Genomic DNA, 144,179 nt, shown 5'->3' with positions numbered 1-144,179 from the left:
TAGTAGAGTGGGCTCTGATGCCCAAAGGGCATTGCAGGTCTTTAGACGCATAAGCAGCTGCAATAGCGTCCACTATCCATCTGGACAGAGTGTGTTTCGAGGCGGCGAGACCCTTGGTGCGCCCACCAAACGAAACGAAAAGCTGCTCCGAGCGCCTCATGGCGGCGGAGCGCGTAATGTAATTTCTCAGCGCTCTGACAGGGCAAAGGAGATTACTGTCAACTTCGCTGCCGGTAGCCGGCAAAGCTGAGAGAGAAATGACCTGTGCTCTGAAGGGTGTGCCCAACACTTTGGGGACATAACCGTGTCTCGGTTTGAGAATGACTTTAGAGTCATTAGGTCCGAACTCGAGACATGCCGCGTTAACTGATAACGCATGCAGGTCACCCACACGTTTGACTGAAGACAGGGCTATCAGAAAAACGGTTTTGAGTGTGAGGTATTTCATATCCACAGTTTCCATGGGTTCAAAGGGATGCGCTTTCATGGCCTCTAAGACCAGGGAAAGATCCCAAATAGGAACCGAGGGGGGTCGCGGGGGGTTCATCCTCCTAGCTCCTCTAAGGAAGCGGATAATGAACTCATTCCTCCCTAATGCGCGGCCCAGCGCCGAGTCGGAAAAAGCTGATATGGCCGCAACATATACTTTGAGCGTGGAGGGGGACCTGCCCATGTCCAACAGCTCTTGGAGGAAACAAAGCACACGCGACACCTCACATGTTTGTGGATCCAGCCCTTGGGCGGTGCACCATTTATTAAACACAGACCATTTAGATGTGTAGAGCCGTCTCGTAGAGGGAGCTCTAGACTGTGTGATCGTGTTCACAACCCCTATTGGCAAGTCAACGGGTATCCGTTGACTATCCATACATGCAGAGACAGCGCTCTGGATGAGGATGCCAGATCGAGCCGCGGGCTTGAGAGAGAAGGTCTCTTCTCACCGGTATCGGCCAGGGGGGTGTGTCCGCCAGCCGTATTAGATCTGGGAACCACGTTTGATTCTCCCAATACGGGGCTATGAGGAGCACCGTGTGGCGCGCTTCCCTGATTCTCCCGATGACTTGTGGCAGCAGAGAGACAGGGGGAAAAGCGTAAAGCGGGCCGCTGGGCCAGGTTTGGGCCAGCGCGTCCTCGCTCTTGGAAAAGAACCGTGGGCAGTGCGCGTTGTCTTTTGACGCAAAGAGGTCGACTTCCGCTCTGCCGAAACGGCGCCACAGTGACTGGACTGTTTGGGGATGCAAAGACCACTCCCCCAGGGGAACATTGTCCCTGGACAGTCTGTCTGGACCCTCGTTCAGGAGACCCGGCACATGCGCGGCTTTCAGCGAGCGCAGTGAGTGCTGAGCCCACACAAGGAGGCGTTCCGCCAGGGCGCAGAGTGTTTTGGATCTGACACCGCCCTGACGGTTCACATAGGCTACCACTGACATGTTGTCCGTGCGGACTAGTACATGGTGGCCCTGTAGGTATGGGAGGAAGTGCTTGAGCGCTTTCTCGACCGCCAGCATCTCTAGACAGTTTATATGAAGGTGACTCTCCTGGTCTGACCAAGGGCCATAGACCGGTCTGCCCTCTAATAGCGCTCCCCAACCTAGGTTGGACGCATCTGTCGAGACAACTTTCCGGTGCGAGACAACTCCCATCGTCACTCCCGTGCGATACCATTCGGCTGCTAGCCAGGGCTGCAGGGCTGAAACACAGCCATGATCCACTCTGACTCGTAAGCGGCCGGCCGTCCAGGCTCGGTGAGGCACTCGCGCTTTCAGCCAGCGTTGAAGCGGGCGCATGCGCAGTAAGCCCAGCTGGAGCACTGCTGCAGCTGAGGCCATATGCCCCAGGACTCGCTGGAATGTCCTCAGCGGAACCTGACTGCCTGTCTGGAAAGACGCGGCGAGATGTCGAATGCGGCGCGCGCGCTGCTCTGACAATCTGGCCGTCATAGCCACCGAGTCCAGTTCTATTCCGAGAAAGGAAGTCGACTGGCGGGGCAGTAAATGAGCTCTTGGTCCAGTTGACCGAGAGACCCAAGCATTCCAGATGGCTGAGAAGCGCTGTTCTGTGAGACAAAAGCTCTGCCTCTGACTGCGCGAGGACTAGCCAGTCGTCCAGATAATTCAGTATCCGCATTCCTTGTCTCCTCAGGGGAGAGAGAGCCGCGTCCATGCACTTCGTAAATGTACGGGGTGCTAAAGATAGACCGAACGGCAGGACGGTGTACTGATATACCCGACCGTCAAAGGCGAATCTCAAGAATGGCCTGTGACGGGGTATTATCTGAATCTGAAAATATGCGTCCTTTAGATCGAGAGAGATGAACCAGTCTCCCGGGCGAATTTGCGCGAGGATTTGTCTGGTTGTGATCATTTTGAACGGCCGTCTCATGAGAGCTTTGTTCAAATGTCTCAGATCTAAAATAGGTCTCAGCGCTCCGTCCTTCTTGGGTACGAGGAAGTAACGGCTGTAAAGCCCGACTCGCTCAGAGAAGGATAAACCTGTTCTATAGCCCCTTTGCGCAGCAGCTTCGCTATTTGTGCTTGAAGCAGGTGCGCTGCTTCTAAAGTCACTTTTGTCTCCGTCTGCGCTAGAAAGCGCGGGGGGCGACGAGCGAATTGAAGCGAATAGCCGTGTTATATAGTATTCAGCACCCATTCTGACGCGCCCTGAATAGCTTCCCATGCTTTTGCACGCATAGCTAGGGGTCGAATGGTCTCTGGGTTCAGATCGCCGCGCTGAGCGGGATGGGGAACCTGTATCAGAGAGGATGGGGCGGCGACGCGCCGCCAGTGCTCGAACACGGGGGCTGGAAAACAGTGCTGACTGGCTGTACAGCATATGATGGCTCGATCGCTACGGATGGAGCGCGTTTTGCTGCTAAACACCCCTGGCGCGAGAGCGGCGTGGGGGTTGTCATGTCTGAAAGTGGGTGCGCGTGCTCGTGAGCGGGCGCAGAGTTTACACTTATAACACGGCCAGTGTTTGGGAGCTTTGTAACCCGAGGTAACTGAGTGGCAGAGCAAGCAGCGGGTAGTTGTGAGCACAGGGTTGTGGGCACATTTACTACACTTGGTACTCGAGCGTGTGTCCGCTTTATGAGAGTGCGCTCTGAGCGTGTTACCATGGGGATAGTGTTTGTGTGTAGTGGTGAGCACAATTTCTACACTTATGACACCTTCGGCCAGAGCCGGAATGTTTGTGAGCTTTGGAGGATCTGCAACCCGGGGTAACTGTGTAACAGAGCGGGCAGTGGGTAGGTGTGGGCACAGAATTGTGGGCACATTCTCTACGCTTAGCACTCGAGCGGCGCATGCCCGCTATGAGAGTGCGCTCTGTGAGCGTTACCGGGGAGACCGTGTTTGTGTGTAGCAGTGAGCACGTGGGAGTGGGCACATATTCTACACTTATAACACCATTGGCGTTATAGGAAACTGATAGAGCGAATGCTTTGATGGCTCATATGTTTAGACGCTCATAAATACTCAAGCACCATCCTGTGAGCGGGAGGGTGCGAGATGCGGGTTCACTTTCTGTATGTAAGAAAGCTGCCGCGAGCTCGGAGAAGCCAGCAGAAAAAAATATATTTATCTGCCGCCAGAGTCGGATTCGAACTCGGGTCCCCCGCGCGGGAGCCTAGTGTTCTGCCACTGAGCCACAGGGGCACACATAAGCTCTTAGTTAGCGCGAGCATATGACAGAGCGTCGTGTTTCGTTTCGGCGTTTGTTTGCAGGCGCGCGTGTATAAAACAGGCTCGTTTACTGCAGTATTAGTATTTCCAGCCGCCTGAACTTTAGAGGGGACTGAGAAATATGTCAGGAACGGAGTTTAGTCCGACCTGGGTGGGACTTCCTCTTTTCGCCGGTGCTCGTGACGTCCGCTCTGATATCCCTTGAGAACGGCGCGGTTGCGCGGCTCGGACAAAGGGAGAGAGAGCGGGAAGATGTCATCATGTGCTGTGACATCGTTAGTTTGCAGACGTGCGTGTATGAAAACAGGCTCGTTTACTGCAACATAGATATTTCTAGTCGCCTGTAGCTTAGGAGGGGACTGAGAAATGGAGGTGGCCGGTAGGTGACGCGCACGACCGAGACGCGGGGTAGCTTTCTTATAACGTAAAGGAAGCCAGCCCGTGACCGCCTACTTCTGACATCCCTTGTGAGCGGCGCGTTTGCGCGGCTCGAACAGAGGGGGAGAGCGCAGGAAGGGCGAGCGTCGTCATGTTTTGCGTAGCGTTAGTTTGCAGGCGTGCGTGCATAAAAACAGGCTCGTTACTGCAATATATGTATTTCCAGTCGCCTGAGCTTAGGAGGGGACTGAGAAATATGTCAGGAATGGAGGTTAGTCCGCTAACACTCTACTCTCCTTTAGCCAGTGACGGGGGGGGTAGCTTTCTTGTAACGTAAAGGAAGCTATAGCCCGAGACCGTCCGTTTCTGACATCCCTTGTGAGCGGCGCCGTTTGCGCGGCTTGACAGAGGGGTCTGACGTCATCTGCTTCGTCCCCTGAGGCGACGGCAGTGCGGGCAATGGCCGGCCGCTGCGCGTCGGTGAAGGGCGGGGGAGAAGGAGAGAGCGAGGCTCGCGGGAGGGGCTCCGGCGAGCGCTCAGCTGTCATACCCGGCTCGCTGAACGCAGCCGCCCGGGTAGAAGGCCAGGCAGAGAGCGCAAACACAAGGCGGTCTCCGTCGCTGAGCGTGGCTCTGCACGAGCCACAGGATGAGCGAGGCATTTGAAACAACGCCTCGCGCTCTTTTAGATGCAAAGTGTGTCGCGGGGCGAGCACACAACACACACACATAGAGCAAATAAAGGATATATTCGCCGGATAGCGAAGCAGGCAGGGATAGCTGAAGGCGGCGAAGGCGGCCGGCTTTCTCAGGCAGAATCCTCGGCTTGCAAGGCGCTGGTTTCAACGGCGGCTTCCTCAGAGATCAGCGATGCCAAGAGCTTCGCTGAAGAGACAAAAATCAGTGAAAGCAGCCTCTCAGCCCATATTTATACCCTCTGCCACGCCCCGCCTCGGGCCGTGACGCGTAGGCGCGCTGCTCGCGCTCATTGGGCGTGACGTCACGCCAAGGGCTCAGTGATAGGCTGCTGCAGTTGCCGCAGAGCAGCCTATGAGCACGCTAGATTGCCTGCTCTAGGTCTGCTTGCTGCCGCACTGCGTTGACAAGATATAAAAATTAAGGATAATTTTTTGCTTCATATCTCGAGAAAAGATGACTTTACCCGTAGCGTAAGCTAAACTTACGCAATACGAGAGAACCTCTCGTAAGAGAACAGTATAATTGCAAGTTTTACGTAGTTATACATAACAAGAGTATGTTATCCATAGTCTGCAGTTGAAGTACCTGCACCAGCTGTATGTCTATTATGTAGTTGGTCTGCAAGTTCATCATAGTGTAGCTCCCATATTTTGCAGAATGTCCTGCAATTACAAAAAAAAGTCACTAATCATTTTTAAATAATGCAGAGGTATTTATAAGACAGAAACACAATCTTAATATTTACAAGTACTTGTGCAATGCATAGTTGTTTACATAGAAAGAAAAATTGAATAAAAAATGTGCACCTGGTGAGTCTGCTCGCATGTCACCACCAAGAATGACATTCTTGTTCTGGCTCAGGTAGTGCAGTTGCAAATTTTGCTCCTCATTCCACTTGTATATGACAGCAGGTTCAAGGTATGTCCTGGCATGTCTTCTAAAAGCATCATATGTATGCGTTTTCAGGTACATCGCCCTGAACACCTTTAAAAAAAAACAATTGTAAAATAATTAGTTGTCCTGTCTAGTTTTGGCTTATTTCGGGGGGTACAAATTATACAATACATTTTGCATCTTCAGAAAGGAAGCTTCGCTGAAATAGATGGCAGCAGACAACTGAAGGTTGCCCACAGGGGGGCTGCCAACGACAGGCTGACTCCTCCACTGTCTGAAGAACTCACAGTGAGGGCACAGTTGGTCAATGGCTATAAAGGTCCCTCTTCTGTGTGGGCAGACATTACAAGCCCTGGTGCAAACAGGACAACTCTCGAACAGGCTAAGGAGACATTTTTCAAAAACAATGTACTTTGCATCCTTGTGAAATGGCATTGATGTGGCACTGAAAGAAAAAAATACATTGTGCTTGTTAGTGAAAACCTGAATACAAAATCACAGTTTGTGTATTAATTGCTGATTTGTTAGAGAAATATAACTTACAAAACGTGTGATGATTCTGTCTCAGCTGTAACAGACCGTGCAGGATCATATGTAGAATCTTGTGGATCAATCTCTGAAGAGGAAATATTCCCCATTTCTGTATCCTCCTCCAATTCAACACGGGGTCTTTTGGCAGGCCTTGAAGCCTTCAATGGTGTTGATGTAAATGGATCTATTGTGGCCCATGACATTTCAGTAGTTGTGGTGCCAACCCCCACACTTTGAGATGACACTGTCACCTGTATGCCTATCAGTAAAAAATATATAATTAGTAAGGGGAATAATGGTAACCCATACAAGATTTCAATAGCGGGGCACAAGTCATCTTTTCTGTACATTAGCGCAGACGGATCTTGATGATTATGAATAGAACTGCAAATAGCAGCTGACTTACTGAGTTAAACAAGCTGGCATTTAATAATAGTACACAATTAAGCTGTCCTTATAATCCAGCACATATGCACTTAATGATAAGTAACATTACCTTTGCTACGAAGGTGGGACCGCATTGTGTTCAAAGACAGCTGTTTTCCCTTACACAAGACGATAGGATCATCTGTTTGGCAGCCTACATCATTAGTACGCAAGGGCTGTGGTGTACTCTGAAATACAAGCGTGCAAAAATAATCATACGTCAGTTATCAAAAATTTAAACATTTTAACAAATTGACTAACGTTAGATGCCTTGTCAAATAAATATAGCTTCAACTTATGTGGTGGAGAATGTGACGTTAGCTAGAAGGATCGAGTGAGCTAACATTATCTGTGAGCAACTACTAACTGAGGTAGTTAGCCCCTGACGTGTTGTTGATGAAATAGACGAAAGTAAAATTATTTGACAAAAGGGAATTTACATATGTATCTACAGTAGTATTTTGTAGATTCATATGACAACACAGGCAATAAATATTAACCTCAGCGTAAATACTTTGTCATTCTATTTTTTTTTTTTTTTTGACGAGTTTGCTATATTTGTTACTGTACTAGGATCTTGCGCTGGATCTAGATAACACAGTGTAAATAATCGTTAATAAAATCACTACTTACCGCTTGCGGGAATATAGTTGGAATTGCCCCCTTCTTCAGTATGAGACGCTGAGAGAAGCCTGCTTGATATTGTCCCAGGTTAGAAAAACAGTCCGTGTTCACCATGGGCAGAGCAAACTAACAACTTCGAATTAAACTGTTGCGGTATCCGTTTATAAATAAACATCAACCACGCCTGTTGACATTTCTTTTCTGTGGGAAGGGGATAAAAAGTCCTCACATCCCCTGCACAGACTGGAACATAACATTTATTTCCATGATCGGCCATTTTCCCTATGATCCTCGCTTGTTTCTTCACCTGCAGAACTTCCGATGATTCGGCTGCGCAGTTCCGCCTGGCATTGAACACGGGCTGGCATATGCAAATTTTTGGAGGCGTACATATTAATGATCCCGACTGTTGCGTCACAGTCGGTGTTATGTGGAGATTCGCTTATTTTTCAGGGGTGTTTTTTCAAAAACTAGATTTAAATAAGGAGAAAACAATGGTGTTTGAGACTCACTGTATATCATGTCCATGTACTGAACTCTTGTTATTTAACTATACCAAGATAAATTCAATTTCAAATTCTAGGGCACCTTTAAACTTGTCACTTTCGCTGAATAACAGAAAAACAGCTTTGGATGAAACACGGATCTACATTTACCATATTTAGTTTTGAATGTGGTATTAGCAACAGATTCTAAAACATCTGAAGCACTTTTTTTGAAATGTAGGGTCGGGCAGGTATAAATGTTTAGACCACTTCTATCATCTGATTGGTATCAGGATGTTTTTCAACCACTATAACAAAAAGTGTTTTTCAAAAAATGTGCCTCTCGGGCGGCTCTTAAAAAGAGACATTAGAATCAGGTGAGAGAAGGAGTGAGATGAAATATTAACTAGCTGTTGAAACCATGAAAACCTTCAAAGTTAAAAAATAAACCTGAGAAAAAAAAAAACATGCAGCATCTGAGAGAAAGATCAAATATCAGAAAATGTATTTAACAGCAACAAACAACAAGAGACTCTTTAATGGATAGGGTGGGTGGCTCTTAAAAGAGCCTTTGTGGTAACTGAAATCTCCAGATCCCGCTTTACTTCGAGCTGGTGTATTTGGTGACGGCCTTTGTGCCCTCGGACACGGCGTGTTTGGCCAGCTCTCCGGGCAGCAGCAGACGCACGGCGGTCTGGATCTCTCTAGAAGTGATGGTGGAGCGCTTGTTGTAATGGGCGAGGCGAGACGACTCACCGGCGATGCGCTCGAAGATGTCGTTGACGAAGGAGTTCATGATGCCCATCGCCTTGGAGGAGATGCCGGTGTCAGGATGAACCTGCTTCAAGACTTTATAGACATAGATAGCATAGCTCTCCTTCCTGGACTTTCTGCGTTTCTTTCCTCCCTTACCGGCGGCGGTCTTGGTGACGGCCTTCTTAGATCCCTTCTTAGGCGCAGACTTTGCTGGTTCAGGCATGATGATGAGTGATCAACAAACTGACGACTCAGTGTAAAATCCAGTGCGACACAGAGGCATTTATTCGCTCCTTATGTTAATTTTCAAAGAGATTCGAGAATCTGCTGATTGCCTGTTTTCATTGGCCAACCCCATAAACTCGTATTTCATTGGACAACTCAAAGAATCACGAGAGGAACAAGTGCCAATCACGAGCGGTTAAATTATAGCCCCTCCTACCGCCAAATGTTTGAGTGACACGCCGCAGAACACTGTTTCCTTTGTTCATTTCCCGCTATTTATTTGCGTTTTGATAACATTTTGAAGAAAAAGCCAAATATTACGCATGATCGTGTAATCTGAAAACTCCCTTTTGAAGGGAATTAATAATAGCAACAATAGAAAGTCTCTCAAAGCCCCTTTACCGCTGACGTTTCACTTTTATTTTCACCATTTTCTCTTTTTTTCTTGTTTCTGTAAATCACTTTGAAGTCCAATAATTGGTGAATCTCTAGGAAATGTGCTTCTGAAATAAGTTTATAGACCTAAATTTGTGTGCGACTTTAATGCAATTATACAGTGAACCTTATGTGACGCTGGACCACAAAACCAGTCACATCGGTGAGATTTATACATCATATAAAAGCTGAATAAATAAGCTTTCCATTGATGTATGGTTTGTTAGGGTAGGACAATATTTGGCCGGTATACAACTATTTGAACATCTGGAATCTGAGGGTGCCAAAAAAAAAAAAAAAAGAAACATTGAGAAAAGCACCTTTAAATTTGTCCATTTATGCTCGCGATTGTGCTGCATTCACTCACATAAATAAAATGTTTTATATTATTGTAGGAAATTTACAAAATATTTTCATGGAACATTATTTTTACTTAATATTCTAATGATTTTTGGCATAAAAGAAAAATCTATCATTTTGACCCATACAATGTATTGTTGGCTATTGCCACAAATATACCCGTGCTACGTGTGACTGATTTTGTGGTCCAGGATCAAATATTCAGTAAAGACGAGTCAAAACTATCCTTGCAGAATTATACTTTTTCCTAGTATCGTTTACTTTCAAGAAAAGCATGAACCATTAACACAGATGTGGCAAGACTCTTTAACTGAAAGTGTGTGTGGCTCTTAAAAGAGCCGTTGGGTTTGAGTAGTTTCTCCTGGTTTCAGGCGTTTATCCCCCGAAGCCGTACAGGGTGCGTCCCTGTCTCTTCAGCGCGTACACAACATCCATGGCGGTGACGGTCTTTCTCTTGGCGTGCTCGGTGTAAGTGACGGCATCGCGGATCACGTTCTCCAGAAACACCTTCAACACTCCGCGGGTCTCCTCGTAGATCAGACCGGAGATGCGCTTGACGCCGCCGCGGCGAGCCAGACGACGAATGGCGGGTTTGGTGATTCCCTGGATGTTATCACGCAAAACTTTACGGTGACGCTTAGCGCCTCCTTTCCCAAGTCCTTTACCGCCTTTGCCTCTTCCAGACATGTTTCACACACTATAATCAAACAATATGTTATGTACGATCAGCGTTGCAAGGAGGCGTTTTATATTTACTTACAGGACCTGATAGAAACCAGCACCGCGTCACAAGGCCCAAAACGCCCCTCCCCTCAATATAGTTCCAGCCCAAAACAATGTGGTTCAACCCAAACCATAATCTAACGAGGCCTGTCCGACTTCTTTCATGTTTTATAAGATTTATTTCATTTGATGAAGAGGATGTTATAATATCATCATATAATATACTGAGAGGTAATGAAATGTGCTAATCTAGAAGTACAGTATAGCACGTTTTGTATTAAACAATTTGGATATATTTGCAGAATATAAATGATTTACTGTATGTCTACCTTTAGCTGAACTTGCACCTGTATAAGAGTAATCTCTAAAGTTGGCATTCAACTTGCGCTCAAAGTTTCAAAACAGACCATGCCACTATTAGGGAGTAGCTGGAAGAAAAGAGTTGAAAAAACAACCACTGTAACGTTAGTCTTGTTTGGCAAAACTGTTTGAAGATGAAAAGAATGTTTGTATAGATCTCTGTTCTTTTTTCTTTTACTTGAATACTATGTCAGTTGTACAGAGTGAGAATCACACAAATAAACTGCGCACTCAGGTTCCAATGTTGTGGATAGTTTCCACCATAACCGCTTTAATTTCATACAAATAATGCATATTTCCTTAAGTCTAAGTAGCTTGTAATAGGGTTAGGATTAGACTTTTAGTAATGGTATTTAGAGAACGGTGACCCAGAGTGTATTAATGTAATGCGTGAACGCAAATTTCTACTCATATTGAGTTAAACTGGAAATGATCTCGTTCAGTGCAGTTTTGGTGGCTCTTAAAAGAGCCGTTGTGGGTTGACGCAGACGCGGGTTTAAGCGCGCTCTCCGCGGATGCGGCGGGCCAGCTGAATATCTTTGGGCATGATGGTGACCCTCTTGGCGTGGATGGCGCACAGGTTGGTGTCCTCGAACAGACCGACTAAATAAGCCTCGCTGGACTCCTGCAGGGCCATGACAGCGGAGCTCTGGAAGCGCAGGTCCGTCTTGAAGTCCTGAGCGATTTCTCTCACCAGCCGCTGGAAGGGTAGTTTGCGGATTAGCAGCTCGGTGGACTTCTGATAGCGGCGGATCTCCCGCAGAGCCACGGTCCCGGGCCGGTAGCGGTGAGGCTTCTTGACGCCGCCGGTGGCCGGAGCGCTCTTACGGGCGGCTTTAGTAGCGAGCTGCTTCCTCGGGGCTTTACCACCGGTGGATTTACGAGCGGTCTGCTTGGTTCTTGCCATTGCTGCGGTCTTTCTCTCTGTCTTGCTTGCGCTGGAAGGAAATGCTGCTATACGTTATACACCCGCTTTTAAAGTATTGTACCGCCACGAGCTCATAGTGTCGCGAGGATGCAGACCTTGTGATTGGCTAATACGTGCCAGCCAATGACTGCGCGTTTCCTCTTTTTCAAACAAGTGGAAGGTTTCCCGCTCGAGCTGCTTTTGTTCTGTTGAATACTTTATATATATATCAAACAGTGTATAACACCTCCCTGGTCTTCATACTCACAATGTTGTATTTATTTGTTCTGAAATACTCGCCTTAGTTCCCAGTGGTTGTGCAGATCTCGGATTAGAACAAGATCACATTACAGTCTGTATAAAAGCACTGCAGCGAGACACACTAGGGTTTCCATCCGTCCCGTTAAATATGGGATCAAAGACCCAGAGTAACATTGACCAATTTCTGTTACCATGAAGCCGAGATGTATATTGCTTTTTATTTTGGATAATTTTTAAATAAATTATATACATCGTCAATACATTATCAGAGCTCGGTAGACCAATTATTAATATGAAGGGAGATGGGTTGGGTGACAAACACACATTAGAGGATCATCATGTGCTTATGACAAACACACACACACACGCCTGCGACTGTAACGTTACCTGTAATCATCAAGGATGCAAAGCAATCATATATTTTACTGGTTTAATGGGTAATTTCCTCCCTCAACCAAACACCTTTATAGTGTGTATAAATATTACCAATGAAAAACACTCTCTATCAGATAAAATGGGTGGCTCTTAAAAGAGCCTTTTGGTCTAAATAAAACAAACTTGAGTCCACTTATTTAGATTTGGAGGGTTTCTCGGTCTTCTTGTATCACTGTATATTTTGTGCACACTGACCATCTGATATTGTACAGTATTATGTTCCTATTACAACACTGGAGTTTTATCACTGTCCATATTGTTGGATATGTGGTTGTTTGCATTGCATTACCACAATTCCCCAGCATAGTCTTGTGTGTATATTCTGTCTCTACCGTGTTGTATAACCTGCCATTTCTGAACAGTCTGAACCCTCTTGTTTTTTTGGCCATTTACAATACATTTCTTAAATAATTTCTTAACCATAGATAATGGTTTACTTAAGTTATTTTTTTATTAAACAGGGTGTTTTGATTTGTTTGTTTTAAATTAATGAGTCTAAGAGTTTAAAAGGCACATCTCTATTATCTGCTTTCGAAATGAACATAAATCTTCAATATAAACAAGTTTTGCTCTAATTCAGAGTAAGTGGGTGGCTCTTAAAAGAGCCGTTGAGGAACAAAACAGTGAACTTTACTTCTTTTTAGGCGCTGCCTTTTTAGGCTTTGTGGCTTTAGGTTTTGCCACCTTAGCAGTCTTTGCCTTTTTGGGACTCTTGGCTGCTTTCTTAGCGGCTGCTGGTTTCTGTACCTTCTTGGGGCTCTTCGCCGCCTTCTTTGCGGCTGTTGCGGCGGGTTTCTTGGCCTTCTTGGGCGACTTCTTAGCGGCGGCTTTCTTGGGCGATTTCTTGGCGGCTGGCTTCTTTGCCGCAGCCCTCTTGGGCTTCTTGGCAGCAGCGGGTTTCTTGACCGCGGGCTTCTTCGCTTTAGTAGCCGCTTTCTTCTTGGTCTCGGCTTGCTGCTTGTTGAGCTTGAATGAGCCCGAGGCGCCGGTTCCTTTGACCTGCACCAGGGCGCCTTTGGTCACCAGGCTCTTGATGGCGATCTTGACGCGGGAGTTGTTCTTCTCCACATCGTAGCCGCCGGCAGCGAGCGCTTTCTTCAGCGCGGCGAGAGACACGCCGCTCCTCTCCTTGGATGCGGACACAGCTTTGACGATAAGCTCGCCGACGCCTGGTCCAGCATTCTTGGCTTTCGCAGCGGACTTCTTCTTGGGCGCTTTGGCCGGGGCGGCAACAGCGGGTGCGGGTGCGGTTTCTGCCATTTCTCTCTGATTGGCTCTACAGTCTTTCAAATACTGCCTCTGGTTTCTGCATTGACTGGCGCTCGCGCGACGCTGCACTCTTAAATAACACATGAGAACCTTATAGACTCAACCTGCCCGCTCGGCGTCTATGCGCGTCCACGAACCTCTCACGAGTGTGTTTTCTTCTCTTACATTTGAGGCAAAACTGGAGCGTTAAAATAGTTTAGCACAGTCATAACAAAGTGAACACAAAGCAGAGGTTCTGAGCTTTCATTTGAGATTAATATACGCGAAGAGGAAATGTTTATTTTGCCTTCATCAGATCAAATCCAAGGCGAGCATCAGGCGCGGGGAAAATCCGCGTGTAAATTTGATAAATAGTTTTAGTGGAAAAGTTGATAAAAGCCTGAACGCGCTTTCTTTATGTTCAGCAAACAGTCTGAAAGACTTTAATGAAATCAGCATCAGTGAGGGGCGTCAGGAGGCTTTCATACAAATGTTGTTTTGGCCAGCTTGAAGCACACGAACATCCGGAGACTCCGAGTCTCTCTCTGACTCTCATGTCTGGCCAGATGATCTGTCCATATAATAATAATAGTAATAATAATAATAATAACATTAATCACAATAATAAATATATACGCCTGATCACACAAGTGTTAATGTTTTAACTAGTTAAACACGTTTCCATAAGCTGATGTACATATCACGGAAATAAAATGTAAATCGTCACGTGTTTCCCTTTATTCGTCATTCATATCATCTCAGTTTTCGGCATGCGAATGAGGATTGGGTAAAAACTCATGTGAACGACTTGTTCATTTACAGCATGGCATAGCTAATTATTTAAAAACAACTTATTTTTCTAAATTATTTCCCTCCTTGTTATATTCTTGTACTTTTCTGGACATTGTTTGTAACTTTGTAGTGCTCCTTAAGACTGTATTCCTCATTTGTAAGTGTCTTTGGATAAAAGTGTCTGCTAAATGAATAAATGTTAATAATAAAGCACATGTCACACATTGTAATTTTGATTTAACCACTATTAAAGTGTCGTATTATTCACACTATATGTTTGATATATTTGCACAGATGTTGGGGCTTTGGTCAGACTATATAGCCAGTTCAGCTCTAACCCTAAACAAACACACCAGGGCCCATATTTATAAAACTTCTCAAAAATGCTCTTAAGAATAGTCTTAAGCTTTGAAGTTTAAAATTTTTTTTAGTAAAAAGTAGGACTTCTCTAAAGGTGATGATACACAAGGCAACTTTTTGAGCAATGTTGGGCAATCTTGCCGAGCGATTGTTGCTTGGGCACTTTCCCATTGAAAATGGGCAATACATTTCTATCTGGATAATTTAGATTGGTCGTGGGCCCCGTGTCTCATCTGGTTGCCCGTTGATGGCAACATTGCCCAGCAATATTGCTCAAAAAGTTGCCCTGTGTATCATCACCCTAAGAGTAGGAGACTTTTATAAAGAAGCTAAAAGCAACTTTCAGTAAAGCCTTAGACTGATTCTTAAGTGCTGACTGAAGTGGGACTTAAGTGCTGCAAACTATGGACTACAATAGCCGCGTTTCCACTGTCGGGCCAGGGCCGGGCTAGGGCTAACAGCGAGCCGAGCCGGGCCAGTGGCCTCGGGCCTCAAGCACCGGGCTTGCGTTTCCACTGCCGGGCCATTAGCCCTGAAGCGCTGCCCTAAACCCCACCCTTAACACGCCTTCCTGGATCAAACGTCATACAACCCCACCCATTTCAGCGGGAATTATGATGTTCATTCAGGCAGGAAGTTAGAAAACTTAGATTTTAAGAAGATAGCATGTATTAACTCACCGTCCGCGGCTGCCATAGTGTCCCGACTTGTCTCTCCACTAACAGAGGGACGGTGACCAAGCACACCGTCCATCAAGTCGAACCATGGAAAGTTCCTTCTCTGGGCACCGCTTTGTCTATTGTGCATTTTAATCGCCTTGTACTGCGCCCGCAACTTTTTTATTTTTTCCCGAACTTGAAGCGTTGTTCGCTGAATGCTTAGCTTAGCAAGTTCAGCAACGATGTATTTTATAACATCCTCGTTTCTGCACACGCCGTCAAATTGACGTTGTACCCTTTCTTCTGCCCAAATGCTCAGAAGAGCTTTGGTATCTTCGACAGACCAGTACAGGCGATTCTCCATTTCGAGCAGCGTTTAATTTTCGCGATATAAAAAAGTGAAATGTGCATCTTGCCGCAGACCGATTTCCCTAACACCGATAAACTCCGCCTTTTACCTTGACCACGCCTCTAGCCCGAGCTGGCCCAAGGTATTCGATGGGCCAGAAATCCTGGCCGTTGGCCCCGAGTAAGCCCCGATCAAGCCCCGGAAGTGACAGTGGAAACGCGACTGGCCCTGGCACGCACTAGCACGGCCCGGCCCTGGCCCGACATTAGTGGAAACGCGGCTAATGATGTCAACCCAAAATGGCCGCCCTCAACCACTGAATCAGCCAATACATGAATATCAGTCACGTGACCTCTTATGTCATCCGCTCTTTTTCCAGTTGACTGTCCATCTTGAGTACCTACCGAGTACTGTCTATGGTACTGACAAGCATTAGCTAGCTAGCTTGCTACGATTTACAGCTTCGTACGGATACAGTAAATGGCTACGAAAGACAACATTTTGCACCTCGACTGCCATGAAAAGAAACGCTACTTAAAAAAAAATATCATTGTTAGGGTGTGATCCCATAGCGATACCTGATGCGTACTTCCAGCCTCTGTCCGCTGCTACCGAACTACCAATCCTGGTATTCAATGATATATATATATATATATATATATATATATATATATATATATATATATATATACCTTGTCCATAATCCGTCGCCATACACCGGTGAAAGCCTCAAAGCGTACAAGCATAGTTTGAATTACGTGGGAGCCAGTGGGAGCTGTGCTCCCATAAAGAGAGGATGAGCTCCCATGAAAGCAGTAAAATCATACACCTGTGGGGGTCTCTAAAAATCATCAGCACCATTATTTAAAATGACAAATAAAGCACTTTTTCCTTCAGACTACTGTAGCGTGAGTTAGGTAGGACAAGATGCCAAACATATGGATCTCACGGGATCTCGGATCGTCATCACACTACATCCTTATGCTTCTCTTTCTGACAGGACTTTTACTGACTTTTCTCAACTCACAGAAGTGACGTCAACGTCCGATCTAGCAGTAGCATAACCCCTCAGGCAAGTGTTATTTTAGCATAGGCGTAATTTGCGGGTTGGGCGGGTGGGACATGTCCCCATCACTTTTTGCAAAGGTCGATATTGTCCCCAGCACTTTTGAAACATCTTCGGACACTAATATACCAAAAAATAAAAAAATAAACATCTCCAGTTAACTAGCAGAACATTCATTTAGTTCGTTTGTTAAATAAGAGGCGATCTAGCGCTGAAATGTGTTGTTTTTGAAATCAAGTGATCAAAGTGCTCATTGCCGCTGCGATCAGTGGCGCGGATACTGTGTTCTCTTGTGGCTCGCACACAGTCTTCACTCGGACGCGCGCTTCAATCCGTTGTGGAGACTCTCTATTCGTTCCGGTGAAATTACAAAACAAAATGCACACAAACGTGTCCTTGCCTGATATTGTAAATGTAAATATACAACCACTGATAAACATAATCGGTTTTGATGAGAAGAAAAAAAACCTATACGAGTGCGGGTTAGAAACCAGAACCTCTGACACGCTTGGCAAAAGTTCTGCCACTGGAGCACTTAAATACACGCTTAAAATTGTTAATTAAACGACAAATTAAACCAAATGTACTATTTAAATTGAATTGTGTTAGCAATGCTTTTTTATTAAATTTTTTTATTTATTTACATTAGTAAGCTACACCGCGCCTGCTCATAGGCTACTTTTTTTTCTTTTTTTTAAAGAGACCCCCACAAAGATGAAATCATAATAGGCGGATCTTTTGTGACGTCATTGTTTATGTTTGTCGCGTTGCATCATGGGAATCGTGTGGCAGGAAACACCGCTAGATACCTGTAATTTGATTGTTTTGCACGTTTGGAGGAGGATTTAGAGAAGAGGATGGTTCACTCTTGCTGTGTGGTCGAGTACGGCTCGTTGGGGGCCTGATAAAAAGTTTTTTCGAATTCCCTCCGAAAAGGATCGCGAAAAACGAAAGAAATGGTTGCGTGCAATTAGGCGATTGAACCTGGACGCTCCGAAGAAAGCCTGGATTCCTGCAGCTAACGTTACTGATCGAGTTTGTGAGGCTCATTTTGTTCATGGTAGGCCTAAGTCTTAGTGACTATGTATTTATAGAAGATTGAATAAAAAAAATAATAAAACTGAGTCAAATCAACCGAGTCATATGTTTTCGCGTTCTGATTCAGGTGTCCCAAACCGCGATCCACAGCACCCAGACTATGTTCCTCACATCAAAATGGGCTATTCTGGATCGCAAAACTTAAAAGCAAAAGAAAAGGCTGTTCTAACCTCTGCTTTTAGCACGATCACTGCTTTCTGTTTGGCAGAAAAGATCGGCCCAACTTTTCGAAAAAACAAAATAATCATAGGCCTCCAGACTTTTGAAAGCCTTTAATCTTTCATGAGTGAAGGGTCCAGGGGTTTCTATTAAATAAGAATAAATGTCTCCCCAGCAGATTGGTGGCCAAGACACGGGCAAGTCGGACCAACGTTTTTTGTCATCCCAGATCTCATATGGGCTTTGAATAACTTCGATTTTGTCACCAATAAAAATTTTGAGCTTCTCTCCAAACCTCCTCCGGTCTTCAGATGTTAAAGTGCTTATATATTGTGGATTTCGCCCGCTAACTCTCTTGAAAATGCTCGTCACGTCTTTACTGCCCGGCCCGCAATACTGTTTGTTCTCTTACGAGAGGTTCTCTCGTATTGCGTAAGTTTAGCTTACGCTACGGGTAAAGTCATCTTTTCTCGAGATATGAAGCAAAAAATTATCCTTAATTTTATATATCTTGTCAACGCAGTGCGGCAGCAAGCTGACCTAGAGCAGGCAATCTAGCGTGCTCATAGGCTGCTCTGCGGCAACTGCAGCAGCCTATCACTGAGCCCTTGGCGTGACGTCACGTCCAATGAGCGCGAGCAGCGCGCCTACGCGTCACGGCCCGAGGCGGGGCGTGGCAGAGGGTATAAATACGGGCTGAGAGGCTGCTTTCACTGATTTTTGTCTCTTCAGCGAAGCTCTACGCATCGCTGATCTCTGAGGAAGCCGCCGTTGAAACCAGCGCTTTGCAAGCCGAGGATTCTGCCTGAGGAAGCCGGCCGCCTTCGCCGCCTTCAGCTATCCCTGCCTGCTTCGCTATCCGGCGAAACATATCCTTTCTATTATGCATTGTATTTCATGTAAAGCTCCGCTCAGCGACAGAGACCGCCATGTTATCTGCACTCTCTGCCTGGGACCGGACCACGCTGCCCTCGCCCTCGCGGCGGGTGGCTGTGAAATGTGCGAAGAACTGCCGATGTCGACCCTGCGGGCTCGACTCGCCTTGTTCGACGCTCCAGCTGTCTCTCCGTCTGCCTCCACCGGGCCGCGCAAGAAGAAGCGCCGCTCTCAGAGGCCACCGGAACCCGCAGCAGCAGCTGAGCGCTCGCCGGAGCCCCTCCCGCGAGCCTCGCTATCTCCATCTCCTCCCCCCCTTCCCGACGCGCAGCGGCCGGCCTTTGCCCGCACTGCCGTCGCCTCGGGGGATGAAGCGGACGACGCTGTTTTAACGGACAGCTGCTCTATCCTGGCCTCGGACAGCGAGGAGTGGTCTGGCTCCACCTCCTCTGCACAGGAGTCTAGCCGGTCCCGCGCCAGTGTCGACGCGGAACTGCTCCGCCTCCTCACCAAAGCGGTCGAACAATTGGGACTCGACTGGTCCCCACCGAGGGCGCCCGCGCCTAACCGACTTGACGGGTGTTTTCTGCCTAGCCGCCGCCCAGCGCCTGCCTCTAGGTCAGCACCCTTCCTGCCTGAGCTCCACACTGAGCTCTCTAAGTCGTGGAACGCCCCATTCTCCGCTAGACTCCGCTCACCGGTCTCCTCGACCCTCTCCCAAGTGGACGGGGCCGCCGAGAAGGGATATACTCAAATTCCCCCGGTGGAAGATGCTGTGGCAACGCACCTTTGCCCGCCATCCGCCAGATGGCGCTCAAAGTCTGCCCTGCCGTCCAAGGCCTGCAGGACCACATCAGCACTCGTCGGCCGCGCCTTCTCCGCCGCCGGCCAGGCTGCTTCCGCCCTGCATTCAATGGCTGTGCTCCAGATCCTCCAAGCCGATCTCCTCCGAGAGCTGGACGAGAAAGGCCCGGATCGCGCCGTTCTCACGGACCTGCGTAGCGCGACAGACCTCTCCCTTCGCGCCACAAAGTCCGCTGCACAAGCCATCGGGAGATCTATGGCCTCGCTCACCGTCACCGAAAGGCACCTTTGGTTGACGTTGGCGGATATGAGCGAATCCGAGCGTTCAGTGTTCCTCAACGCACCGCTCTCTCCCACCGGCCTGTTCGGCCCAGCGGTCGCCGGGATCGTCGATCGCTTCTCGGAGGTACAGAAGGCATCGCAGGCGATGAATCTCTTCCTGCCCCGCCGCTCGAGTTCGTCTGCAGGCCGCTCTCAGCAGCCTCCTGCACGGAACTCTTCTCAGCGCTCTGCCCAGCCTCCGTCTTCGCAGCGACGACAGGGCGGCCGCCCTAGGTCGCGCTCAACCAGCCGTCACAAACCGCCTCCCCCCCGGGGACCCCGGCCCAAGGTGACGCTCAAGCCTGAGCCCGCGAAGTCCTCCTAGCGGCTGCAAGGAGGAAAAGATGGCTGAGTCCCGCTGCGGCCGGACCGCCATCAAAGCGCCCAGCTCTGCCAGTCCCCTTAGAAAAGGCTACTGCAGCAGCTTACATCGCAGCCAACGAGCCAGTAATACAACTCTCTCGCCTGCACACAAACGCCGTTTTCACGGCGACCCAGAGAAATCTCATAAAGAGTATGGTTTCGGGTTTTCCGGCTCACGCCGAAGGTGTCATGAGTGTAGAATTTGTGCCCACGCCCCAGTGCTCACCACTACACACAAACACGATCTCCCCGGTAACGCTCACAGAGCGCACTCTCATAAAGCGGGCACGCGCCGCTCGAGTGCTAAAGGTAGAGAATGTGCCCGCTCTTCCGTGCCCACACCTACCCACTGCCCGCTCTGTCACACAGTTATCCCGGGACGCAGATCCTCTAAAGCTCCCTTACACTGGCCGTGTTGCATATGTAAGCCCTGTGCCCGCTCACGAGCGCGCGCACTTACTATCAAACACGTTAAACCTCATGCCGCTCTCGCGCCACGGGTTTCTAGCATCAAAATGTGCCCCGTCCCCAGTGACCGAGCCGTTATGTGCTGTACAGCCAGTCACCATTGTTCGCGAGCCCCCATATTCGAGCACCGGCAGCGCGCGCGCCGCCCCGTCCTCTCTGATAGAGGTTCCCCATCCCGCCCAGCGCGGCGATCCGAACCCAGAGATCATTCGACCCCTAGCTATGTGTGCGAAAGCATGGCAAGCTATCCAGGGCGTGTCAGAATGGGTGCTGAATACTATAATGCACGGCTATTCGCTTCAATTCGCTCGCCGTCCCCCGCGCTTTCTAGCACGGATAGAGACGAGAGTGAATACAGAAGTAGCGCATCTGCTTCAGGCAGAAATAGCAAAGCTGCTGCACAAAGGGGCTATAGAACAGGTGCATCCTTCTCAGAGCGAGTCGGGCTTTTACAGCCGTTATTTCCTCGTACCCAAGAAGGACGGAGCGCTGAGACCTATTTTAGATCTGAGACATTTGAACAAAGCTCTCATGAGACGGCCGTTCAAAATGATCACAACCAGACAAATCCTCGCGCAAATTCGCCCGGGAGACTGGTTCATCTCTCTCGATCTAAAGGACGCATATTTTCAGATTCAGATAATACCCCGTCACAGGCCATTCTTGAGATTCGCCTTCGATGGTCGGGTATATCAGTACACCGTCCTGCCGTTCGGTCTATCTTTAGCACCCCGTACATTTACGAAGTGCATGGACGCGGCTCTCTCTCCCCTGAGGAGACAAGGAATGCGGATACTGAATTATCTGGACGACTGGCTAGTCCTCGCGCAGTCAGAGGCAGAGCTTTTGTCTCACAGAACAGCGCTTCTCAGCCATCTGGAATGCTTGGGTCTCTCGGTCAACTGGACCAAGAGCTCATTACTGCCCCGCCAGTCGACTTCCTTTCTCGGAATAGAACTGGACTCGGTGGCTATGACGGCCAGATTGTCAGAGCAGCGCGCGCGCCGCATTCGACATCTCGCCGCGTCTTTCCAGACGGGCAGTCAGGTTCCGCTGAGGACATTCCAGCGAGTCCTGGGGCATATGGCCTCAGCTGCAGCAGTGCTCCAGCTGGGCTTACTGCGCATGCGCCCGCTTCAACGCTGGCTGAAAGCGCGAGTGCCTCACCGAGCCTGGACGGCCGGCCGCTTACGAGTCAGAGTGGATCATGGCTGTGTTTCAGCCCTGCAGCCCTGGCTAGCAGCCGAATGGTATCGCACGGGAGTGACGATGGGAGTTGTCTCGACAGATGCGTCCAACCTAGGTTGGGGAGCGCTATTAGAGGGCAGACCGGTCTATGGCCCTTGGTCAGACCAGGAGAGTCACCTTCATATAAACTGTCTAGAGATGCTGGCGGTCGAGAAAGCGCTCAAGCACTTCCTCCCATACCTACAGGGCCACCATGTACTAGTCCGCACGGACAACATGTCAGTGGTAGCCTATGTGAACCGTCAGGGCGGTGTCAGATCCAAAACACTCTGCGCCCTGGCGGAACGCCTCCTTGTATGGGCTCAGCACTCACTGCGCTCGCTGAGAGCCGCGCATGTGCCGGGTCTCCTGAACGAGGGTCCAGACAGACTGTCCAGGGACAATGTTCCCCTGGGGGAGTGGTCTTTGCATCCCCAAACAGTCCAGTCGCTGTGGCGCCGTTTCGGCAGAGCGGAAGTCGACCTCTTTGCGTCAAAAGACAACGCGCACTGCCCACGGTTCTTTTCCAAGAGCGAGGACGCGCTGGCCCAAACCTGGCCCAGCGGCCCGCTTTACGCTTTTCCCCCTGTCTCTCTGCTGCCACAAGTCATCGGGAGAATCAGGGAAGCGCGCCACACGGTGCTCCTCATAGCCCCGTATTGGGAGAATCAGACGTGGTTCCCAGATCTAATACGGCTGGCGGACACACCCCCCTGGCCGATACCGGTGAGAAGAGACCTTCTCTCTCAAGCCCGCGGCTCGATCTGGCATCCTCATCCAGAGCGCTGGTCTCTGCATGTATGGATAGTCAACGGATACCCGTTGACTTGCCAATAGGGGTTGTGAACACGATCACACAGTCTAGAGCTCCCTCTACGAGACGGCTCTACACATCTAAATGGTCTGTGTTTAATAAATGGTGCAACGCCCAAGGGCTGGATCCACAAACATGTGAGGTGTCGCGTGTGCTTGGTTTCCTCCAAGAGCTGTTGGACATGGGCAGGTCCCCCTCCACGCTCAAAGTATATGTTGCGGCCATATCAGCTTTTTCCGACTCGGCGCTGGGCCGCGCATTAGGGAGGAATGAGTTCATTATCCGCTTCCTTAGAGGAGCTAGGAGGATGAACCCCCCGCGACCCCCCTCGGTTCCTATTTGGGATCTTTCCCTGGTCTTAGAGGCCATGAAAGCGCATCCCTTTGAACCCATGGAAACTGTGGATATGAAATACCTCACGCTCAAAACCGTTTTTCTGATAGCCCTGTCTTCAGTCAAACGTGTGGGTGACCTGCATGCGTTATCAGTTAACGCGGCATGTCTCGAGTTCGGACCTAATGACTCTAAAGTCATTCTCAAACCGAGACACGGTTATGTCCCCAAAGTGTTGGGCACACCCTTCAGAGCACAGGTCATTTCTCTCTCAGCTTTGCCGGCTACCGGCAGCGAAGTTGACAGTAATCTCCTTTGCCCTGTCAGAGCGCTGAGAAATTACATTACGCGCTCCGCCGCCATGAGGCGCTCGGAGCAGCTTTTCGTTTCGTTTGGTGGGCGCACCAAGGGTCTCGCCGCCTCGAAACACACTCTGTCCAGATGGATAGTGGACGCTATTGCAGCTGCTTATGCGTCTAAAGACCTGCAATGCCCTTTGGGCATCAGAGCCCACTCTACTAGAGGCATGGCCTCGTCATGGGCTTGGACTAGCGGAATTTCTATTCATGACATTTGTACGGCGGCGGGCTGGGCCTCCCCGTCTACATTTGTTAGATTTTACAATCTAGAAGTTCCCGCCCTGCAGGCTAAACTTTTATCAGTCTAAATCTCGCGTAGGCCGGCCCACTTCTGTGCGCGGGCTACTGCTGTTTGATTTAGCCCTCCTGGTTGAGCTGTACAATATAAGGGTTGGTTAGTCAGACCGGCCGCGCCGTTCTGTTCCCCCTACTATGTGCTTATGTACTTGCGCTAGCCATATCATTGGCCGCCTGGCTCACACTCTCGTGTTCCCCGGGCTTCCCTGGGACTCATTCAGTGGATGCCGGGCGCGCACGGCGTTGACAAGGGAGTTCCCGTAGCGTAAGCTAAACTTACGCAATACGAGAGAACCTCTCGTAAGAGAACGTACTCGGTTACCTAACGTAACCTCTGTTCTCTCTAGAGAGGGAACGAGTATTGCGTAACCCGCCGTGCTCGCACCACGAGCTCACTCGCTTCTGCGACAAAAACCAGTGAAAGCAGCCTCTCAGCCCGTATTTATACCCTCTGCCACGCCCCGCCTCGGGCCGTGACGCGTAGGCGCGCTGCTCGCGCTCATTGGACGTGACGTCACGCCAAGGGCTCAGTGATAGGCTGCTGCAGTTGCCGCAGAGCAGCCTATGAGCACGCTAGATTGCCTGCTCTAGGTCAGCTTGCTGCCGCACTGCGTTGACAAGATATATAAAATTAAGGATAATTTTTTGCTTCATATCTCGAGAAAAGATGACTTTACCCGTAGCGTAAGCTAAACTTACGCAATACTCATTCCCTCTCTAGAGAGAACAGAGGTTACGTTAGGTAACCGAGTACGTTTTGTTGCCACACAACCACTCGCGCATGCGTACAAAGATGTCAACAAAGATCCTCCTATTCCAACCCTGCGTACAAGAGTACCGAGGCATATCGGTACTTTGTTGCAGGCTGGGTCCTTGACTCGAAAATATGGCACCTTCACAAGAAGAAGATGTTTCTTGTGAATGGAAAGGTAAGTGTTCTTTTAACCCAACTTTGTAAACAGCAGCTAGCAGCTAGCCTAACAACTCAAGGCTATCTAGACTAACTTCCAGCTGTTCTCTAGCATATGTCAGCACAAGGGGTAGCTAAATCATCTGGTCATGGTTTCAAAACAAACTACAAGAACTAATGCACACTTTGCAACAACAACAAAAAATAGCGAAGAAATGCTCTTTTTCTAAATGAAAAGCGTTGTGTTTTCATGTTTTGGGGAGGAAATAACAGGTATGGTCTTTTTTAAGAGCTCTCTCTCTCTCTTTTTTCTACTGTGTCATCGAAGTCATATTTACATAGATTATTTTGGACCTTTGTTGAATTCAACTAGCACATATTATGTAGGTCTGGTATAATTTATTTAATAACCTAACAAATATACCTTTCAAAACTAACAGTCAATGGCCATGATGGTTTTAATGAATCTTTTGGCTTCTTCAACATTCATTTAGTAGTATCTCATGATCTGGTGTCTCTCCACTCCCGTAGTACACTATAAAAAAAATAAAAAAATCAGTAGTAACATGGTACTGTGCTTTAAATGCATTGATTGACAAATTAGTTGATTTTACTAGACTAATTGGTCTGCTGGCTTCTCTTAAAGGGATAGTTCACTTTGAAATAAAATTTTGGTATGTTTTAGCTTACCTCAAGGGCATCCAAGATGTAGGTGTCTTTTTTTCCGCAGTAGTTTCAATTTTGATATTTTTAGGTCAAACCGTTCTTGTCTGTCAGTCATATAATGCAGGTCGATGGTCACTGTCTCAAAGAGCATGCACAGAGTCCAAATTAAAACAATTCCCCATCGTCCAAATTAAACAATTCCCCATCGTAAGTACACATTGATGGCCCAAGACACGAAACGAGCGGTTTGTGTGAGAAAACGAACAGTATTTATATCGTTTTTACCTCTTGAACACAGCTGCGTCCAAATGATCTGAGAGCGCGGGCGGGTATAGATATATACAATAGATGTCGCATTGGCTACGGTTTCGCAGTAGCCAATGCGACATCTATTGTATATATCTATCTATATGCTATTGTGGTGAACCAGCTGGAGAGCCAGTGAATGTAGTAAGCTGTACATCTAAACAGTGCAAAAGGCTTTCACAGGTCTTGCTTGCAACCGGTTGACTAGAGTTCCAAAACTGTGGAAATGTTATGAATGCAGGGAAATTCAGAATAAATGAAGTTAGTTCAGATTCCCTGTAGTGTTGACTACACACACACACACACACACACACACACACACACACACACACACACACACACACGCACACACACGTCTATATTACTAACAGGGGACTATCGCTCTACACTGGCCAAGAGGGGACTAGTGTTTCTGGTCATTTTGAAGAAACAAAAATGACATACTACATTTTCTTTTAAGGTCTTTTTTCATAATATAACTTTAAAAATGATTTTTTTTTATTTTTAAAAAACATACCAAGTGGGGACTTGCAACTCTGACCGATCTCTACCTATTGAACAGGGGACTCCCATAGCCTGCAATGGAACTGTGTGTGTGTGAACAGTGAAGTGAACTGGCAGTGAAGTCTGTCTTCATGTTGTAACTATATATATATGAAGAGTTCAGATGCAAAAGCCTCTAAGTGCCATCTGAAAATTTATCCTAGAGTGGTTATTTTTATCAAACTCGTATATTTAAGTTCAGTAATTTCACTTAAATGGCAATTAAGTCCCCGGAACAATTTGTCCCAGGAACTTTTTTCCCAGGATGTTAACCGTGTGCTCTCAATGTGTATTATGTTTTTTTTTTTTTGTCTCTTTATTGATTGATATTTATGTCTGAGTTGATTGAGTTGAATGAAATGTCACGTGATGAGTAATGAGAGTGTGTATATTTGTGATTGGTTGTTTAATTAATAAAAATCACCTTGAGTGAGCACAGCTGCTGCTGTGTGTGTGTTGCAAGTCAGATACGTTGTTGCGTTTACTCTGTGAACAGGTTATGGGCCCAGAAAGTCAAGAAGTCAAGCGTTTGTCTAAGTAGAGCCATGAGTAGGCCTAATGCCAGAAAAACGGAACATAGCGGTCGCTGGTCGCGGCTACTGTTCGATGGGGATGAAAAGAATTATGAACTTTGGGAGGTTAAGTTTTTGGGCCACCTCCGGCTGCAAGGCCTGAAAGAGATAATTACTACGGAATCAGCGGGTGTGGAGACACCGGAAGAAGCGGCTTCAAATGCCGAGGCATATGCAGAGTTAATCCAGTTCTTGGACGATAAAAGTTTGTCGCTTGTAATGCGAGAAGCAGCCGACGATGGGCGCGCAGCGTTAAAGATTTTGAGAGACTACTATGCAGGTAAAGGAAAGCCACGAGTAATAAGCCTGTATACTGAGCTAACCTCGCTTCAAAAATCAAGCAGCGAGAGTGTGACTGAATATGTTATTCGTGCTGAAACTGCTATCACGGCTTTACGAAATGCTGGAGAGACTTTGAGTGACGGACTGCTGGTGGCTATGGTTCTAAAGGGGCTTCCTGAGACTTTTAAACAGTTCGCCATCCATATAACGCAATCGGATGACAGGATAACGTTTGCTGAATTTAAAACAAAACTTCGGAGCTACGAGGACATCGAAAAGATGCGTGCTCCAGCTGCAGAGGATAATGTAATGGCTGTGCGGACAAAACAGTGGCCTGCGAGACCCACCAGTGCTGACTCAACTGAACGGGCTGCAGCGGATGTGGTGTGCTACAGATGCGGTCTGAAGGGACACATTGCCCGCGCTTGCCGGCGCAAACTGTGGTGCAGCCACTGCAAGAGTAATACTCATCGCGACGTAACCTGCAGGAGGAGACGGCGCCAGGACGCAACATGCAGGGTCACCGAGGAAGCGACCGACGAGTATGTTTTCAGGGTGACCGATGGAGCGGCAGGATCCCAGCCAAGCAACCAGGGTGTCGACGTGAGGGGCCTGATGGTCGACTGCGGGGCAACCTCGCATATCGTCACCGACATCTCCAAGTTCAAGAGGTTCGATGATGAGTTCCAGGCAGGGACTCATTACATGGAGCTAGCTGACGGCACAAGGTGTAAGGGAGTAGCAGAGCGCAGAGGTGATGCTGAGGTATGCTTGGTGGACATTCGCGGACGCCACCTAAAAACAATGCTGAGACGGGCGCTGTACATTCCCTCATACCTACAGGACATATTTTCGGTGCAAGCAGCGGCTTCCAGTGGAGCAAGCGTGACGTTCAGGAAAGATGAGGACATTCTGGTGCACAAAGACGGTACAAAATTTCCCATTCGTTTACATGATAGATTATATTATTTGCATACAGTACCTGATGGATGTGATGACCAAGTGAATGGATGTTATGATTTAAAAACATGGCATGAGATACTGGGACACTGTAATTTTGATGATGTGCAGAGATTAGAAGGTGTTGTTGATGGTATGAAAATTGAAGGTTCAACAAACAAACCTATAACTTGTGAAGTGTGCACCCGAGGCAAGTTTACACAAACCAGAAACAGAAAGCCTGATGTAAGAGCTAAAAGGCCTCTAGAGCTAGTGCACACAGATTTGGCCGGTCCAATTCACCCAGAGTCCAGAGAGGGGTATAAATATGTTTTGTCATTCACTGATGATTTTACCAGTGCCGTGTTTGTATATAGTCTTAAAAGTAAAAGTGACACACTACAAGCAACGGAGAGGTTTCTTGCTGATATGGCCCCATATGGTAAAATTCAGCGTCTTCGATCAGACAATGGCACTGAGTTTACTGCAAAGCAATACAAAACCCTGTTGGTTAAGAATGGTATTAGACGCGAGACTTCTGCGCCATATTCTCCCCACCAAAATGGTATGGCAGAGCGAAATTGGCGTACACTTTTTGACATGGCACGGTGCATGCTAATAGAGAGTGAGTTACCTAAAGATTTATGGCCTTATGCAGTGCAGACCGCAGCCATAATCAGGAACAGGTGCTTTAACAGACGCACCAAACATACACCAGTTCAGATGCTAACAGGGAGACGGCCCAATCTTGCCAGGATGCAAAAGTTTGGTTCAGAGTGTTTTGTTTATAAACAAGATAAAAGAAAGCTGGATCCAAGAAGTGAAAAGGGTGTTTTTATTGGTTATGATAAAAGCAGTCCAGCATACATTGTCTATTTCCCTGACAGCAGGAAAGTACAAAAGCACAGGTTAGTTAAGTTTCTTTCTAAGACCCGTGTTGAGCAACAGACTCAGACTAGCATTGCTGATGATGATGATGATGTTCTGAAGCAGAAAGCCAATAGAACTAGGCAGGATGTAAATTCAAGTCTAGCAAGTGACCAGGTTTCAGTCAAAGAGGAGGAACTGAGAAGTATTCCTCAGACCCAAACAGTTGAAGCTATGCCTGAGCCTCAAAGATACCCTTCTAGAGTGAGGAAGAAGCCAGACTATCTCCATGACTATGTTTCTCAACAGGTATCTGATGAGGAAACTGATCAGGTGCAGATCAACATAGATTACTGTTATAGAGTGACATGTAATATACCTGTAACTTTCACAGAAGCTGTAACCTCGGACAGATCAAAAGAGTGGGTTACTGCAATGGATGAGGAGATGCAGTCACTTAGAGAAAACCACACATTTACCCAAAGTAGTTTGCCTGAAGGTAAGAAAGCAGTGGGGGGTAGATGGGTTTATGCGATTAAGAATAACATAGATGGATCTGAAAAGTGCAAAGCACGTTATGTAGCCAAGGGATACAGCCAGAAGAGAGGTGTCGATTATGAAGATACTTTTTCCCCTACAGCTAACTTGACAAGTATCCGTGTGATAATACAAAAAGCAGTACAAGAAAATTTGATTTTGCACCATATGGATGTAAAAACTGCCTACCTGAACGCACCAATAGATCACGAAATTTACATGGAACAGCCAGAGGGTTATGAAGTAAAATCTGGTACAAATGAAAAATTGGTTTGTAAATTGGAAAGGTCATTGTATGGGTTAAAACAATCGGGCAGAAACTGGAACAAGGTACTACATGAGTACTTGACCAAAAATCACTTTGTGCAGAATCAAGCTGACTATTGTGTGTATACATGGGAAACAGCCAATGAAAAAGTGATCATTGTAATATGGGTTGATGATTTGTTGATTGTGGCAAGTGATGAAAATGTTCTTAGACGTGTGAAGGACATGCTTACTGAAAGATTCCAAATGAAAGACTTGGGCAAATTAAGGCATTTTTTAGGTGTTGATTTTAACCAGTGACAACTGTGTGAGAATGTCACAAGCAAAATATGTGACAAAAATATTGCAAAGGTTTAACATGCAGGATTGCAAACCTAGATCGACTCCTTGTGAACAAAAACTTGACTACACTAATGATGCCGAAAAGATGATTGATGTGAAAAAATATAGAGAGGCAGTGGGAAGCCTCATTTATTTGTCCATCTGTACTAGAGCTGATATAAGTTTTGTTGTAAGCAAACTGTCACAATATTTCACAGAGCCAACTGTTGAGCAATGGTCCACAGTTAAACATGTATTGAGGTATCTTAAAGGTACACTTGACAAAGAACTGTGTTACAGAAAATGTAATGAGACACTGGGAATAAGAGCATACAGTGATGCAGACTGGGCGGCTAGTAATGACAGACGTAGTACAACAGGCTATTGTGTAAGTCTAACTGAATGTGGTGCTTTGATTTCATGGAAAACAAAGAAACAGCCAACTGTCGCACTGTCCACCTGTGAGGCAGAGTATATAGCCCTAGCCACAACCATACAGGAGTGTCTCTATCTTAAACAACTGTTGGAAAATCTTGATACATGTCAGTACTCGCAACCTAAGGTATATGAAGATAATCAAGGTACAATCGCCTTAGCGAAAAATCCCGTGAGCAGGCAAAGATGCAAACATGTAGACATCAAGTACCATTTTATTAGGTCTTCTGTAAATAATGGTGACATTACATTAGTGTATTGTCCCACTAATGAGATGATAGCAGATGTGTTGACAAAGCCTGTAACCAAGTATAAGTTGATGAAGTTTGATGCATTGATTTTTGGAAAATGATGCGTTATACTCTGTTAACAATGTGAGAGCAAGTGGGGGTGTTAACCGTGTGCTCTCAATGTGTATTATGTTTTTTTTTTGTCTCTTTATTGATTGATATTTATGTCTGAGTTGATTGAGTTGAATGAAATGTCACGTGATGAGTAATGAGAGTGTGTAAATTTGTGATTGGTTGTTTAATTAATAAAAATCACCTTGAGTGAGCACAGCTGCTGCTGTGTGTGTGTGTTGCAAGTCAGATACGTTGTTGCGTTTACTCTGTGAACACAGGAACTTTTTTTGCCCCAGACCGGTTGCTTTCTGCGTTTACACCGCGGTCTAAAGTACCGGGAAGGTAAACTGCGCACAACTGCTCCTCCCAGTCTGCGACGGACAGTAATCAGTTTTGAGCGCCACATTTATAAGTATGGAGGAGATTCAAACTGTGCTGCAGCTATGTATTGGTTTACTAACGAGGTAATTAACAAAACAAAATAGACGAGCACTGATACTAAAGCGTGTTCAGAAAGCTCGTATGCGTATAAAATTAGACAACGTATGTTATCAGTTATTGTGAGATGCCTGGGACGAACGCGCAAAAATGTCCTCTTTCGCAAATACGCTTAACAAAAAGCCTGAACCCCATCTATCAATCATAAATAGTGAATAGTCTTGTAAATAGTTGTTTGTTACTAAACTCAAAGCGCTATTTCAATCCTGTTATAGTAAATTTGTAACATGGTTTGGAGTGCCGCAATAGATGACGATGTGTAAACATAATGACTTAATAATAAAAGCTGTGGCAGAAAAGAGACGAGCACTGATAAAGCGTGTTCAGTAAGCTCGTAATGCTAACGTTAGATATAACAGTATGTTATCAGCTATTGCGGACATTGACCGTGAGATGGCTGAGACGAACGCGCAGAAAGTTTCCTCTTCCACAAATACCCTTAATAAAGCCTGAAACTCGTCGCCAGTCCACCAGTTTTTTTTATTAAATTCCATATTTGCAGACAGACAACTCTTACTGCATGAAGCCACGACACGAACCGCAATAGATTTTTTAAAAAGGGAGGTTAAAAATAAATAAATGCTGCGTGGAGTCATCCAACCAAAATACGGCGTGAACACAACCAATCAGCTTGTGCAGCACACAAGTCCCACCCCTGAAAGTTCCTGAACTTTGAAAAAGTACTACCTCATGAGCAGGGACTATCGGAGGGGGAAATATTTACCCAGAACTTCATTTAGACCCTGGTTCCTGCGGTGTGAACACATCGAGTACCAGCCCGAAGTTCCTAGTTCCTGGGGAAAGTTCCTGCGGTGGAAACGCGGCTTTACACACACACAGTTCAATTGCAGGCTATGGGAGTCAAGGTTTTTTTCGTAAATGAAAAATGAAACTAAGACTAAAACTATTGGTCAAAAAACATTTGCGTAAACTGAAATAAAATAGAAATTTCAACAAAAATGAAAAACGAAACTAACGACAGATGTCTCGAGACCTTGCACTTTTTTCCCATTCCACTGCCCGCATCTGTATTCTGTTTTTCCAAGCAAAACCTCTTTCTGTGTGAACCAGCCCTAAGAAGCAGAAATAGCCAATTCAATATTTCTGTCATGACTAGACTTTATGCAAATACAGCTGTACATTAATTCCAGGTAAGATAACCATCTCATGTGAAACTAAACCACACATATTAGATTAGATACCACACTGAGCAGAAAATGGGAAAAAAACAAATAGCATGTCTAGGCCAGAAATAGATGTAGACTACATTTGTCAGAGTAGAAGTAGGCCTATACTAAATATCTGGTCTGAATAGAACATTTGAATATGAGTATAACTATGAGTATATGATTTTAAACAATGCAATAGACAAAAAGCATAAATGTATCAATACAAGAATAATGTTTGAAAGGATTAATCATAGAAACAACCTTAAAGAATAATCATAATAATCATACGCATATTTTTTCCCCTTTTCTTATACACCATAATATATATATATATTAGGGCTGGGGGAATTAACGCGAAAAAATTACGCAATTAACGCAGCACTTTTTTTTTTTTTTTTTGTGATGTTTGATTTTCTCCATATCACCCAGCTCTAACGCACATTGACCGTATCAAGTTCTCTGTGCGTGATTCACAGTATTTATTTTGCTTTCTTTGATTTGTATATAGTTATTTTTGTTGGGAAGGTTCCTCCTATTGCCTTTCAGCTGGTTTTGGAGTGCCCTGTGTAGTTGTCTGCCAAATTGTAAATACTATTTATATCTTGAAAATATATCCTATTTATCCAATTCCATATCCTGCTAAATTAATTAATAAGCAGTGAGTTTTTCTGGTCTTATTCTTCTGTTTTTAAGAAGTTGATAAATAAAATATTTGTACTGTATCAGCCATAAAAACTCTCCTGTGTGTCTTATTGTCACATAAAAAAAAACATAATAGACTTTGATGTATGGTTTGACACAATTCATAGATTTATTCACTCTGGTGGAACAACAGGAGGGCAAAGGTTACAGAGGGCACAGCACACTTTCACCATCTTGTCCAGAGGTGTGAGTCCATCTGGTGTTGAGTAGCACAGTGTTATTGGTATAGTTCCTTGCAAAATGGTGTATTTATTTCGTACAAGGCCTATAACTCTCTATAGAGTTACAAGGCCTATAACTCACATGGATGCGCACTGCTGCCAGTCCCCGCGATGACTCAACTTCAGCTGGGTGAAGTTGCTGTTTTCCTTAAGTAAATGCCGGTATCCTGAGTCAGAATCGGAATCAGAATGAGCTTTATTCGCCAAGTGTGCACAAACACACAAGGAATTTTTTGTGGTTTTTACAGGAGCTCTTGGTACATACATACATATATGACATTAGAACAGGCATTTAAATGAGAACATACATAAATAGAATAAACAATAATAATAGTTCTAGTATACATCTGAAACAGAAGACTTATGTACAGATTTGTGCATTGTGTGTACAGCTCTATAAATAAAATTTGTATATGTATTTACACACAAAAAGAAAACCTCTTGCTTCTCTCTCAAGTACTGAATGAATTATACAGCAGGTGTTAATTGCTGTTTTAGCTGTTTAAGCTGGAGATAGCATGGGGGAAAAAACTGTTTTTGTGCCTAGATGTTCTAGTGCGCAGAGATCTGTAACGTCTGCCTGACGGCAGAAGTGCAAACAGGTTTTGGCCGGGGTGGGAGGGGTCTGTGATGATGTTCCCTGCCCGTTTCTTCACTCTGGCATTGTACAAGTCCTGAAGGTTGGGGAGGTGTACACCAATGATCCTTTCAGCTGTCCTAACAGTCCGTTGTAGTCTTCTTATATCTGATTTGCTGGCTGACCCAAACCAGACAGTTTTAGAAGTGCACAGAACCGACTCAATAACAGCTGAGTAAAACTGAGTCATCTGCGCTTGTGGTAGGTTGAACTTTTTCAGTTGACGAAGGAAGTACAACCTCTGTTGGGCCTTTTTGACAATGGAGTCAATGTGATTGTCCCACTTCAGGTCCTGAGAGATGGTAGTGCCCAGGAACCTGAATGACTCCACTGCTGTCACAGTGCTGTCCATGATGGTGAGAGGGGGGAGTGCAGGGGGTTTCTCCTAAAGTCCACTATCATCTCCACAGTTTTGAGCGTGTTCAGCTCCAGGTTGTTTTGACTGCACCAGACAGACAGCTGTTCAACCTCTTGTCTGTAAGCAGACTCGTCACCGTCCTGGATGAGGCCAATGACTGTGGTGTCGTCTGCAAACTTCAGGAGCTTGACGGAGGAGTCTTTGGAGGTGCAGTCATTTGTGTAGAGGGAGAAAAGCAGTGGGGAGAGAACGCACCCCTGGGGGGCACCAGTGCTGATGGTAAGGGTCCGAGATGTGACTTTTCCCAGCCTCACTAGCTGCTGCCGGTCTGTCAGGAAGCTGATGATCCACTGACAGATGGAGGAGGGCACAGAGAGCTGGGTTAGTTTATTCAGGAGGGTATCCGGGACGATGGTGTTGAAAGCAGAGCTGAAGTCCACAAACAGGATCCTTGCGTAAGTCCCTGGTTTGTCCAGATGTTGGAGGATGTAGTGTAGTCCCATGTTGACTGCATCATCCACAGAGCTGTTTGCTCGATAAGCAAACTGCAGGGGGTCCAGCAAGGGTCCAGTGAGGTCCTTCAGGTAGGCCAGCACCAGTCTCTCAAATGACTTCATGACCACAGATGTCAAAGCAACAGGTCTGTAATCGTTAAGTCCAGAGATTTTAGGTTTCTTGGGTACCGGGATGATGGTGGAGTGTTTGAAGCAGGAGGGGACTTCACACAGCTCCAGTGATCTGTTGAAAATCAGTGTGAAGATGGATGACAGCTGGACAGCGCAGGCTTTGAGACAGGCTGGTGAGACGCCGTCTGGGCCTTTGGCTTTCCTTATCTTCTGTTTCCTGAAGATTCTGCATACATCCTCCTCACTGATCTGAGGTGCAGGCTGAGAAGCAGTAGGGGGAGGGAGGGCGGTGTTGATGGTTGTGTGTAGAGGCGGTCAGAGCGGGTGTGGGGTGTGAGAGCAGGCTTTTCAAATCTACTGTAAAATACATTGAGATCGTCGGCCAGTCGTTGATTCTCAACAGTGTTAGGGGATGGTGTCTTGTAGCTGGTGATGGCTTTCAGGCCTTTCCACACTGATGCAGGGTCGTTAGCTGAAAACTGGCTTTTCAGCTTTTCAGAGAAGCTCCTCTTAGCTTCTCTGATCTCCTTTGTCAGTGTGTTTTTGGCCTGTTTGTACAAGGCTCTGTCCCCACTCCTGTAGGCATCCTCTTTGGCCTGACGAAGATGTTTTAGTTATGCAGTGAACCATGGCTTATCGTTATTACATGTTAAAAAAGTCCTAGTGGGGACACACATGTCCTCACAGAAGCTGATGTAAGATGTCACAGTGTCAGTGAGCTCATCCAGATCAGTGGCTGCAGCCTCAAAAACACTCCAATCAGTGCAGTCACTGATTGGAGTGTGACTGTGTGTGACTTAATGCTCGACTTGTTAAGACCCAAAGAGTCTGCCACATTAAACCCCCTGTCTGCAAGAACAACATCTCCTGGGGACAATAACTCCAGAAATCCACTGTGCTCAGTCACATGCTTGTCACTTGTCCTCCCGCCCCAACCTTTCGAAACAAAACTGATGATCCCTTGTGGAGTTATGGAGATGAGGTATTTAACTGTGTTATGATGCTTATACGTTTGTTTGGTTGAATATGTTTGTGCTCTTGCTCTCATTTCCTTAGGTCTTTCGATAAATATTTCAAAGCAATCAATAATACTCGTACAATTTTCAAAGCCGTTTCTATAACACATTGGAAGACTACAAAGGATCAGATCTCTGCTTGGCCACTTTATGATATTACACAGCCTGATATTCATTACATTCAGTGTGTTGTTTGTTTGAATCGCGTCATTTGATTAATCCTCTTCCTCTTGTTGGGGGAGCTGATACGGAAATATTGTTGGGACAAAGTCAGGGTTCAGAGGGTTCTGGCTCTTCGCACCTGGTGAGACAAAGATTTCATATCTCAAAAGTCAACAACATGTGGAAGAAATCTACAATGTCAGTCAAATAAACAATACTAGTATGTGAAGTTAATAATACTTTTTGTCAAAGTTTAGCATTTTTTGTACTGAAAAAAGTTCTCTTACGAGAGGTTCTCTCGTATTGCGTAAGTTAGCTTACGCTACGGGTAAAGTCATCTTTTCTCGAGATATGAAGCCAAAAAATTATCCTTAATTTTTATTCATTGTCAACGCAGTGCAGCAGCTAGCAGACCTAGAGCAGGCTATCTAGCGCGCTCATTGGCTGCTCCGCGGCAACTGCAGCAGCCTACCAGTGAGCCTGGCGTGACGTCGCGCCCTCACGCGTCATAGCCCGCCAGAATGGGAGTGGCTTCGCGTATAAAAGGAAGGCTCGGAGGCTGATACCCTGATTTTCGTCTCTTCAGCGAAGCTCTCCGCATCGCTGCACTCGGAGAGAAGCCGCCGCCGTCGAAACCAGCGCCTGCAAGCCAAGGAAAGCGTCTGAGGAAGCCGGCCGTCTTCGCCGCCTTCAGCCTTCCGTGCCTGCTTCGCTATCCGGCGACAAGTATTCTTTTTTACTGCGCTTCTGCTGTGTGTTCGCCGCCGCTGTATGATTTGTTTCAAAATGCCTTGTATTTCTTGCGGCTCGTGCCGAGCCCCTCTCAGCGACAGGGACCGCCACCTCATCTGCGCTCTCTGCCTGGGACGTGACCATGCAGCCACCGCCTTGTCTTCGGGCGGCTGCGAGCTTTGCGACGAACTGCCGATGTCGACCCTGCGGGCTCGACTCGCCTTGTTCAACGCTGATGCTGCCACTCCGCTTGTCCCTGGGCCGCGTAAGAAGAAAAGCCGCTCACAGAGACCACCGGAGTCTGATGCGCCAGCCAGGTTTTCGCCGGAGCCTCTCCCGCGAGCCTCGCTCTCTCCCTCTCCGCCCCCGCTTCCCGACGCGCAGCTGCCGGCTCCTGCCCGCACTGCCGTCGCCTCAGGGGATGAAGCGGATGAGGACGCCATCATCGACAGCTGCTCTATCCTGGCTTCGGACAGCGAGGAGTGGTCCGGATCTCACCGCTCCACCTCCTCTTCGACCCAGGAATCTGGCCGGGCTCGCGCCAGTGTGGACGACGAGCTTCTCCGCCTCCTCACTAAGGCTGTCGAGCACTTGGGCCTCGAATGGTCACCACCGAAGGCGCCCGCGCCTAACAGGCTCGACGGGTGTTTTCTGCCTAGCCGCCGCCAAGCGCCTGCCTCTAGGTCAGCACCCTTCCTGCCCGAGCTCCACGCTGAGCTTTCCAAATCCTGGAACGCTCCTTTCTCCGCGAGACTCCGCTCCTCAGTCTCCTCGACTCTCTCTCACGTGGACGGAGCCGCCGAGAAGGGGTATACCCAGATTCCCCCGGTGGAACAGGCGGTCGCAGCGCACCTTTGCCCCCCATCCGCGAGATGGCGCTCAAAGTCTGCCCTCCCGTCGAAAGCCTGCAGGACTACGTCAGCACTCGTCAGCCGCGCCTTCTCTGCCGCTGGACAGGCTGCTTCCGCCCTGCACACAATGGCGGTTCTCCAGATCCTCCAGGCCGATCTCCTCCGCGAATTGGATGAGAAAGGCCCGAGTCACACCGCCTTCACGGACTTGCGCAGCGCGACGGACCTCTCCCTTCGCGCTACCAAGACCGCGGCACAAGCCATCGGGAGATCCATGGCCTCGCTTACAGTCACCGAGCGCCATCTGTGGCTAACGCTCGCCGACATGGGTGAGTCTGAGCGGTCCGTCTTCCTCAACGCCCCGCTCTCCCCCACCGGCCTCTTCGGCCCTGCTGTAAGCGGCATCGTGGATCGTTTTTCGGAGGTACAGAAAGCGTCGCAGGCCATGAACCTCTTCCTGCCTCGCCGCTCGAGTTCCGCTGCAGGCCGCTCTCAAGCTCAGCCTCCTGCACCCAGCTCTACACAGCGCTCGTCTCGACCTCCGCCTTCGCAGCAACGACAGGGCGGCCGCCCTAGGTCACGCTCATCCAGCCAGCACAGACCGCCTGCCCCTCGGGGACCCCGGCCTAAGATCTCGCTGAAGCCCGAGCCTGCGAAGTCCTCCTAGCATGAGCAGGGAGGAAAAGACGGTTGGGTCCCGCCGCGGCCGGACCGCCGCCGAAACTCACAACTTTACCTCTCCAACTACAACTCTCTCAACTACATGCTAGCTCTCCCACTCTCGTGATCACTCCTCTCTTCCCAACCCCTTTCTCACGATATCACTCCACTACACAAGTGATAAGCACAAGAGAAGAATGGAAATCAAAATGGTCAAACCAAATTCTTTAAATATAAAACAAAGGAGAAGCAGATAAGTGATAAATCCATTCACGTCTGTAAGCAGACGTGCATTCAAAGAGAGTGATGGCAGAGAGAAAGCAAGACCTCACGCTCGCAGGACATTACTGGCATTTGGAAAGTTACTGAGGTTTGTCCAAAAAGTTGCTAGGCATTTATTTATTTTTTTAAGTCTCTTAAAGAGTTTGAAAAGTGTCTTTGTCTCTAATGGCGCTTTTCCATTACCAGTACCAGCTCGACTCGACTCGACTCGACTCGACTCGGCTCGGCTCGGCTCGCTTTTCGCTCCGTTTTCCATTGCAGATAGTACCTCCACAATAGTACCTGGTCGTCATAGCGACGCCGCAGGATACTGCCGTGACTTAATCTTTTACGCGAGACACACCCGCTACCCAAACACACAGGACAATGGAGGAAATCGAGTGTATGCTGTTTTTGGATGTTTTTGTTTTTGTTTTTGCTGTTTTTTATTCAGGATACTCCGTCTGGCGCGTGCAATGATGACGCAGTGAATAGTGACGATTCTCTCTGACCAATCAGCAGTCTGCCTTGTTTTCACGTCACATTTTAGTATCGCCTCAGCTCGCTTAGAACCTCGCCGGAGGTGGTACGAAAAAAAGTACCTGGAAGCAGGTACAGTTACAACTTTTACACAGTGGAAAACCAAACAGAGCCGAGTCGAGTCGAGTCGAGGCGAGCCGAGGCGAGCTGGTACTGAGTAGTGGAAAAGCGCCATAAGTCTCTAAGATGGCAACACTGATGGTAATGCAGGACTGTCAGTCAGCGGCTGTGGGCGGGGCCTGAGCAGTATGATGTCACACTGCTCAGAGAATCAAAACGGCATGTTTAATGAGACTGCTTTGGTTTCATGGGGATAAAAAAAAAAAAAAAAGGAGTGGGTGGATTTTTATCATTGTGTTGTAAGGATGGATTTCTACTAAGACTGAATTCAAGAATTTGAACCTGCAATAAAACAATAAAACTCACTGATCTGAAGAAGAGATCTAAGGAACAGAGAGCACAACACAACTGGCCCAATCTCATCTCTTCCCCCCATGTTCAGTTTCTGACTCCTCACACTGTCTTCTCCCCTTCAGGTCTCACTCACAAACTTACTGTCTCCAGCTGTATTATGTGAGGTTAAAATAATTACTTCTGGTGCGAATGGTAAAGGGGTTTCATTCCCACAGAGGCAGAACAGTCAGAAAAAAAAGAAAACAATGCCTGTTCTTCTGATGTGGGAGTTGCCCCAATAAAGAGAGTTGATAACCATTGTCTTCATCCCCCAAACTCAGGCTTGACCACTTGGGGCACGAGAAAGGGTCCAATGAAAGCTGAATAAATATTTGGGTACTAGATGTTTTTTGTCCTTTTGTTCCACTTGGGTATTTAAAGGGAATTGGCAAACCACTCAAGGAAGCATCTGTAAACAGAACTTCGCACACTGTTGCTGTGTGTCTCTATTGCCAGGTGTGGTAGATTTTTCCCTAAACCTAACTATCGGGGGCATCTCCAATCAACACCCGAATTATCTTATTAACTGGGGGCATCTCCAAATCGACACCCAATACCTTTATCTGGGGCGTCTCCAAATCGACACCCGATACCTTTATACTCTAGCTCTTGCGTCTTCAGTCGACAACTGGCCGAGTTTTCTTACTCTAACTTGTTTCCCTAAACTAGCTTACTTCCTGCGCAGGAATAATCGACAAACAGACTTCAGCAAATGTCCTTTAAATGCTTTAAATCACGGCCGGAAGAGTTCCCGAGCAGTTCTCAGGGGATCTCTCCCAAGAAGAAGCAAGGCCGGAGGATCTCAGACAAATTCCATTGAGAATCCCACCAGTAAACACAGATAGAACAGTTTTTATAGGTATGGCAAAATGGCATGAAACATTACATAATTTGATTGGTTCTTTTTAGACAAGCCCTTCTGTTGCTAGGTAAAGATTCCTTCATAATCACAGGGTTTCAAACCTAATCATCTGTCTAGTTTTTCCCCTATTTGTTATTTTTACACACACATACTCAAAGTCACAAGTCTTCTGAAAGGGCACACATACATGCCAAAGAACAGAACATTTTAGTACATTGTGTTTCAAAGTGTTAGAATGTTAGATGTTTAGAGTTATGATTAGTTTGACATTCAGTTTACTGTAAATCCATCACACAGGTATGCTGACTCTTTTAAACTATTTTTGATATTGCATTTTGAATTATGTTTGTATTTTATGCTGATCAGTTATGTATTGTGTATTATTTTTATTTAATAATTTTATTTACTAATTATTATTTTAGTAGATTATAAGGAGGCTGGTGCTACCGCAAATCTTAGTTAGGGTACGTCAAACTAAAGGCGCATGTATGAACGGAGCAGTAGGCACGTCATCTGAAGATCTTTTGATTTCTGTCTATCACTGATTTAGCAAGTTGTATGGAAGTGGCTAAAATAAACTACACTTTTTTTGTACGAATGAGCAGTAGGCAACCGACTTAAGAGGTATTAGCAAACCCTGCACCCACTGACTAAAATCAGAACTGACAAGTTTGTGTCCGTGAGAAACACGATCCAGCCGACATGATCTCTATGCGGCATTGGGTCCATAATTAATTAATAACTGAAAGTATGAGATACTCAGAATAATCAACGATCTAAATTAAATCACAATTAATCTTTTGATCAGCTGTTAAGATAGAAAATCAGTAATAAAAAAAAATAAAAAAAGAGTCATTTAAATTTGGAGTCAGATTAAATTATTCATGGAGTCAGAATTAAAATTAGAAATCAACTGTTTAAAAAATTAAAGTGATTTTTCCAGAAGCGTCAGAAAAGACATACACACTGAATACCTTCGACCGCAACATTGGATTCCGTTTTTTGGGCCAATGGGTGGAGTTTACAGTGTTCACACACTGCCAACACACATTTATGTCCAAACACCATGTAATAGTGGACTTTGCATAATAGGTGCCCTTTAAGGCGAATTTTAACATCCTCCTATAATATAATCCCCATTTCAATGCATTTCCACCACTAGGACATTAAAAATGTGGCTTATGGAAATAATGCAATCTGCAGATGTCTACAAGTCTACAAATTCCATCAGCTACTGTGGACATTCATAAAGCCATTTAACCAGCTGCCTTTTGGGGAATCTGGCAATGTGTTGGATTCAGTGAGGACGGCTCACTCAAACGGCTCACTCAAACCGCCACGGTTTGTATCGAGCCATTTACTAGTCTGGCTGTTTGATGAGAAATAGATTAAATGTAGTTGCAATAACCTCTGTAATAATCCATACAACTGTATCAGATGGCTATTATTCTGTTGCGCGGAGCTTAACTGATAACGGCACGGCTTGATCTCTGGTTGACCAATCAGCGGAAAGGGGCGTTTCATTCCTGTCCATGTAGAGATCGAATATTGAAGCTGTTTATTCATTTTGGTTTAATTGTTTTTCCATTTGGTGGATTAGGACAAAGTGTGCTGAAAACAAAGATAAAAATATGAAAAAACGACACGAGATTTCTTTATTTATGTTCATGGGAAAAATCGAAGGTAACACTTTATTTTACAGTGTCCTTGTTACATATGTTACATGTACTTACCATAGTAATAACAGTAAATTATGCATAATTACATGCAACTAACCCTAAACCAAATCCTAATCCTACCCTAACCCTATAGTAAATACATGTAGTTGCTTAATATTACTCAGTACTTAAATATATAATTACACTGTAACAATGACACCTTAAAATAAAGTGTAACCAAATCGAATATGTGATAAATTATTCCGTTTAGAAGTCAAAAACGAAAAATAAATAAAATTATCCGAAGGTACACGGACCCACCAAAGACTCCAATGTGAGAATGAATAACCATGTGAGGTAAAAGAATACAAATGAGAAATTAGGAAAACTTTTTAAATTCTAGCAAAGGAGAAAAAGCTATTTAGAAAATGTATTACTATAATTTCTTCTGTTTCAAATATTAAACTGCTGATCAAATAAAAAGTCTCCAACAAAGGCTGTAAAACTGTCATGGCATATCTTTTTCAAATTAGCCCTATAAGGTTGTATTCATTTCTTTGAGTTCCTTATCCATTTAGTGCAAATGTTGGTAGAATCAATTCTGAGAGGTCAAGACATCAATTTTATAAATTTTATTCAATTACATTTTGACAGAAACAGAAACCACAGCACTTTCATTGGCTCTCTTTTAATACATTATTTCACAAAATAACTGAATTACATAACCATGCCATTTATCATGAGTATAATAGGTCAAATATTTGTTTTATATATACATCTTATAAAATGCAACTAATGGATTTCCATGCTAAAAAAAATACAAAATTATATACAATTCATGCAACTTTATCAATGCTTACCAAGACATATACACTCATCCAGCCAAATATTCCAATCTTGAGATTACACAAAAATAAGATTTGTATGTGGGGGCACCTTGTTTTAGCTCATTTGTCTCACATACTATTTAGCTTGTTTGTCTTTTTCTGTTTAGATGTTCTTTTTACATTACCATTCTCATTTAATTTGGTCAAAGTGTCCTGTTGTGCTCTTTGAACTCTAGAAAAAAGAAATAATTAGATAAATAAATAAATAACATATATGTATACCAACAAACATATATACATTTTTAAAGTTCATTAAAATATGAATTCTTTTCACATTATTTATGCACATTAAGAATACTCTCTCTCTCTCTTTATACTGTTATATAAGTTCAGATATTTCATGTGTTCAAGCTCAAGCACAGCTGGAGCAACTAATGAATCTATGAATCTATTCAGATAATTTTGAGACTGCAGAAGTCATTAAAAGTAGCATTTTCAGTTGAATTTGGGGAAACAACTTGAAACATTTGTTGTGTTAAGCTATTTCAATTACTTTTGTTTGATTTGTTCAGTGCAAACAGCTGAAAGTCTGTAAATGTTTGCCAATAACCCTGATTTGCAGCGGTTGAATAATTTTGATTACAACTGTATATGTTTTTTTGTTTTTTTTCAGGTGACTGACATCCTGCCTCACTTTCCAATAAATTGCAATTAATAAAAACTAGTACCGCCCTACATTTTTTAAAAATGAACAGCGCAATAATTATTAACACTTGATCATGTTTAACCATAATCATTGAGACTCTTAATACAAAACCCCCCAGCAAAAATCTAAAATATAGAATTTAATTAAAATGTTGTTTTAGTAGATCTTGTTACTGACCTCAATTCTTCTTTCAGCCTTCTGAGTTTATCATACAGTCTTTCATTTCTCACATCCAGGGGGGAAGTAGGGACAAACCAGCTTGCTACACACTTAAAGATCACAACTACATGCTGGTCACAGAGAGATAGATCAAAATAGTGAGTGAGCAATACAATTCATTATTATTCTTAGTGTAATTCCTGTGTATTTGGAATCCTGTTCGTATTTATGTATATCAGATTACCTCAAACAGAATGATGAAGACTAATCGTGCTGCCAGAATGACCCAAAACTGATTCGTTAAACTATAGTCTTCATTACTTCTGTAGTCTCTATAGCTGGAAATAAACAGTACAGTAGATAAACATTACATAAACAGTAGGGTTGATTATGACCATAATCACTATACTATAGTCTTTCATTACTTCTGTAGTCTCTATAGCTAAAAACAAAAAACCAGTACAGTAAATACACAGAACATAAACAGCACAGGTTTGATTATGACCATAATCAAATGTGCACATAAATACAAAATAATAAGTGAAAATGAATTCAATTTTGTGTGTTCATTCAAGCTTATTCTTGCTAAGACCCACCCACTTAAACAGGACTGTTTTGTCTAATGGACAAATAAAAGGATCCTGGTTGCTTGAGTGTTATGTGAGGTTGCTAAGTCCCTAAGGTGTTTAGGATAGATATATAGATAAATAGATATTACCTGCAGTGTGTCACATTTATGCCACTGTAAGTGACCATCTGATGCTGTTTGAAATCTTTACTATTAGCTCTCATATTAGCAATGGAAAGTGTGTTGTTTATGTATCCAACCATACAACTGAAATTAAACAAAGAAGATTGAAAAACACATTTGTGGTGCTGCAAATATGTTGATTAAGCAGGTGTGAAATATCAAGTCCAACTCACTCAATGCCTGTAGCACTGCCGCTGGCACAAGGCCCATAGTAGTACTTGTAAACCAGACGAGGAATGAAATCAGAGGATATACCAATGACCAGTCCATTAGCAATGACCGCAAGCACACTAATTGCCTCCAGCACTTCTGTCCAAACACCTGAAATGAGAAAAAAAGTTGTCTTTTTCATACATTGTTTGAGGTCCACATATTTTTTCATGATCATTTTCCATCCTCTATTTTTATTGCAATCTTTTATTGTCAAGTTTCTTTGCAAAGCTGCATTATTTTGTGACAGATTCATAAAATAATCTGCACAGAAATGTGCTACTCAAACTGTTCAAACAAGACTGAAATGGTGAGGGATCCTGTTCAGTTGCTTCAGAAGGATATTCAGAGTTGTAGGCAATAAACAAAGCCACATTTTACCCTCATCGATAATTGTTCAAATATTTAGGAATAACTATTGTATTTCCTCACAGTGACTGGAGCTCAGAGCGATTCTTTCAGACAACACGTCAATTTTAGCTTGTTAATATAAATGGTCAGTTTGAACTGCATAGGAAGTTTTGAGTTCTGCAGGTTACAGTATGTTTACATAGTTCCATAAACTGATATCAAATGATTTCTCATGATATTAATATTCTGTTTATAATGCCTTTCCCTCACCAATATCGTTGGCCTTTGTTGGTACTAGTCTGCGTTCAAGGCTGACCATCTTAATGGCATCCAATCGGATCTCAATGATGTTGTTTAGAAGAGCCAGCAATGGAGCCAAAGGAAATGCTGCTACGAAGATAGTAGTAAAACTGAACTGCATCACTGGGGGAGGTAAAAAACAAAGAAGAAGAAAAAAAAGAAGATAATTTTAGACATCTGTGTTTCAAAGAAAAAATACGCTTTCTAATGTGTCCTCTTAAAAGAACTCTAGAAGAGTTTTGAAGACCCACAACTAGAATTGTATTTGTGTTTGCTATACAAAACTTGCTACAACAATGCTGAGGTGTAGTGGGAGGCTACCAGGCTGTTACTGTGTGATTGCTAAGGCGTCGTTCTAAGTGGTTATTAGTATTGGATTTTACTATGTGTTGGGGTTACTACTGGCCCAAATCAAAGAAGCGTACTCCAAGTCTCTATGGTATGAGATCTCAATCATGATAAAATGTGTAGGACGAGTTACTGACCAAAATGTAATACTTATGGTTAGGGATTTTAGTTATGTTTCTAATTATAAGAATGAACAATAGTAGTGATTATTGTCTTAGCAAACACCACTCTGGCAACAAACACACACAAAATGAATCTGTACCCATTTCCAAGAACTCATTAAAGAGGCTGAAGCTATCAGTTTTAATCAGGCCATAGTTTCTGTGGAGGTCTTCGAGTTTGCAGTTTTCACAGAGTTCGGATCCTTCCTTGACGCTCATACACTCCTTCTTATAGCATTTGACACATCTTCTCCGCAGCTTCTGGGTCTTTTTCCTGTTCAACCACCTTCTAAACCAGCTGTATGAGGGTAAGAGGGTATAAATAGGTGTTTGGGGTTAGAGGGTATAAATAAGTGTTTGGTATCTCTTATACATTTACTGTATGTTATACAAAGTACATGAAGCAGTCTAAAATAGGGATCAGGATTATAAGAAATGTAATAATTCTGGTTCCTTAACAATTTTTTTTTTAATATATATATGCTTGACGAAGAAATGGTCCTAACTACATAATAGCATATGGCTGAAATGCTACTTCCGGTAACATTTTAAGTCAACATAGAACACACAATAGAAAAGACGTGTAGTAGCGGAATCTTACGTCATAAAAATGTTTGGTTGTCAGTATTTTTTATATAATGGAACTGGTTCTGAAAAAGATCTTGATTTCCAACACCAGTGTTAAATGATAAAAAGCACAGACCACACAAAGACAATAAAAATGTTCCACTTACGGACCAGAATATTCAAAGATATTGTTGAAGATCTGTTTAAGTACCATGATAATAGACATCTGAATGAACAAATCTGTGAGACAGCCACTTGGGTGACACTGAATTGAAAAGAATGTAATATTGCATAAAAATTAGTGTAAACAAATAAGTTAAAAGTAAAATACAGTAGAGCATTGTTTATTTATAACACACTGTAGAGAAAATTATAATTGCCACACCTCCTCCAATCTCCATCTGCCAGATATTCTTGTATATCCTCCAGGGTGACCATTAATTCTACAAAAAATTTTTTTTTTAAGTGTATTACGTTTTTGTTGTTGTTGCTTACAGTACATTTTTATTACAGTCAAATTTGATTAATTTTAGAGGAAATTAGTTATGCCCTGGTAAAAACACCTCTCAACTGCACTGTACAATATAACCAATCGGTCAAAGCATATGACAAGGCTACACAAAACTAATACTGACAAATTCATGAATAATGTATTGTATCTGGTAAAGGCTGATATAATTTTACAAATCAATTCATAAGTAATTTAACAATGGGATTACTCTGCAAACAGAGCAATTAATTTATTTATTATATAATAGAAAATACAATATAATAGAAACTATTAATTGTCAAGGCTACCTTCCCAGAAAGAACGCTGTGTACATGAGAGAGGAGAACATTGTAAAGAACTGGAATATGAACATCTTCACTGTAAAACTCCTTTCAATGGCAGAATGGGAGTGCTTATTCTCTGCAAGCAAAAAACAGTATAGGCTTATGAAGTGTTTTATATCAAACAAATAGGGTTAACAATAAAAATGTCTGACAATTAAAGCCACAAACCGTTTTCACTGACCTATTTCACTCAGCTTCATGGCTACTGTACAGTTTACCTGAATGAAATAATTACATGGTTACAACTATTGTTATCATAAGCCAAAAGAGAAATATGCTCTGTTCCAAATTGTATTGCATTACAGGCAACTCAATGCAAAGGCTGATTCAAAACAGGCAACTTAAGGGATTGTTCACCCAAAAATATTGTGGTTACGCGGCTATGGATGTCCTTCGATGTCAACAAACTTGGTTCTCGCAAGAACTAGAATATTCCTCACGAAGTGTCCTACGTCATACGCTGGAACTCCAGTCTCTCGTGAACGTGCGCATGTTAGCGCTTTAGACTTAAGTCGAATCCATATGTTCGTTTGGACAGGAAGCTAGTTTTTTTTACTTTATAAAGTTTTAAATATGAAAAATTTAAACTCATCACTTTGCTTCAGAAGGCGTTTATTAACCCCACGGAGCCGTGTGGAGTTCTCTTTTGATGGATGGATGCACTTTTTTGAGCTTAAAACTGATGATTGCAATCCGCTTCATAGATTTTTATCCACTATAAAGTTCGGCAGCGTCAGGGTGTTTATTTATATAACTCTGATTGTATTCGTCTGAAAGAAGAAAGTCATGTACACAAGGGTGAGTAAATCATGGGGTAATTTTCATTTTAAAGTGAACTAATCTAATACTGGATGTTACCTGGATGATCCACGATCCAGTCCCTTGTTTGTCCTGAACAGTTAAACTGCCCAATGTTCAGAAGGAAACTTAATGCATTAAGAGCCGGGGGGTGAAAACTTTTTGAATTTGAAGATCAAGGTAAATTGTACTTAATTTGTCTTCCGGGAAACGCAAGTAAATATACTAAAAGTATATATATATATATATATATATATATATATATATATATATATATATACACGTTTTCACCCCCGGCTCCAATGCATTGTGTTTCCTTTGTGTTTTCCTTCACATTTTAACAGATTCTGCAAGGGGTTCACAAACTTTCAAGCAGCACTGTATATGATCTGAAGTAACTAACTAGCTACTTGTAGTTTTTTCGTTGGACACTTTTTTACTCTTATTCAAATAACTATTAAGATTATTACTTTTACTTTGAGTAAAGATTTCTATAAGTACTTGTACTTTTACTTAAGTACAGTTTTTGGATACTCCAGAGTGTGAAGCTCTCAAAGACTTTGAGGGCTGTGTTGCCCCCCAGAAAATACCAGGAACCACATTTTTCAATCAGTCCCCTTGTCAAAAAGTTTGTTTCTTCCTGCCTTTGGGTCATTTCAGGACACCGAACAGAAAAGTTTCCCTTGCTAAGTTTGGGGTTTGTGTTTTGTTCTGTGTTTTGGGAAGCAGCATTCCCCAGCAGGATTCTGCCCAGTCTCTGCTCGGCGTTGTCACCAGCTCCCTCCTCTGAGGATATAGGGGCATACAAATGTTGTTAGGGTCGTCTGCTCCCCTTAGAAATGAAGGTACTCTCTTTTTCAGTCAGTACCTTGTTCAAGATGTTCAGTTGTTCCCCGCCAGTTAGAGATTTTAGGGCGCCAAAAAGAGCAGTTTTTCCCCTCTTTTCTCAAAGTATCAGTAGGGTACTTGACAATGAACAATGAACACAGAAAAAGCTTTTTTCATGTTTCCACCTCACTTCAACGGTGTCCTCGTCATGCTAGTAATTGTCAACGAGGCCTTGTTTCTAGAACAAGAAGTACAATCTCTTGTGGACAATTAACTTTGAGGTCTTTATGCTAGTGTACTCCTAAAATTAAAATTAAAATAAGAAATTTGTTTAGCAGATATGCATACTTGAAGATTGTCTTTCTCTTCCAGGAAAACCTGTCAAAAATATTGATGACATCATCTTGCAATCAGGGGCATTTACCGTTTTTGACTAATAAAATGCTCTCAAGAATGAGAATGTCCATTTAATATGACCTGACACTGATTATCAATAGCAAGTAGCAAATCATGATTCATAGATTTTTCATGAACCAAAGATTATTGGTTATATAAAAATATGAGCTTTTCAGTATGTTCTGTCCAAACTTCTTGTTTCAATACGAAATACATGAACACAGGAAAACGTAATCGGTTACTAACGTAACCTCGGTTCTCTCTAGAAGAGGGAACGAGTATTGCGTAAGATAGCTTACGCTACGGGTAAAGTCATCTTTTCTCGAGATATGAAGCCAAAAGATTATCCTTAATTTTTATTCATTGTCAACGCAGTGCAGCAGCTAGCAGACCTAGAGCAGGCTATCTAGCGCGCTCATTGGCTGCTCCGCGGCAACTACAGCAGCCTACCAGTGAGCCTGGCGTGACGTCGCGCCCTCACGCGTCACAGCCCGCCAGAATGGGAGTGGCTTAGCGTATAAAAGGAAGGCTCGGAGGCTGATACCCTGGTTTTCGTCGACTGAAGCGAAATGAGCTCGTGGCGCGAGCACGGCGGGTTACGCAATACTCGTTCCCTCTTCTAGAGAGAACCAAGGTTACGTTAGTAACCGATTACGTTCTCTTACGAGAGGTTCTCTCGTATTGCGTAAGTTAGCTTACGCTACGGGAACCCCTTGTCAACGCCGTGCGCGCCCAGCATCCACTACATGAGTCCCAGGGGAACCCGGGGAACACTGATAAGTGGGAAACAGGTGGCCGACAGATATTAGTGGGCCAACACATGTTCATAAGCACACATTAGGGGTGTAGAGCGGCTCGGCCGGTCTATACTGACAAACCCTTTCTAGTGCAGCTCAACCAGGAGAGCTAAATCGAGTAAGTAGCCCGCGCACAAAAGTGTGGGCAGGGCATACACACGACTTAGACTGATAGAAGTCTAGCCTGCAGGGCGGGGACTTCCAGGTTATAAAACCTAACAAATGTAGAGGGGGAGGCCCAGCCTGCCGCTGTACAAATGTCATGAATGGAAATCCCGCTGGACCAAGCCCACGATGAGGCCATGCCTCTGGTGGAATGAGCCCGGATGCCCAAGGGGCACTGCAGGTTTCTGGACGCATAAGCTGCCGCAATAGCGTCCACTATCCATCTGGACAGACTGTGTTTCGAGGCGGCGAGACCCTTGGTGCGCCCTCCAAACGAAACGAAAAGCTGCTCCGAGCGCCTGAAAGCGGCGGAGCGCGTGACGTAATTCCTCAGAGCCCTGACAGGGCAGAGGAGGTTACTATCAACCTCGCTGCCGGATGCCGGTAGGGCTGAGAGGGAAATGACCTGCGCTCTGAAAGGAGTGCCCATCACCTTGGGGACGTAACCATGTCTCGGTTTGAGAATGACTATTGAGTCATTAGGACCGAACTCAAGACACGCCGCATTAACTGATAACGCGTGTAAGTCACCCACGCGTTTAACTGAAGACAGAGCTATCAGAAAAACGGTTTTGAACGTGAGGTATTTCAGACCCACAGTGTTCAAAGGTTCGAAGGGATAAGCTTTCAGGGCCTCTAGGACCAAAGACAAATCCCAGATCGGAACCGAGGGGGGCCGCGGGGGATTCATCCTCCTGGCTCCTTTGAGGAAGCGGATGATGAATTCATTCCTTCCTAATGCGCGGCCGCGCGCCGGGTCGGCGAACGCTGCAATAGCCGCAACATAGACTTTGAGCGTGGAGGGGGACCTGCCCGCGTCCAGCAGCTCCTGAAGGAAGCACAAAACCCACGAAATCCCACACGCTTGTGGGTTTAAATTATTCCCCGTGCACCACTTGTTAAACACAGACCATTTTGACGCGTAGAGCCGTCTCGTAGAGGGGGCTCTAGACTGCGTGATCGTGTTCACGACCCCTTTTGGCAAGTCGCAGAGACCAGCGCTCTGGATGGGGATGCCAGATCGAACCGCGGGCTTGAGAGAGAAGGTCTCTCCTCACCGGGATCGGCCATGGGGCTGAGTCTGCCAGCCGCATTAAATCCGGGAACCATGTCTGGTTCTCCCAGTGCGGGGCTATGAGGAGCACTGAGTGGCGCGTTTCTCTGATCCTCCCGATCACCTGGGGTAACAGCGAGATCGGGGGAAAGCGTACAGCGGGAGGCTGGGCCAGGCTCGGGCCAGCGCGTCCTCGCTCTTCGAGAAGAATATCGGGCAGTGGGCGTTGTCATCTGACGCAAAGAGGTCGACTTTCGCGCTGCCGAACAGGCGCCATAGAAGCTGGACTGTCTGGTGGTGCAGAGACCATTGCCCGGGGGGAACGTTGTCTCTGGACAGTCTGTCTGGGCCGATGTTTAGGTGACCGGGCACATGCGCGGCTCTCAGCGAGCGCAGTGAGTCCTGAGCCCAAACGAGGAGGCGTTCCGCCAGTGCGCAGAGGATTTTGGATCTGATCCCGCCCTGACGGTTCACGTAGGACACCACTGACATGTTGTCTGTGCGAACTAGTACATGGTGTCCTCGCAGGTATGGGAGAAAATGTTTCAGTGCATTCTCGACCGCTAGCATCTCCACACAGTTTATGTGAAGGCATTTCTCCCGGTCTGACCAGAGGCCATAGACTGGTCTGCCCTCGAAAAGCGTGCCCCAACCTAGGTTGGAGGCGTCTGTCGAGATCGTTTTCCGGTGCGAGATAACTCCCATTGTAACTCCCCGTTGGTACCATTCGGCCGCCAGCCAGGGCTGCAGGGCCGAGACGCAGCCCTGATTCACACTGACTCGCGAGCCGCCGGCAATCCACGCTCTGCGGGGCGCTCTCGCTCTCAGCCAGCGCTGAAGCGGGCGCATGCGCAGTAGGCTCAGCTGAAGCACCACTGCAGCTGAAGCCATGTGGCCCAACATCCTCTGAAATGCTTTCAGGGGGAAACACCTGCCTTTCTGAAAAGACGCGGCGAGATGTCGAATACGGCGCGCGCGCTGTGTCGACAGTCTGGCCGTCATAGCCACCGAGTCCAGCCCTATTCCCAAAAAGGAGATTGACTGACTGGGTATTAATGAGCTCTTGGTCCAGTTGACCGAGAGACCCAAGCTTTTCAGATGGCTGAGTAGCGCTAGTCTGTGGGATATGAGTTCTTCCTCTGACTGCGCTAGAATCAACCAGTCGTCCAAATAGTTCAGAATTCGCATGCCCTGTGTTCTCAGGGGGGCGAGGGCCGAGTCCATGCACTTCGTGAACGTACGGGGTGCTAAAGACAGGCCGAACGGGAGGACGGTGTATTGATATACCTGACCGTCGAAGGCGAATCTCAAGAATGGCCTGTGACGGGGTATAATCTGAATCTGAAAGTATGCGTCTTTCAGATCGAGAGAAATAAACCAGTCCCTCGGGCGGATTCGCGCGAGGATTTGTCTGGTTGTGAGCATTTTGAACGGCCGTCTCATGAGAGCTTTGTTCAAATATCTCAGATCTAATATGGGTCTGAGAGCTCCGTCCTTCTTGGGAACGAGGAAATAACGGCTGTAAAAGCCCGTCTCGATCAGAGAAGGATGCACTCGTTCTATCGCCCCCTTGCACAATAGTTTCGCTATTTCTGTATGAAGCAGATGGGCTGCTTCTGTATTCACTCTCGTCTCGGTCCGTGCTCGAAAGCGCGGGGGACGGCGAGCGAACTGCAGCGAATAGCCCCGTTTCACAATGTTCAGCACCCATTCTGACACGCCCGGGATAGCTTCACACGCTTCCGCATGCATAGCTAGGGGTTGAATGGCCTCTGGGTCCCGGCCGCTGCACTGCGCGGGATAGGGAACTCGTAGCAGAGGAATTTGCGCGCGCTGTCGATGCTGAGGAACGGGAGCTCGCTGATAGCGATAACTGGCTGGACAGCACTCAATGACTCGGTCACTTGGGACGGAGAACATTTTGCAGTGAGAAACCCGTGACGCGAGAGCGGCGTGGGTGTTAATGTGTTTATCAGTAAGTGTGCGCGCTCGTGGGCGGGCACAGGGCTTACATTCACAACACGGCCAGTGTTGGGGAGCTTTATGTGATCTAACCCCCGAGGCAGCTGTGTGACAGAGCGGGCAGTGGGTAGGTGTGAGCACTGACTCGTGGGCACAATTCCTACGCTTATCACTCGAGCGGCGCGTGCCCTCTTTGTGAGAGTGAGCTCTGTGAGAGACACAGGGGAGATCGTGCTTGTGTGTAGGGGTGAACACTGGGCTGTGGGCACATTTCCTACACTCAAAACACCGTCGGCGTGAGCCGAATAACCAGAATTAATACTCTTTTTCAGATTTCTCTGGGTCGCTGTGCGAACGGCGTTTGTGTGCAGGCGAGCGAGTTGTGTAACTGACTCGTTGGCTGCAAAATACACATCTTCAGTCGCCTTTTAGGTGACTGACAGGGCAAAATGCTTGAAGGCTCAAATGTTTAGACTCTCATAGTTACTCAAGCACCATCATATGAGCGGGAGGGTGCGAGGGGCGGTTCACTTCTGCATGTGAGAAGCTGGCCGCGAGCTCGGAACAGCGAACAGCATAAAACACTTTGCCGCCAGAGCCGGACTCGAACACGGGACTCTGGCGCGAAAACGCCTCGGTTACGACTGTAAGCTCGGTTCCCTGAAGAGGGAACGAGCGTTGCGGCGAAATGACGCTATGGGGAACGCTTTGCGTGATGACGTCTTGAAGCACATGTAAAATCAGTCCAATGGTGTGGCGGAACGTCAGAGGCGGGTGACGTCACGTACCAGGAAGCTATAAAAGCCAGCCCGAAACAGAAAACGAAAGCTTCGTAGAGTCTGAAGTCGTGCTGACAGGCATGAAGGAGATATGGCAAGGTGACGCAACGCTCGTTCCCTCTTCAGGGAACCGAGGTTACAGTCGTAACCGAGGCGTTCCCTTTCAAGGGAACTCGCGTTGCGTCGAAATGACGCTATGGGGAACGTCTATACCAACGCCACCATAGCTACAAATGTCTGTCCTGTGTGAAATCAAGTGAGCAGCACTAGGAAGACAAAACCTGAGACCCTGGAGTAGAGTCTAGGTCTAAAGAGTAGAACCTGACGAATGTGTGCGGTGAGGACCAGCCTGCCGCATCACAAACGTCCTGCAAAGATACTCCTGATATAAGGGCCTTAGAGGCCACCATACTCCTAGTAGAGTGCGACCGGACAGCCAAAGGAGAAGGCTGCCCAGCCGCCTCATAAGCAAGTGAGATAGCCTCAACAACCCACTTGCTCATCCTTTGCTTAGACACTGGGCCTCCCTTGTTAGGGGACCCAAAGCACACAAATAATTGATCGCTTTTACGCCACAGGGCAGCTCTGTGGACATATGCGTCTAACGCCCGAACAGGGCAAAGCAAATTATTCGCCTCCTGGTCCGCATTTTGAAAGGGAGGAGGACAGAAGGCCTGCAGTACAATAGGTCTAGCCACATTAGTGGGGACCTTAGGGATATAGCCCGGTCTAGGGTGAAGAAAGGCTTTGACCATACCCGGAGCAAACTCCAAGCATGACGGAGCAACCGACAATGCTTGGAGATCCCCTATTCTCTTGAGAGAAGAACTGGCGAGAAGGAACAGAGCTTTCAGAGTTAGGAATTTCTCAGGAACCTCCTCGATGGGCTCAAAGGGGGCCAGGGAAAGGCCTTGCAGCGCAATGGACAAATCCCAAGGTGGCACCCTAGAGCGAACTGCAGGCCTCAGCCTCCAAGTGCCACGAAGGAAACGAGATACCAGAGGGTCTTTCCCCACAGACATTCCACCCAAAGGAATGTGGTAAGCACCTATAGCCGCCACATAAACCTTTAAAGTGGACGGGGTCAGACCTGCAGTGAACCGGTCCTGCAGGAACTCCAGAACTGTGCCAATTGGGCAGTTGACTGGATCCAACCGACGGTCACTACACCAAGAAGTGAACACTCTCCACTTCAGGGCATAAAGTTTCCTCGTGGAGGGAGCTCTGGACTGTAGAATGGTCTCAACAACCTCAGTTGAGAGACCTGACTCTATGAGCTGGGCCCCCTCAGAGGCCAAGCCCACAGGTTCCACAGTTCCGGTCGGGGGTGAAAAATCGAGCCCCCTGCTTGGGACAGAAGGTCCCTCCTGACAGGAAGCTCCAGAGGATGCCCGTCGAGGAGGGACACAAGATCGGGAAACCATACTCTGCCCGGCCAGCGCGGGGCTATAAGAAGCAGGCAAACCCGGTCCCTGCGAACTCTCTCCAGAACTCCCGGGAGCAGAGCAACTGGGGGAAAGGCGTACAGGCGTAGCCTCGGCCACGTCTGTACCATAGCATCCAGTCCCAGAGGAGCTGGATGCGTGAGGGAGAACCAAAGTGGACAGTGAGACGTCTCTCGAGACGCAAACAGATCCACTTGTGCTTGGCCAAACTCCCTCCATATCAGCTCCACCACCTCGGGGTGGAGCCTCCATTCCCCGGGCCTCGGCCCCTGTCTCGACAGAGTGTCTGCTCCTATATTCTGGACCCCGGGGATGTAGGCTGCCCTGAGTGACAGCAACTTCCCCTGGGACCACAAGAGGATATGGCGTGCCAGATTGGATAATGGGCACGAGCGCAAACCCCCTTGGTGGTTGATATAGGTGACATGGTGTCCCCTGAGATCTGTGATAAAGCTCCTCAGAGCCCGGAAGACAGCTAACATCTCTAGGCGATTGATATGCCAGGAACGATGATGGTCTTCCCACAGACCTTGAGATGAGCGACCCTCCAGAATCGCTCCCCAACCCGTGAGGGAAGCATCCGTCGTTAGCAGTTTGCGACGACAAGGAGCTCCCAGCACTGGGCCCTGGGACAGGAACCAAGGTTTCTTCCACATAACCAAGGCACGTAGGCATCGCCGCGTGACCTTGATTGTGCGAAATGGGTTGCCCCTCGGGGAAACCCCCCTGGTCCTGAGCCACCACTGCAGGGGCCTCATGTGCAGTAGTCCAAAAGGTATCACGTTGGAAGCTGCTGCCATGAGACCCAACAGTCTCTGGAACTGTTTGACAGTGAGTAGCTGGCCTAGCTTTACACTTTTCACAGCTGCAAGGATGGAATCTATCCGTGGCGGTGACAGGCGCGCCTGCATCGACACTGAATCCCAAACCACGCCTAAAAAAGTGGTCCTCTGAAGTGGAGAAAGCACACTCTTCTTGGCGTTCAGCCGTAACCCCAGCTCTTTCATATGGGCGAGGACGACATCTCGATGCCGAATCGCCAACTGATGCGACTGAGCCAGCATCAACCAATCGTCGATGTAGTTCAATATGCGAATACCCTGAAGGCGCAAGGGCGCCAGAGCTGCATCCACGCATTTGGTGAAAGTGCGGGGTAATAAAGCCAGGCCGAATGGAAGAACTCGATATTGGTATGCTTTGCCCCCGAAAGCAAACCTCAGGAACTTCCACGGTCTGCAGGACCCAACGAGAAACATTTGACAGTAGCTTCCACGCTGTCAAAGATTCTACTAGAGGTACCAGCCTCTCGAGACTGGTCTCTGGATTTTGTTGCTCTTGAGTAGTCGGTTCGTCGCCCTGTAACGGCGCACCGGCAGGGAACGACCGAACAGACTGCTCTAGCACCCTCCTCAGAGGGGGCGGGCATCCCGAGGCCACTACGTTTCCGGGTGGACCTTGAGATATGTGCTCGCCGGAGGCCGCTGCGCCCTGAAACACCGGAGGTGGCAGGGTTGGCAGACCGGTCCCCTGAGGGCACCGAAGAGAGACGGGCACCGTAAAACGAGGTGTTGACCGCTCTGCTTCGGGGAGGACTACCCTCATTTGTCCTCCTTTGGAACTATGAAGTACCGGCTGTAAAACCCGGTTTCCCTGTTGGAGGGAGGTACATATTCTATGGCCCCTTTCTCTAACAGAGTGTTTACTTCCTGTTCCATAACCAGAACCTGCTCGGGGCCCACCACTGTGGGCAGGACCCCCATAAACCGAGGTGGCCATTTCTTGAATTGTATCTGATACCCTTTTTCCACGGTCTGCAGGACCCAACGAGAAACATTTGACAGTAGCTTCCACGCTGTCAAAGATTCTACTAGAGGTACCAGCCTCTCGAGACTGGTTTCTGGATTTTGTTGCTGTTGAGTAGTCGGTTCGTCGCCCTGTAACGGCGCACCGGCAGGGAACGACCGAACAGACTGCTCTAGCACCCTCCTCAGAGGGGGCGGGCATCCCGAGGCCACTACGTTTCCGGGTGGACCTTGAGATATGTGCTCGCCGGAGACCGCTGCGCCCTGAAACACCGGAGGCGGCAGGGTTGGCAGACCGGTCCCCTGAGGGCACCGAAGAGAGACGGGCACCGTAAAAAGAGGTGTTGACCGCTCTGCTTCGGGGGGGGGACTACCCTCATCTGTCCTGAGCCCTCGGACATCAGGACTTTTTCCCCAGCAGCCTTCTTGGCGGTAATAACGGTCCGCAGATCCGTTTTACCCCTCGAAGACTGCTGGGTTTGAGAGCGCCCTCCGTGTCCTCGAGATTTTTGTGGGGGAGCACGGGAGGAAACGCTCTGTTTCTGAGTGGCACGGTGCTCAGCGCTCTTTTTAGATGAGTGCGGCTGCTCCCGCTCAGCAGCCTCAATGAAAGAACGGGGGGGGGGAAGTTTCTGAAGTGCAGCTGCCTGTTTTGAAGCTTCTTGAGCTTTAGCTACAGCACTATTAACTGCATCTCCAAATAAACCTTCAGTGGAAACCGGTGCATCTAAAAGAACATGATTCTCTTTGTCCTTTATATCACTTAAATTGAGCCACAGATGCCTCTCAGTGGCCACCAGGGCTGCCATAGAACGGCCGATGGATTTAGCCGTCTCCTTGGTGGCCCTGAGAGACAAATCTGTGGCTCTACGCAATTCAGACACAGTTTCGGAACCAATACCCCCGCCCTCTTCAGAATCACCCAATAATTCAGCCTGGTACGCTTGCATTAGTGACATTGTGTGTAAACACGCTGCAGCTTGGCCAGCGGCGGCATAAGCCTTATGAACCAGGGAAGATGTGAATTTTAGTGGCTTGGATGGTAGTGCAGGAGCCTTCAGAGAAGATGCCGTTGCTGGAGAGAGATAGCTCGCGAGCGTCTCTTCCACCCTCGGCATCTCCCCATAACCATGCTCTTTATAATTGTGAATGGAAGAATAGTGTGATGTTTGTGCAGTATGACACTGGTTTCCCCCACAATCTCGACACCTCGGTGTGGAGATCGGGGAAAAACGGAAGGCTTCTGCGCTGAGGCTGTGCACGAGATGGCAGGAAACGCTCGTCGAGTTTGCTTTTCGAACGAGCGCCCTGCCGATCCTCTGGCCACTCAACAGATAATCGCTCGACAGCTCTCGTAACAACATCGAGCAATTCTTCAAACGCATGAGACTGAGGTGGCGAATCCTCAGACTCAGCGTCAATACTAACAACGTCCAACTCCTCAGAGCTGGACAATTGCAGTATTGGTGCCTCCATCGGGGGGGAAGAAACCGCAACGCGTGCTTCCACACCTCGATGAGAGGCACTGGATCTATCAGAAAGAGGCTGAGATAAGGCAGAGCCCGTCTCAACATCCACTGATAGATCCATTTGCGAACCCCAGGTCTGTGATCGACGCCGTGCCTCGGCAGCGGCGGGACCAGAGCCCTGGGGAACGCGATCCTGGTTAAATAAAGCCAGGCGGGATCTGAGCGTACGCATAGGAAGCGCATCGCAATGCTCACAGCCAACACCCTCGAGTGCTGACTGGGCATGCTCTTCACCCAAACAGACAACACAAAGAGTGTGAGTGTCCCCACTCGTTAAATAACGCGGGCAGGGGTGAACACACACTCTAAACTGCTGCTGCTTACTCGCCATACTGAATATATAAATATAATAATATAATATAGACAGACAACACCAAATAACAGGGACAGATTTCACACAGAGCGCAACTGAAGACTCAGAAAGCTTTCGTTTTCTGTTTCGGGCTGGCTTTTATAGCTTCCTGGTACGTGACGTCACCCGCCTCTGACGTTCCGCCACACCATTGGACTGATTTTACATGTGCTTCAAGACGTCATCACGCAAAGCGTTCCCCATAGCGTCATTTCGACGCAACGCGAGTTCCCTTGAAAGGGAACCTAAGATTCTGCCACTGAGCCACAGGGGGAGAATACATAGGCTATCGGTTCGCGCGAGCATATCATAGAGCGTCGTCATGTTTCGTGTCGGCGTTAGCTTGCAGGCGTGCGTGCATTGTAACAGGCTTTTTTACTGCAATATAAATATTTCCAGCCGCCTGAACTCAGAGGGGACTGAGAAATGTGTGGGAATTGGAGATTGGCCCGGCCTCAGCGGGGCTACAGTACTCTCTCTCCTCCTTTCGCCGGTGAGTGAGGCACGCGGGGTGCTGAACATTGCTCGTGACTGTCCGCTCTGACATCTCTTGAGAACGGCGCAGTTTGCGCGACACAAGCAAAGGGAGAAAGCGCGGGAAGCGGGGCGAGTAGCCAGAGAGCGTCATCATGTTTTGCAGGCGTGCGTGTATTATAAACAGGCTCGTTTACTGCAGTATTGATATTACCAGTCGCCTGAACTTGGGAGGGGACTGAGAACTATGTGAGACATGGCGGTCAGTCAAGCCTCGGCGGGACTCACGCACTCTCGTTTCTCCTTTCGCCGGTGAGTGACGGGCGCGGGGGCGGTAGCTTTCTTGTAACGTAAAGAAAAACTAGCCCCGTGATCGTCCGCTTCTGCGATCCCTTGTGAGCGGCTTGGTCTGCGCGGCTCGAGCAGAGGGAGAGAGCGCGGGAAGAGGGGCGAGTAGCCAGAGAGCGTCATCATGTTTTGCAGGCGTGCGTGTACTGTGTAACAGGCTCGTTTACTGCAGTATTGATATTTCCAGTAGCCTGAACTAGGAGGGGACTGAGAAATATGTGTGAAATGGATGTGAAACACTCCTTTCTCCTTTCGCCGGGAGACGGGCGCGGGGGGCGGGGTAGCTTTCTTGTAACGTAAAGAAAAACTAGCCCCGTGACCGTACGCTTCTGCAATCCCTTGTGAGCGGCGCAGTTTGCGCGACTCGAACAGAGGGAGAGAGCGAGCCCCGTAATCGTCCGCATCTCTGACATCCCTTGTGAACGGCGCAGTTGCGCGGCTCGAACAGAGGGAGAGAGAGAGCGGGGAGTGGTGCGAGGCATTTGAAACAACGCCTCGTAGGAAATTTCTCTTTTAGAAGCGAGAGTGTGTGTCGCAGCGGCGAACACACACAGCAGTAAAAGAATATGACGCCGGATAGCGTAGCAGGCACGGATGGCTGAAGGCAGCGAAGAATCGTCCGGCTTCCTCAGGCGCTGTCCTCTGCTTGCCCTGTCGCTTGCTTCGACGGCGGCGGCTTCTCTCAGAGATCCAACGATGCTGAGAGCTTCGCTGAAGAGACGAAAAATCAGGGTATCAGCCTCCGAGCCTTCCTTTTATACGCTAAGCCACTCCCATTCTGGCGGGCTGTGACGCGTGAGGGCGCGTGCGCCCTCATTGGGCGTGACGTCACGCCAGGCTCACTGGTAGGCTGCTGCAGTTGCCGCGGAGCAGCCAATGAGCGCGCTAGATAGCCTGCTCTAGGTCTGCTAGCTGCTGCACTGCGTTGACAATGAATAAAAATTAAGGATAATTTTTTGGCTTCATATCTCGAGAAAAGATGACTTTACCCGTAGTGTAAGCTAACTTACGCAATACGAGAGAACCTCTCGTAAGAGAAACAACTATCTGTTCTCTGAAAATAGTGGGAGGTTTGTAGAGCTTACCCGAGTCATGACGGTGATGGTGATGTAGTGAAGCACAGCTCCGAGCATCAGGGCAACTGTTTGGGAATTCTCAGTAATGACCGGCCAAGAACTGTTTTCAGCCAACAGTACAGTAGCAATCACTCGAAACACAACCAGGACATGGGTCAAACCTATGATGATCAGCATCTGAAAACACGTAAACCACAGACACCAACAAAGAGCGTTAGCCATACATATATGAATTATATTTTTTTATGAGAGTAAATGCATCTTCGCAAAATCAATATGGGTTTCTTACCATGAGTGTGGCTAAAACCATTACTATAGTGGACCGTAGATAAGAGTGCATGTGCATCTTGGGTTCACAGTGTGCATTATTTACAATCTCCAGAATCAACTCCTCCTGCATGGTACAAGTGCATACAAAATTACATGTTATACCCAACCACCCTAAGCTTTAATATATTTGCAGTTCTTCACCATGATGTAACAGTGATGCAGTTTTTTGGAGTAACACTGAAAGTAGTGGCATTGCAGCAGTGGATGTGCATCAAAAACTGGGAAACATTTGGTTGCAATTGATTTTGAGAGTTTACCGGAACGGAGAGTGACTAATTGTATGTTAAAACTGTACTTTACACAATTTAAAAAAAAAAAAATTTTTTAGGTCTTTAATAAAGGTCTTCTGAAGCGAAGCAATGTGTTTGTGTAAGAAAAATATCCATATTTAAAACTTTAGCGACTAAAATTACTAGCTTCCATCAGATGGCCCAAGAGTAACCTTTGACCTGACGCATGACGCATTGATGAACGTGGAAGCGCAGAGGATAAAGCAAAACAAAACACGAATTAGAAGTCTAAAACAAGATTTTTTTTAGAGAGAGATGTCAGATGAGCTTGAGTTTGATGCCCAGCGCTGTTTGTTTGAACCGCGAGAGGCGTCAAAGCTTACGCTACTCCTACCTCCTACGTCATACATCATCAAGTTTTACTCTTTTGGCGTAAGTCGACTTATGTAGGCCGTTTGCCGAAAGCTAGTAATTTTAGTCAGTAAGGTTTTAAAAATGGACATCTTTCTTACACAAACGCATCACTTCACTTCAGAAGGCATTTATTGGAGCACTTTTATCATGAATGGATGCACATTTATGGACTTCAAAACAGAAACCGGCCATTCACTGCCATTATAAAGCTTGAAAGAGCCAAGACATTTTTTAATATAACTCCCGATTGTATTTATCTGAAAGAAGAATGTCATATACACCTAGGATGGCTTGAGGGTGAGTAAATCGTGGGGTAATTTTCATTTTTGGATTTTCAACTATCCCTTTAATGTAGTTTAATATGTTTTATTAGTGTAGCCAGCTGCTTTTTCAAGAGGGTAGCTTGACCGTATTATTTAAAGTTATCATCTAAAGCTATCATTCCCAGTCGCTAACTCAAAGGTCTAATGCTGTATGATGTATTTTTGTTATAGAGATAGTTACTTTGTAATACCTCTTCCTCACACCAGTCAAAGACCTTCCATGCGCACACATAAGACGATCTGTGACGCTTCCAAAACTCCAGAAACACAGTGGCTGTAAAGAACACAATAAAATCTGTCATAACATTGAATCAATCCAACTTAAATGAGGTTAGAGCTGTTGTTGAACTTACCCCACACAGCCATGAACATGGCGAATGCTACTGTTCCCTCATTATCAAACAGAAGGCTCACCTGCATGTGACCCAAAAAGCACAGTGTCAGCACATATTAAAATGTGCTAATAGAGTTCTACCAGTAATGTTCATATAATTTTTGTATAAAGTCTTGTCTGTAATAACATTTTCAAAATTCTAGCACAGATAAAAACATTATTTATACATCATTGATGGAAAGTTTTTTTTTTGTTTTTTTTGAAAGTTTTATTTGGATGTTTGTCTAATGTATTTTAAACGTTACTATTTGTTTCAGAATGCTCAGAGAAACTAACATTCTCATCATTTTTGCAAAATTATTAAATGAAATGTTCTATGTTCTAATTCTAATTAATGTTTGCATAAAAAAAATAAATAAAAAAAGGACATTAAAGGCGCGCTCAGCATTTAACAGCGGCGGTGATGAGGCTTCATATTCTTCAGGTGTGCCTCATCACACGCTGCCAATTCTCCTCTTCAGCGCCCCCCTCTCCAATCACACCCACTTCAGTCGGGAACCTTGCGAAGGGCGGCGAGTTAAGGGACGGGGTGGCGCTGATCACAAGGGAGGGGCAGCCATTCCGTCACAATATATATTTTGTTCAGTAATATATAAGAACATTTTGCTAACATTCCGTTTAAGTTACAAAAAACGTTATTTCAGAATCTTCTCTTAGGGTGCTTTCACACTGGCAGTTTAGTTCGTAACGGGGCACGGTTCGCATGAAAAATCGCTACTGTGAACGCTGTCATGTGGACCCGGGTGCGCACTGGGGTACCGAACCCGAGACTACCTGGAGGAGGTGGTCTGAGTTCGGTTGCACTCGAACCGCGCCGCGGTCCACGTGAATGTGAAACCAACACGGACTCGGGTGAGCACTTGTTCAGGAAGAAAAGGGACCTGCCCATGCGTTTTAGCTGATTATGATGTATTTAGTTAATTTAAACACATGTAAGGGATGATAGAGCTGATGATTTACCTTGGATACAAGTGAGAGTGACCCTGCAGTGTATTCGCGCATAGCGTGTGGAATCAGGACAACAGATTAATGGAAATCCACTGTCTCCTCAAAAGAGTTTGTTTGCAAGCAGCAGACAAACCACCTTATGCGTCACACACACACAGTAAACCTGTGTTGTTCACTCAGCTGTGCATAATAGCACCAAATTAATAAAAAAATACAATATATTGACTCACGTTCTGTTTTCTATCATGCATGCGGCGTGCACGTTCGCATTGCGATAAGATGCATCATGCACGCAAACGCCCCAGGGTTCGATAGAATCAAATTGAGTGTGAAACCAGACCAACGCTCCGGGGGGCGCCAGGAACAATTGAGCTAGGGCTTGGACCGCAGCAAACGAGCCCAGTGTGAAAGCACCCTAAGGGTGTATTCACACCTGTCTTGTTTGGTTCGATTGAATCAAACTCAAGTTCGTTTCCCACCTTGGTGCAGATCTTTTGGGCAGGTGTGAATACAGCAATCGCACTCGGGTGCGGACCAAACAACTAAACCGAGACTCAGCTGAAGAGGTGGTCTCGGTCCGGTTCCAAACGAAATCTGGTACGGTTTGAATTTCTGTCCAATGAATGGATGACCTTAGCACAGTGTGGTTTTGTTTACAAATTTTAGTTCACTTGCAAAAAGGACAGTGTGAAAGCGAACCACACAAAACAAAAAAATCTACACTGTATTTGATCTGGACAATAGCAAGTGAACTAGCGGACTTTCCTGGTGTGAATACACGCTAAGAACCCTTTTTTTTGTTTTACTAAAGGCTGGAATACAATACTCAAATAATTTTGCTCTGATTTTTGCCCCGATTTGATGTCTAGATGAGTCGACAATCGTTGACAAAAGTCTGTGCCAGTCTGCAGATATGGACAGATGGATTTGACAGACTTCTCATAAAATCGCATAGTTTATGATGGGCACAGATTGAAGTTTTAGGTTTTAGGATATCAAAACATATTTAATATTTTGAGCCAATTTTAAAACATTACTGAAACAGAAGCTGTCCTCTATCAGTGCTGCAATAAAATACAATAAAAATACAATAACCAAACAAAAGTAAATTAACAGAACATGCATAAAATAAGCCTCAATTTTTTGACTCATCAGTACAGATAAAACAACTGATTGTGCAACTCATCTCCATCTCAATCCAAATTTGTTTGGCTCATTTTCTTTCTGTTGTGACAACTACTGTGATCTTTAACTGTCATGCGTCTCCTAGCAATGAGGAGCGTGTTTCTTGTGTGTGTTTGTTGTGTTCGGAACGATTTTAAAGTCTGGTAGTGTATGAACCCCAGTTTTCCCTGTAACCATTTACAAAGTTGGCAAGTGTATGATGCCTAGTGATGCCTAATCTGTTCAGATTTTAAAAGTCCTGTAGTGTATTCCAGCCTTAAGACTACTACAGAAAAATATAATCTTCAATTATCTCCATACCAAAATTTCAGTTAGCCTAACATTTTTACTGAATCATTAAAATATGATATGAGTATTCTAAAGGGCCTTGAGTGCTTCTTATAAGTGGGTGATTGAGTCATGATATAGTGCATATGTGTGTATATGTAAAAAACAAAGTAAGCGACTTGTCAGTGCACAATTGTCTGCATAAAAAATACAGTACCTTTGCATACATGCAGGTGTCGGAAAGCTCCCACACTTTGCAACTAATATCGCACAGAGGGCACATAATAACGTTCGACTGGCACACCTCTTGTCTGCGTACACACACACAAGCACACACACAGGTTGATTTTGCTTCAGGACCTTTATTTTACATTAGACAGCAAGTGGTGACCTTACACAGTACCATAATTGTTTATCGAACAACAAAGATGTATTTGAAAATCAAACATTGAAGTTTAATAATATTAGGTTACTCACATGAGAGGACTTGTGCTGTAGAAAGCCAGGCCATACAGGAATACTATGAGACCAATTACAGAAGCAGGAATCAAGAGAAATGTGTACCAGCCCAGCCACAGGAAATAAAGAGCCACCTTCTCGCCAAGGTAGTTTCTGACAACACATACAAAAAATGCATCATCAAGAAACCTGCAAGGATACTTTCTATTGGTAGCAGAATGGAAATAAGTCTATAATGAACAGAGAGATGAGTAAAACCACAAAATAAAAAGAAAGAGAACCTGACGTTAGTTATGGGTTGCCCCCGAAAACAAGCAGACCATCGAGCCCAGCTCTGCTTCAGTTCTTTCTGCTCCCTTTTCTAGGAATGAAAGTGGACAAAGGACAGTTTTTTTGTTTTTTGTTTGTTTTTTGTTGTTGTTGTTACAATTACTACAAAACCATGAAATCTCATTTATTTGGACTGTAACAGAAAACACATGGTCACCCTAGAGACCCTGTAGGTTTAGTTGTCCTGGTTCCCTTTGAAGGGAACTCGCGCTGCATCAAAACGCTGTGGTAACGCAGTTAGAGATTGGCCTGGCCCTTTCTCTGCCTTCACCTGCTAGGTCCAGTGTTTCATCTCAGGGTTTGGAAGCAGGCTCTGCGGTTACTTCCACCCCAAGTGAAACACCTGACTGCAACTTTCCATTTCCTAGGAGCTGGATGTTATTAGTATTGAGACAGGAGACACTGAAGATTCATCACTTCAGACTCCTGCATGTGAGGAACTGATGGAGGTTATCACTCATGGCGTTGCTAAATTAAACATTGACTGGCCGGCCGAGAAAACCGGAGCTTCGTCAGAAAAGCAATCTAGACGAACGCTTTCTGCCGTCACGTACACAACCTCCATGTTGTGGGGCTTGCTGTTTTTTCCTGACCTCCAGACTGAGGAAGAGGAAGAGACCAGTTTCATACCATGTATTTAGTCCACAAAAATCAACAAATTTAAACATCCATGGGCTTAAACAACACGGTTATGGGGTGATGCCCAGGGCTGAAGAGACGCTTGTGAGCCATCTCTCCCCTGAGTAAGCATCGTCCCTCAAAGCCCTCACATTACCCAACAAACCACTGAGAGATACATTGGCGGGTAAAGCGTAATCGCCAGCAGGTCAGGCCAAAGAGGGCTTTGTCAAAGAAGAAGTCCTGATGCCATCTGTGCCCTCAGGGGGCCGTTCTGCCAACCCCGCCACCTTGTGTGTCTCGGGGCGCAGGGGTTCCCAGCGAGTGCTTATCCGAATGTCCGCCCTAAAAAAAAAGTGCCACAGCAGGCTCTAGTCATAGGGGAGGAAGTAAAGTCCCTGCTGGTCATGGTGGCTATAGAACGTTTTCCTCCGCCCAGCAGGGAGTCCGGGTTCTACAGCCAGTTATTTATTGTTCCAAAAAAGTATGGGGGGTTGCGTCCGATTCTAGATCTGTGCCAACCAAATCGCTCTGTAGGCAAGATTAAATTCAAGATGCTTACTCTGAAGCAAATCGTGTCACAAATCAGGTCAGTGGACTGGTTTGTCGCGATAGATCTCAAGGATGCATACTTCCACGTATCCATCCATCCACAACACAGGAAGTTTCTGAGGTTCGCTTTCAGGGATGAAGCGTACCAATATCGAGTTCTTCCTTTCAGCCAAACTTTATCACCTTGCACTTTCACAAAGTGTGTGGATGCAGCTCTGGCACCCTCTGCGACTCCAGGGCACTTGCATAATAAATTACAAAGACGATTTGGTGATTGTAGCTCATTCAGAGCATTTGGCGGTTCGACATTGAGATGTCGTTCCCGCCCACAAATTTGGGTTTGAGGCTGAATGCCAAGAAGAGTGTGCTTTTTCCAGCTCAGAGGACCATTTTTCTGTGTGTAATATGGGATTCGACGACTATGCAGGCATGTCTGACTCCTCCTCGTATCGTCTCAATTCTCTCAGCTGTGAACGAGCTAAAGCTAGGCTAGTCACTCTCTAGGCCAATTTCATAGACTGTTGGGTCTGATGGCACCTTTTGGCCTGTGGTCCATGAGACCTATACAGTGGTGGCTTAAAACCAAGGAATTCTCCCCAAAGGGAAATCCGCTCCATATGATCAAGTGAATGCCGTCGGGCCTTAGTCATGTGTAAAAAACCTTGATTCCTTTCCCAAGGACCTGTGTTGGGGGCTCCTTGTCGTCACATCAAGCTAACGATGGAAGCATCCCTCACGGGCTGGGGGGCGATCATGAGTGGTCGCTTGGCTCAAGGTCTGTGGCGGAACCATCATCTCTCATTGCACATAAATTGCCTGGAGATGCTGGCCGTGTTTTAGGCACTGAATCACTTCCTCCCAGACCTAAGAGGCCGTCATGTGCTTGTTTGTACAGACAACACATGGGTACATAAACCATCAGGGGGGTCTGCGGTCACATCCCTTATTCAACCTGGCTCACCAGATATTCCTGTAGGCCCAGGGGAAGCTACTCTCTATGAGAGCGGTTTACATTCAGGGGTATCTAAATCAGGGGGCAGACATCCTGTCAAGGCCAGGGCCGAGGCCCGGGGAAGCCTGAGGTGTTGAAGCTCCTGTGGGAGAAGTTTGGCCAAGCAGAAGTAGATCTGTTTGCATCTCTAGAGACAACACTCCCTCACTCACACAGCTCCTCTTGGGCTGGACGGTGTGGTACAGACATGGCCGAGGCTATGTCTGTACGCCTTTCCCACGATCGCTCTTCTCCTGGGAGTTCTGCAGAGAGTTCGCTGGGACAGGGTCCGTCTTCTATTAGTAGCCCCGTTCTGGCCGGCCCGGGTGTGGTTCTCGGACCTCATGTCTCTCCTCGATGGCTCTGCTCTGGAGATTACGCCCAGGAGGGACCTTCTTTCTCGATCCTTCAGCCCCATCCAGAGTTGTGGAAACTGTGTGCTTGGCCTCTGAGGGGACCCAGCTCATAAGTTCAGGTATTTCAACCGAGGTCGTTGAGACTAACCTTCAATTCAGAGTTACGTCCATGAGGAAACTCTATGGCCTGAAGTGGATATTATTCACTTCATGGTGCGGAAGTCACCAGCTGGACCCAGTTAACTGCCCAGTGGGGTGCAGTGCTGGAATTCCTGCAGGAGGGATTCTTCGCAGGGCTATCCCCCTCCACCCTAAATGTGTATGTGGCAGCCTTAGCTGCTTACCACACTCCTTTGGGTGGTGTGATACACATTTCCTCCATGGCATCTTGAGGCTTAGATCTGCAGTCCGCATGAGGGTGCCGGCCTGGGATTTGGCCATAGTAGTGGATGGCCTTTCCTTGGCTCCCTTCGAGCCTATTGCAGAAGTTCCTGAGAAGTTTCTCACGCTGAAAACTGTCTTTCTCCTTGCTATCTGGTCTCTCAAGAGAATTGGAGACTTACAAGCCCTATCTGTATCTCCCCCGTGCTTGGAATTTGCGCCTGGTATTGTGAATGCTTTTCTCTACCCCAGACCAGGTTATGTTGCTAAAGTTCCTACAAATACTGTAAGACCTATTGTGCTGCAGGCCTTCTGTCCTCCTCCCTTTCTGAATGTCTGACCAAGAGAAACTAAATCTGCTCTGCCCAGTTAGGGTTCTAGATGCCTACGTCCACAGAGCTGCCCTGTGGAGGAAGTCTGAACAGCTGTTTGTTTGCTTCGGGTCACCCAGGAAAGGGTTTCCGGCATTTAAGCAAAGGATGAGCAAATGGCTACTCTGGAGGCACTATCTTGTCTCCTCTCGTCACACCGTGACAATTCAACACTGTGTGCATACGATTTCACACGGGCAGGCATTTGCTCATACGGTGGCATGGGCATAGTACCTGTAGCATTCCACCAGCGATCCGACGCCGCACGAGTCCCTTGAAAGGGTACGTCTCAGTTATGTAGGTAACCATGGTTCCCTGAAAAGGGAAAGAGATGCTATATCGCCCAGCTATACTCCCGGCATGCCTGTGATCGACTTCTTTCGGTCTATCGGAAGCTAAAACTACTTGGTTTGGGTGTGCATTATAGTTTCCTGGTCAATGACGTCACCCGCCTATGACGTTCCGTCTCGCCATTGGACTGATTTAATACGTGCTTTACGACACAATCACACAGAGGCGTTCCCACAGCGTTTCGATGCAGTGTTTCGTTCCCTTTTCAGGGAACCATGGTTAAATACGTAACTAAGATGTTTTGTTTAGCAGTGGTTTTATTTGTTGGTTTCAAATGTCTGTCTAAAAAAAACAACTCATTTGACTTCTGAAATCTTACATTTTTCTGTTTCACTCAGAAAAATTTAAGATTTCAGAAGTAAAATTAGATTTTTTCAAGACAGACATTTGAAACGCAGAGTATAAGAATGTGTGTGATCAAATACTCATTGTGACAAGATACTTTCTCTATATGCTGCTTTGAGCATCAAATAGTTATGTATAATCATCACCCTGGGATATACTTCCTTATCAACACATTTGCATAATGATTCTGCAGTGTGGACTCTGTACTACATGTGTACAAAATGCTGTGAGCAAGAGGAAATAAAATATTAAAATCATACCTCATGTAAGCAGAAGTGAGTCTCGAAAACATTTTTTTTCATGAGATCGGGCAGATATTCTGAAACACCTAAGAGAGGTAGAGCGAGAGAATGTATTATGGAATCGACAGTTCAAGATGAATCATATGAAGGTTGAAATAATACAGTGATGTAATACAAAGTAATATGAATGAGCAATCTAGGGAAACTGTTACTCACCCTCAGAATCGATGCATGTGTGATGCAGAATGAAATCAACAATACGAATCCTGAAACAGAGCCACAATGCAGATCAAAGCCCTTCTGTTAAAGTGGCTTCTTTATTTGTGTACAACACAGGGTTTTTTTTCACAATACATCAGTCGTGACTATGTCACCTTTCTCCACTGCACTATAGAGAATAGGGATTACTCAGATTACCATTAGTAAGAGATGTAGCATTTTGTTTGCTAGCCGTTTAATTGGTGAAAATCTCTATTCTTCTCCATTCTCTATTCTAATCTCTATTCATAGGCAAAATGTACTATCACTGAGCAAGTTAGGCAAAAATAGGAATCTGTTAGTTAGTCGATACTGAACAGTGATCAAAGTAATGCCAATCACGTATTAAAAACCCTATAATTTTATTTATATACATTTATACAAACAAATGTGTTTGAATTACAGTCATACAAATGGCTAGAGAGTTTTTTGAGACTGTGTTACCTGGTTGACTGAGGTATAGAACCCTGCTGCTCACAACTCCAGTTACAGGCATCAGACACTTTTAAGAGATACCGGTATGTCTCAAAAACCCTTTCTGGTGCTCTAATGCAATAAAATACCGTATAATCATCTCTAAATTTCTGCAAAAAGAAACATACACCAAATAAAAAGAGTAAAGCAAATATTTGACAACATTTCATTATTAGTACCATTATCCAAACAATATAATAACGCAGTGCCATTATATAGTGTTGAACTAAATCTAATAATAATAAAGTCATAATAATATGGTTCACAGCAGTCTTGTTAATTTAACAGCATATTGTATCATTGACTTGTACATATTATTGTAAGACACAATATTTAAGCAATGAAATTGTGCAGAATAGAACTGCAGTTTTGCACTTGTTGTGTCAGCAGTTACGCAACTCTTGCAATTTTTAGTTACACTTTCAAATGCAAAAAGGAATTTCCCCATCATATGTCAAGACATTAGTTATAGACTTCTTAAACCAGATCTCAAAAATGCAAAAACTCCCTTACTTGAATGTTTAATTTCTTAGCTTTCAAAGTTTCAATGAAAGCTTTTTGTTTTCTGATGCATTCGTTATTTTCCTCTCCTTCTGAGATTTTTGCCACAAGAACAAAATCGAAGGTCAGAGGAGGATGCTGAGATTAAAAAGAAAGAAAGCAGTGCTAATAAATTATTATCAGAACCTTCCCACTTACATAAATACATCCTATGCAATTTTCATTTCATTCTAGTGACTTTCCTTCGTGTGTATAAGTTATAAATAATTTAAACATGTACTGTGGGGTCAAAAATTGAGACCATGTTAAAAATCTGAAATTTCTCACCCCATTTAATATTTAAGTTAGATTTATTGTAACACACAAAAGATGCTTTTTATTACACTATTACACTGATAATATACAGTAAGTATATTAAGACTTTTTTATTAAATTTAAAAAAAGTAGTCTTTTCACTAGAGCCTCACTTTGAAACCTGTATTATGTTTTATGTGCAATTCATTGTTTCACTTAGACTATTACACTGATAATATAATTTGTAATGAAAAAATGTATTCAATAAAAAATAGAAGCATTTTCACTAGTGGTCTCACTTTGAAACCTATTATGAGCTGTGATGTGCTATAGGCCTTACCACTGGTGGCATAGATGGGATCTCATTGCCATTCTCATTTACAACTCCGATGGTTTCTAAAAGGTCAATGCTCCCCTACAACAACAACAACAACACAATATAAACAGTTCAGAATAATAACCCCATTTACAAGAAGGGAAAAGGTGGAAATGTACTGTCAGTATGTTCTTAACACAGTAACTATGATTGTAATATATATATATATATATATATATATATATATATATATATATATATATATATATATATATATATATATATACGTATATATATATATATATAATATATAATATATACGTATATATATATAAAATATTGTACAATAAGAAAAAAATTTAAGATAAGAGATCACAAACTCTGGATTTAGGCTATTTCTGGCAATAGCACAGATCAATATCAACGTAATACCATGTACTTTCCAATCAGTTCTGTCCCCATGTTCTTACTCTATTGCAAAATAGTATAATAATAACAGATGCAGCTGCATGCACATTATACTGTAAACTGAAATACAAATGAAAGCATTTTGGAAAGTTCTTTTCCACCACCAAGTTCTACTTTCATACTACTGACTAATCTTATAGGCTAGTTTATATTGAAACAAGAAACCATCCCAAATGCCTGTGAATACCAAAAATTCCATTATGGCCAAGTCATGAGGGTTTGAATGTTGTTTGTAAATTGTTTTAATTGTTCTAGTTGTAATTTAGTATCTGATTCTACACTAGATAACTATCAATGTTTGTTTTCCCCTAAAATAGTCTGAATAGCTCAGAACTGGTTTAAACGTCCCACACCAACAGAAGCAGAGGTACTGCAACCATAGCAAATGTTTTGATTGATAAGGGAACGTTTTGTGTTGCTTATTATGGCATGACCCCAAACACAGGTCGTATCACAGATACTGTGTCTATTGATACTGCTTCTCCATGACAGCTGCAGTAGACAACTTAACTTGCAGTTTCACACAGACAATTAAACCATTCAATCTTAGAACAGGGGCGTTCAACCTTTTCATGGCTTAGCAGAAGTCTTTTCTCTTGGTTTGGTGTCATATTTCTGAATTAATTCCCTTACATTCACAAAACACTATATAATAAGACCTCAATCGGGGTGCAATGTTCTCTGAAACTTTCTCTGCTGGTGTTCCTCTGAAGAAACACCTGTTACATCAGCTTTTATCAAACCTCAGTGTATTGTATATTTGTGCTTGTAACTTATGCCATGGCTCATAATGATTTGTGTGTAACAACATTTCTGTAAAAAAATTGTTTTGATCTTTTGACAGAGCAAAAATAATCATCTTGAAGACATCTATTGGATCAATGTTATCAAGATCAATGAACCACTGTCCATGTTAGTACAATGTAGCCTAGAAATAAAAGTAATTTGGCAGGAACATTAAATATGCACATTTAATAGGTTTCTATATAAGCTGGTTACTTTTAGGTCAGACATTCTTCCTGATCCTGGTAGCCTTCATCTTTGAATCAGACACACAAACCTGCCTGTGATTCATGAATTCTGTTGGCTCTTAATTAACAATTGCCTTATTTTCATGTTTCAAGTGAAGCACTAAGAAACTGTAAGATAGTCTACTAAGTTAACTCTAAGACAGGCAAAAACTAACCAAACAGTGCAGTTAAAGTTCATCTCACCTGCCTCCGTCCTAGTTTCCGCTTCATCATGATAGATCCAGGGCTCCAGTCCATGACAGCTGTGCTGGTTTTATACGGGATCACAGACACTTGTCAGTTAAAGGGAACCTTTAATAATTCGCCATTACAAACCAAAGAGTAAGCACAAAAGACTCATCAGAAACTCGTGTACACTTCCGTGCTGCTGTAAGGAACTTGACTGTTGGCTTGACTTGAGAGACAGCCGCTGACTGTGGAATGTCGCCGGATGACTCTCGGTCTTGATGTCACTAAACGTGCGCTCACGTCTGATAAAACTCGTCATAGGAGCACAACAACCCAAACAACTGCGTCACATGAGCATACTAACCCAAACACACGTCTCAAATCTAATATAGTTCCCGTTTATCATTTATATCAAAACGACAACAATAATTATACATGTCACAGAATTTTTTTCCCCCTATATTATAATAAATATAAACATCACAATTCACAATATTTAAAATGAATAGGCTAATAACACATTTACCGAAACATAGATAACGTGTAGCTTAGGTTTCTACGGTCTTTTTTCACTTCTTATTTAGAATATAGAATATATAGGCTATAAAAATACACATTGCAATAAATAAATAAATAAATAAATAAATAAATAAATAAAGTAGGCCTATAGGCTACTACACTTTTGCTAAAATATTCTTAGATCTTTTCGATTTAGTAATAGCCTATATATATCGCATGACACACCCTGCAACGTCTAATAATAATAATAATAATAATAATAATAATAATATAGCCTATAGTTTATTGGCAGTAATGGTATTTGGGGAGCTTTATTTTTTTTATTTTTTTTTTATTTTTTATTTTATCAAAGGTGGAGTGTAAAGGTGTATATAGACTGTATGTTAGCGCTTTCGAGTATCTTTTGGCTATTATCTGACTATTATCTGTTTATTGTAAACCAAACCCATAATGTGACCAACCCACATTAACCAACGTTGCATTTTGAAGTTGCAGTTCTGCCACTAGGTGGAGGCACGAGATCTATTACTGGATAAAAAGAAAGTTTGTGCGGCCACTAGTTCTGCAGGAGTCAGTCAGAACTGAACTGCATTCTGCATGTATGTATGTGTTAAAACTTAAAGACCACTGAAAAATGTTTAATATAGTTATATGTTTGAGTTAGATGTTATTTTTTATTATATTATATTAAAATAAAAAAATATTTGTCATAAAGAGCATTTTTGAAGAAATTTACAATTGGTCAAAAAAAATAAAAATAAATAATGATGCTTTGCCATGTTTCCAGACATTGAATAATGAAAAGAAAAAAAAAAGTATATTAATTTTTAGAACACAATACATGTATTGTCAGAGCACAAGCAAGTTTTGTTCAGGATAACCTTGTACACGGCTTGATTCATGCATCCTTAAAGATGGAATTGCTAAATATGTATATCCTGTTTCTTACATCCAAATACCATTTACATTTGCAGTGTCTACAGGGGTGGTCTGATCTTTTGGTACCATCGTTTAATATTTTGTTCCAATCAACTTCACAAAAATGTCTTAAAACTCACAAGCTACGGTTTGACTTTAAATTCTAGATATGTGAGTTCAAATGATAAAAATCGGAATCTCCTCTATAATCTTATAAACCAGATTAAACACTTTTGCCCTATGTTATTACTTTGGTCCCACCCATAAGGAAGACCATAGCCCTCAGAAACGAGGCTCCCGCCCCATGCGTCTGCCACCTTCACATATGGCTGTGGAATTATGAAACCCAGATTGTAGAATTGTAGGTTTAGGAAATAGGCAGCTATGTTTCTGTCCCGCTGCCACACCCAGACAGAACTCCATGTGTAATTGCTGGAGTGAAGGGCCGTGGTAACCACTTGAAGGGTGGCCCCGGCCAGAAGAGTCTATATTGGGCTACACAGGCTCCTTTAGTTACACTCCTGGTGGGGCTGGAACAAGCCATCAAGATGTGGAGAATTCTTAGGAAGCTGCTTCAGAAACAGCCTTTTCTCTTTCTGTTCTGTATGGGGAAACGTGTGTGTGTGTGTGTGTGTGTGTGTGTGTGTGTGTGTGTGTGTGTGTGTGTGTGTGTGTGTGTGTGTGTGTGTGTGTGTTATTATCATTTTTAAAGGATTCAGACATAGCAATGATGGTTCTGATTATCAACCTATATATTAGCCAGTCATTTTGCGACAACTGACTTGGCTGATGAACTGAAGTGCTGTTCAATCTACTGACAACTTTGTTGATGAACGCTGCACATTGTCTGTTGTCATATTTTTAAATACATTTTGACTACATTTTGTGGGGGAAAAAAAATGTGTTCAAGCAATGTCTTTATTTTTTATTGTTTGTATGTGTATTACTGACATTATATCTGACACAGAATTGACCATTTAAAAAAACCATATTGGTCAAACACTAAGCATTCAATGCTGAGCTAATTTTAGAGAATGTTTGTTACATGTAATAATGAATGTAGTTTTATAATTCGTTACATTACTGAGTTGTTCCTAATGGCAAATTGTATTTTTGTTGTTCAATTGTTCTGAAATGTCAGAGAATATATAATTGGCACATTCCATTTTTGCGTCCTTGAAAGGGCGGGAAGTGAACGCTTATCGTTGGGTCATCTCAAACTTAATTCCTTCATGAAGAGTCTTCTTTTGTTGTTATCAGAGGGAACGTGCGATGGGAACTGCAGGCAACTTGCTGTTTATGATCACATGACCTTCACAATTCATTTGATGTTCATTTGATCTGAAATTGAATCTGCTTTAAACCCAACAGGAACAATTCCTTACGTATTTATGTGTGTGTTTACCAAATGCCACACCAAGACTGTATCAAGTTGAAATAACTTTGAATTATTGACAATCTTATCAGCTATAAACATGAATTGTACTGCTGTGTTATCAAGATTAATTTTCAGATAACATTCAACGTGAACATTTGAAACAATAGTATCCTGCTCTGTTTTCATATTTGTGTGTGTGTGTGTGTGTGTGTGTGTGTGTGTGTGTGTGTGTGTGTGTGTGTGTGTGTGTGTGTGTGTGTGTGTGTGTGTGTGTGTGTGTGTGTGTGTGTGTGTGTGTGTGTGTGTGTGTGTGTGTGTGTGTGTGTGTGTGTGTGTGTGTGTGTGTGTGTGTGTGTGTGTGTGTGTGTCTGTCTGTGTGTCTGTCTGTGTGTCTGTGTGTGTTTCTGCTACTTTGGGCACTTTTAAGTCCCCGTAGTGAAATTTTTGATTTATGTAAAAAAATATCATCTGATGCTTGATAAATATATACATAGCTAGTCTTATTACACACCTTGAAATTTTTTTTTTTTTTTAAATGAATGAATAGTGTGATTTAATGAAAAATTATGAAGCATTTATAGGTCTGTAACAAAGCTGGTGCTCTTCTGTCTGGTTCTCTTTTTGAGCGAAAGGTTTTACTTACATACATACATACATACATACACACATACACACACACACACACACACACACACACACACACACACACACACACACACAGACAGACACACACACACACACACACACACACACACACACACACACACACACACACACACACACACACACACACACACACACACACACACACACACACACACACACACACACACACACACACACAAATCTGACCCATGGAGGCACCACCTCGCAACCTGATACTACAGGACACATTCATTCATTTATTTATTATTCATCGGAATTGTACGAAACTTGGTAAAGGTTTTGGCAGTTGCTATGTGAACAGAAAAAAATAAAAAATAAATCATGGACATGATTTGAACAGGTTACATGGTCCTGGAAAAAAACAGGTCACACTTGTGCTCCTCGCGGGCATCTCATCTAGAGAAAACTTTTGATACTGCGGCCAAACAAAATCTCACTGAAAGCAAATTTTTTTAGATATCAGGCTCAAATTCTGAACACAACTTGTTTCGATTTATGGCTTTGATTTTCTCACAGATAGAGTAAAACATGTTTTTAAAAATATATATTTCATATTAAAAAAAAGTCATAACAATAAATGTAAAGTTCTGTAACTTTTTTTAAGTTTACTTTTTAAACTTTTTTCACTTCAGCAATAATCTGCCAAGTGTTGTCTTTGAAAAGAGATCAAACTTAAATTTGTGCTCTAAAGCATTGAAGATTTATGACAGTTTAAGTTGGAAATTTAATTTTTAGGTCTATACTCAAAAAGTGAATAAATTGATTATGAATACAGCGTAAATATAATTAAGTATATATTTAATTTATAATAAAATTCCCTAAAAATACAAAATATTAAATAGATAAAAAACATTATCGAACTAAAATATATAGTACATTAATTTAATTGAAATAAAAATAAAAATGCAGTTATTTTTATTTTTATAAAAAAATCTTTTTTTTAATTTATTTTATAATCATAATATTTCAATTAGCACTAGGGTTAAAGGATCAGGGAATGAGGCGGGAACCGGCGGACATTTAACACACTTTAATATATCAAAATAAATAAACAACAAAACGAAAGTGGCAGCCCCACACCAGGCCTGGTCCTCTCTTGTCCTTCACTGTCACTGCCACATCTATGGGATGTGTTTGATGAAAAAATATGACCCATGGAGGCACCACCTCGCAACCTGATACTACAGGACACATTCAGAGGTATTGTGGAGTCCTTGTCTTGACATATCAGACCTGTTTTGGCAGCATGAGGGAGATCTACATGATATTAGGCTGGTGTTTTTAATGCTGTGGCTGATCAGTATATATTGCAATTATAAAGTCTATTGTAAACTAAATATAAGCATGCAATTTTGCAACCCTTGATGATACCAAATTCATCTACAATAAGATGACAGAAATGCAGAGAGGTAATGAGAAAAGACCCAGACAGATATGAAGAGTTATGGAAAAAGAGCATTACAAAAATTGGAAAATGAGAAGATAAAGAATGTCTCCCAACTGACAAATCAGAAAAGAAGATAGTGGAGGATAAACAAAAGTAACCATGGGACAAAACAAAATGCGGAAGGCCTCAAATTAGTTTGATGTTGCAATGGAAATTCATAAATGTATTAGTTTTTGAAACATGACAATCAGTTTGAGCCTTTACTGCAATACCTTGCATAGACAAAATACCTTCTGTTTCCATTTGTTACTGTTTTCTCTGCAGTAACCTATTGTTAAGGTTACATTATTAACATGTCATTAACATTGTATCCTTACTGTCACAAACTGTCATTACCACAGCAATGATTTATTTTAATTATTAATCCAATTTTTATTTGGAGAAATTATTTAAACTCTTGATGTGATTTACACATTAAAGCTACACTGTGTAATTTTTTTTGTTGATTCTTAGCAAAAAACACTTAGTTCTTTCAAAAATATATGTGCTCATTAATGTATATTTATTTCTTTCAAGTAATAAAGTATTCTCGTAAGTTTATAATCTGCCATTGAAAGTCCATACGGGTGAGGGGTTCGAATGCCGGTCGCCATGTTGCCCCTCCATCTTGAAACTACATTAGCCAAAGAGGGACATACCTGTAAATTCAAGCTTCGCCTTTCGCGCTTTACACTCAGTGACACAGAGACGAATGCGAGGGGGAGATTACTCGCGACTGCCGGCAGATTTGAAAGATTGCTGATGGAGGATCACGCCTATTCTCGAGGACATGTAGCAGAGTCGCCAAGGAAGCGAAAGAGAGAATTAAAACGTCAACGCGACAGGCAAATCAGCAAGACCAAAGTCAATACTGGAGTAACTTTTCCCAGATGGAAAGAGCTCATGAGGAGCAAAGATTTTAAAACGGACGCCGAAGTTGTCTGCTTTCTTCTCGACAGGTAATTCAGCCTATTTGTGTAAATTCGAAGTTTTATAGTTGCTTGTCTAACCATAGCATGGTTGTGCATAACGCCAGAACGACCTCTAGTATAACTTGCGTTACTTTTCCTCACGTCAATGGTGAAAAAGTATTGTTTACCTTGTAACATAAATCTGTGCTGCGACGGATCACAGGTGATAGTTTTAAAGGCGCAATTGGACGAAGTCGAACTGGAAACCATGTTAATCTTGGAATAATACGGCCACCGTAGGAGTTAAAACGCCCTCGAAATTGAAAGGAACAGAAACTAATATTCACTGGGTAGTCATATACAATTTCACCGCTAGATGGGGGAAAATATCACAGTGTAGCTTTAAAATGACAGTATTTGTCATAAAAAGCTAAATATTTTATCTTTGGTGTGTATGAAACTAATTGATATCTAAGGTTACCGTAATTTTCTGTGGCATAAAGAAAATCACTCACTTTTTTAATATCAGTATTTACAAAAATGGATAAACCTTGAAAGTAACTATGTAAATGTCTTCAATTTTTATAGAAAGTAAAAAAGAAAAGTGTAAAAAATTAACGTTATTTTAATGTTGCAGTAAGGACATTTTGTAGGAAGAAGAGATGAAAACCATATAAAATAAACAAATTAAAATCTCAACGACTACATTCAGTTTTTTATACATTTTTATATGCATTACAGATTGTGATGATTCAAATGTTCATTCATAGGGGGTTGATTTTTATTGAATTTTATTTGGGAGAGTCAAAAGTTACCGTTGTTGCAGAAACACCCATCGTTATCCAATTGCCAATTATGGAGTGTCTATTTACACTAAGTGTAATAAAGTGTCTATGCGTGTTTAATAATAAAGTGTTTATCAGTTAGAGTTAGGGGTACAGTATGTGTATAGGGAGAGCTTTTTATATTCCCAGCATCATTTATAAATATAATAATTTACACTCTATGTTTGTATTGTATACCTTAATTTAGTGTGCAATTTAACACTGAGGTGGCAATAGTATTTGCCACTATTTATAGTATAAATAGAATCTATCGCTATTTCCACTTAGTGTAGATTTTGCTATTTAAACTAAGTGTAAACAACAGCTATCGTTAAGAAAATGAGCTATTTTCACTTAGTGTAAATATAATCTATTTATTGCTATTTAAACTTAGTTTAGTAAACTTAGTTTAAATAGCATCTATTGCTAAGAAAATGTGCTATTTGCACTTAGTGTAAATATAATCTATCAATATTTACACTTACTGTAAATAGCATTTATTATATTTGCTTTTATTGCAAATAGCCTCTGAATTAATATTCTTCTTCTTCTTCTTCCGTTTTCTTCTGAGACTAAATTTCCTGAAAACTCATTAAGATTTAATGCTATTAGCACCAAACTCGACACAGACCTTCAGACTGTTGTGTAGTTTGTTGCTATATATTTTCAAACTGATCTGACATTTACAGTTTTCGCATAAATTACAATAAAAAATCCCACTGACTTACATTGGCTGTAATACTAATGCTGTCCTATAGAGGGGCCACAGGATAAGCAATCTTTTGTCTACTCTATATTACTCTCCGTTTCCATCAGTTAAAATGACAAATAAATGCATACTCACAAGTTATGTTTGAACCATATGGATTCTTAATATTTATCGGGTGAAGGCACATTTTAAACAGATTATTTTGTACAGGTAAAATTGCCTTTCTAAACTAATGCACTGCTTCATTCAGACAGTAGTGCACACATCACATGCAGAAACATTCAGGAGAGCAGAAACTTATTGTCAATGCTGTTCTGTGATTGATCAATAATCACTTACAAACTGAAAAGTTATAACATATTTCTTTCTGTTTTTGAAGTAGCCTAGAGTTTCACTATTAGGGACGCTGCACAGACTGGTATCTTTTTGACCGACTTCATCTTTATCTGATTTAGAACAAGCAGAAATCTCTAAGAAATATAACGACCTATAGACAAAATAGATTTTGAGTCGAGGTTCAGGCTTCTCCAGCCAACTCAAAGTTCACAAACTTTTGCCTCTAGTTAACAAAGTAGGCTAATACGCTATAATGAAATTAAACCTGCATTCTAATATTCCACTGAATTTCTTAGAAGTAGACCATGAATTCACTCAGGCTGAATACATTTCTCAGAAAGGCCATTTTTTTCAAGCTAAGTGAATCTAAACGCAAGGGTTAAGAATTATGGACATATAGTGTGCCGACAAAATTGCGGTCATTTTATGTCACTCCCCTTTAAATGAAGTGAGCGCTCAAGAGTGAGCGAATTTACCAATCCTACTATGAGGAAGGTCTTACTCATGAATGTTAAATAGACCCCGATGACGTGGCTTTGCATCCTCCCAATGCAAAGACCTGTTCTTGAATATGAATTAGTCCATGTTAACGTTGTTAGTAAACCCCCCAATAGGGAAGACATTGCTCATGCATATTAAGAGAGGAGCTCTTGCCATAGTAAGGATCGTAATTTCGCCGACTGAGACCCAAGACAAACCCGAGTGGGCAAATCTGATCCGCTGAGCGTGAAGTGAACGGTCATTCCTCGGGCAGAGCTGAGGTCGGATCACGGGGCGTGGGCTCACACGGAGCCCTTACGGAAAGTTCTGTGATTTATAACAGATTCACATTTAGAATACATTAGGACACTTAATAAAAATGAATCGCGGATCGGGAAAGTCGAGTGATGAGACGCTTATAGAAATGAACCGAACTGCTTGGTCCAGCGGCGGTAAGTGTCCGGAACACGCCTTTACTCGTTTTCACACATGGGAATGTTTTAAAAGAAGAAGAGAAAATACATTTTGTGCTTTATTCTTAAGTTAGCTGCCACTTTTGTTGTTTATTTATCTTATTCAAATAGTCTTTTTAGAGTTAATGGCCTGAAGAGTATTTTACAAATGCGCACATCCGTTCCGTCTAAATTGTGCGCGACAGTAACATGAGACAACAGCTTTAAACTTATACAATTATAATAATAATAGTTTAAAATAAAGTTAAAAAAAACAAACAAACAAACTTTGAACCACTCTTTATTGTATCTGGATGTATTAATATATAGCCTGTAATTTGTGTTCTTCAGGTAGTCAGGTTTACACTGCATTAGCCCATAGTCAATGAAACACCAGAAAAGTTTATACTACATGTTGATATAATACAGTTGGACTATCTAACATAGTATAAAGATGGAAAGTATATCCTGTTAGCATGACTAAATATGTTGCTATGCAATACAGTGGGTGCACACTAATGTACAATGGCAGAGATAAACTCTCATGGACTAGGTGTGACTGTAGTTAAACAGAATAGGCTGAGATTCTCATGAACTTCCCCTTTAAAATCCTTGATTGTGTTTTTACCTTAAAATGGTCATGTACTTTTCCTTCTCTTTGTCATCAGTGTAGTCTACATGCCAACAGCCAAAGCAGTTTCTATTAAACTCATTGCAGTGAAGGGAAGATTCTGACTAACAGACACAATGAACAGCTCAAAAACACTGTACATTCCTCATAATCTGGGCTATGGTCAGAGGGTATAGATTACCATATAAAATAGGTTTTTAAAAAGAAGCTTGACAGTTTCAGTATTTATAAAAAATCATAGAACAAAGACTTATCATATTTACTAATGCAACCACTTGATATGAATCAAGACACAATGGATATTGCTGCCTTTGTCAGACTTGTTTGAATGTTGCTGATTTCAGTTCGTCTTCACTTGTCCCTGCATGATTTGAGGAGTTCCCTGATAAGCTGATAACGGGCTCTGTAAACTCATCTGCAACATTTATGTTTTCAACTTTGTCTTTAGTTAACACACTGTGAGTGACCACACACACTAATTCACTGCCACTTAAACCATAAAAGAATTTCACTCAAAATAACTGGAACTAGTAACACCATTTTGGCATCATGGTTTATGCTGTGGATTTCAACTAACCACAAACTATGTCTCACGTGCTTTGTGTTCATATTTCCTGTGTTAGCATAGCAACCATTCTCGCTTCCAGTTTCATATCATGCACCTAAAGTTGACTTGTTTTCTTACAGCGGTCAAGTGTTCATGAAGATCGTATCTATTAGCTGGTTCAGCCTTGATTAGGATTGGAGCTTAACTTTGCAGGATGATAGATCTCTAGGAACATAACAAAGCAGTCTTTGTCCTAAAATATGCAATATATTAGGACAAGACTGATTTATATATTCTGTTGCCCAAACAATAAAGAATGCTATAAAACTAAAGTCATGCATACAGGGTATATACTATTCCTTCAATGTATTGTAAGTTTCTTTGAGTAAATGTAAAATAATTGTGAATGTCTAAGTCAGACATCTGCATGCAATGAAAATAAATATTAAATGAATCCTGGCTTGTTCGAAAAACCACTGTCACATGGATAGGCTATACACACACTATAAAATTATAAAATGTTATCTTTATATAACAGCAGAGATTGTTCATCTGAAATTCATTGGTTTGATAACACACTATTGCATGGTTTTATGGGTTTTGTCAAAGCCGTTTCAGACAGAAACATTGGACAGGAGATGAGTTCACCCAAACATGACAATTATCTCATTATTCACTCACCCTCGTGTATTTTGTGTTTGAGATTCATTTGGGAAGTGAGGGAAAATATGAAATGAACCCTATACAACTACTGTGTCATATTTGATATCAACATGTATAAATTATCAACAAGAATGAAACTGTTGAACACAATCTACCACATGCCTTCTGTCGCCTGATTGATAGTTTAGCCTATACTTTTTTAGAAAGTAAAAAGTCTAGTATAATTCTAAAAACGTCTCCCTTCAGCGCGTGGTTCACATGTTTTTTTTTAGCTGTGAAATCTTTAATGATTTTTTATAAAGTAAACATAAGGATAACATTTATATTGTTAGTAATATTTTAAGATGAACACTAACTGGACTGAAGCAACTTAGGTTTACTTGATTATCCATACCTATTTTTATTTTTTTTTAGAAAATGTTAGAATATGATATATCAGGCTTTTGAAGAATGTTTAATTGTACATCTCTAAATCATCACTGTTTTGCATTGCAATGTTTTGCCCTCCAAAATAAAAACTACAGCGCTTTAATCATAAAACTAAGCATTTAAAAATCATTTTACAAAGACAAATAATTTGCAGACATAGACCTGGTTTAACAAACAGGGCTTAGATTAAGCCAGGATTAGGCCTTTGTTAAATTAGGTCATTTATAGCTTTTATAAAAAAAAGAAGCCTTAGAAAAAAAACAGAAAAGAAAAAAAAAACATTATTGGTGTGCATCTTCTTTAGACAAAACAACGGCAATGACATTGTAAGATATTGTCAGTGAATGTTGCGTTCAGTTAAAACAGCTCAAACATGTTTAGCCTGTGACTAGACCGTGAGAAGATTCTTCAAGAATTCTCCACAGAGAAAAGATAGTCAGATATCTACTCAGATATCTATGTTAAGAAAGTGCTGCATGCTTTGAGCTCTGGACCAATTCTCCTCTGGTTTGTGTTATATATGAGCTTGGCCTGCAGTACATTTTGCCTGATCTGATAAGAAACCTTCTAGTATTCCAGCTGTATTTAGATGTAAGAGCTGGTTTTGGACTATGTGGCTTCATACAGCCAGTGTTTGGGACTGACAGACGTATTTACTATCAGGCGTGACAGTCAAATTGTCCTGTTGACATATAACACCAGACCGAAGTACATCGTTTTTATTTATTTATTGATATATAATCAAAGTCAGCTCTTATACTTGCTACTAATGCTTGTAACCATAGTTACACACATACAGATGATAAATATCAAGATTTGCATTGTATCTTCAAAGATTTCCTTTTGTTATTCTAAACTGTTCAGCATTTCAGGACACTCGCACTGTGTTCTTCCTCTTACGTTTGTGGTCAGAAACTCTTATGATACAATATAAAGCAATTTAATAATCAATGTTACAACATAAAATATTCAGATGGAAAGGTTCCAGAAACAAAATGTACTAGCCTATGACTTGATCACAAATGAAGATGGATGGGAATAGGGATAGTCTTGGTTATTTCACTTCAGTAAGTTGGACAAGTGACTTAAGCTTTTGGAGAAGTAAACATAATTTGTATTTGTGTCTGGAATTTAAATAAATGTCTGTACCTTATTGTGCTTCTGTGTTAGTATGACCAGTGTGTTTGTGTATCTGTGTGCTTTTCTGTTCAAGTATGTTAATATTTTTTGGTTTAATGTGAGGAGCAGCAAAAAAAAATTATCCTCAAAAGTTTGACAATGTTACAAATTGTTTTATCAGAAGGAATTTACATTGCTTTCACAACAGCCCATATTTGAAGAAGCAATAGAAAAGGGAAGATTTTTGGAAAAAGGGAAGTCATTTGAAGATCTATTAACATTCCTAATTTTGTCTTTTTTCTCTCCAGAAGAAAACAATGGCTTCCATACCAGTTCGGATAAGGAGTCGTTTCAACTTGAAAATGCTGCGGTAAGAATTCTTAAACATTCAGACACCAGTTTAAGTCCTCTTTATCTTCAGTTTCTACGTCAAATCATTTGATAGTGCCAATACTGTCACAAACCTGTTGTAAAGATCTGCGTAGACCAGAATGAATTTCCATGCTGGTCCAGGCTGATTTATGCTGGTTCGTGGTGGTTTAGTGCTGGTCTAGCTTGTGGTTGCTATTTACCGCTGAATAATCTGGTCAACCAGCATGGTCTTTATTGGTCTTAAGCTGGATGAGCAAGGAAATATTGCTGGTTGTTGGGAACATCAGCATCTAAAACTAGGGATGGGCATTCGATTAAATTTTCTTAGTCGATCGTCGGGAGAATTAACGATCGACTATCGATTAATCATTAATATTTTTATATTGAAATTCATTATTTCTTTAACTTTTTATAAATTAAAAATGCAATGAAAATACAAAAATACAGTTTGTTTGTCCTCGATGAGATCTTTATTACAAGAAGATCAACTTGTGGCAGTGAAACTGGACGTTCGGTAGACTTGAAGATTCCTGCGGTGCTCTAAACCAGCGGAACCTGCAGCTGCGAGCCGGCGTTCTTAAACAGAGACCCATGGCCACTTCATCCGTTTTCTGTGATCGGATAGCTATCCGGTCGTGAAAAGACCAAATCTAAATGCCCTCCGAAACGCATTCGAGACGGATTTAAATCCGATCGCTCAAACCACTTCAGGAGGAGATCTGAGACGCATTCCAGACGAAACTGGACAAGAGTAAATGCATCTGGTTGTTGAAACCACATATGCAAATTTGACTTATCCCAAAAATGATAAGAAATAAACGTGTGAGAGCGTGTTATAGGCTATGGGCCCTATCTTGCACCCAGCGCAAGTGACTTTGTACACCGACGCATGTATCATTCCTATTTTGCGCCCGCGCAAAGCGGACTTTTCCCTCCACAGAAGCACGTCGGTTAACTAAGAAATACACTTGCGCTCCCGGGGGCGGTTCAGCGCAAAGAGGAGGCGTGTTCCGGCGCAAACGTTCCTTCTTGCTATTTTGCAGGTTTAGAAAACAATTGCGCCACTAACCAGGAAAAAATAGTTTAAAGTCAGTGGCGCGTTGCGCATGTTATTCATAGGCTATTTTAAGGGCGCATGCTTGGCCATAATCAATGTAGCGTGTGCACAACGCACTTTGATTCTCTCATCTACACAGAAGCAGCAGTTTTCATTTTTGCAAATCATACATTATTACGATAGATAGATAGATAGATAGATAGATAGATAGATAGATAGATAAACAATTTATTATAAAAGCATACATCTAGCTTACACATTTACCCAAATTAACCGAAGTTAATTTGGGTGGGTTTCTCCATTTCAATGTAACTTCTCTCTTTTACGGCCGTGACGAGAGCGTTGCTCTCCTTGGCTGTGAACCGCTGCTGGCGCGCGCCTGGCAAATCCGCCGTTACAATAGCAATCCGCTATGGAAAAAGCGCATCTGCTCTTAAAGGGAATGTGAGATGACGCTCTGATTGGTTTATTTCACGTTACGCCCAAACCACACCTATGAATAATGAAGCTACTTCAGACCAACCCATTTTAGATTTGCGCCTGGCGCAAGAGTCATTTATCCCGCCGGGAAAATAGCAACAGCGCCGAGACCCGCCCACAAAGTTACTTGCGCTTTGACACTTGCGTTTCAGATCGTTAAAATAGGGCCCTATATGTAATGTTATATCCAGATATGACGACGCTACTTCAACACGCATCACCACAGATGAGCATCTATTCATCAAGCCAACGTGCAAACTATCGCAAATCAAAGTTAAAGTCATTCATCAACACACAATCATCTTCATTAAAAGTAAAGAACCGAAATGATCTTACCAGGGCTGTTGCCGCAATATCTTGTTGCGGTCTTTGATTTTGAAATTTTCGCTGATGATCAATAAAATGCAGCTCATATCAGTTGCTTTCGATGACGTGCAACAATTGAAATATGCATATAGCGCGGGAATTCAAGATCGGATTTATATCCGTTTAGCAAAAACACATTTATGTGACCAGGTGTAAATGGAATTGTTTTGATAAATCAGATAAAACTTATTAGTTCCCATAGAACTTCTGCACCAGTCTACTGATTTCTGTTGAGAAAGATAAGCATGTTGACATGATCTGGGATCAGACGCGACCGCAACCTGGTGAGCCAGTCCAGCCGCCGAAAACACCCGCTCTGAGGGGACTGACGTTGCCGGGATGCGCAGGTACCTCCGCGCTAAAATTAATTCCATTGCTTCAAGACTCACACTACGCAACGCAACCTGCATTAGTTTAATCGATAACAAATAAACGTGATCGACGAAATTCTTAACGATCAATTATCGATCGTCGATTAATCATGCCCATCCCTATCTAAAACACAACAAGTATTGATGTTTTCAGCAGGGAAATCATTAAAGGCTTTATGGTGTAACCATATCTCACTAGCAGGCGATTTTTTTTTAATATCTTACAGAGATACTTGAGATTTTGTCCAGTAAGGAACCCCCAGTAACCGCATAACAAGCTAACAGCCCTCGGCAACCACCCAAAACACACTAGGATTGTTTATTTTAATCAATTTTATAGGGTTTTCAGTGCATTCATTGTTCAGCCTACTGTATAGAAATCAGAAACAGGTGTCATATAGCAGGTTATTGCATAAGTTAGTTATGCATTATTAAAAAAATGATAAAAAAAAACATCCTTTGTTGAGATAAATAGATAAATAGACATGCTGTGACTCAATAGAGACGTTTTCAAAGAAATGAATATGTCTTGTGAACAAAGTGTGTTTTGTCACAGGTCAATGCTTTAATAAAGACATGTTTATGTTAATTAGGAGAACACAATGCAGGGAAACACATATCCACATATAATTTATTAGCTCATATTAATGCTCAATGGTCAGTTTTTGTTTGCCTAGACAGGTGTCCTTCCATCATGACACATTCATTCAAATCAGTTCACCTTTACCCATGCACACCCATTAAGTTTGCATATGAAAAATAACTTGTTCCCAAACAACTTCCAGTGTGTTTTGGTTTTCAGGATTGTTCTTTGTGGCGCCGTTTTACCAGTGAAACTTTTTTGAGAAACTCTATTGTGGACTTGAGAAGCAGATGTACTTAATGGATTAGAGTTGCACGATTACAGATAAATTGACAATCACGATTGAATAAAAAAATAGAGATCACTATTCTCCCACGATTCTGAATAGACAACTAAAAAAAATAACATGTAAATAACTAAAGGTTCTTACAAAATATGAATTGCTGCAGTCTATATAAAAATATTTAATTAATTTGAATTAATTATATTCATACAGGGTCTTAATTAATTATAATTTTTTATTTATTTATTATTGAATTAATGATTCAATGACTCACTCTTCACTTGTTTCATTACTAGATGAATTAGCATTTAACTAATCTCGTGAATGAATGGTCCAATGACAAATACATTTTTTAAGTCACTTGTCGCCACCTACTGGTGTAACAATGTAATCAATACAATCTTTATTTTAGGCTTCAAATTACTGATCATTACCATATACATCAGTGTTTATATCTGAACTATAAACTTTTATCCCAGTACTTCTGTGATCATTTGAATTGATGTAAGACAGAAATAATGCCATTGTATGGTTAAAAAGCCTGTTTGTGAAGCTGTTTCATATCTTTGTTCTCAGTAGCCGTGTTTCCACTGTCGGGCCAAAAGCGAGCGCGCTAGTGCGTGCCAGTCGCGTTTCCACTGTCACTTCTGGGCTTGATTGGGCCTTCTCAGGGCTTCCTCTGTGCCAACAGCCAGGGGTTTATGGCCTGCCGAATACCTTGGCCCAAAGCAAGCCAACTGGGGCTTGAGGAGTGGTCATGTACAAAGTCAGGAGAGGGTCAACACCGCTGCTCATTTCCCATGTTATTACATCAGGCTACCAGCTAACCTCAACATATAAGACATTTAAAACAATTTTCAGTTCAAAACTCATTATCAGACACCAGCAAGTATCCTAAATAACTTCCGCATGCGATCAGATAGGGATTCTGATCACTGTATGAGGCATAAATATATTTCTATACGATACTAAAGGCTACTTATGCTAACCACTGATAATACATACACATATAATGGAAAATACCAGAGACCAGAGTTAAAGCGGGTTTTAGGGTAGGGCTGTTGTTGGGCTGTTGGCCTGACAGTGGAAACACAGCTTGATTTGGTCCTCGCGGCTCGAGTTGCGAGGCTATTGGCCCGATATGTTGTTAGCCCTGGCTCGCACTGGCTGACTGTGGAAAAGCGGCCGGTCACACTAATGTCTCGTAACTGATCATGACACGTTGATTTTGAATATGTGCATTCATGAACGAGATTTTCTTCGAATAACATGAATAAATATAAAAATGTTAGTCAGTTTCCCCTATCTTAAACTTCAGAAGACTTGGAATATTAGTCAAATAGACAAATTTTATGATATATTTATAATGCTTTACAAAAAAAAAAAAAAACATTTTTGGAGTTTAACTGACCCCTAGTTTCACTTTTATTGCATGAAGTTGAGTGAACATTCTTGAATTTTTTTTCATTTGTGTTCTTCCACGGAAGAAATAAAATCAGACAGGTTTTGAATGACATTAGTGTGTGTAAATAACAGAATTTTCATTTCTATTGTTAATTGTTCCCCCTACTTCTTACTTCCCCTCAGACTCAGATGAAATACTTTGAGTTTTGCTGATGTCATCAAAAGAAAATACTGAATCACTTTATCTTCGCTGTTATCCACCACCCTTCTCTATATTTTTCTTGGCTTTTTATGTTTTTATGTTTTTCTTTTTCTTAGACTGATTCAAGATAAGCACTCTCTGTTGCACACCTTCTCTTCTCTCTGTTCTGTTTTTCTTCCTGTCTGTGTAGTCCATGGTGAGTGTTGTCTCTGAATGCACAAGCACTGTGTCTGTTTGCTCAAGTCATTCTTCAGTGATTGAATGTGAACAGTGTGAGCGAGAACACGCTGAACCACAGCAGCACCTCTCCAGCTTTAAGGGGGTAAGAAGGGAGTGTGTTTGTGTTGTGTGTGAGTTTGAAGTGTGACTTAAAGGGAAAACACACGGAAAACACATTTTTTTATCAAATAGTTAAACATCATTATATTTAATATATATTTAATAGGCTATCAAGTCATCACAATAACTTAGCAGAATTAATTATAAATGAATAACACTATAAAAAACTTTGAAAAAAAACATACAAATAGGATTGATGGAATAAAAGAGCAGATTGCAAAACTTGATTGTGAAATTGTGGACTGTAGGCCAGTTGTATGATAGTTGTATGTTCAATGATATGAAAACATCTAAAGCCAATTGTTTTTGTCATATTATTCAATACTTTATGCAAATTCCACAATAATGTAATGTACATGTATAAATGAAGGAATTATCCACTATGCAGGGCTTTCTCATCAAGTGCTGATACATTAATTTAATAGCATGCAATTAATCAGAATATGATATAATTAATTTGATTTCTTTTTAATCAATTTGCACAGAATTTGGGCCAGATTTACTAAACAGGGCAAATTAGCACAGAAGCGCAATTCCACAAAAGCGCAGATGGGAGTGGAAAGTTCTGAAAAGTTAATGTATTCAAATTAAAGAACACAGACTCAGTCGGATCATTTCCATAATGACCAACACAATCTACCAAGTGCAGCACAAATCAGCGTCTCGTTTAAAACATGCTTTTTTGGGTGGTAAATAATAGCACAAATACCAGTAAATTGACTCGCGCAAACCTTAGTAAATCACCTTGCATGATTCATTTAAATATTCTCCTCCCATAAGTTTTGTGTCTTAAAGGGAAACTCCTACAAATGCATATGCAATAAGATCAGCCGCAAAAATAACCCTGTCCACGACTTTACATCGCTAATTCTTCACTGTGTGTCTTTAGTAAATCCTAGTTTGTTAACGCCAAATGAGGGTTTGCGCTGGCGCAAACTGTTAATAAATCTGGCCCATTATGTTTAAATAAACAAACAATATAACCCCTTTTTAAAAGCCACATTGAAGATAGATAGGCACTTAAGCCTCTTGCATATTTCCTATTTGCAATTATTAATATTATTTTCTTATTAATTATATAATATTATTTTCTCTACTCACAACCAGAGTGTTTGCATGTCCTCTTACTTTAGACGCTCATAGCGATGGCCGTTCACTCACTGCTGAGGCCTTGGAAAACCAAAGGCAAAGAGGGGAATCTTTGTCCTTGTAATTTAATGCACAGAATTTGAGTAATATTACTATATTGCTGTTGATAACATGCTATTGGATTATTTTTTATATACTTCATTTGGCTTCATTATTACAATAAAGCATTCTGAAATAAATTAGTAACAGATGAACATCAAATGGACTTTCGCACGGATGGTTTATTGTGTAGTGTGAACATAGAGCAGGCGTTGACATTTGTGTGCTTTACCTTTGTTACTGTGTGTATTCTAGTGTCATTAACCTCACAACACACTCAATTCATCCACAGATCTGGAGAAAGAGAGCGTTATTTCTGAAGTATCGCTCCAGGGTACGCCACGGTAAAGAGGGCTGAACTGTGTGTGTGTGCTTGCTTTGAGTGAGCATCTTGCATTTTTATCATATTAGACTCTATTATTGTGTTGTGAAAAACTTCATGAAATGCATGGCAAAGTTTCTATAAAGTGACTTATGGTTGTGTAAAACTAAATATTCAGTGGGAAATAATGTAGGGTGGGACCTAATTTTATAACTGTATGTATTGGATTGTGAAAAGACAATTTAGTGGATTGTTTTAATTACTTGAGTACTAAATGTCAGGTTGTAATGCGTCCTGCAGTGTGCCATGACCTTTCTAACCGTTTTTGCCTGTTGGATGATGAAATATTATGTAGGGACACAAGCTAAACCTATACAGTTGTTTCGCCGACTCGTGCATTGTGTGGCGCAAGACAAACACACGACAAAGAAAATGATGTATAGCAGGCTTTAATAATCCACAAGGCAAATTCCAACTCAGATAAGCAGTCCAACACAATGTACACACTGATGAGAACCGACAATAAAACTCAACAGAACTGAACTTAAGTAGTGGAGATAACAAGACACACACCTAAACATAATTATGAGATCAAATTAATAACCATGACAACTAAGGTGGGAACGGAGCAAAACACAAACAAAGTGCACGTGGTGTGACAACAGTATTTCATACACTATTTTTTTTACTTGTAAGTTGACTTAAGTAGTCTTGATCATTTCAGCTAAAATATGTTATTATGTAATGGCATTATGTAGTACAATTTTAAGAATTATTATTTTAAGGAAATATTTAGAAAAACAGTTGTTGTTTTTCTTTAGAAATCTGAATTGTGCACAATGAAATAAGGGAATTTTTTCCAGAAAGTAAATAGATTTTATGTTGAATTCTCTGAAAAATGTAAATGCTATGGCGTGATCAAAAGTGGTCTGTCACGTCTACATCTGGCTCGCATGATTGTGTGTTTTGCGCAGGACTATCGGTTTAAATAACAGTAATGTTTGAGAAACCTGTTTGTATTATTTTCCAATTGCATTTGCTGCAAAAAAGGAGTAAAAGTACATTTTATCCACAAAACTAATGAATGTGAATTACTTTGAAACTCTGTACACACATTTTAAATCAACAATATTATCCCAAACATTGTTCAGGCTAGAGTTGTCCAAACAAACAACTAAGGAAACGCCTCGGTTACGACTGTAACCTCGGTTCCCTGAAGAGGGAACGAGCGTTGCGTCGAGAAAATGACGCTGTGGGAACGCTTTGCGTGATGACGTCTTGAAGCACATGTAAAATCAGTCCAATGGTGTGGCGGAACGTCAGAGGCGGGTGACGTCACGTACCAGGAAGCTATAAAAGCCGGCCCGAAACAGAAAACGAAAGCTTCGTAAAGTCTGAAGTCGCGCTGACAGGCATGAAGGAGATATGGCAAGGCGACGCAACGCTCGTTCCCTCTTCAGGGAACCGAGGTTACAGTCGTAACCGAGGCGTTCCCTTTCAAGGGAACTCCCGTTGCGTCGAGAAAATGACGCTGTGGGAACGTCTATACCAACGCCTCCATAGCTACAAATGTCTGTCCTGTGTGAAATCCGTAGAGCAGCACTAGGAAGACAAGACATGAGACCCTGGAGCAGAGTCTAGATCCAGAGAGTAAAACCTGACGAAAGTGTGCGGTGAGGACCAGCCTGCCGCATCACAGACGTCCTGTAAAGAAACTCCTGAAATAAGGGCCTTAGAGGCCGCCATACTCCTAGTAGAGAGCGACCGGACAGCCAAAGGAGAAGGCTGTCCAGCCGCCTCATAAGCCAGTGAGATAGTCTCAACCACCCACTTGCTCATCCTTTGCTTAGACACTGGACCTCCCTTGTTAGGGGAGCAAAAGTCACTTTTACGCCACAGGGCAGCTCTGTGGACATACGCGTCTAACGCCCGAACAGGGCAAAGCAAATTATTCGCCTCCTGGTCCGATTTCGAAAGGGAGGAGGACCTCCAAGTGCCACGAAGGAAACGAGATACCAAGGGGTCTTTCCCCACAGACATTCCACCCAAAGGACTGTGGTAAGCACCTATGGCCGCCACATAGACCTTTAAAGTGGACGGGGTCAGACCTGCAGTGAACCGTTCCTGCAGGAACTCCAGCACTGTACCAATTGGGCAGTGGACTGGGTCCAACCGACGGTCACTACACCAAGAAGTGAATACTCTCCACTTCAGGGCATAAAGTTCCCTCGTGGAGGGAGCTCTGGACTGTAGAATGGTCTCAACAACCTCGGTTGAGAGACCTGACTCTATGAGCTGGGCCCCCTCAGAGGCCAAGCCCACAGGTTCCACAGTTCTGGCCGAGGGTGAAATATCGAGCCCTCTGCCTGGGACAGAAGGTCCCTCCTGACGGGTAACTCCAGAGGATGCCCGTCGAGGAGGGACACAAGATCGGGAAACCCGGTCCCTGCGAACTCTTTCCAGAACTCCCGGGAGCAGAGCAACTGGGGGAAAGGCGTACAGACGTAGCCTCGGCCACGTCTGTACCATAGCATCCAGTCCCAGAGGAGCTGGATGCGTGAAGGAGAACCAAAGTGGACAGTGAGACGTCTCTCGAGACGCAAACAGATCCACTTAAAATTTCCATATCAGCTCCACCCCCTCGGGGGTGGAGCCACCATTCCCCGGGCCTCGGCCCCTGTCTCGACAGAGTGTCTGCTCCTATATTCTGGACCCCGGGGATGTAGGCTGCCTTGAGTGACAGCAACTTCCCCTGGGACCACAAGAGGATATGGCATGCCAGCGCAAACCCCCTTGATATAGGCGACTACCGACGTGTTGTCCGTATGTACTACACATGGTGTCCCCTGAGACCTGTGATAAAGCTCCTCAGAGCCCGGAAGACAGCTAACATCTCTAGGCTATAGAATGCCAGGAACGATGATGGTCTTCCCACAGACCTTGAGATGAGCGACCCACAGGATCGCTCCCCAACCCGTGAGGGAAGCATCCGTCGTTAGCAGTTTGCGACGACAAGGAGCTCCCAGCACTGGGCCCTGGGACAGGAACCAAGGTTTCTTCCACATAACCAAGGCACGTAGGCATCACCGCGTGACCTTGATCGTGCGAAATGGGTTGCCCCTCGGGGAAAAACCCTCTGGTCCTGAGCCACCACTGCAGGGGCCTCATGAGCAGCAGTCCAAAAGGTATCCCGTTGGAAGCTGCTGCCATGAGACCCAACAGTCTCTGGAACTGTTTGACAGTGAGTAGCTGGCCTAGCTTTACACTTCTCACAGCTGCCAGGATGGAATCGAAGCGTGGCGATGACAGGCGCGCCTGCATCGACACTGAATCCCAAACCACGCCTCCATAGACCGCCCGATTGATTTAGCGGTCTCCTTGGTGGCCCTGAGAGACAGATCTGTGGCTCTGCGTAGTTCAGCCACTGTGTCAGGACCAATTCCCCCGCCCTCCTCTAAATCCCCCAATAATTCTGCCTGATAGGCTTGCATAATAGACATCGTATGCAGACACGCTGCAGCTTGACCAGCGGCTGCATACGATTTATGAACCAGAGATGATGTGAATTTTACTGGCTTAGAGGGAAGTGAAGGAGCTTTCAGGGAAGATGCCGTTGCTGGAGAGAGATAGCTCGCAAGCGTCTCCTCCACCTTCGGCATCTCCCCATAACCATATTCTTTATATTTGTGAATGTAAGAATAGTGGGATGTTTGTGGTGCATACACTCTGTATGAAACCGGTTTTCCCCACGATTTCGACACCTCGGTGTGGAGATCGGGGAAAAACGGAAGGCTTCTTCGCTGAGGCTGTGTACGAGATGGCAGGAAGCGTTCGTCGAGCTTACTTTTCGAACGAACGTCCTGCCTATCCTCTGGCCACTCAATAGATAGTCTGTCAACTGCTCTAGTAATAACATCGAGCAGTTCCTCAAACGCATGAGACTGAGGTGGCGAATCCTCAGACTCAGCTTCAATACTCACAACATCCAACTCCTCAGAGCTGGACAGTTGCAGTATTGGTGCCTCTATCGGGGGGGAAGAAACCGCAATGCGTGCTTCCACACCCTGATGAGAGGCACTGGATCTGTCAGATTGATGCTGAGATAAGGCAGAGCCCGTCTCAACATCCACTGACAGATCCATTTGCGAACCCCAGGTCTGAGATCGCCGCCGAGCCTCAGCCGCGGCGGGACCCGAGCCCTGGGGAACGCGATCGGGATTGAACCGAGCCAAGCGGGATCGGAGCGTGCGCAATGGAAGCGCGTCGCAATGCACACAGTCACCACCCTCGAGTGCTGACTGGGCATGCTCCTCACCCAAACAAACAACACAAAGAGTGTGAGTATCACCTCCCGTTAAATAACGCGGGCAGGGATGGACACACACTCTAAACTGCTGCTTGCTCGCCATACTGAATATATATATATAAATAGACAGACAACACCAAATAACAAGGACAGATTCAACACAGAGCGCAACTGAAGACTCAGAAAGCTTTCGTTTTCTGTTTCGGGCCGGCTTTTATAGCTTCCTGGTACGTGACGTCACCCGCCTCTGACGTTCCGCCACACCATTGGACTGATTTTACATGTGCTTCAAGACGTCATCACGCAAAGCGTTCCCACAGCGTCATTTTCTCGACGCAACGGGAGTTCCCTTGAAAGGGAACTAAATTTCCTTCCCTGTATGATAACATGTCTGTGAACATAAAAGCATCATCATGTTCATTAGCTGTGTTTTTTATAGAGTCTGAGTCTCTAATTGTGTCATGTTCCATAATTATATACCTGTGTCGGAGATAGTGTTTTTTGTGGCTGAAGCTCACTCTGTCCCGGCCTGATTTACCTAACCACGCATATACTTACTCTATATGTCAGTGCAGGAGTGTATGGTTATTATTGACTGCTTTTTTTTTCTAACATATGTTCATAGGCATCATCTTCAACTTGTAATTATAGTAAATGAAAGAGGGAGAGAGACCTGTAGTGAAAGAACAGCAGTCTCTCTGCCAGGTCAAACATATATATTCCTGCTTACAGTAAAGAGACAGCAGGATGTTAATTAGATGATGTTTGCACAGAAGAGTATTTCTGTGTGTGCCAGTGAGATTTGTTTAGAAAGGGATCAGGCTACATCACTCTTAAAGGGACAGTTCATAAAAAAAAAGAAAAGAAAAAAGATTTGTTAGCATTTACACCATGTCAGGAATAATTTTGTACAGATTTTGAACAATAAGATGTGAGTGAGTAAATAATCCCTGAAATGTTTATCTTTACCAAATTTGGAAAAACAAAAACACTGGGAAAGTACAATACGGATGTGAAGAAGACATAGTGAATCAGATGGGAAAGTCATGAGATACGCTTGATTATTTACATGCAATTGTAACTTTCTGACGCTGAGGTTGGTCCTTTTGAAAATGTCACGATTTATGGGTTTTGAGCTTGACATGCAAATGACAGCAGAGAGAACATTACAATTTTATTGCTCAGCGGATACTCTTTCATAGCTCAGCATACTCTAAGGGTTAGTTCTTCCAAAACTGACAGATTCAGTATTTACCTACTTAATATGTAATCTGTCAATGTAAACGATAAAAAGAAAGAACAATTTCCCTAGATTTACATTGAGGGAGGGACTTAAGCCTTACAGAGACCAGAATATCATAGCCTTAAGGATAGACTCTTTGAAATTTGGCCAGTAACCAAGAACACAATAGCAACGCCCTAACAACCACCCAGACCACTTTCACAACAGGAAAGCAACATGTTTGAAAACACCCATACCACTATAGTAACTACACATAAACTCTCTGACAACCACCTGATCATCTACTTTACAATGCCCAAGCCGCCACCTAGCAACACCCTTCAACCTTCTCTAGCAACCATGTAGCAATGCCCTAACAACCAGCCAGACCACACTAGCAACAGCATATCAAGGTGCTAAAATCAATCACCTGAGCATCCACCTCACTCAAAATACCTTAGCAACCGCATAGCAACATCCTACCAACCACCTCCCACATCACCCTAGCAACCACACAGAAGGAAAGGCAAGTTTATTCATAAGTCACATTTCATACACAATACTAGTAATTAAAAGAGCTTTACACAGTCAAGGTCAAGTTTGAAATCCATTTAAAATAATCAACAACAAAAAAATAACAAAGAACAAGAAAAGAAATCAATGCTTATTTAAAACTGGAATAAAATGAAGGCTAAGCAACTCGAAACAACATGTCTACACTCAGGGCTGTACACAGGGTTTAATAACTACCCAAGTCACAACATTTGCTGGAGGGTACGGAGACATGAACAATTTACAATAAGGTCCCATTAGTTAATGTTTGTCAATGTATAACTAACATTAACAACGAGCATCCATGAATAACCAAGAATATGCAAATTATCCCCGCCTCCACTTAGTCACACCAGCTCACAGATTCACACGCTCAACTTACTGAGGTAAACGCTGCACAATGGTGCTTTACCACATCGGACACATAACGGTAATTAATATGATTAGCCTTTTGCTTGACAGTGTTATCAAACAGCAAATACTGTGTTGCTAATGTTACACAAACCATGTTCCCTTTCGCCATCTCAGTCCGCCTTCTAACATTCATCTGAAACGCTTTGAACAACTCAGAACATCAGTGGAGAAAGGCATAGTTCATCATAACATCGTAATATACATCATACACCCGCTATATTGCTTAATATACCCAATTTTTCATATCAACTGAAAAATATACCGGGATAACCTGGCATCTCTCGAGACTACACTGCTAGCTTGCTGTATGCTAAAGCCCGCCGGCACGTCAACCTGATTGGTTACAAGGTAGTTTGTGACATCAGAAACATCAGCAATTTCAAACCGCGTTTTTGAGACTGTCCCTGCGTCCCAATGTGCATACTACCACCCTATCTGCCCTAAATAGTATCAATATCATTTCCATAATGACCAACACAATCTACCAGTTAGCGACATATATTAGTTTAAGACATGCTTTTTTGAGTGTTAAATAATAGCGCAAACACCAGTCAATTGACGAGCGCAAACCTTAGTAAATCACCTTGCATGATTCATTTAAATATTTTCCTCCCATAAATTTTGCGTCTGAAAGGGATACTCCTACAAATGCATATGCAATAAGATCAGTTGCAAAAATAACCCTGTTCACGCCTTTACAGCGCTAATTCTTCACTGCGTGTCTTTAGTAAATCCTGAAAGTAGTTTTTTTTTACGGCAAAAATGGGTTTGCACTGTCACAAGCTCTTAGTAAATCTGGCCCTATGTATTTTAAGTATTTGGTGCTGTGATGAACACCAAAGCAAATACAAAATATCAATGGCTGTTTGAAATTTTTAAATGCTGTTCAGAAACAGAAAGTACAGCAGCTGCTTTGTTTACTGGGTTACCGGGGTAACAGCTGCATTTCTGCTTTTGCCTATAGACCTTATGCGCCAGAGAAACTAGGGCGCCGCCATCTTTAGAATATTGTCTTTTAACTTCCGTTTTTTGCAGTCGCTCTGTATATTTCTTTGGCATTGCTGTCCAGGAGTAATTAGCTTTTGAAGTTGATTTACTTCATGTAAAGTTAACGAAAGTTATCATGAGGACTGTAATGTTTAAAGCAGATGACTTAACAAATGTCAATCGACCGGGAAGATTTTAAAACGAGCCGTTCATTAATAAACATGCAAAATCGCTGTGAAAATACAGACCGGAAGTCAAAAGACAACAAGCGCAGCGCTGAAAAGGGGCGGGGCTACATAAGGTCTATAAACAGAACAAAAACAATGGTGAGCACAGCATTTCTTTAAAAGAGAGTGGCAGCATTGCTTCATTCACTGCTGTTTAGAACAACCCACAGTGGCCCCTAAAAAATGTAGAGAATTTGATACGATTACGATGCAGATGACCGTTAAACACGTCATCACAGTCTGTGAAAATTCGCAATCTGAACAGCCTAAAATAGATCTTACACAATCTCTTTTTTTTTTTTTTATATATATATTTTTTTATCAGTTTGTTTGGGGAAAAAACTGTGTAATTATTGTCATGATTCATATATTGTGTCATATTCAGCATACAGAGCTGGTATTGCGCTAGTTTGGCTGGTCCACCACCAGCAATCCCACTTCCCATGCCGAGGACCAGCAACCAGCATCCCATGCTAATCCCAGCTTGCTAAACACTACTAATGATTGTGACCAGCATTTCTCAAATCTAGACATTATGATTACATTATCAGGGCTGCCCTGCTGGCACAATGATGTCATCTCTGTTAGCCCCCTCTATCTCTCTATCTCTCTCTTTCCGCTCTATTATTGACTGGGCGTGTGTGCATTTTAAAGGAGGGCAGCCTTACAGTGTGTGTGTGTGTGTGTGTGTGTGTGTGTGTGTGTGTGTGTGTGTGTGTGTGTGTGTGTGTGTGTGTGTGTGTGTGTGTGTGTGTGTGTGTGTGTGTGTGTGTGTGTGTGTGTGTGTGTGTGTGTGTGTGTGTGTGTGTCCGATTTGCTGGGCGGTTGTAGAAAGGAGGTGGTCTCCGCCTCTGGAGACTCCCAGAATCGTGAAAGATGCAGCACTTGATAGATGGATTGGAGGTAAAATGTTTCTCTTATCTCCATTTCTCTCTCCTTCTTCCATCTTCCGCCGGCTGTTTGTGGAATAACGGAGGAGGATCTCTGGGGGATGTGTTTAGCAGTGTCCTGACATTATTAGCCAGCGGTAATTGCTTTTACTAATGCATGTTGGTGTGTATTACTTGCGTACTCTAGTAGGGATGTGTTATTCGTCGACTGCTTTTTGTTTTTTTTAGGAATGGCATAAGTAAATCAGCGGTGTTAAACCTCAGAGAAATGTCGTTCGGCTTGGTCACATCTCTGGAAGTGGCTGTGAGAGAATGTAGAGGTGTTTTATGCCCGGTTGCCGTTGTGGTCACCGGCTGTATTTGTTTGTGTTATGCAGTGTATGTAAGTTATTTTTAGTTGTTGGAGAACAGCTGCAGACTGACAGGGCTGGAGCAGAACTGGCTCAAAATACAGCCTGCAGTCGTTTAACTTTGGGCAATGCCAGTGTTAGTCTAGGTTGAAAATATCCCTCAGGGCTGATCCGGTCAGTGTTGTCATGCAGCTCGTAAACTGAGATTAATATAGGTCTTAATACACTTGCCTGTGTATGTATCTCTGCAGAGGCCTTCCTCAGTGTTTACATCTTTATATCAGACTATCAGATTGTCCTGAACAGTAGGTGGCAGCAATCACATTGCTGTATAATGCAATCCTTTGAACTGTAGGAGAGGAAGAGAGTTACTAGTTGAGAGCTGTGTCATGCTAATTGTCATTCTACCTAATTATTAAGTATCACAGTATCTTTTTTTTAATGGTGTTTTTGCCTTAATTAGTATAGCGGATAGTGAACAGGAAGCAAAGTGTGACAGAAGGAGAGGGATGGGAACAGAAAGGACCATGAGCTGGCATTCGAATTTGGTTTGACCACAAGGTTTATTGAAAGTGTGTACAATTCGGCTATCCCTAGAAATGAACAAAAATATGACAAAACCTCCCTTCTGGGATGTATTGGATTAGAAAAATATAACAAATAAATAAATGTTGTGTTTTTAATCAGGGTTTGGGTTAATGTTAAGGCCCATTCACACCAAAGACGTTTATTATAACTATAGGGCCAATCAGAATCCATCTGACTTAAAAGAGCTTAAGCATTTAAAGCGTCAGACAACAAAACTGCAGTACGCTTATACTGTAATAAACAGAATGTCATTGTCCGTTGGTGTGGACACTATGGAAGTAATAGTAACCACAGAATAAAAAATAAAAAGGTAATTGCGAGATTTTATCTCACAATTCAGACTTTTTATCTCACAGTTGAGAATTGCCTGACATAAAGTCGCAATTGCGAGTTATAAAGTCAGAATTGCGCGATATAAAGTCGCAGTTGTGAGTTATAAAGTCGCAGTTGCGAGTTATAAAGTCAGAATTGCGTGATATAAAGTCTCAATTGCGAGTTATAAAGTCAGAATTGCGTGATATAAAGTCTCAATTGCGAGTTATAAAGTCAGAATTGCGTGATATAAAGTCTCAATTGCGAGTTATAAAGTCAGAATTGCGCGATAGAAAGTCGCAGTTGCGAGTTATAAAGTCAGAATTGCGTGATATAAAGTCTCAATTGCGAGTTATAAAGTCAGAATTGCGTGATATAAAGTCGCAGTTGCGAGTTATAAAGTCAGAATTGCGTGATATATAGTCGAAGTTGCGAGTTATAAAGTCAGAATTGCGTGATATAAAGTCGCAGTTGCGTGCTATAAAGTCAGAATTCTGAGAATTCTGACTTTGTATTTCGCAATTCTGAGAAATAAAGAATTGCGAGATGTAAACTCACAATTGTGAGATAAAAAGTCGCAATTATCGTTACATTTTTTTATTCAGTGGCGGAAACAAGCTTCCACAGGACACCAATGTTGTTGTTACATAAATATTATTATTGGTATCAGTGGCGGCTCGTGGGTTTTAAAATAGAGGAGGCACACTAAATTGTAATGTCTGGGGATACCCTGCTGAGGATGATGATGACGATGATGAATATTTATTATTTACTTAACTGTTTTAAATGGCTTTTTGGTCAATTTTAGGTAAATTACACATACATTAAGATAATACAAATATAATTTCCCTTACCTAGCCTATCACTTGAAGCAAACATCCATCCCTTCTTAAATGTCCATGTTAAAAGTGCGTGTTGGGCCATTTAGTGAAGCTGACTGCTTTAGCTAGCTTAGGCATGGAAGCTTCTTCATTTTTAATTTGTAGATACTGTTTTTTTTTACCAACAGAGGAATTGTATTAACATTAAATCATCCCACTCCCATTTTCTCCTCAAAATCGACGAGCCGCACTGCTTGGTATATACAGCGATGAGCCATTACATTATGACCACCTACCTCATAACCTCCTTTAGGACCTCCTTTAGCCCACAAAACGATGCGGCGAGGCATTGATTTGACAAGGTGGTGATAGATCTATTGGTGTATCTGGTACCATAATGTCGGCAACAGGTCCTCCAGTTGCCGTTCATTGGGGCGAAACTTTTCCAAGTCCAACCACAAATGTTTGAATGGGTTCATGTCAGGTGAATTTGGAGGCAAAGGCATTAACAGATACCTGTCAGCAGTAAGGGATTGTGCTATCGGGAAGGAAACATCGCCCACAGCATAACTCCGCCGCTGCCAGCCTGTGTCCGCCCAAAAGTGCATCCAGGTGCCATTGCCTCTTTTGGTAATCGGCGTATCTGCGCTCGGCCGCTGACGTGATAATCCAGGAATCTTGATTCACAAGGCCAGGCCACTTTATTCCAATCATCCACAGTCCAATCTCAATGATCTTGGGCCTATTCCATGCATTGCTGGCGATGGCGTACAGTTAGCACGGGGACCCGGCTGGGTCGCCGTAACTGCTGGTGATTTGTCACACTGTGGCCCTGTAGTCGCTGTGTAAAATGCACAGCAGTCTCCACTCCCCTCTGGCATCAATGAGCTGCTAACACACTCGACTGGATCACGGTTCGTCGTTTGGACATCTGTGTGTGCACCAATTTTGATATGTATTGACTACAGCGGCACATGAACAACTCACAAGCTGCGCCGTTTCCGAGATCGAAGTCCAGAGGCGCCGTGCCATCACAATTTGACCTTTATCAAACTCCGATAAATCGGCAGCTTTTCCATTCTGACACGGAACACTCTAATGACCGAAAGCCAGTCCTCGGGTGGCATATACTGCACTGATTGTTCAAGGCTGGGGGTGGTCATAATGTAATGGCTCATCAGTGTATTAGGCTTTAGTTTGTAGGAAATGGAAAGTTGAAAGTTCTTTAGACACATAAGCCGCGTTTCCACCCGAAATAACCTGCAACAATTTGTCTCAGGACCTTTTTTTCCCCCAGACCTGTTGCTGTCTGTGTTTTCACCGTGGTCTAGAATACCATGGAGATTAGGCAAATAGTCTGGTGACGTAGGACTGTGTGCTACTTTCCAGTTCTTGCTGGATTTCATCCTCTGAATTTAAGCTTAATAAAGCCTGAGCCTCGTCGTCAGTCCATCTGTCATATTTTTTTAACTCCATTGTTGATTCGAATAGCAGATGACTGTTACTGCACGTACCGCAACAGACTTTAAAAAATGGTGGTTGAAATAAAACGCTGCGTGGAATCAACCAATCAAAATTCTGCGTGAACTCAACCAATCAGCATGTTCAGGGCCCATGTCCCACCCCTGAAAGTTCCTGTACTTTGAAAAAGTACTACCTCGCAAGCAGGGACTTTGTGAGGGGAAATATTGTCCATTGTCAATAATGTAGCAATGTATGAAGCACAGCTCCGACAGAAGTCACTTAAAAACCAAAACAAATAGCTTTCTGTTGGTCCGTGTTACCAACTTAAACCTGTTGCAAAATTTGTATGAAGAAATGTCAGATCGTGTGATGGATTCCTATTGAAATGACTGGATTTCGAAAAATTGTAGTACAATATTGTAAATGTGACTGCACTTTAAGTCTGGCTTTTCTTTAGCATGCAGCTTGTGCTTGTATTTGTTCAGGTTTTAATTTTTGGATTTTTTTCCTCTTTTTGTGTGTGAAGTTAAACACTAGACTTTTGAATTGGTTTGAAGTTTTGAAACTGCTATAGTCTCTGTCATGTTTAATACTCATGTTTAAGCTCTGTTTCTATGCATCCTTTATTGTGATGATATAGAAAACATAAAGCTGCAGTTCTTCGTATAAAAGCTTGACTGTGTTAAAATAAATGTAAAAAAAAAAAAAAAAACTCTTTGTGTTTGTGCAGGTGGATAAGCAGCAGCAGAGTAAGGATTCTGTGTACTTCAGAGATGGCGTACGGAGGATAGATTTTGTTCTGTCTTACATCGATGACAAGGATGGAGAAAAGAAACAGGTTTGTTATCCACTCTATGATGTATTCATATAATAACATTTGGCTTCCCTGTGTGAACTGTGTGTGTGTGTGTGTGTGTTGGGGGAGTCATTTGCTAAACAAATTACTAACTTGTAAACTGAATAGTACTCCTACAAAACAATGACTGGTCCTAATCCTTACAAATAATGATTAGCACTGAGTCAGACATTCTGCAAGCCACTTAAAAAACATGTTAGTAAATGTAACTAATTTTGGGTCAAATGAGTTTTGTGGTTTTATCTCTAGATCTAGATCTGTTCGAGGTCTTACGGACTGTGCACATCTTCACACTGCTGATAACACTAGCTGTCATAAACATTTAAGGCATCCTAGATAAACTTTCTCATGGTGAAAGTGATAGTGCTAAGTACTTGTATCTTTGATTTGATAAGCCTACTGTACATAATTTACGTCGCATTAAGAAAAGAGTTCAATATTGGTCATGTAATTGATTTAAGGCATACATTATGTTAAGAAAAAATTCCAAAAAGAAAATGCACACTTTAAATACCCGGATGGTGCCCTAAATTAACAGGAAAAACGACCTGTGGAATGTAGCAACTTTAAATACGTAGCATTTTAGACTTCGATGTTGAATGACAAAATAACCTTATAAAGTTTATACACTACACGGATGAGTACATAATACATGAGTACATGGAGTATAAGTGTATAGTGCGTCATTAGGGATGCAGCTTTAGTACGGTGAAATATTAGTCATAAATACACAATTATATCCAACAAAATATCAGTAGTGAAAAACTGAAATTGTATTAGTTACAATCACACACGTAGACAATAGGAAAAAGCTTTCAACTCTGTCCTCCAGATGAGCACTCTCAGTAGCCCCCAAACTGTGCTGTCAGCCCTTACTTTGTGGAATCTCACACCACTGTGTGTGTGTCATAGTCTTGTGTACTTCCACATTCTTGTTACTCATAAAGGATGTGCTTTACTAGGCCTGGGCTGGAACTCACACACAATTCACACCCATACATCTCTGCAGACAGAAATAATCTTGTCATAAGTAGTTACCTGACACACTTCTTGTGCTATGTACTATGTATTGCACCAAAAGCACAACTCTGATTGTCAGATGTGTTATTGATCTTTCATGCAGGATCGAAGGAAGGAGTTTGAGACTAACTTACAGAAAGCCGGACTTGACCTGGAGACTGAGGACAAATCTGTGAGTAAAACAATTCACATATGCCACCAACAAGCCATTTCAGGACATGTCATCAGATTAGTTCTCACTGTATCTCACAAATAAATATATTGATTCATAAGCCCTAGATTATTATGATTCCGCAATGTCTGATCATTAGCAATATATTTCATCGTATTTGTTTAGCTGGGTACAATATAAAGGATTGTTTTTGCAGTTAGTATCCATTAGAGGGCAGTGAACTTCATGATAACACACAACCAGGGCTTGACATTAACACCCGCTAACCCGCCAAATGCGGGTGGATTTTGCTCGTGGCGGGTAACATAGTAACTCCAACTAGCCACTTTGGCGGGTTGAATAATTGTAGTCTTTTCAAAAGGCATCTGAAATAAGTGTGACATTACGACACTACAACTCCCATGAGTAGGCTATTAGGGCTGTCAACGAATATTCTAAATTCAAATGTATATTCGAATAGTTTTAAAAAACAGAATTTCGAAGGTGAAAATGAATATTAATGTGGAAAAACGCCCGCGGTAGCAGAGGCGCGGCTGTCTGCTTTGCGAGTGGGCGCGCTGCCTGAGGGGTCAGGGACAGGGACAGGTCATTTTATTTAACGTAAAACAGAAACATTACTAAAGTGTAGGCTACTGTACTGACTGAATAGATATTGCATGAATAAGGTAGGTTAGATACAGCAGTTTCATGCATAGGCTTCCACTGGTTTGATTATTTACCATTTCATGCCAAGGAAAAGTTCCATGTTTACCACAGCACAGCTCGCTCGGAGCGTTCGATGTCGGTTATACTGTAAAACTTCAATTAATGTTAATAATATTTGTTTCAATCACTGAATGAAGCCTGCTATATAAGAGTCGCGACCTTAAATTGCTTGCACAAAACTCTTGTTGTTGTTCATTTAAACCGTTATGCGCAGAGAGCGTGACGCCTCATTCTCATGCAAGACCTCCAGACGCGCGTTTTACATTGACTTAACATTGAAATTACTCGCGCCAGACGCTCTATTCGCGTTTGGTGTGAACGCAGCATGAGGGTGAGAGAGAGAAAGAGTGCCTGCGAGTGCGAGTGAGCGAGCGAGCGAGAGTGAGGTCTGCGGTCTTGGCCATTAGTTGATTTACTTGTTTTTGTGTAGGTAATACGTTGTCAAATATGTTTAAACTTAAATAAACTATACAAGTAGTTATGTCTCTTTATATTAATTTGTCTTGTTATTGACCTAATGCGTGTCATTGACAAAATGCGCAACCAGATGTTCGAATAAAGGCTATGTGTTTTTTTAGAGGGAATATTCGAACGTCATTTCGAGCAATTTTGACAGCCCTAGAGTATTACATGCACACAGTGTTGCCTTGCGCTTGCGCTCTAATGAACTACAACACAGAAACGAAGAGACCGCTAGCTGCCCTGCTGGAGTTATGTCGTATGCCAGTGGAGCTATGTGGTGACATATAATACATAATACATGGTTTTATTTTAAAAAGGAGCTTTACACACAACCTTATCAGAGCTAATGATAACGACCTGTATTGTTATATATTTATGTAGTCTTGATTTGGGTGTGTACAGTGGTTTTACATTTAAAAGGGTTGCAAATCTAGTTCAAGTAAATTTTAGCACGCCATAGTCAACTTTTATCAGGTAATTTCACAACAACAAAAATGTGGCTAGTAAAAATGCTGTGTGGCTAGTAACTTTGGAAAACCACTAGCCACATTGGCTAGTGAGCAAAAAAGTTAATGTCAAGCCCTGCACACAACTCAACTCAACTTTAGAGCACTTTCAAAAACCACAATGGGTATCAAAGTGCTGTACATGAGAATAACAAAAAAAGCTCTATCACCTCTACATTTCAAGCGCGATCAGCAGACACTGATCATTGGAGCGAAGAGATCTCAAAGGTTTATGTTTTAAAGGTTTCTAATTAAATCAGATATATACTCAGATTTGAAAACATATAATAACACTTTATACTGTATTCTGTATCGAATCGGTAACCAATGTAATTAAATCAATACAGGAGTAATATGGTCTCTTCACTTACATACAAGTTCTGTCAGGACCACTACTGTCAAATACGATTGACCATTATCATATAGTTAGGATTGGCGGTATGGTTCTGTTCTGGGCGAGAACTCCCTGCACATCCATGTAGCCTAGCATGGATAAGAGCAGGAGCGCAGTGATAACCCTTAGGGGAAACAGAACAGAACCAACATGAATGTATTGCAGATATCATTAATTCAAGATTTTAAAGTACAACATAATTCGAGAATTTATTCTAATTCAAAGGGCACTCAAAAGGCCAAATCCTGACTGACGAGAGGAGGAGCTGGGGATGGAGGAGGGTAATGAGCTCCTGAGAAACGCGATAGCTGCTGATAATACTGAAGGAGCTTATATGTATACAGTGATAGGTGTCGTATTCCTATAGGTAGACGTGGATCAGCTGAGAGTCAGCTGATGCGAGCTTGACTAACGTGACCTGCCAGAACTGACGCTACGCTTGATTTCTGTCATCATTTCTTGCCCTCATGTCTGTTCAAACCTGAGGACTTTCATTCTTCTGCAGAACACGAGGAGACATTTTGGCAAATAACTGGGATGGGGACCTTTGAGTTCTGAACCATAGAAATACCAGAATTCCATAGTAGGAAAAAAATATAATGGAAGTTAGTGGGGCCCATTAACTGTTTGTTTACCGACATTCTTCAAAATATGAAGTATGCATTTCTTTTTTTTTTTTATACCTGCTACTATGCATAAAAAAAGAAAAGAAAACTGTACCAGACAGGGCATTTGTAAAAATTATAAACAAGGTCCCACTTTTCTTATATGTCACATGTGTGTCTTTCCAGGAGTCGGAAGATGGAAAGACATACTTCCTGAAGATCCACGTACCATGGGAAGTGCTGGCAACATATGCAGATGTTCTGAAAATCAAAGTGCCTTTTAAAGCCAATGATATTCCAGCTAAAAAAGAAGTGCCCATGAGCTGGCTCTTCACGCCCTACCGTCTGCCTGATCCTGTGATGAATCCTGAGCCGGATTACTTCACCTACACGTTTGACAAGAGCAAGATTGACTTCTTCCTCATCGAAGATAAAGAAACCTTCTTTCCTCCGTCCACGAGGAACAGGATTGTAAGAAATCTTTTGTAAAAGTATAAATGTATTTACTTTTCTCACTTATAGTCACTTTTGATCAATTGAACATGTCCTTGCTGAATAAAAGTATATATATATAAGTCATGCTTAACCCAGACTTTTTAAGTATTTCACAGTTTCCACGAAAATATGAAGCAGCAAAAACGTTTTCAACAATGAAAATAGAAAGAAATGGTTCTTGAGGACCAAATCAGCATATTAGAATGATTTCTGAAGGATCATTTGACACTGAAGACTGGAGTAATTAGTTTTACCATCACAGGTGTAAATTACATTAATAACAGATCTATAAAGATATTACATTTTATTAAACAACCTCCATTACAGTGTGGTCATACTAACCTCTAAACTTCCAGAGCAGAGAAGTAGACTTTTTTAGCTTTTACTAAGGAACTGCCCTGTAACCGAAGGCTTGGCTTATTTTCTTCTCCACGCAGGTATATTACATCCTTTCCCGAATTCCATACAGTAAAGATGACAAGGACAAGAAGGGCATTAAGAGGCTGCTGAACAACGGGACCTACACATCTGCCTTCCCTCTGCATGACGTAGGTCTTTTACATGGGAAGATGTGCCTCAAAACCATCAAACCTATTGAGTCGATGTTTCTCTGGAGACTTGAAATGGTGGCAGTGATTCAAAAGGTTTTGCTCCGTCGAAAAACAATAACGTCAATGTGTGTTTTTGTAGTGTAGGTACTGGAACAAGTCTCGTGATTCTAACTGTGAGAGCGAACGCTATTCCCTGTATAAACACTGGGCCCGTTTCAGCCGCTTTTACAAGGAGCAGCCGCTCAACCTCATCCGGTAAGGCCAATCGGTTTCTATTTAACTTCCCCAGAAAAACAGCAAAAAAAAAATGTATCTTGATATTTTCAGATATTATTTATTTTTTATTTTCCAATCAAGAAGAAACATCATCTTAAACAGCCATTGTTGTCACACTATGTTCAGTTAGTTTCATTATCATGAACTTTTAGGTTGTGTTCATCATGTGTTCCCTTGTTCAGTTTGTGTCAGCTGTGTTCTATTAATCATCCTCATTTGTGTTTACTATATAAGTTGGTCCCTCACAATCATTCTCTGTCCGATCATCATTATTCTAAGTGTGTGTTGCCCTGCCTGTTTGCCCTATGGATATTTGTCATTAAACTTTGTGTTGGAAAGTTACTCTTCTGTCTGCCTCAAACCACATGTGACAGTTGTAGGCAAATAGATTCAATCTTTTTTTTTTACAAAAAGGTTAACATTTTATTAAGTGTTTGTTGAAATACATGAATATACATACATAATTCGAACAGTAGTCAGGGGCGGAACTACCCTCTTGTTTGACCAAGTGTTCATGAAACCTGTTTTTGTAATTCAGTAGCACTAAAGTGCAAAAATTCACACAGTGCAATAGCTAAAACAGTGGAATTCTAGTTAAAATCAAGACATTTTATAGATGTTTTTTACTAAATGAACACAAGGAAGAATGTTTAAACATTTTCATTTGTATGCACCAGTATAACATTACTAAAATATTTACCGTTAAATGCCACACAGCATGTTCAGATGATGAAAATAATGAATTGAATCAGAATTATAAGTTCTATTAAAACATCTTTCTTAACACTCTCAGGCTCGCAAGCCAATGAAAAATCACATATCTTGTCTAATGACATAGAGTAATCTTAATGGCATATTAAAAGCATTGCAATATGTTTATCATCATTTTTTGTTACTCAAATAGACTGACGCATACTTTGCACCATAGCTTTTGTTAAAGAAATAAACTCAATATATAATATACTCAATATTAAATATAGAGAATGTGATGCATGTTACTTTTGCTGACACCTTGAGCAAGTGGATGGACATTTTCATTGAATAATTTCTGCTTCCTGTACCAAAGGAAGTACTATGGAGAGAAGATCGGCATCTACTTCGCTTGGCTGGGTTTCTACACAGAGATGCTGTCTTATGCCGCAGTTGTTGGTCTACTCTGTTTCATCTATGGTGTGGCCACCTTTGACAACAACGTCTGGAGGTGAGGATGAGGCTAGAAAACTGAGTGTAGAAGAAGAGAGTTCATGCTAATGCCTGCTTTAGCGCCCCTTGTGGCAGTGCTGAGAGTGTAATGCATTAAGAATCACTCAGACACATTTTGGAAACACAGATGCCTAAGACACAAGTTATGAGTTTGGATTCACAGAAACAAATTTTGAGACAGTTTTTGTTGTCTTCTGTAGTAAAGAGATCTGTAATGAGACCATTGGTGGGCATATTGTCATGTGTCCTCTCTGCGATAAGAAATGCGGCTACTGGAAGCTCAGCACAACCTGTAGCTCTTCGTGGGTGAGTAAAAAAGTTTACATGGTGTAAAAAAAATGTTATGGAGCATGTTTTTTTGCATACTTATTGATGTAGAGTCATGCCTTCTCCATCTAATTGCCTTTTAGCAATCATATCTGTTTGACAACACAGCCACGGTGTTCTTTGCAATATTCATGGGAATATGGGGTGAGTAAAGAGTTTTTTTAGCTCTTTAACGTTTGTGTGCTGGTTCTAGAATTGTTTTGTTATCTGTGTGTCTGTATTTGTTTCATCAAACTACTGTCTGCTTTTCATCATACTTTTGTACAGCTGGGTGGCAGTTGATCAGCCAATGAAAATAGGGATGGGCCATAATTTAAGAGAATGTTTAGATGTATTTTAATTATTATGATCATGATAAAAATGACACATACCTTGACTAAGGTTTATAAATAGGGCTGTCACGATTCCTTCCTCCACGATTAAATGTGAGTACTCGAATTAAAAAAAAATCTTTAATTGCAATTTACTCATGTTGATTAACCGGCAAAACCATGAACCGCATTATTAGACTGTTTTCTAAGGCTGAACAATATATAAAAAAAATCATATTGTAGCATACTATTGTGAAATCACAAAGTCTGCTATTCAATTAAAAATATACGCTGCGGGTTTCAGAGTGAATCGCAGCGCTTTAATCATTTACATGAGTGCAGGTTACGTGTTTCTTCCAGCGTCTCAGAGCGGCTCCGTTCACAGTCAATTCTGCTCCACACGTCTCTGCATGTGCTGTTTGTTTGGGTTTGCAATAATGTGAATTTGGGAACGCACAAGTCTCACAAGCTCTGTGTTTCATTGTGTTAGCTCGGTTAACAAACTGCGTATGCTGTGAGTTTGGGTTGCTTATAACATTCATCTAGGAATACAGCGTGTACCATTTCATCAGATTTGTAATGTAATGGATTAGCCTATATACCCGTGCCAACACAAAAGAATACATCAATATGTTTCTAAATATGCAAATTGTTGTTCATCGCAAATTCAAAATGAAAGTTTAAACCCTCATAGCATTTCAATTGTAAATAAGTGGCTAAATATTAAAGATTAAGTGGACATTTGAATTAAATGTTATTTGGCCAATATTAAACAAGGATTTGATCATGCTGTAATGTGTAATAAAAACAATTGCCAGGCTGTCGGCGCCCTCTGCAGGCATTTGTTATATAATACGTAATGTACAAACATTTATTGTTTATATTATGTATATCCATTTTATGTATTTTAACAGTGTTGTTAAACCATATGATTACTTGCTCATAAAACTTAATTTGAACCACTTATTATTGCCTCATTGTTATTATACAGTATAAGTATTTTAAGTAATTTTAAAGGCTGTTGTTAACTTACCACAATTATCTGATTACTCGATTAATTGTCAAAATAATCGACAGATTACTCGATTACCAAAAAAATGTGTTGGTGACAGCCCTGTTGAATTCATATTTCCTTTTAATGGTAATAGATGATTCTTCTACTAGGAAACTAGGGAAGTTGTCAGTCATTAATTTGTTTCATCACATACAGTCCAGATTTCCAATAAACATTGTATTTAGCATGTCATGACATCATGTCATGACATTTATTTAAAGGATATATATTTAGTACATTTTCAGGCTGTAATGTTCAGTTCTTCATGAATGCAGATGAACAATGTATATGAATTTTAAGCTGTAATTTTCCTCCGGTGTCAGTGACTCTGTTCCTGGAGTTCTGGAAGCGGCGTCAGGCCCGACTGGAGTACGAGTGGGATCTGGTTGACTTTGAGGAAGAGCAACAACAGCTGCAGCTTAGACCCGAATACGAGATCAAGTGCACCAGTCGACGGCTCAACAACGTTACACAAGTAAGCATCTATTTGCCTTCTGACCCAGAGATTTTATGTGATCAAATTTAGATCATGTAGAGCAGTGTTCTTCATTCCTGCTCTTGGAGAGCCACTAACCTACAGACTTTAGATCCAGATGTGCTCCAGTTCAACTGGCCATCATTTGATTCAGGTGTGCTGGAACGAAACAACTCTCCAGGACCATGAATGAGGAATAAAGGATTTGTAATTAATTTTAATGACTGATTCATTTAGCAGTGTATTATGCTACTGACATTTTTTTCTTCATTCTACAGAGAATTTGTTGTTTGCTCATAATGTTCATTGCAAGATTTTCTTGAATTTCACCATTTGCCCTGCATTTAAATGTTTGTCAAACTTATATTGCAGCTGTTCTTCATTGTTTTATCTCTTCTTTCAGCTGATTTTATATTAGCTAATCATATTTTCTCAACTGTACATAATTGTAAACTCAGGCAAATTAAAAGGGTTACTAGGCTAGTTAGAAAATGTTAAAACTAGACTTGGCTAGGATATTGGTGAGTTGTGCGTTGTAAGGTGGATCCATTAGTCAGTGCCGTTTAACATGAAATAAAAATGAGACCGATGAATAGACGTATAATATGTTTAGTTTGTTGTACTGCATTAAGGTCTCTGGTCAAATCTAATTGTCTCAGTCCATATTTTATGAAGTTTTTCAGTGTTTCATAAGCTGAGCATAGTGAATGACACGTGTACATTCACACAAAGCTGTAAAATCTACTGTTAATGTTGAGAAAACTAGTTAATCTGAAATGCAGTCAAATTCAATTTCAAACCGTATAAATATGAATGTGGTTTAGATTGGGTTTGTAAAAATCTGCTGTCTAATAGTGTTAAATGGACAGAAAATGAGTTTACAGAGTCACCTTAGGTGTTGAAGGTAATCTCCCGAGTTTGGACGTCAAGGTTAGTTTATCCACCAACCGCCTGAGAAACTAGATAAATGCGTGTTTGTTTGACATTTTGCTCACGCTGTATAGGAACAGGAGTGGGTTCTAGACCAGACACCAGCTGATAAAGCAGGCAGGTTTATCCTGTGCTGGACCACTGTTGTCTTGTGGGTAAGGCAGGCACAGGACGAAAAGAGATTGGTTTGATGTGTGTGAGTGTGTGTATAGCATTAGCGACCTGCTCGCAGTGTGATCCCAGCTAGTCGTAGAATTGATCTGATTCTAGCGATCTCGTTAGAAACAGGAAGAGTCCTCTAGACAGCATTGTGGACACTGACAGCACTAGTACAGTGCTAGATTAGGGCTTCTGTCCCAGGTGTGTGGTGGTGGTTGCTCATGTTCCCTGCTTTGCTTGCTTGCTGTGTAGGAGATGGAGCCCTATTTACCTCTAACAAGCAAGTGTGCTCGCTCAATGCTGTCTGGGGCCACCGTCCTCTTCTGGGTGAGCATCAAAACGGTCTGCTACTTGTAGCAGACTAAGACTTTCATTTTCCTTATACAGTAAAGTACAAATGTTGTCACCTTTTTATATTAGCACATAATGTACAAAAATACAGTGGGGTTCAAAAGTCTTAGACAACACTGAAAATCTGGGATTCAAAATTGAATTAAACTTGGAAGTTTTGAGATTTTTAAACATCATAAATGTTATGACATAACACCATGTCCTAACTAGACACGATGCGATAAGATTCCTCTATTTATCTGTCCACACGACTACGAGACGCTACAAAATCAATCAAAATCCACAGCCAATCAGCGTGTGGGCGGAGTCTCTCTGCAAGCGAACTGCACTCGCAACCAAATTGATAAGCACATAATCAAATTCATAAATATTTCACAAATTTTAACATTATTACAAAATACACACTGAATGACTGAAACCATCTTTGTTATAGAGTGCACCTGTTTGTTACAGTTTATGTTCTTGGTTCCTTTAATTTAAAGGTAAATTAAATGATCCATTGTGGCTTTCAGTATGGCTATAAAGGTCATTAAAAATATATATTCAAACTCACATTAAATTAAACATTAAAGGAATACTTACCCACAAATAAAAATTACCCCATGATTTAATCCCCCTTAAGCCATCCTAGGTGTATATGACTTTCTTATTTCAAACGAACACTTTAATAAAGTTTTTCACATGGATATTTTTCTTACAAAAATGCTTTGATGGATGGATGCACTTTTTTGGGCGTTTTAAAATATCATCCTCCATTCACTACCATTATAAAGCTTGGAAGAGCCAGGATATTTTTAAATATATCTCTGATTGTCGTTGTATGAAAGAAGAAAGAGTCATATACACCTAGGATGGCTTGAGGGTGAGTAAATCATGGGATAATTTTCATTTTTGGGTGAACTAACACTTTAATAGGCTAAATGCCACGGACTTCCGTTCTGATGCTTCCGGACTCTTCAGCCAGCTTTAGTACTTCCGGTTCACGTTAACGTTTGCTGTAGCTATGTCGTTTTTTACGCGATCGCTGCAGGACCTGCCAAGTATGACGGCAAACGATGTACATCGGATAATCCAAGCCACATCGAAGACACCAACATCAAAAAAGGACAAAGGTTTTAAATTGTATGTGTCCAGCTGTATAAACAACTACGAAAGCCTTACGCCTCAGCTCCTCATCAGAAGGAAAAGTAAAAAACTAAGTACAGATTTGTACTTTCCAGATGCCTGGCACTGTGGCACACAGCAGTGTTCGGCAGTAGTACCAGACACTCTCTGGTATTTAAACTTTTATGACTTCATGTCAACTAGAAGCAGCTACCAAAACAAGTAGACGCTTAGGCTAACCGGAAGTATTCGTGGTGGCTGACATTTCAGCGGATGTACGTCACAACAGCCGTTGGCATTTAGCCTATTAAAGCACATAATCATTACATGAGATTATCATCTTTTGTTGTAGAAACGGTTTCTAAAATATACTCGCTCATTGTGTATCGCCGTCATGGTTGAATAGGACAAAAAGTCTGATTAGCTTGGAAAAGATACCCTTGATCGTGTCATGGCATCCGTTGCATCTGGTTAGGACACAGTGATGAGGTGAACAAGAAATATTTGAGATTCTGCACTATTTCTTCAATAATCAAATAATCAAATTTGTTTAATGCTCCTTGGATCATTTTCAAATCATGCTGGATAACGTCAGATTTGGTTCAGCTCGAGTGCTGCTGTCATTTACGCAAAATAGAGACACAAAATACTAAGAAATTCTTATTTTTTCCCTTTTTTTTCTTTTTCAAATAAAACCAATTGCTCATTACAAAATAGACAAAAACATTTTCACTAGTGGTCTCAGATTTTTGAACCCCATTGAATATATTAGCTCTGTTCCAATGCCTAGTGAGCTGTCTACATACAACAGGCAGGGGTTCCCAATCCCGCTCCTGGAGATCTGCCTTCCTGCAAAGTTCATCCAACCCTGATTCAACACAACTGAAGCAGCTAATGAAGTTCTTCAGGGGCTCTTGATAGTTACACACAGTTGTGTTGGATCGGGGTTCATCTCCCTAGCTCTGCAGGAAGGTAGATCTCCAGGAACAGGATTGAGCACCCAAGGTCTAAGGCATCATGTGCAAAGATGTTATTTAATGCTGAAAAGTCAGTTAGCAATGGACTGTTTACTCAATAAATGCATGTACTATGTTCTTCCATGCTTATTAGAGTTTTGTGTCATTAGCTAAGCAACATGCTAATATCAAAAACAGTTTAAATCCATTGTGAATGAAATCTTCTGTAAACTTTGCATATAGAATGCTTTTTGTTTAATGTTGTGTATTAAATTATATATTATTATTATTGTATTGTATTTAATGACTACCTTTGTGCAGTGTTCCAAATTAATAACTTAAGAGGTTTCACTGCAGTTAGGTGGCATTTACACAACATCGTTTTCAAGCAAAAACTGAAAACTTTTTATGCGTTTTGGTGGCCTGAAAACGCAAGCTTTTGAAATGAGGTTTCAAAGTGCACGTTTTTGAAAATGAGACCGTTATTGTCTTCATGTAAACTACAAAACCGTGAATTTACAGTACGCATGCGAATTACGTTTTCAGTCTATAGGCATGTGTGTTTCTTTACAAAGTGACATCGCCAACTACTGGCCTGGCAGCAGAATACAGCGATTTTAGTCTTTTCCGCGGATCCGTGTGAACGGGATCGATTTGAAAACGTTGTCGCCTGCATGCATAAAATGCAAAGCAAAAACGTATTTCATTTTTTTAGTACATTATCATATAAATATACCCTTAGAAGCTGCCTATGTTGGTAGTAGTTTTGAAACAGAGCTATTATATACAAATATTAAATAGCAGATATCTATTTGCATAATATCTGTGTTAGACTGATGATTGAATGTTAATAAGTCACTGGACTGTATGGACACAGAATCACACATCAGTGAGTCAGTAAGTTAAATCACCAGCATTTTGCCTAAGGATGCATGTGTTTACCAGCATGAGGCATGTTACTGTTTTGGCATGTCGTAGTTCCTAGTTTTCACAGTGTTCTAATAAAAAAATAAAATAAAAATTCAATATTTTTGTATGAATAATTGAGTAGTATACTAATTGCAGTGTACGAGTTGTTTTGTGTGTGTGACGTTTACCTCTCTCGCCCCAAAACCCAGATCTCTCTGATTATCGCCAGTATTATCGGTGTGATAGCGTACCGTCTGGCAGTGTTTGCTGCGTTTGCCAGCATCATGAAGGACAGCCCAACCAATAAGCTGGATGTGGTTGGAAGCTTCATCACACCCCAGTTTGCCACATCCGTAACTGCTTCCTGCATCAACTTCGTCATCATCATGATTCTGAACTTCCTGTATGAGCGCGTAGCCATCAAGATCACTGATATGGGTGAGTCTTTCTTAACCTCAAACCTTTAACCTCAATTATGCTGACTAAAAAATCAAAGTAATGTTTTAAATTTTTAATAAATATAATAATTAAAAAAAACATTTATATAAGATTATAAATAAATGTTATTTATTATCATTTAGATTTTTTGTCCAAAACTATTCTATTAATTTATTGTATTTATTTGTCATTTGCAACTTCCAATTTGTGAACGGATTGTTCTGATATGTTCCAATCAATTCATAAATGCTGGTTTATAAATAATTGTACAATTACTAAAGTATTTCCGTAATAAACATATTTTTGTAGGTTTGCATACTGAAATTTATTCACTTGTTTGTTTTTTTCACAGAGGTTCCCAAAACCCATGTGGAGTACGAGAACAAGCTAACAGTGAAGATGTTCCTCTTCCAGTTTGTCAACTACTATTCCTCGTGTTTTTACGTCGCCTTTTTCAAGGGCAAATTTGTGGGTTACCCTGGCAACTATGCCTACATGTTCGGCAAATGGAGTGGGTTGAGAAATGAAGAGGTAGACCTGACATCCCATCAGAATTATTTTCAACTTCACCTTTTAAAATGTTGTTATGCATGGATTATTGTCTGTGTAACTTTAATTTATATGAATTGTGTATAGAGTTAAAGCACAATAAAATGCATATTATTGTATAAAATTATAATGAATGAAATTATGATGATCATAATTGTCTTTCCAGTGCGAGCCAGGCGGCTGTTTGATTGAGTTAACCACTCAGTTAGTGATAGTGATGGTGGGTAAACAGGTTTGGGGGAACATACAGGAAGCGCTCGTCCCGTAAGTCCCCATGACATCATAATCACACATTATATTCATAACCATCATTATTTGTTGCATGACCAGGGTATATACCTTAAGTAATTCTTAATGTCATGACTAAACAGAGTATAATAATTCAGATCCTCTCAATGTGGCTGTGTGTTTTTAATTGATTTATTAGTGTTAATTATTTGTTTATTGATAGTGGGTAGTGTTTTATATATTTCTATATCTTCATGTTTATGTATGTAGCTGGTTGCGTAACTGGTGGGTGAGCAGAAGTGCTCGTAATCATCCAGAGAGTCTGTACAGCCGCTGGGAGCAGGATCATGACCTCCAGACCTTCAGTCAGCTCGGCCTGTTCTACGAGTACCTGGAGATGGGTGAGTGGAGACACGGACACACACACACACACACACTCAGGGCAAAAACAAAAGTGTGCAATACAATTCAAAGTGCTTTACACAGAAAGGAATTAAAATAATCACAAAATAAAAGCAAGGAAAATTAAAACCGTTATAAAAGGAATTAAAAGAGATGTATGATACAGTTATAAAATGAATTAAGAGTAAAAAGATGATAGAAACTCAGCACGGCTTTTCACAGGAAGAAGAGTCAGTGTTGTTCTGCACTGTTAATGTCTTCAGACGTTGAAAAATGTCTCCCAGTTTGTTTGAGTTTAATGTGAGACCAAATATTCAAACCTGAGCTAAACATGAGCCTGATGGACTCGTTCTCAAGACACTTCTTGGTTGTGTTTGCAGTTTGAGCAGGAGCAAAAATAACATCTGATCATCTTTAGAGAAGAGCTTTTCATTTCTGCAGTATTCTCCTGAACTCCAAAGCATGAGAACTCCAGAAGCAAGTAGCTTCACTGAGCTACAAATGCATTTATTATTATATTTCTCAGCAGATTTTTGAAGACATCGCTTATGCAACTCGTGTTTTGTTGTGATTCAACCTTCATTCTGTCTTTGATGGTTTTCTGAGACATCAATGGCTTTTTAAATACTGCATTTTGGTGAAGACAAAAAAAAAAAGCTTAGTGTTTAGCCATTTGTGGCTTGGCCCTTTTTTTGCCCAGGAGTGTTTATATAAAATCATATATAAAAGATACAAGCAATATATTACCTTCAGTTATTACACAGCGCTCTAGAATACTTGATTCATTTTCTCTACAAGAAAGCTAATGAAATAATTTCATCTCAAATCAATATGTCATGCCCATGTATTAATTTCATACGTTGCTGTGAAATGAGTAGACTTTGCACTGGGGCCAAATAAGCATTTTTTGATAACACTTTAATTTAAGGTGACGTAGTTACACGTCACATGTACTTACTATAGTAATAACAGTAAATTATGCATAATTACAAGTAACTAAACCAAACCCTATACTTAACCGTAACTCTATAGTAGGTACATGTAGTTAATTAAGATTATCTGAGTACAATGTACAATGTAACTACGTCACCTTAAAATAAAGTGAAACCGTAACTTTTATGTAAATTATGAACTGTTAGCTATAGACCTGTAGGCCATATTGAATTTCACAGTGAAGAAAATGAGGCTGTGAGGAATTGGCTATACCGTGGCACTGGTCTTAGTTCCCTTTCAAGGGAACTCCCGTTGCGTCGAGAAAATGACGCTGTGGGAACGCTTTGCGTGATGACGTCTTGAAGCACATGTAAAATCAGTCCAATGGTGTGGCGGAACGTCAGAGGCGGGTGACGTCACGTACCAGGAAGCTATAAAAGCCGGCCCGAAACAGAAAACGAAAGCTTTCTGAGTCTTCAGTTGCGCTCTGTGTTGAATCTGTCCTTGTTATTTGGTGTTGTCTGTCTATATTATATATATATATTCAGTATGGCGAGCAAGCAGCAGTTTAGAGTGTGTGTCCATCCCTGCCCGCGTTATTTAACGGGAGGTGATACTCACACTCTTTGTGTTGTTTGTTTGGGTGAGGAGCATGCCCAGTCAGCACTCGAGGGTGGTGACTGTGTGCATTGCGACGCGCTTCCATTGCGCACGCTCCGATCCCGCTTGGCTCGGTTCAATCCCGATCGCGTTCCCCAGGGCTCGGGTCCCGCCGCGGCTGAGGCTCGGCGGCGATCTCAGACCTGGGGTTCGCAAATGGATCTGTCAGTGGATGTTGAGACGGGCTCTGCCTTATCTCAGCATCAATCTGACAGATCCAGTGCCTCTCATCAGGGTGTGGAAGCACGCATTGCGGTTTCTTCCCCCCCGATAGAGGCACCAATACTGCAACTGTCCAGCTCTGAGGAGTTGGATGTTGTGAGTATTGAAGCTGAGTCTGAGGATTCGCCACCTCAGTCTCAGGCGTTTGAGGAACTGCTCGATGTTATTACTAGAGCAGTTGACAGACTATCTATTGAGTGGCCAGAGGATAGGCAGGACGTTCGTTCGAAAAGTAAGCTCGACGAACGCTTCCTGCCATCTCGTACACAGCCTCAGCGAAGAAGCCTTCCGTTTTTCCCCGATCTCCACACCGAGGTGTCGAAATCGTGGGGAAAACCGGTTTCATACAGAGTGTATGCACCACAAACATCCCACTATTCTTACATTCACAAATATAAAGAATATGGTTATGGGGAGATGCCGAAGGTGGAGGAGACGCTTGCGAGCTATCTCTCTCCAGCAACGGCATCTTCCCTGAAAGCTCCTTCACTTCCCTCTAAGCCAGTAAAATTCACATCATCTCTGGTTCATAAATCGTATGCAGCCGCTGGTCAAGCTGCAGCGTGTCTGCATACGATGTCTATTATGCAAGCCTATCAGGCAGAATTATTGGGGGATTTAGAGGAGGGCGGGGGAATTGGTCCTGACACAGTGGCTGAACTACGCAGAGCCACAGATCTGTCTCTCAGGGCCACCAAGGAGACCGCTAAATCAATCGGGCGGTCTATGGCAGCCCTGGTGGCCACTGAGAGGCATCTGTGGCTCAATTTGAGCGATATAAAAGAGAAAGAAAAGCTCGTTCTCTTAGATGCTCCGGTTTCCACTGTTGGTTTATTTGGTGATGCAGTAAACAGTGCGGTAGCTAAATCTCAGGAAGCTGCTAAACAGGCAGCTGCATTACAAAAACTTCTCCCCCGCCGTTCTTTCATTGAGGCTGCTGAGCGGGAGCAGCCTCACTCCTCTAAAGAGCGCTGAACATCGTGCCACTCAAAAACAGAGTGTGTCCTCTCGTGCTCCCCCACAAAAATCTCGGGGACACGGAGGGCGCTCTCAAACCCAGCAGTCTTCGAGGGGTAAAACGGATCTGCGGACCGTTATTACCGCCAAGAAGGCTGCTGGGGAAAAGTCCTGATGTCTGAGGGCTCAGGACAAATGAGGGTAGTCCCCCCGAAGCAGAGCGGTTAACACCTCTTTTCACGGTGCCCGTCTCTCTTCGGTGCCCTCAGGGGACCGTTCTGCCAACCCTGCCACCTCTGGTGTTACAGGGCGCAGCGGTCTCCGGCGAGCACATATCTCAAGGTCCACCCGGAAACGTAGTGGCCTCGGGATGCCCGCCCCCTCTGAGGAGGGTGCTAGAGCAGTCTGTTTGGTCGTTCCCTGCCGGTGCGCCGTTACAGGGCGACGAACCGACTACTCAACAGCAGGAGAAAAATACGGTGCCGTCTCTCTTCGGTGCCCTCAGGGGACCGTTCTGCCAACCCTGCCGCCTCCGGTGTTACAGGGCGCAGCGGTCTCCGGCGAGCACATATCTCAAGGTCCACCCGGAAACGTAGTGGCCTCGGGATGCCCGCCCCCTCTGAGGAGGGTGCTGGAGCAGTCTGTTTGGTCGTTCCCTGCCGGTGCGCCGTTACAGGGCGACGAACCGACTACTCAACAGCAACAAAATCCAGAAACCAGTCTCGAGAGACTGGTACCTCTAGTAGAATCTTTGACAGCGTGGAAGCTACTGTCAAATGTTTCTCGTTGGGTCCTGCAGACCGTGGAAAAAGGGTATTAGATACAATTCTATTAACGCCCACCGCGGTTTATGGGGGTCCTGCCCACAGTGGTGGGCCCCGAGCAGGTTCTGGTTATGGAACAGGAAGTAAACACTCTGTTAGAGAAAGGGGCCATAGAATATGTACCCCCCTCCAACAGGGAAACCGGGTTTTACAACCGGTACTTCATAGTTCCAAAAAAGGACGGGGGATTGCGTCCCATTTTAGATCTTCGAGTTCTGTACGAGTACATGCAGCTCAAGTTCAAAATGTTAACCTTGAGACAAATCGTGCCACAGATCAGGTCCGAGGACTGGTTTGTCACGATAGACCTCAAGGACGCATATTTCCATCCGTCCGTGTCATTGGAAGTTCCTGAGGTTTGCTTTCGGGGGCAAAGCATACCAATATCGAGTTCTTCCATTCGGCCTAGCTTTATCACCCCGCACTTTCACCAAATGCGTGGATGCAGCTCTGGCGCCTCTGCGCCTCCGGGGTATTCGCATCACGAACTACATCGACGATTGGTTGATTTTAGCTCAGTCGCATTAGATGGCGGTTCAACATCGAGATGTTGTTCTCGCCCATATGAAAGAGTTGGGGTTACGGCTGAACGCCAAGAAGAGTGTGCTTTCTCCATTTTAGAGGACCACTTTTTTAGGCGTGGTTTGGGATTCAGTGTCGATGCAGGCGCGCCTGTCATCGCCACGCTTCGATTCCAGCCTGGCAGCTGTGAGAAGTGTAAAGCTAGGCCAGCTACTCACTGTCAAACAGTTCCAGAGACTGTTGGGTCTCATGGCAGCAGCTTCCAACGGGATACCTTTTGGACTGCTGCACATGAGGCCCCTGCAGTGGTGGCTCAGGACCAGAGGGTTTTTCCCCGAGGGGCAACCCATTTCGCACAATCAAGGTCACGCGGTGATGCCTACGTGCCTTGGTTATGTGGAAGAACCTTGGTTCCTGTCCCAGGGCCCAGTGCTGGGAGCTCCTTGTCGTCGCAAACTGCTAACGACGGATGCTTCCCTCACGGGTTGGGGAGCGATCCTGAGGGTCGCTCATCTCAAGGTCTGTGGGAAGACCATCATCGTTCCTGGCATTCTATAGCCTAGAGATGTTAGCTGTCTTCCGGGCTCTGAGGAGCTTTATCACAGGTCTCAGGGGACACCATGTGTAGTACATACGGACAACACGTCGGTAGTCGCCTATATCAAGGGGGTTTGCGCTGGCATGCCATATCCTCTTGTGGTCCCAGGGGAAGTTGCTGTCACTCAGGCAGCCTACATCCCCGGGGTCCAGAATATAGGAGCAGACACTCTGTCGAGACAGGGGCCGAGGCCCGGGGAATGGTGGCTCCACCCCCGAGGTGGTGGAGCTGATATGGAAATTATAAGTGGATCTGTTTGCGTCTCGAGAGACGTCTCACTGTCCACTTTGGTTCTCCTTCACGCATCCAGCTCCTCTGGGACTGGATGCTATGGTACAGACGTGGCCGAGGCTACGTCTGTACGCCTTTCCCCCAGTTGCTCTGCTCCCGGGAGTTCTGGAAAGAGTTCGCAGGGACCGGGTTTCCCGATCTTGTGTCCCTCCTCGACGGGCATCCTCTGGAGTTACCCGTCAGGAGGGACCTTCTGTCCCAGGCAGAGGGCTCGATATTTCACCCTCGGCCAGAACTGTGGAACCTGTGGGCTTGGCCTCTGAGGGGGCCCAGCTCATAGAGTCAGGTCTCTCAACCGAGGTTGTTGAGACCATTCTACAGTCCAGAGCTCCCTCCACGAGGAAACTTTATGCCCTGAAGTGGAGAGTATTCACTTCTTGGTGTAGTGACCGTCGGTTGGACCCAGTCCACTGCCCAATTGGTACAGTGCTGGAGTTCCTGCAGGAACGGTTCACTGCAGGTCTGACCCCGTCCACTTTAAAGGTCTATGTGGCGGCCATAGGTGCTTACCACAGTCCTTTGGGTGGAATGTCTGTGGGGAAAGACCCCTTGGTATCTCGTTTCCTTCGTGGCACTTGGAGGTCCTCCTCCCTTTCGAAATCGGACCAGGAGGCGAATAATTTGCTTTGCCCTGTTCGGGCGTTAGACGCGTATGTCCACAGAGCTGCCCTGTGGCGTAAAAGTGACTTTTGCTCCCCTAACAAGGGAGGTCCAGTGTCTAAGCAAAGGATGAGCAAGTGGGTGGTTGAGACTATCTCACTGGCTTATGAGGCGGCTGGACAGCCTTCTCCTTTGGCTGTCCGGTCGCTCTCTACTAGGAGTATGGCGGCCTCTAAGGCCCTTATTTCAGGAGTTTCTTTACAGGACGTCTGTGATGCGGCAGGCTGGTCCTCACCGCACACTTTCGTCAGGTTTTACTCTCTGGATCTAGACTCTGCTCCAGGGTCTCATGTCTTGTCTTCCTAGTGCTGCTCTACGGATTTCACACAGGACAGACATTTGTAGCTATGGAGGCGTTGGTATAGACGTTCCCACAGCGTCATTTTCTCGACGCAACGGGAGTTCCCTTGAAAGGGAACGCCTCGGTTACGACTGTAACCTCGGTTCCCTGAAGAGGGAACGAGCGTTGCGTCGCCTTGCCATATCTCCTTCATGCCTGTCAGCGCGACTTCAGACTTTACGAAGCTTTCGTTTTCTGTTTCGGGCCGGCTTTTATAGCTTCCTGGTACGTGACGTCACCCGCCTCTGACGTTCCGCCACACCATTGGACTGATTTTACATGTGCTTCAAGACGTCATCACGCAAAGCGTTCCCACAGCGTCATTTTCTCGACGCAACGCTCGTTCCCTCTTCAGGGAACCGAGGTTACAGTCGTAACCGAGGCGTTTTCAAAACTCTCAACTTTCAAGTTTTAAGAAGTTTTTGTCAAATGAAAGTTATTTGGAAAGATGTTTTGTGAGCTGAACAATTGGCATGTTGTTAAACAACAGTACAATCCATTGAACACACTGTACTTGTCCCTCACAGCCTCGTTTTTTTATTCCTGTCAAATATTAAATATGGTGCTTTCTTACTAAGGTCTATAATTTAAAAAATATTTATAAAATATTATATATATATATATGTAGATAATTACTTTAGTTAAGCTACATTAAAAATACTCTTTTATAAATTAAATGATGAATTGCTTGTTACTTAACTAGAGTTTCAAAGTATCTTGCAACTTTTATTTGAACAAGCTTTCAACCTGCAATATCTCAGTTTTGCAGACAGATGGTGCTGTAGCTTATCTTTGTGTGTAGTAGCACTTCATCTCATCTTTGTTTTGCAGTTATCCAGTTTGGCTTCATCACCCTGTTTGTGGCCTCTTTCCCGCTGGCTCCTCTGCTGGCTCTGATGAATAATATCTTGGAAGTGCGAGTGGATGCCTGGAAGTTCACTACACAGTTTCGCAGGCCTGTGGCAGCAAAAGCACACAGCATTGGGGCATGGGAGGAGATCCTCAACATGATCGCTGTTTTCTCAGTGGTCACCAATGTGAGTCTGTACCACATTATGGTTCTGGTTCCGATTCCACTTAACACCTGAAGAAAACTCTTTTACTAACAGTTATGATGAAAATAATAAGTCAGGAGCCGTTCTGACTACTGTAGACTTGTTTGAGGTATTTAAGCTGATAGCTCACGAGTCTTTTAGATTGATTCATCTAAAACAATTAACCGTGTAACCGGTTTATAAGAATCATTGCTACACATACACATGGAAGCTTGTTTCCACCACAGAATAAATAATTAGAAAGGTAATTGCGAGTTTTAACTCACAATTCGGACTTTTTTTCTCGCAAATCTGACTTATTTCTCAGAATTGTGAAATATAAACTCGTAATTGCATGTTCTAAAGTCAGAGTTGGGAGATAAAAACTCGCAATTGCGAGAAAAAAGTAAGAATTACCTTTTTTTTTAATTCTATGGTGGAATCACGTTTTCATACCTACAGCTCATTACCATATTCTTGGTTGTATTATTTTCAGTAATTGTATGGCCTATCGTCAACTTTAATTTACTTATAAACTGGTTATGAAGCATATCCTGACCAGAAATGGTATCAAAGTAGGTAATGAAACAGCATTTAAGTAGTACATGTCATTGTAATAAGGGATCCACTGGAGGCAAGTTGAGAAATGAGAACCCAAGTGCAGTTTATTGTAACTAAAATAAAACATGAAACAAAAACATGACGTGGCATGAAAACAAAAACCATGGCATGAACATGAAACTGATGCTGCGTTCACACCGGACGCGAATAGCGCGTCAAATTCGCGCCTGCCGCGTGTAGTTTGACGCTTGACCACTTTGTGTTAATTCGCGTGTCTAACGCGCGTAAAAACAAAAGTTTGAAGCGAGATTTACGCGTGTCAGAGGTGAAAGTTTTGGCGGCCATCTTTTTTAGATGTTTATCGAGCATTAGCATTAGCATTAATCGAGAGAGTCACCGCTCGTATATGCTCGGGAGAGCAGAAACAGCTGCGTAGGGGACATCGTCGCTGTACTCGGGTCCACCAGACCCTCCGGAGGGTTTCAGGAGTTTCACAATTTGCTCCAGGAGCTTGGTTTGGTGGACCTAACGGTGAGGACGCTGACGAGGACAGCGTAGGCCGTAAGGCCTCGGCCTCGAGTGGTCGCTGCCTGACGAGCCCGCGCTCTACAGCCCGGCGCGAGGTTCACCCTCGCCCGCACCCACCTAATCTGTCATTTATTTTTGTTTTGATAATAAATGAAGTCAGCCTCCAAAAGTGAAACCTGTCCTGTGATTTTTGTTTTTATACACTAAATTGTGTTTGTTGTCTTTACATTAGAATAATAATGTTTCATATAATCTAGAATAGATATGGAATAAATAGCATTCAATACAAAATGAGTAACGTTATCTCTCATATATTGAAATCGAGTTTTTATGTGAAAGATTTGCTTTGTTGTGCATTTTAGTCATATTACAAAATAATTTATTGAGGCCAAACATAAAATAACATTGTAAACTGTCACTTCACCACGTGACAGCAGCAAGCAGGCTCCTGATTGGTTAACGCGGCGCGAATTGACGCAGAAGTTCAGATTTTTCAACTCGGGCGGCAGACACGAATTCGCGTCAAACTCGAGAATGCACAAAAAGCACTACATAAACATTCGCGCTTAACGCGCCAGACGCTCAGTTCGCGCCATTCGCGCGAACTTGACGCGCGAATGAGGCGTATTCGCGTCTTCCGCGCCGCGCTCTACGCCTCATTCGTGCCGCAGGATTTTTTTACGCGCGTAACGCGTCTTTGCATTGACTTAACATTGAAATCACTCGCGCCTGACGCGCTATTCGCGTCCGGTGTGAACGCACCATGACACTACAGCAGAATAACAGGAAACAATACTTGACAAAGACACATGGCAAACATGAGGGCTTAAATACACAGACTAATGACAAAACAAGGGACACCTGTGAACAATGATCAGACAATTAACCAATGACAAGACATGGCAGGATCACATGACAAACAGGGAATCACATGACAGACATGGAAACAAGACATGACACAGAAACATGACAGTATATCAGTATAATGGCTCCGTGCATTCGGTCCTAAAGTGACCGCAGCCTAATAATCCTTCTGCTCTCTGTGCCATTAATGTTAGTAAGACCTAATGTTATTGATTTGTTTGTCAGGCTTTCATTGTCTCATTCACGTCTGACATGATCCCTCGGCTGGTGTATCTGTATGCGTATCACCCAGGCGATGAGATCACTATGAAAGGATACATCAACAACAGCCTTTCAATCTTCAACATCTCCGCGATTCCAATTGAAAACCGTCCAGAGGACGGCGAGAACCCAGATTGGTACGACAGCACCAACATCACCACCTGCAGGTACTGTGTATGTTTGTGCTGTGTCTTTCTATAGATATTTATGGTAACACTGACAAATGTGTAATAAACATGAAGGCTGTTGATCTTTTAGATACCGTGACTACCGCCACCCTCCAGGACATGAGAAAGAGTACAGTCATACTATGCAGTTCTGGCATATTCTAGCTGCCAAATTGGCGTTTATCATCATTATGGAGGTATGGGCTCTTTAAATTCTCCTCATTCCCTTCAGAAACAGAAGTACATTTTAGCATACTTTGAAAAAGAGTGCCAAATGCATTGTCAATCATTTATGGTAAACCAAAATGTACTTTAATGTCATTTCTATTGAAACTTGTATTTAAATATATTTCTAATTACACATTTGCAATGATGTAGTTGTAATTTAGTACATTTAAAATATAATAACTTTAAATGTAATATCGAAAAACGCACTACAGTTTAGATTATAATCAAGTGCTATACATGTGCTTTGTGTTAGTCAGCATAAAAATAAATGTACTTAAAAGCATGATAATTTAAAATGTACTTTAAAGTTAATCCTCTATGGCATGGTGTTGCCCTCAGGCAACAAACTACCTTTTTGGACCTCACACCGCCCCTTTAATTTTTTTAATATATTTTTATATATATATATAAATAAAATCCCCTGACATGTCTGGGGCTGAAGTGGGTGTGACCTTTTGTTTGGCGGTGGAGCAATCCTTTCATGAAGCAAAGCCACATTGTACACAGTGCCACCAATTAGTAAGATAAATATAACTTTTTAACATGTTTAAGTTAAAATAACGTACTCGGTTACTAACGTAACCTCGGTTCTCTCTAGAAGAGGGAACGAGTACTTGCGTAAGTATCTTACGCTAGGGGAAAACCTCTTTTCCTCGAGATATTGAAGCCAAAAATTATCCTTAATTTTGCAATAATGTAAAACGCATTGCAGCAGCATGCAGACATGGGCGAGACAGCTCGCGCCCCCATTGGCTGCTCTGCGGCAACTGCACCAGCCTATCGATAGAGGCCGCTCATGACGTCAGAACCAATGAGGGTGCTTCTCGCCCATTACGTCATGTCCCGCCGAAAGCGGGTGGGGCTAGAGCTATAAATACGGCCCAGAGAGGCTGGTTTGGTCAGTTTTTTCATCGCTGAAGCGAATCAGAACGTGACGCATGCACGGCAAGATACGCAAGTACTCGTTCCCTCTTCTAGAGAGAACCGAGGTTACGTTAGTAACCGAGTACGTTCTCTTACGAGAGGTTCTCTCGTACTTGCGTAAGTATCTTACTCTAGGGGAACACAGTGTAAAACGCCGTGCGTGCTTGAGACATAACACTAAAGTCCCAAGGGCAGGTGCCCGGGGCTCATACAGTGCCTAATCACAAGGGACTCACAGAGAATCCGGGAAGAGGGGCTAGAATAGCATCATTCCTGTAATATAGAGCTCTGATAAGAGCATATTATATCAAGTGTTCCACACAGCCAGGGCGAACTCGGCCTGGACTGATAAATATGGGGGACTTACGCACTGCCCACAGAAGTATACAGACGATCAGTGATCGACGCTCTAGCAGTTTCGGCATCCTGAGCCGATAGCATCGGGCGGGCAATACTAAAAAATTAAACCAAGAGCAACCTAGCTTGTAAAGCGGGAACCTCGAGGTTATAAAACCTTATAAATGTAGACGGGGAGGCCCAGCCTGCCGCCATATAGATATCTTGCAAGGCAATCCCACTGGACCAAGCCCACGACGAGGCCATGCCTCTTGTGGAGTGCGCTTTGACACCTATCGGGCATTGCAGGCCCTTGGATGTGTAAGCTAGCGCTATAGCATTAACTATCCATCTGGATAGACTCTGTTTTGATGCAGCTAGTCCCTTAGAACGTCCGCTGAACAAAACAAAGAGCTGCTCCGTCTGTCTGAAAACAGATGAGCGAGACACATAGGCTCTTAACGCCCTGACCGGGCAAAGGAAGCCTGCGTCCCCTTCCTCTTCAGATACCGGCAGGACCTACAGGGGGATAACCTGTGCTCTAAACGGTGTATTGAGGGATTTAGGAATCCGTGCTTTGGTTTGAGTATGACTCTCGAGTCATTAGGCCCAAACTCCATACACGTCGCGCTCACTGAGAGCGCTTGCAAATCCCCTATGCGCTTCACTGAAGCGAGAGCCAGAAGAAACACTGTTTTGAAAGACAAGAGTTTCAGGTCTATTGACTGTATTGGCTCGAATGGGGCACCTTTCATGGCTTCCAGACCATTTTGAGGAATAGAGCTGCCTCGTAGATGGAGCTCTAGCCTGTGTGATCGTGTTTAACACTCCCGCTGGGAGGTTAACGGGTACCCGTTGATGGCCCACACATGTAGGGACCAAAGCTCCGGGTAAGGATGCCAGATCGAGCCGTTTGCCTGCGAGAGGAGATCCCTCCTCACCGGTATCGGCCACGGGGCGGTACTCGTCAGCTGCATCAGGACTGGAAACCAGACTTGGTTTGTCCAAAAATGGGGCGACGAGTAGCACCGGGCATCCGCTCTCCCCGATTCGCTCTAACACCTGGGGTAGGAGCGTGACAGGGGGAAACGCATAGAGCGGGCAGCGGGGCCACGTGAGCCAGCGCATCCCTGCTCTTGGAGAAGAATTCCTGACAATGAGCGTTCTCTTGAGACGCAAATAGGTCTATTTTCGCTCTGCCAAATGTCCTCCATAGCAGTTTGACTGTCTGTGGGTGTAAAGACCATTCTCCTGCCGGAAGATAGTTTCTGGACAGTCTGTCTGGTCCCACATTCAGATGGCCGGGCACATGCGCTGCCCTGAGCGAGCGCAGATTGTGCTGAGCCCAGACCAGGAGGTGTTCCGTCAGCCTGTGAAGGATTCTGGATCTGATACCTCCTTGGTGATTTATATAAGCCACCACTGACATGTTGTCCGAACAGACCAAGACGTGGTGTCTTTCATCTGGGGACAAAAAACGCCTCAGCGCGTTGTCGACTGCCATCATTTCCAGGCAGTTTATATGCAGAAGCTTCTCCCGTTCCGACCACTGGCCGAATAACGGTCTGCCCTCGAGCAGCGCTCCCCATCCCGAGGTTGAGGCGTCCGTAGACACCACCTTCACACTCGAGGAAGTCCCCAGGCTTACTCCTGACCGGTACCAGTTGGTCACTGTCCAAGGTTTCAGAGCTGCGACGCATTTCTGATCGACCTTGAGGCGCGCGAGACCGGAGGTCCAAGCTCTGCGCGGCGCGCGCGCTTTCAACCAATACTGCAGCGGGCGCATGCGAAGCAGACCCAGCTGAAGCACTGAGGATGCTGAAGCCATGAGACCCAGCATCCTTTGAAACTTTTTGAGCGGGACTAAAGCGCCGTGGCGAAAAATCTCTGTCATGCGCTGAATACTTAGTCTGCGCTGCGGCGACAGCTGTGCTGTCATAGACAGCGAGTCCAGATCTGTGCCCAGAAAAGATATTTTCTGACTGGGAGACAGCGAACTCTTCGCCCAATTGACTGTGAGACCTAAATTCTCGAGGTGATCGAGTAATATGGTCCTGTGTTCTATGAGCTCCGACTGTGATCGAGCTAGAACCAGCCAATCGTCCAAATAATTCAGCACTCGTATGCCTCGGAGCCTGAGGGGTGCGAGCGCTGCATCCATGCACATCGTGAATGCGCGAGGTGCCAGGGATAGGCCAAATGGCAGGACTGTGTACTGATATGCCTGACCCTCGAAGGCGAATCTCAAAAATCGCCTGTGACGTGACGCTATTTGTATTTGAAAATAAGCGTCTTTCAGATCTATCGACATGAACCACTCCCCTTGGCAAATTTGCGAGAGGATTTTCTTGGTCGTGAGCATTCTGAACCGTCGTTTCAGAAATGCTTTGTTTAGTCGTCTTAGATCTAGAATGGGTCTGAGACCCCCGTCTTTTTTGGGTACCAGAAAAATATCTGCTGTACATGCCCCCTCCGCTCTGAGCTTGTGATAAGGGTTCTATAGCCCCTTTGCTCAGTAGCTTCGCTATTTTGGCTCGAAGTAGGTGTGCTACTTCCTTTTCACCGTAGTATCGATTCGCGCCGCTTTGCGTTGCGGGCGTCGACCGAACTGTAGCGAATAGCCTCTTTCTATAATGTCTAGCACCCACTTCGAAACCCCGGGTAGCCTTGCCCATGCGTTTGCACGAATGGCTAGGGGTTGAATGCGAAGCGCGCTCTGGTCGCTCAGCGACAGAGGGGCTTCAGTATGCTGCAACATAAGCGTCGCGCTTATGACATTTGAGGCAGGGGGCGCGCTGATAACAGTGATAACAGTGATAACTCCTCTGCGGTGGTCAACCGAGAGGGGGAGGGCTGGGCGAGTCCCGTAAGACCTGTCATGTCTATGTGTGAATGTGGGCGTGGGATAGCGGGCACATTTACAACACTGAGAGCATTGTCCGCCTGAGCAGAGCGAATGCATGTTGGTTTCGTTTTCCAGAAACCTTGAGACATGCAGAACGTAGTGTTTGTGGGCACTGGGCAGTGGGCACATTTACCACATTTAATGCGCAATCGATCTGGGTCGATTTCATGTGCGCGAGCCCTGTGTGACGGGCTGTGTTTCTGTGTAGGAATGAGCACTGGGCTTTTTTTTTCTTCTTTTTTTTTCTACACTCATAACACCATCGGCCGTGGCCGGAACACCAGAAAATACACTCTTATGGGATTTATCTGGGTAGCTGTAAAAGCGGCGTTTGTGTGCAGGCACGCGGGCTGTGTCGCTGATTTGTTTACTGCAGAATACACTGGAACAGTCGCATTTACTGGAACTGAACGAGCGAGAAGTTGCCATAGAAACAGAGAGCGTCAACATGCTGGCGTTTGTTTGCAGGCGTGCGTGTATTACAATAGGCTCGTCCACTGCAATATTGACATTTCCAGAGAAATGTGTGAGAATGGAGGTAGATCCAGCCGCAGCTGGACTAGGGACACTCACTTTTCTCCTTTCGCCAGTGACGCACGGAAACCATAGAAACGGTGCTTGGGTGCAGGCGAGCGGGTTGTACAACGCGCTCGTTGGCTGCAAAATTACACATCTGCAGTCGCCTTTTCAGGGAACTGACAGAGCGAGCATTGACAGCATAATTTTATCTGCCGGTGGACCCGGGATCGAACACGGGTCTCTCGTGCGATAGCCTGAGAATCTGCCACTGGGCCACAGGGGAAGACACATAGGCATTTAGTTAGCGCGAGTATTATCAGAGAGCGTCAACATGCTGGCGTTTGTATGCAGGCGTGCGTGCGTGCATTACAACAGGCTCGCTCACTGCAGTATTGACATTTCCAGTCGCCTGAACTTCAGAGGGGAATGAGAAATGTATGAGAAATAGAATTCGGCCCGGCCGCAGCGGGACATAAACGCTCTTTTCTCCTTTCGCCAGTGACGCACGGGAACCATAGAAACGGTGTTTGGGTGCAGGCGAGCGGGTTGTACAACGCGCTCGTTGGCTGCAAAAAGCACATCTGCAGTCGCCTTTCAGGGAACTGACAGAGCGAGGAACACAAAGGCTTTCAGATGCACGAGCATATAAGAGCGTCAACATGTTTTCTTCGGCGTTTGCTTGCAGGCACTGCAATATTTATATTTCCAGTCGCCTGATCAGGGAACTGAGAAATGTGTGAGAAAATTCAGGTCAGTCCAGCTTCGGCGGGACTATAAACGCTCTTTTCTCCTTTCGCCGGTGAGTGACGCGTGAAAGGGGCGCAGGGGCAGGGTATAGCTTTCTTGTACGTAAAGAAAAACTAACCCCGACCGTCCGCTTCCAGCCTCCCCTGTGAACGGCGCAGTTTGCGCGGCTCGAACAGAGGGAGAGAGAAAGCTAGCCCCGTGACCGTCCGCTCCTGACATCCCCTGTGAACGGCGCGGTTTGCGCGGCTCGAACAGAGGGAGAGCAGGTATCATCCTCCAAGCAGGCAAGGCAAGCGGGCGCACCGGCGAGCTTTGCGGGTTGGGGGGGAAAGGGGCGTCTTGAAAAAGACGCCCGCCTCTTTTAGTGCAATGAGAGTGTGTGTCGCGGCGGCGAACACACACACATACACAAAACACAGTATCAGAGAAAAGGATATGTACGCCGGAAAGCGTGAGCAGGAACGGCGACTGAAGGCGGCGAGTTGTCGACCGGCAGCTTCAGATGCAGAACAAATCCCGCTGAGTGCTTGAATCAGACGGTGCGGCTTCCTCTCAGGATCCAGCGATGCGTAGGCTCGCTGAAGAGATAAAAAACTGACCAAACCAGCCTCTCTGGGCCGTATTTATAGCCCTAGCCCCACCCGCTTTCGGCAGGACATGACGTAATGGGCGCGAAGCACCCTCATTGGTTCTGACGTCATGAGGGGCCTCTATCGATAGGCTGGTGCAGTTGCCGCAGAGCAGCCAATGGGCGCGCGAGCTGTCTCGCCCATGTCTGCATGCTGCTGCAATGCGTTTTACATTATTACAAAATTAAGGATAATTTTTGGCTTCAATATCTCGAGGAAAAGAGGTTTTCCCCTAGCGTAAGATACTTACGCAAGTACGAGAGAACCTCTCGTAAGAGAACTTCATATTAAAAAATATATGCATGTGCATCCGTATGTAAATAAGTATGTTTGATTGTTTAAAGATTTATTTTGTATTTATATACTAAAACTGTTTTTTTTGTTCGTTGCCTCAGGGCAACACTGTGCAGTTAGACCGCTTTTGTTCAGGCAATATCATAGGGTTAGGAGGACCATATGGTGCATTCAAGTTCTCCTAGGAAGTTTGTTTTTATAAGTTTGGAAAACTCAAAGAATGCGCATTATGTGTCATAATTTATGTTTCGTTGTTGTTGTTGTTGTTAGTATTATTATTATTATACTGCCACAGAGAATGATGGGAAATGTAGTTTGGTCACTCATGCCTATCAGCTCATAAACTGACTAAATGAGTAGTGTTTTCTGCCAAACTTTATATCTCTTCTTCATTAACAGTATACATAATATGTACACAAACTAAATTGTTCTGTCGGAATTCAGAATTAAATTTATCATGATTGAAAACTATTTTCTTCCGCCATTGCTTCCCACTCGTAATTACGACTTTGTGGTGTTGTTCATGTGCATTCAACTCGTAATTAAAATCTTTGCGACATGACTTGAACGCATCAATAGTCAATGTTTTTGTGATCTACTGATACTTGCAGGAAATGGACACAAGAACATTTTACGGGTGAAAGGAGCATGGTTAGGGTCATTCCTTCTGAGAGTGAGGACAGTGAGCTTGAGGAGAGTCAGGAAGAGTGGATCCTTGAATCAGGTTTGAGAGACAATTAGGAGGTCAGGGGTCAGTTAGGGATCAGTCAGCAAAGTAATGTGTGTGTGTGTGAGAGAGAGAGAGAGAGAGAGTCTAGTGTTTGTTTGGTGTAAATGTTTATATGAATATGAACATTTATACATGAGGTGTTATGGGGTGTTAGTTGTAATTAGTAGTAGTAGTTTTTTTTTTTTTTTTTTTTTTGATGTTTGTGATTGATTGAAACCATTTGTGATTGTTATGTGTCCAAAATAAAACTTTTTCTAATGCACATATTGCTTGTTTTCCCTATTCCACCTATGTAGAAAACCTTTGAGTTTTAGTACCCTTGTAGCACATTGTTGCCCTGAGGCAACAAACCAATATCTGGTTCAGGGGTGGGGGGGACACACATTTTATGATGGATATATTATCAGGGACCCCCAAGCTCCCAAAAAATGGGGTGAAAGATTTTTTTCCAAAAAGTCATGCCATACAGGGTTAAATGTTTATTTTGACATTATTACAAAGTGCACTTTTTAAAAGTGTACTTCAGTGTGTTAAGAAATATAGTCAGAATTTGTACTCTCTTTAAGTATATTTATGTGGCCTTCTATTTCAACAATATAAGTACAGTTGTTTTAAAAATATCCTTTTAAGATTTGAAGTACACTACAAGTGCATGTTCAGTACAATTGAACACTGGAGCACTTACAATGTGCACATCATTTCACAACATTTGTCTCTTTAAAAATAGTAGATCCAACTCTGCAATGTGTAAATGTGTTAATTGTGTTCTATAAAACCAGGCAGTTTGGTCTGTTTACACCATGATGCATCACAACTTACATCACAGATAATATTTCACACCAGAAAATTCACACTTTGAGCAACACTTTTGAACAGAAATGAAAGGCAAGGCACTCTGTTGCTTTAACCATTTTTATTTATTTATTTTATTTATTTTATTAGCAATTTAATGTGATTAAATATAAAAAAGTGATAAAAAAAAGAACACATATTTAAAAAATAATAATAAAAAACTTTACTGATGGAATGTAAGAGTGTGTCCTGTGTGAACGGCCATAACGCACTCTTGCTCGTGTGATATTGCTTTATTATTTCTGTTTATCTTACTTAGATTGACTTTTATAATATATTCATGTCATCAATATTAAAATAAACGCTAAACTTTTTCTGCAATAATAATCCTCTTCTCTCCCAGCATGTGGTGTTTGTAGTGAAGTTCTTCGTGGCGTGGATGATCCCCGACGTGCCGTCAGACGTGAAGGCTCGTGTAAAGCGTGAGCGCTACCTCATCCAGGAGTACCTGCACGACTATGAGCTGGAAAAGCTCAAAATCCAGCTTAGCCAGAACAGCCAGAACATTGACCAGTGCACGTGTCCGACCACAGCCTCCGTGCCTATGAAAGTGGAGATGTTATCAGACTGTCTGACCTAACACAGGCCTGTCTGTGCACCTGACAGCCAATGAGAGAAGCTTACACTTCGCTCATGCCACAAACCAATCCTCTCTCTTTCAACACAAAATCACATGCCACTGGTTCCTAACATCTCATGGTTTATGTTGGATAATCTTTTTACTTTGTTTGGGGTATTCCTTGAAAAATCACTCCTATTTTATGTCTCCCAGAGTTCTCATTATCTCATTACCATGTGATGCCTACATGAAGGAAGCATCCAGCATCCAGAATAAGAAATACAAAGTAAAAATCGTATAAATCTATTCATGTGCAGTAGACATATCTAAAGCCGCATGAGTTCAGCTGTAACTCATTTTCTGTCTATGCAGAATGACATTTGCACATGAACAATCAATGTCTTCTCTCTTTCACGTCATTGTTTTCTGTTTATGTTGCCAATGTCTCTTATAAGACACTAAAAACATGCAGTAAAAGATGCTGTTTATGTTCTCTGTTAAGAAACACTGTGTGAAAATCAGGTAGCTGAAGTGTCAGGTTAGAAATGTAAACCAGACATTTTCTTGGCAGGTTTGTGTGTTTCTACGAGAAGGATGTCTCTTTCACACGGTGCCGAAATACAAGCACTCAGCAAAAATGTAACACTTTATTGTTTAGAATGCCGTTAAGCTACCAAAGATAAAATGCCTTAACATCATAGTCATATGCATGGATCCTTTACGTTATTTCAAATGAGACTTTAATATAAAACACTTCTATTTACTACATGTTCAGAATTCATGTAAAAAGAAATTCATATCTAAAAAGGGTTTTCAGGAAAATTGTAATTTTGTGAGTTGTTTCCTATTACGTACAAGTGTGTGTGTTTTTATTTTATTTGTTTTTTTTTTAGTACATTTAGTGTATTTTCTTTTATGATTGAAATATAAGACAGAAACTGGCACTCAAATTATTTAGCAGTATTATCTCATAGATTGAAGCCGCACCGATATATTTGCACACTTCACAGTGCTGTTTGGGTGATGGAGGTGTTGAATTTTCACTCACGCTATTTTTAAAGCAGCTATCACTCTTGTGGTCATAGTTAAAGATTATCTGCACTTTAAAGCCTTACAATGATGTGCAGGAAATCTTCTCAAAGCCAAAGTTGCTCCTGTGATTTAAATGGCCAAGTTAGAAATCTAATTTTTTTTTTTTTAATGTGCCTTTGTTTGTCTAAATATAAAATCCAGGCTGAGTGATTGTTTGTACTTCCTTTCCAATTCGTTTACTGCGTTGTCCTGGTCGGAGAATGACAGTCATGATTTTATGTTTTGCACAAAGCACTTATTGAGAAGTAATTTATCTCAGTGTTATGGAAGCAAGATGTGTGGACAAAGAAACCTTGTGAATTTCTCCAAAACTATGAATGGTTAATTTCCGTTGAACTAAATGCTTCAGAAACTTCAAATCAAACCGTTGTAATGAGGACCATGAAGAGTTGACAATTTGACATGTATATATGCTAATGAGTGTGGAAAATCTTAGCACATGCATTTTGCTGTTATTTGTGACTTGAATATTTAAGTTGGAAATTATGATACATTTTCTGTATTTTTTTTTCTGTATTTTTTTTTTCTGGATCTGTCATGAAGAATTTGATCATTGTTTCATCATTTGAAGAACTGTTATTCATTAAAATGTATGCCGTTTGAATATTTCACTGTTGATGTATGTAGCTGACAATCTGCAAGCTATGCTACAAGATGAAAAGCCATTTATCATTCAACATTATCTGGTCTTTTTAGCATCTCAGCCAGATGTTGAAGTTCTGGGTGATCAAAATGATCAACATTTATGCCTTAACCTTTATCTGTGTTTTTCTTGATAATTACTGTTTTAAGTTGTTTTTATGCATGCTATTTTGGATGTGGATATGAATCTGGTGTTTTTCTCCACTGCTAATGTACCAGAAATGTACTCAATTTTTCATACTTTAAGCAACCCACTGTCACCCAAATAAACTATTGAATCCACAAATTCAGTAGTGTTTAATTGTTGTACACATTGCTTTGAATTCTTATGTCACAAATTTTGGAGTTTTGGGAGAGGGTTAAGTTTCAGCACCAGCTAAATTATATTTAATATATCCAGTAGGATAGAGTTTGTTCCATAAAACCCGGCAGTAAGACTGATGGGTCACGGGACAGAGAAACAGTCTACATTTGTACAAACAGCATTGCTGTGATTTATTATTTTACGTGATAATTGTTATGTTCTCCTCCCAGTCTAGGGGTCTGGAGGTGAGGTAACAAAGGAAAAGAAAATATGATAATAAAAAAAAGTAACGTAGAGATGTAAAAATATGTGGAGAACACACTTTCAGTCTCGGAGTGAAAACATAACACAACTTTAAGTAAAAGTAAAAGTATTTAATTCCTTCATATATCAAAAAGGTCAACAAAAGATGGGAATAAATCTTCAGGAGAGAGCATGGCCTAAAATAATAAACAAAACAGAAGTTAACTAAGGTTTAAGAGAGATACCTACCCTGCACAAAAACAAGGATGAAAATCAACAACACAAACTGAGCTTCCTCTCCAACCAAAAACAGGAGAAAATTATATACAAAATAAAAAGGCACCCTCTCCCTACATTTCCCAGATTATCATAAATAAGTGAACAGAGCTAATAGGAAGTTATACAATACCTTTTAATTACCCACAGGTAAAAAAATTTAAAAATCACTAGAATGTAAGCCAAGTAACTGTTGTTGTCACACAACAACTGAGCATAGGTTATTATGCTCTAACTCAGGTTCTCACTTAACGTACACACACATGCACACACACGTGCACTGAGTGCACCATTTATGCTCCTCTGTCCAGTCTCAGGCATGCTCACAATGAGTTGCAGCTGATGGTAATTAACCTGAGTGAGAGAGAGTGAGGAAGAGAAACAGAGCACAACACAGGGCACACAAGCATTTTCCCACAACAAATGATATTAGAACACCCTGGGACGTAACTTAATGGACAGCTTGTTAGATGTTTATCAATCTTAATTGTTTAATCTGCTGTTTAATGTAAAAAATGGGCCATGTTCTTTGAAAAATGTCTCGGTTGCAACTGTTACCCTTGTTCCCTGAGAAGGAACGCCTCTGTGTGATTGCGTCTTAAGCATGTGTGTAAAATCAGTCCAATGGCGAGACGGTACATCACAAGCGGGTGACGTCATGACCAGGAAAGCATAAATCCGGAATGACCGCCGTTAGCTTCAATTAGCCGAAGCAAATCGATCACAGAGATTAAGTAAGAATGACAGGGTGACGCAGCGTCTTGTTCCCTTCTCATGGAACAAGGGTTACAGCTGTGACCTGAGACGTTCCCTTTCGAAGGAACTTGTGCTACATCAAGGACACTTTGGGAATGACAATACCCAAACGTCATGCTTACAAGTGCCTGTCTGTGTGAATACTGCGAGCACAACTAAGACATGAGCACCTGTGAACCAGGTTGGAGAACCTTACAAATGTGAGCGGAGAGAACCAGCCCACCACATCACAAACATCTCGAAGGGACACACACTAAAGTAAAGCTCTGGAGGCTGCCATACTCCTTGTAGAATGAACTCTGACAGCCAAAGGTGAAAGCTGGCCAGAAACCTCATAAACAAGATAAATAGCCTCAAATATCCATTTGGTGACTGTCTGTTTGGATGCAGGGAACCCCTTTTTAGGCAATCCAAAGCAGACAAACAGCTGATTAGTTTTCCTCTACACAGGGCAGCTCTGTGGACATAACCATACAGCAAGGTTCATCTTTTCCTGGTCCTGATCTCTGACAGGAGGAGGGCAGAAGGCTTGCAAGACAATAGGCCACATTGGTCGGCATCTTATGGCCATAGCCCGGCTTTGGGTAAAAGAATGCCTTGACCATCCCCGGTGTAAACTCAAGGCATGTAAGCGATACCGACAGGGCCTGGAGGTCTCCAATTTTTTTAAGACACGTTATGGCAAGAATAAATACTGGATAATCCTTCTATCACAATAGCCAGGTCCCAGGCTGGAATTGGTGCGAATTGCAGGCCTTAGCCTCAGAGCACCACAGAGAAAACGTGGCACCAACTGGTTTCTCCCCACATATATACCACCCAAAGGGACGTGGTAGGCAGCTATGGCTGCCACACATTTTCAGTGTGGTAGGGGATAACCCTGCAGAAAAAAACGATCTTGCAGAAACTCTAGCACTGAATCAACTGGGCGGTTTACTGGATCCCACTGTTGCATTCCACACCAAGAAGCAAAAACTCTCCACTTCAAGGTTTAAAGGTTCCTCGTGGATGGAGTGATGGTCTCAACAACCTCAATTGAGAGACCCTCAGAGGCCAAACCCACAGGTTCCATAACTCAAATAACTAGCTTCCGGCAGACGGCCGTATGCATCGACTTGCGTAATGACGAACGCAGTTGCCCAGCCCTGTTTGTTTGAACCGCGAGAGGCGTCAACTGCCGTCATTACATTGTGCGTCAAGTTCAAGTGATATTCTTTTGGCGTAAGATGGGCCATCTTCCGGAAGCTAGTTATTTTAGTCGATAAAGTTTTAAATATGGATATTTTTCTTACACAAACGCATCACTTCACTTCAGAAGGCCTTTATTAACCCCCGGAGAGCCGTTTCGAGCACTTTAATCATGAATAGATTCACTTTAATGGACTTACAGTTTCCATTAAAGTGATAACTCGCAAATGTCTATTCAACGCGAGGCATCGACAAGCGGTGAATGCGAGCAGTGTACGGGTTCTTCAATGCCTTCATAACCTCTGTGTGGAGGTTGGGAAGGAATGGAAGGCTCACCGGGGCTGGTGGGGTGTGGCCAGCGAGAAAGTGCTCTGACGCGCCACCATGGCAACTCAAGCCTAGTGGTAGCGCGCTCCATCACCTCCACCAGCTCCGCATACACAGGGCAGGGGGGCGTGGCAGGTTCAGCCATCTTGGCATCTTCACCCACTTCAGCCTCCTCCTTCTCATCCAGGCTCGAAGCCAGTAGAGCACTGGCTGCTGGACCAGAGGGTGCATCAGAGAGCGAGAGTGTGAGAGATTCACCCCTCTCTCAAACTCGTCGGCGAGCTCCATCTGAGACCCCCACGATCTCAGTCTCCTCTCTGCCAAGGAGCGAGCAGGACCCGTGGGTACAGGTGACTGTCCCTCTTCCCTCGAGAAGAGAGACAGACGAGAACGGAGCGTTTTCATTGAAAAACGCTCAAAGTTCACGCACCCCCTCAAGGACCGAGCGTGCGTGTTCTTCACCCAGGCAAAACACGCATAGGTTGTGAGTGTCACCAGGTGTAAGAAACCTCTTACACGGGTCGGCACACTTCCTAAAGCTAGAGAGTGACGTCATGGCTGTCGCCGGCCAATACGATTGTCGTGATTATACAGTGTTTCAGTCATCCGTCACGCTGAGGTGTTCCCCTAGCGTTCTGACGCAGTGCGAGTTCCCTTTCGAAAGGGAACACCAGAAAAACTGAGAGAACTGAAGGCCTTAAATACACAAGATAATAAAACTCAATATGAATCAGGTGTGAACTAATCAATGAAACAATGAATCTGGAAATGATAACAAACTAAAAGTCCTTGAAAAACATGACAACACCAGAGTGTTGAAATGCAAAACACATGCTGTTTAAGCTTTACTGAAAATTCTGGACTTCATGCATTA

At 43.2% G+C, this 144,179-nt stretch overlaps 7 protein-coding genes across 12 annotated transcripts in view; 1 reads left to right on the top strand and 6 right to left on the bottom strand.

The window, feature by feature from the left end:
- The window catches only part of LOC309491043 (uncharacterized protein), a 10,981-nt gene extending 2,815 nt beyond the window's left edge, over positions 1-8,166 (bottom strand). The window contains exons 1-6 of one of the 2 annotated variants that reach the window (XM_082160454.1): positions 7,245-8,166; positions 6,682-6,799; positions 6,198-6,444; positions 5,826-6,099; positions 5,567-5,744; positions 5,346-5,422 (exon numbers count right to left, since the gene is read on the bottom strand). In XM_082160454.1, the coding sequence (XP_082016580.1) occupies positions 5,346-5,422; positions 5,567-5,744; positions 5,826-6,099; positions 6,198-6,444; positions 6,682-6,799; positions 7,245-7,349 (999 nt within the window). In that variant the 5' untranslated portion in view covers positions 7,350-8,166. Of the gene's footprint in view, positions 1-5,345; positions 5,423-5,566; positions 5,745-5,825; positions 6,100-6,197; positions 6,447-6,681; positions 6,800-7,244 lie in introns of those variants that run through there. The other variant, XM_082160455.1, reaches the window with a different exon arrangement.
- Positions 8,167-8,264: 98 nt separating this feature from the next.
- Positions 8,265-8,743, bottom strand: LOC309491112 (histone H2B-like). The gene has a single exon (XM_082160562.1). It carries the CDS (start codon positions 8,697-8,699, stop codon positions 8,322-8,324), a length of 378 nt encoding a protein of 125 aa, XP_082016688.1. The 5' UTR covers positions 8,700-8,743; the 3' UTR covers positions 8,265-8,321.
- A 1,045-nt stretch (positions 8,744-9,788) lies between these two features.
- LOC309491116 (histone H4) lies at positions 9,789-10,220 on the bottom strand. The gene has a single exon (XM_082160566.1). It carries the CDS (start codon positions 10,181-10,183, stop codon positions 9,872-9,874), a length of 312 nt encoding a protein of 103 aa, XP_082016692.1. The 5' UTR covers positions 10,184-10,220; the 3' UTR covers positions 9,789-9,871.
- An 806-nt stretch (positions 10,221-11,026) lies between these two features.
- Positions 11,027-11,557, bottom strand: LOC309491110 (histone H3.2-like). Its single transcript, XM_082160560.1, has one exon. It carries the CDS (start codon positions 11,484-11,486, stop codon positions 11,076-11,078), a length of 411 nt encoding a protein of 136 aa, XP_082016686.1. The 5' UTR covers positions 11,487-11,557; the 3' UTR covers positions 11,027-11,075.
- A 1,066-nt stretch (positions 11,558-12,623) lies between these two features.
- Positions 12,624-13,509, bottom strand: LOC309491094 (histone H1). Its single transcript, XM_082160535.1, has one exon. It carries the CDS (start codon positions 13,440-13,442, stop codon positions 12,813-12,815), a length of 630 nt encoding a protein of 209 aa, XP_082016661.1. The 5' UTR covers positions 13,443-13,509; the 3' UTR covers positions 12,624-12,812.
- Positions 13,510-42,787: 29,278 nt separating this feature from the next.
- LOC309491032 (anoctamin-9) lies at positions 42,788-74,041 on the bottom strand. 3 transcript variants are annotated; one of them, XM_082160432.1, is made up of 24 exons: positions 73,802-74,039; positions 72,144-72,218; positions 71,522-71,647; positions 70,979-71,118; positions 70,493-70,542; positions 70,295-70,362; positions 66,021-66,100; positions 65,758-65,892; positions 65,498-65,591; positions 62,840-62,900; positions 62,678-62,760; positions 61,479-61,583; positions 61,199-61,366; positions 47,566-47,602; positions 47,349-47,460; positions 46,936-46,993; positions 46,718-46,815; positions 46,085-46,281; positions 45,445-45,597; positions 44,787-44,934; positions 44,581-44,697; positions 44,107-44,200; positions 43,881-43,993; positions 42,788-43,229 (listed from the first exon to the last, which is right to left on the bottom strand). In XM_082160432.1, exons 1-24 carry the CDS (start codon positions 73,853-73,855, stop codon positions 43,127-43,129), a joined length of 2,469 nt encoding a protein of 822 aa, XP_082016558.1. In that variant the 5' UTR covers positions 73,856-74,039; the 3' UTR covers positions 42,788-43,126. The 3 variants fall into 3 exon arrangements, with proteins under 3 accessions (XP_082016558.1, XP_082016559.1, XP_082016560.1); XM_082160433.1 differs by having other exon boundaries at positions 73,806-74,039; XM_082160434.1 differs by lacking the exons at positions 42,788-43,229; positions 43,881-43,993; positions 44,107-44,200 and adding an exon at positions 44,256-44,304 and having other exon boundaries at positions 73,802-74,041.
- Positions 74,042-82,151: 8,110 nt separating this feature from the next.
- ano5a (anoctamin 5a) lies at positions 82,152-140,497 on the top strand. Of its 3 annotated transcripts, XR_014202910.1 has the most exons (21): positions 82,152-82,405; positions 86,103-86,164; positions 105,625-105,732; positions 106,874-106,942; positions 109,801-110,085; positions 110,547-110,657; positions 110,800-110,915; positions 112,003-112,137; positions 112,340-112,445; positions 112,550-112,610; positions 114,155-114,306; positions 115,648-115,722; positions 118,925-119,153; positions 119,506-119,684; positions 119,869-119,966; positions 120,201-120,331; positions 127,171-127,376; positions 129,552-129,754; positions 129,846-129,951; positions 138,262-139,679; positions 139,711-140,497. XR_014202910.1 is itself a non-coding variant. In XM_082160423.1 (20 exons), the coding sequence occupies exons 1-20, from the start codon at positions 82,333-82,335 to the stop codon at positions 138,496-138,498; spliced, it is 2,742 nt and encodes a 913-aa protein (XP_082016549.1). In that variant the 5' UTR covers positions 82,152-82,332; the 3' UTR covers positions 138,499-140,497. The 3 variants fall into 3 exon arrangements, 2 of the variants coding, with proteins under 2 accessions (XP_082016549.1, XP_082016550.1); XM_082160423.1 differs by having other exon boundaries at positions 138,262-140,497; XM_082160424.1 differs by lacking the exons at positions 82,152-82,405; positions 86,103-86,164 and adding an exon at positions 101,316-101,372 and having other exon boundaries at positions 138,262-140,497.
- Positions 140,498-144,179: the final 3,682 nt, after the last annotated feature.

Source organism: Leuciscus leuciscus (assembly GCF_965113295.1).
Source record: "Leuciscus leuciscus genome assembly, chromosome: 25".
NCBI classification, from domain to species: Eukaryota; Metazoa; Chordata; class Actinopteri; order Cypriniformes; family Leuciscidae; genus Leuciscus; species Leuciscus leuciscus.
Note: the sequence above shows the minus strand (reverse complement) of the source record. Positions and strands in the feature narration are given on the sequence as shown.

Excerpts from the sequence above, each read along its gene's own strand:
- LOC309491094 (XM_082160535.1), bottom strand. The coding sequence starts at position 13,442 with ATGGCAGAAACCGCACCCGCACCCGCTGTTGCCGCCCCGGCCAAAGCG.
- LOC309491112 (XM_082160562.1), bottom strand. The coding sequence starts at position 8,699 with ATGCCTGAACCAGCAAAGTCTGCGCCTAAGAAGGGATCTAAGAAGGCC.
- ano5a (XM_082160423.1), top strand. The coding sequence starts at position 82,333 with ATGAATCGCGGATCGGGAAAGTCGAGTGATGAGACGCTTATAGAAATG. Across the intron at positions 105,733-106,873 it reads AGGATGGAGAAAAGAAACAG|GATCGAAGGAAGGAGTTTGA; the intron begins GTTTGTTATCCA and ends TCTTTCATGCAG. Across the intron at positions 114,307-115,647 it reads GGCTCAACAACGTTACACAA|GAGATGGAGCCCTATTTACC; the intron begins GTAAGCATCTAT and ends CTTGCTGTGTAG.
- LOC309491032 (XM_082160432.1), bottom strand. The coding sequence starts at position 73,855 with ATGGACTGGAGCCCTGGATCTATCATGATGAAGCGGAAACTAGGACGG. Across the intron at positions 70,363-70,492 it reads CACATGCATCGATTCTGAGG|GTGTTTCAGAATATCTGCCC; the intron begins GTGAGTAACAGT and ends TACCTCTCTTAG. Across the intron at positions 46,994-47,348 it reads ACAGCGTTCTTTCTGGGAAG|AATTAATGGTCACCCTGGAG; the intron begins GTAGCCTTGACA and ends AATTTTTTGTAG.
- LOC309491110 (XM_082160560.1), bottom strand. The coding sequence starts at position 11,486 with ATGGCAAGAACCAAGCAGACCGCTCGTAAATCCACCGGTGGTAAAGCC.
- LOC309491116 (XM_082160566.1), bottom strand. The coding sequence starts at position 10,183 with ATGTCTGGAAGAGGCAAAGGCGGTAAAGGACTTGGGAAAGGAGGCGCT.